This window comes from Castor canadensis, chromosome 8 (genome assembly GCF_047511655.1).
Source record: "Castor canadensis chromosome 8, mCasCan1.hap1v2, whole genome shotgun sequence".
Lineage (NCBI taxonomy): Eukaryota > Metazoa > Chordata > Mammalia > Rodentia > Castoridae > Castor > Castor canadensis.
Window position 1 is genome coordinate 51,474,786 of NC_133393.1, and position 144,179 is coordinate 51,618,964.

The 144,179-nt window shown below is 40.4% G+C and overlaps 1 protein-coding gene across 4 annotated transcripts; it reads left to right on the forward strand.

The window, feature by feature from the left end:
* The first annotated feature begins 5,357 nt into the window (after positions 1-5,357).
* On the forward strand, positions 5,358-97,615 carry Mylk4 (myosin light chain kinase family member 4). Of its 4 annotated transcripts, none has more exons than XM_020185296.2 (15): positions 5,358-5,617; positions 8,313-8,583; positions 68,270-68,348; positions 68,665-69,112; positions 70,343-70,644; positions 72,053-72,158; positions 75,247-75,340; positions 75,416-75,525; positions 77,390-77,531; positions 80,403-80,473; positions 81,283-81,411; positions 81,977-82,129; positions 85,003-85,081; positions 90,075-90,144; positions 93,537-97,615. In XM_020185296.2, exons 1-14 carry the CDS (start codon positions 5,598-5,600, stop codon positions 90,117-90,119), a joined length of 2,049 nt encoding a protein of 682 aa, XP_020040885.1. In that variant the 5' UTR covers positions 5,358-5,597; the 3' UTR covers positions 90,120-90,144; positions 93,537-97,615. The 4 variants fall into 4 exon arrangements, with proteins under 4 accessions (XP_020040885.1, XP_020040886.1, XP_020040887.1 ...); XM_020185297.2 differs by having other exon boundaries at positions 5,361-5,617; positions 68,665-69,073; XM_074082995.1 differs by lacking the exons at positions 5,358-5,617; positions 8,313-8,583 and adding an exon at positions 13,294-13,696.
* Positions 97,616-144,179: the final 46,564 nt, after the last annotated feature.

The following is a 144,179-nucleotide window of genomic DNA, read 5'->3' on the forward strand; positions in this document are numbered from 1 at the left end:
TGTATATTCATTTTTAAAAAATCTATGACTTTATACTGATACTAAAAAAGGAAGGCTCTGGATAAGGATGGAAAGTGCTGCTTTATTGAAGAATACAATTTAATAAGTAAAAAGAAATGGTAAAATCATAAAAATCACCATTTCATTATCACTGTGGTAATAATAAATTCAGGTAAGAATGAATACTGAAAATCTGGATTGATGGGGAAAAGGATACCCAACAAATCCTGATAAATTACTTATCAGTTACAAAGAGAAAAAGGTAATTTACATGGGAGAAATCTGGTAAACACCAGATCAACAAATCTAGCATCACTAATAATGACACAAGCTGACATCATATATTACCTATTGTGAAGTTCTGAGAAAGATACAATTTCCCTTTTGTGGTTTTCTTACCTCGGGTATACTTGGTTCTGCACATGAAGACAAAATCAGGTGATTCAAACTGAGATATTTTACGAAGCAATTTGAAATCAAATTGATAAAAAATATCAATGTTATAAGGAATAAAAGAAAAAAGATTGAGTACTGTTCCCTAAACAGACAAAATGAGATCAGAAGACACTGTATGATTTTTGACTGGATTCTGTTAGGTGAGTGTCTTCATTCTCAGGAAACATGCTTCATTTTCTCAGGAAAATGTCATGAAGTGCAGCTTTCAGAAAGAAGAGAGAGACAGCAATTGTGAGAAACACTAACATTGCTGCATGTAGGTAAAAAATATATGGATGCTCATTGTACTATTCTTGCAAATTCTCTGTGGGTTAGAAGTTTACAGTTTTTTAAATCTATTTTTTCTTTTGTTTGCAGTGCTAGGGATGGAACCCAGGGCCTCATGCATGCTAGGCAAGTGCTCTGCCATTCAGCCCTGAAGTTTGTTTTTTAAAAAAAAATTGGGAAGGAAAAGTGTTTAACAAAAATGACATATAAGTTAATAATCTTGAAAATCTATTTGTAAATTTACTTATGAATAACATTTGCATAATGTACTTTGTTCCCATTGAAATAGCATGTGTTGTTTTCCAAACAAGTGACATGTATTTACATTCTACAATAAAATGAATGGGACTATAATTAGAGGAACAACTAATGCAAGCAGTATAGATATAATGAACTAAAGCATTATTTTATGTTTTTGGAAGAGGTTATTTTTAAAATATTCACATCCATATTTTTATGTAGTCTTATAATCTTTTTTTTTTTTCATTTTTTTGCATGGTAAAAATAAAAAAAAATATTACATGTCTAAGGCATGGGAGGTTGTTTGCTTGTTTGTTTTTGTGTTGCTAAGATTGAACCCAGGGCCTTTCCCAGCACATGCTAGGCAAGCAATCTACCTCTGAGCTACACCGATAGCCTACATGGGAGTTTTATACTCGTTTTTTATTACAAAATATTTAGCTACTTACTCACCGTCACTTGGAAATTTTAAGGGTCTAGTATCAAATGTGCTTGTAAACAAGTCTGGACATTCTGTAATATCATTATCCTCTGTGTCCAAGTTATCCAATCTCAAATAGATAATAAGTGATAGAATTTGTTTTAAAACTATTATTAGTTTTTCTATTAATTACAAAACCTTATTATTACATGGTATTTGTGCTAGAAGAAAAATGTGAGAATCTAACTCCCTCCTCCTCACCATTTCCTCTTCCTTTTCTTTAGCCCCAGGTGACTGTGAGATGTAATTTATGTCTCCCTGAATCCCGGTCTTGGTCACAGAACACATGGCTGGCCACAAACTCCTCAATAGCACTTTTTGCCCTTCTTTTAACATGCTCACTTTTTATTATATTATTGAGTTTTCTTTTTGCTTAATGACATTATAAAAGTATAGTTTACAGATCATAAAACTCACCCATCTTAAGTTTATAATTCAGCATTGTTTTAACAATGTTAATGAGTTGTATTGTCATTACCGTACTACATCAATCAGTAAGATTCTGTTTATGGTTAATCCTTATTCCTACTCTGAGTCCCAGGCAACCCTGAATCTATTTTCTGTGTCTACAGACTTGCCTTTTCTGGCCACTTTATACATAGAGTATGTGGTCTTTGTTTGTTTGTTTTTTTTTACTTAGCACCATGTTTTTGTTCATTCATATTGTATGTAGCAAGCATCAGCATTTCATTTCTTCTTATTGCTGAGTAGTATACCATGTGTATGGGCATACCACATTATGGTTTCCACTCACCAAACTAACTGATGGACATTTAGATTGTTATTTTTGACTTCTGTGAATAATGCTACTATAAACATTCATGTGCAAAGGTTTTTGTGTTCCTGCATTTCCATTTCTCTTGGGTAATACCCAGGAGATAAATTAGTAGTCATATGGGAAATAACTTTTCAAGAAACTGCTAACCTGTTTTCCGAAAACACCTGTACCATTTTACATTCCTATTAACCAGTCTGATAAGGGCTCCAAATGCTCCACATTTCTACCCACATTTTCTTTTCTCTGTTTTTTATTTTATTATAGCTCTTCTAGAAGGTATGGAATGTTATTTCATTTTTATTTAATTATCATCACCCTGATAACTGATTTTGAGCATTTATTTTATGTGCTTATTAACCATTTGTACATCTTCTTTGGTGAGATATGTATTCAAATTTTTGTTGATTTTAATATTGAAATGTTTCTCATTGTATTATTGAGTCCTAAGAATTTGTTATATATTCTGTATACAAGTCTTTCATCAAATATGTGATTTCAAAATATTTTCTCCAAGTTTGTAGCTAGTCTTTTCATTTTTCTGATAGTGTCTTTTGAAAAGCAAACATTTTGAATTTTGATGAAGTACAGTTTATCAATTTTTGCTTTTATGAGTCATTCTTAGTGGTGCTTTATTAAAGAAGAAAATTCATTTGTAATGTGGATAGGAAGGTATCAGTACCTTTCATTTGCATTTCGATATTGTGACAATTACTCCACTTTGGTGTATAGAAGAGGTGCTGTTGCTCTGGAAACATTCAGAAAGTTGTGCATAAACAGAAATGATTAGCATTATCCAGCCTGATTTGAATGCCAAGCAGTAGAGAAGCTGTCAGTAAGGCCTGTTCATGAGGCTCCTCTGATAGACAGCTCAGTCTCTTAGTCAGCTACTGGACATGTCCCTTGAAAAGAATCCAGGGATTCTTTTCCATGGCTCAGTGGAAGGCAGTTTTCCTTATACTGGTTTTTTTTTTTTTAAAGATGTACAACTAATATGCAATGGAAATATTAGAAGAGTATTGCTGGTCTTGCCGATAGCCTTACTATAAAATTTTCTAGACATAAGAGCATCATTAAGGCATTCAGAATATTTAATGTATATGAACTTAGTATCCTGAGGCTAGGTGAATAGACCATACAAGTACACATGTAATTCTGGCTTTTTTTGTGGTCAAGTATTTCACAAGAAGGCTTGTCCTCCAAGCCATCAGAAGCTGGGAACAGTGTGACATACTAGAACTGCATCATTGTCACCAAAGTTTAGAAGATAGGTAACATGGATTCTTTCAATTAACTTTTCTTTTTTGGATAAGTAGACATAACCAAAGATCATTCTCTCTAATAATTAATTAGTCAATAAGTATTTATTGAATACATATTGTACATGGAAATAACTATATGGCAATGTCTTCCAAATTTATATCTCCAGCCTACACCCCACCCTCCTATGAACTCCAGATTTCTATTTTCACCATCTATTCAACATGAACTTTTAGTGGACTAAAAAACCTTCCCTGCCAGATTTGCTCCCCTTGTAGCCATCTCCAACTCAGTTATGCAAGAGTGCTAGAGATTGGTATAAGGATGGGGCAGTAGACAAGAATGATTTACAAAGTTCTTCTTGTCTACTGCCTTTCTTTCACAGCCCATATTCAGTTCATCAAAATTCTACTGGTTCAAAATATAATGTGGAAGCCTGCATGAGATTCTGGAATAGAAAAGATATGTTGGGGTCAGGGAGGAGACAAGACAACTAACTATTGAGTTTAGTTAATAATAATGAACCAACATTGGTTTATTAGTGGTCACAAGTATGTCATACCAACACAAGATGTTGAGAATAGGGGAAATGAGGTACAGGATATAGAGAAGCTATGAACTTCTCTGAATTCTGTGAACTGTATTTTCTATGGATCTAAAACTACTCTCAAATAAAAATTGCTAACAGGATGGGAAGTCTGATTTTGTTGTTTTGATGGCCTGGGTGAAGGATGTGACTACATGCATCTTTCTTCTGGGGAGATTTGTCACCTTAACAGTACTTTTATACAATTTAATAATACCTGTAAAATTGGTAACCTGAAATCTGAAATCAGTTCTGTCTTTTCACAGTAATTTTGTTGAATAATTTATCTTTTACAAACATATACTTCTGCTTAGTTATTCTTCCTAAAGAACAAAGTTTTTAATCTTAGAAAGGTATCAACAGTTCTGGTGTTTTTTGGTGGTACTGGATGAAGATTGAATTTAGGGCCTCTTGTGCTTGATAAGCACTTAAGCCAGCCCTAGTCCAACAGTTTTTTTTTGTTTTTGTTTTTTTAAGATTCTCTTATGATTCTTTAAATGGTATTAAAAATGGAAAGCATCTATTTTTATTTTGTGTGGACTATACTTATCTAAATTAAAAACATGATCTTTTTTAGAAAATGCAAGAGTGCTAGAGATTGGTATAAGGATGGGTCAGAGAGGCCTTAGCAAAGGTTATAAACAAGAGGTGATAATTTCCTAGATCCTGAACAATTGGAGGGTTGTCTATAATATCAATTCCAGTTTCTAGGCAATCGGGTTTTATGCCACTTGAATAAATCTAGGAACGCACCACTATTAGACTTGGGGAGGTAGTTGTTTCCACACTTGTTTTGGTCTGTTGCAGAAAACCAGGGGAGACTCATATTGTTGCTCATGAGGATAGTTTATGAAAAATTTACCCCTGTTCTTTATAACTGGCTGGATTTCTGTGTCTTTGACCTTTCTCTAGAGCTATAAACAGTTGGAGACACTGAAAATATTTAAGGATTGTGAGAATTAAAACAAATTTGCCAAGTGCTGTCAGAAGTCCTGATATTGCAGTTGGACATGGTCAGAGTTACCATAATGAGTGTGCATATTGCTGTGGGGCTCCCACACCTAGAATCCTCTATCTGAGAACAAGCACTTAAATGAGTCTGAAAGGAGTGTTTGATCACCAAAGACAAATCCAGCTTTGTAATTCCCAGGGTATTGCCACATTGGTGAGAGGGAAAGGTGAAGGTGATACTTCATCCAGTGTTCCCAGTTCATCCTCTCCTTACCTGACCTCTGAAATGGAGCCATTGGCCTTGAAAAGCCTGGTGTCTAAAATTAATATTCTTCCCCATCTGACTAAGAAGGCAACAGCTGAGCAACATGAGAACAAGGACCATATTAGTTTAAACAGGGGCTCAGTGGCATTTGAGATAGAAGATACTTCCTCTTGTAGTAGACACTTGTGTTTTTAGAAGCCTTCTACTGACTGAGAGTAAAGACTCTTACTTAGAGAGTTCTGTAGTCACATTGAATTCTGCAAGGATTCCCTTTATCTTCCAACTTACATTTTGCTCTTGGAGTGGTCCAAACACTATGATGTCTTCTTATAAATGGTAATTATTTTTGTTTATTGTTATAACTTCTCAACTCTTTTCTTTCTTTCTATGCTGCTTTAAATAACAAGTTGCACCAAACTTCAGGTAGAGTTTAACATTTAATATTTCTTTGCAAAATGATTATATCTTTGCCCTAAGCTTTTTTTCTAAGCTTTTAAAACTGTTAATGTTTTATGTGGCTTCCTAATCCAGATTTAGTATCATCTGCAAATAAACATTGTATTTTAGTCCTAGTTTGCCTTAGAACAGCCATACATCTGTTTTTATATTTTAATGACTTTTTTCAGGGAAGTTCACAAGAATGCTAATAATTGTCTATAATGTATTTGTAAAGTACTGGTTGGTGCTATTTGCATTTTGATTTGTTTGAATGTAACCTTTTAGGTAGTATGTAGAATTTTGTAGAGCAATGAATTTAAAATACTTTGAAACTCTGGTCCATTATTTTACTATATGAGTTGCAAAAATGAAAGGTGAAGTTTCATGGGGAGAATTTCAGATGATTTTTAAGTTTAGAAGAAGTTCAAAGAAGCAATTTTCAGACAATTTGTAGTAGGGATCCTCAGGAGTTAGTCATGGGAAACCACAAATTAAAATTTTTCTCTCCTTATATAATTAAGCAACATGTATATATATGTGATTATATGTCTAGAATCAAAGCATTACTGTGTAATATGTGCTTGACTTAATTTGTATGGAAAGTATTTTAAAGAAAGCACAAGAACTCTGACCTCCTCAGTACATAGCCATTAATAAAGATGCAGAGAAAGATGTTTAGGTATGTTCTCCACAAAAGAGAACTGTATGGAAATGAACTTATTTTTAAAAAATAAACACCAAGCATGTTAAGATGTAGGCAAATAGGCTGACGGTATGATTTTGTGGTAGAATGCTTGCCTACCATGTGTACCTTCCTGGGTTCAATTCCCAGCAATAAAAAAAAAAAGTTGTAGACAGAGAAGAAAAGGTGGAAAAGGACTCATTTGATGGCAACACCTTCCATGCAGGAGACAAAATTCCCAGGGGAAGCATGAGAAACTCCTTGCCATGGGAATATGAGGAGCAAAACCTGTAATCCCAGTCAAACCTCAGGTCTTTTAGATTCTGTCTTTAAACTGGCCACTTGATATTTCAGGGAAGTTTTAAATTTACCCTTTTCCCTGTGAAGCTTAGTTTTTTACTATAAAATAAACTGACAATAGACAGATAACAAGAAAATTTACTACTTACCTTATGGCATGAGAGTAAGACTCAAAGAGGAGCAACATAGCTGTCCCTTATAGAGAGCTTGAAAGAATAGGAGTTTGGGCTTCTGGGTTCAAGGGAGGTGGGTCTATCTCTTGAAGGTTGGGGGAGGAGGTGCATAGCTAGTCAGGGTGGCCTTGAGATGGAGATAGCATCTCGTAAGTAACAGCCACCTGTAGTCATCTCTGTCAGGGCATAAGGTCAGACCCTCCATCTCTTCTTCCTGTGGATAGATCTTTCCTAGACAGGAAAGGGGAGATAACAGATAGAAATACTTCTGTCTGTAACAGATGCTTAAAAGCTGCTTTTGCTGAGGAGCACTGACTCCTTATTTGGGCCCACAAATAAACTAAAGGTAGGAAAGAGTTAGATGATTGCAACACCTCTTCTCCATAGAAATGGAAGAAATAAACTGACAGTGGGAAAAATATAACTGGGACTACAAAGAGAAAAACTTTTGATGTAGCCAGTTTGCATGCTGAGCAATTAACTCTGATTGTTAATCAAACAGACATTTTTTCCCTTTTGTCTACATGCTGGAGAACCCAATGTTAATCCCTTTACTCTTCAACTAAACCAGGCAGTCTTCTACCCCTTATCTTTCTCTGACCACTAAAGAAGTAAACCCGCTGGCCAAGACATACAGCTTCAGAGAGGTGGTGCCAGGGTACCTGGAGAACCAAGGCCTCTACCCATTTTGCACCATACATTTGTCATGTACTCAAACTGAGCCCCTGAACTCCCCCTTAAAAAGCAGATATTTTCTCTCAGAAGTGTGACAGAGCTTTGAGAAGTTGACTCTCCCTGTTCTCCTATTCATCTGACATACAATAACCCTTATTTTCTTTTCCTCAAAAACCCTGCTCTCATTATGTGAGAATTGGCATTGAGGCCAGAGGACCAGCTTTCTGGTAATATGTCTGCATTTCCTATTTACTAACAGAGATAGATGTAAATTTCTTTGTACAAAAAGACAGCTTTTCACAGCTGTTCCTGTGTCTGCAGAGATGTACAGTTTCTCTGAATAATCAACTTGAAATATACCAAAGAAACACATTTGGGGTGTGGTATTTACTCTTCCACAATATACATGTTGTTTTATGCAATGACTACATATCTATATAGTCACCTGAGATTGTTTCTTACTGTTCACTTTTGTATGAAAAGGGGAAAACATGTTTTCTTTTGAAAGTTTCAGTGATGGGAATGCAACATGAATATTAGCATTTCTCTTTCTCATTTCCAGTTCTTTCTTTAGGTTTGTGTGTGTTTGTGTGTGTGTGTGTGTGTGTGTGTGTGTGTGTGTGGTACTGGGGATTGAACTCAGGGTTTCATGAGTTTTCTCTAGTTTAAACAGGAGATTTTTCCAAATTCTCACCAATCATTTCCTTAGGAAGTCAATATGTGAGTAAGTGATGAGAACTTTCCTGGTTTCCTTTCTTTACAGTCAAGAGAAGGGTACACTGAAAACTCATGATTGTGTCTTGATTTACGAGTCAGAGACAGAGGGAGAGGAAAACTACACTCCAGACAACAGCTTAATCAGACTCACCACCAAGATGTTAAAAGTGAAGAGGCTGGAAGAAATCAACTCATGTTATAGCAGCAACCAGCTGGAGAAAATGGCCTTTTTTCAGTGTATGGGAGAGGTTGAGAAGATGAAATGTTTTCTGGAAGAAAATTGTAGTGACCAGGATTCAAGATCTGGACAGAATGAGGTAATTGTGTGCGGATTTAATATCCTAAACAGTATCAATTCTACCTTGTTTTCTCATATGTATAGAGCCATTTATCTGACCCTTTTCAAGTTCAATTTTTTCACTTCTATGTAGAATTAAAGATTGCTTATGAATAGGCAAATTTTGATTCTGTTTCAGTGAGACCTGTGTGTAAACTATTGAATGGCCTTTGAATATTTCTACCTGCAGGTTACTACACATTGTGGTTAATGGCTTGAGTTATAAAGTGAGTTTGTGTAGTCAGTGGAAGAGGGTGTGTGCTTAGCATTCTAGGGACCCTGGGTTCCATCCATACCCCACCAAATATATTTATAGCTGGTATTACAGAAGTGTACCACCATGACCAGCTATCATAGTTTTCAATATGTTTATCATACACACACACACACATAGATAAAGAGAGCTGGGGAAGCAGATTTGGAAGAAGAGTCCTTTAAAATGATAGACTTGGGCTTGAAATTCAGAGAAGCCACTATGAGGTGCACAATTGTTCTGCAGAAATTTCTGATTTCCTGAAGACCTTCAACTACATGAAGGGTAGAACTATTGATAGTGAAGTCCAAAGAGGGAACAAGCAGGACTTGCTGATGGCATGACTGTGGAACCCTGTGTCCTCCACTGTGCTGAATAAGTGCCCTAAGCTCCACACCAGCTGCATGTTCTGTATGTTCTTTGGCAAGTTACTAAATTTGGCCTGGGGTTGCCTAATCTGAATAATGGAGTGATAGCTGTTAAGAAAATTAAGTGTGGTGACATGTCCAAAGCACTCAGCATAGTGTTTATTACCATAGTAAGCATTTTTTCTTTTATCTTTTTTCTTGAGGAGGGTTGATGGGTGTTGAATCCACTGAGTACATTAAGCACATACTTTCCCACTGGACTGTACCCCCAGCCCCATGATAAGAATGTAATGAATGTTAGCCATCAGCAGCAGTAGCATCAACTCCCTCCCCTGCCTTAGCTTAGTCAATTCCCACTCACTACCCATTGAAGTGCAGCTCGCAACCTAGCATGGACCTCACAGCATTTGTCCTTATCTTTATTCTAATAGATGAAATAGTTTTTGTTTTGTTTTGCTTTGCTTTGTTTGGGTTCATTCAGTTTGGTTTGGTTTGTGGTACCAGGGATTGAATCCAGAGCCTTGAGTTTGATAGGCAAGGTTCTACCACTTGAGCCACCTCTCCAGCCCTTTTGTTTTTATTTTGTCTTCTAGATACTGTCTTGCTAACTTTGCTCTGGTGGGCCTTGAACACACGATCCTACTGCCTCTAATGTAGCTGGGATTACAGGCAGGTACTGATATGCCTGGCTATAATAGTTCTGAATGCATTTATTGTTTTTCTGTAGATAGCTCCTGAAGGTGGAGACTACATATTACTCATCTGCATATCCTCAGTTGCTTACCTGGTTGCTGGCACATAATAGGCACCAAACATGTTTGTGGAATGAACAGATCTATTCATTTGAATTCTGCAGCCTGATTTGGGCTGTAAATCATTGTTGTCAGTAAGGGAATCTAACTAGGCAGGTTTGAAAAACTTCCTTCTTTGCCCAGCTACTATTTTGAGAATATTCAGATAGGAAGGGTATCTCTAACACAAAAAAACATGAAATAGAGATATTGTGTGTAAAAGGCCTAGCAGGTATTTTATTATAAGTAAGGAATAATAAAATGTACTGGAGAGAAGATAAGAGTTGAATAAAATGGTTTTTTTCTGGGTTAATATTGTTCTTTCTTTCTTTTGTTGAGATGAAGTTTCACTATGTCGTTCAGGCTGGTCTCAAATGATCCTCCTGTCTCAGTCTTCTCAGTGGTTGGGACTATAGGTGTGTACTACTTCATCCAACTGAGTTAATATCTTGTACAATATAAAACAAGAAAAAATTTCCACAGGCAACATTTAAGTGAGAAATGAAAGACTTTCATATTAGGGCCATTAATATTACAAACAAATTAACAGAAGGGTTTTTTTGTTCATGAATTTCTGTGGGAATAGAAGACAAAATATTCTTCTTGGATAACTGCATGACTCTGAAATTATCAACTAAAGCTATTAGTTTATATGAATCTGATTTTTTTAATGTAGTTTTTCTCCAAGATCTGTGATGTAATATTTATAAGTAGGTAACTATCTTTAAAGAGTAAGATAACAATAAGTTGGACCACAGACGTTTTTAGGAAGAATTACTTTCATGATTATCAACTGTTCTAGAATATCAGAAACCAACGATTTGTAAGTTACTTATTTTTAAGACATTTTCAAGGAAAAGATTGAGAATGTTGAATATGCAGAGACCCTAAAAAAAGTAAATCCACTCTCCCTTTTGTAACAGGTACCTCCTGGTTTCCATGCTGCAATTGATACTGTGTGGAAGGTGGGAAGGAGTAAGAAACACCATTAGTTCCATTCAGTTTCTTACTTGTAAGTGGAGAAGGGCCCAGAGGTGTCAGCAGTAAATTTTCCTGTCTCCTGGCCACGTGGAGAATTGATGAGTAGATGTGTCAGAGCCTCAGAGTTCTTTCTGTGTGGCCAAAGCCCAGTCAAAAGTTGCAGGGCTGATGGCAGGCCTGGCAGTGCGTAGGTGGAGAAGCCATTCTAGGAGCTCAGATGTCTTCAGGTATGTAGACAGAGTGATATTAACATGCCTCCGTCTTCTTCTGGGCTGCAGTAAATCTTTATAATATCAGTCTTTCTCTCCAGGGATTATTTTTTTAAAAAAACAAACCCTTGTCAGCTTTCTCTCATGCTCTCCTTTCTCTTTTATCCCTTCTTTCTCTGAGAAGATTAGCACTGCTAATCACAGTAGAAATATTCTCTGAATTTCGGACACTCTGGTGACATGCAAGCTTTGTTCTGGGAGCTTGAAGTGAGGTTTCTTTCCAAAAGTGACTACTCTCTGGTCCCAAGAATAGAAAAATTATGTATAAATGTAACAACTTATGTTTGTTAAAATAGTTTGGGAAAACTCAAATTCACTTTCTTTTTCTACACTTAACCAGCTTTTTATTTCATTTATTTTTCTTCCATTGACTTTATTTTTAACTTTCTCTTCCTCTACTTTTTTATTAAATACTACATATTTTACTTCTTTCTACCTAAGAAATGTATATGTAATTTTATTTTTTTCTCACTTTCCTTTTTATTCTATTTCTAATGACTTTTCTCATTCTGTTATAGTCCAAAATATGTTCAAATCACCTAACTTCTACATATATTATAGAATTTTTAAATTTTCACTACTTAAAAGGGGCTGTCTAGCTCCTGACATTATAAATTTTGCTTCCAGTGTTCTCCTTTTCCATGCATGCCATGACTCAAGATTAAAAGCCTTGGAGGATGGCATAGACCCCTCCCAAGGCAAGGACCCATGGATAGATAGGAAGGGACGGTCACCCTCCTTGGTCACGTGCCCCAAGAATGAAGCCTCAGTAGAGCTTCCTCTCTCACATGTTGGTCTTCTCCTCCTCTCCCTCTTTACCATAGGTATGAGCTCTGTCTTTCTTCAACCCAGACTCAGCTGACATGGTACCACTGCCCTCCCTGGCTCAGAACTTAGAGTCACTCAGCATTAAATCCTTACCATCACTAGCACCCATATCCATCATTTCTGTGCCTCCTCCACCCATTTGTGTGTCACCCCCAAGATCTACAGGTTCATGCCAGTTGCAGCCTCTCTGATGTCTTCAACATAAAGCCTAGACTTTACATTTGCTCCTAGGTCTGTGCATGCCCTGGCCCTAGCCCTCCTTTCCTTGAGGCTCTAGGTGAAAAAAATGAATGAATTTTAAAATGTTTTCAGCTGATGACCATAAATCATAGTAGACTAGTAGTATGTGTTGAAATCAAGTAAAACCAAAAAAGGAGTTACTCTTACATCTATAAGCGACAAGCTTATTAGCCTCTGTGTGGTATCATTGTTACAATAATAGCTCTCTGGTTTTCTCTACCTACCTGTACACCCTAGTTTCCTGTCCTCCATCTAAAAGGAGTTCCCAAGTACAAAAGCTGAGGGACACCAGAGTGTGGATTATCCTTCCACAAAAATATGTCTTCAAAGACCACTGCTCCATTGCTTATAGGACTTCATTGTTTCTGAATTTATCCTAACCCTCAATCTGTGTTTAAAAGTCTTCCTTACTAAGGAATAATTCTTTTTTCAAAACTATGTTTGAGTTCTGAAGGCAGGTAGAGTGCCTGCCTAGCAAATGCAAAGCCTTGAGTTTAAACCCAAGTTCTGCTAGGAGAGTGGGGGGAAGGAAACCCCACAGGTAAAAGATAAGAATGGCTCTAACACAGGTGGGATGTTTAAAAATGCCTGGTACAAATGCTCCAGAGAGCAAACACAACATAATATTTATCAACAGGATATGCAAAGGAGAGAGTGGGTTGGAATAAAGCTTGGATCTCCCTATTTTGATTGCAAAACACCAAGAGGCATTTCCTGACCAACTGCTATGAAATTGTACAATCAGCCATGTTCATAATGACTGTTCTTAGATCTCAAAATAGCATGGCTGAGGGTGGAGATTTTGTGATTTTTTAAGTTGCATTTTCCCACCCCTGTTCTTTGCTGCTCACCCCGGAAGGGTAGGACAAAGCTCCCTAGCTGGCAGTGGGCCAGCCTAGACAGCTGATACCAGTTACAGTCAGCTACTAGGGACAAACGCATGCGCAACAGTGTAAATTATGGCTAGCAGGTCTCCCTCAGCCCTTGCACCTGTTTGGCATCTGTCACACAGGGCTGTCATATTTTTCCTTTTAAAGAAGCAGAATATTTGTTGATCATGTAACTTGAGACATTCATTGCAGGACTCTGCAGGAATCCTCAGCAATTTATGATGCCCACTCCTCAGAACAGAGCAGGGAGCAACAGTGCTTAGAAAGTGGTGTGCTAGAACAGGGCATTGAAGGTGCCTATAAGCACAGGGCCTCTCAACTGCTCCCAGAGAATGGACTCAACACTTAGAAGAAAAGATGTCTGGATTGTAGGTAGCGTATGTCTTCTGTCATCTTCAGTCCTCTGGCACCTGCTGCGGTCAGTGATGACACGGGGAGGCCACCGGCAGGCACCTGCTCTTGAGGATGCACAGGTAGTAAAATCCCTTTTAACCAAGACAGATCCATTTTGCAGTTGTGTTTGAATATTTCCATCCCAGGCGTAGTGCTTGCCAAAAGCAATGGAATACATGTCCTGCTGAATCCTTACCCAGGACTACTGATTTAGGAGGGGTTGGGATAATAATAGAGGCGTGTGGCACCTTTCAACATTTCTAGCAATTGCACCAACTTTCGGGGAACCCTGAGGCAGCAGGGCTTGGTATATATTAAAGTTGGTGATCTGTTTTGGGGGGTGTGAGAGCTAAAATAATGTTGACATCGTTTCATTATCTCCCTTCTTGTGTGCCTTAGTTATGAAAAGAAAAAAAAACATAAGCAAAACTTCCTCTTCTTAGGAAATCCATTGCAAACAGCGTCAGAAGAGTGATGAGCCCTTCTGAGCCCCTGCTTTCTCCTTTGAGCCGCTGCTGATATTGTTTTCCTGTGATACTGCAGCTATTCCAAGAATGGAATTCAGTCAGCAAAACAGAAGAGAAAGAATTCTGATTCTAAAGATTTTGGTACTTTCTAAAAGAAGGTATTCATGTCTGAGAAAACATCTCTTTCCATATACTTATATTCTTTTATCAATTATCTTTTGTTAAATTATTTTTATTATTTTTTTTTGGCAGTACTGGGGGTTGAACTCAGGGCCTTACTCTTGTTAGGCAGGTACTCTGCCACTTGAGCCACTCTGCCAGTCCTAATGGATTATTTTTAAACAATTTAAGACAGTTTTAAAATACTATAGAAAATAGTCTGAATCATTGTTTCCCTCTGAAGGTAGGTTCATGGCAGTGTTTCTTGATATTTTGTCATTATCAAAATTCATCCTCCAGCAACTTTTGGGTCCCTCCCCTCCCTTTAATTTCAGGGCCTTACCTGTGCTTTACTGCTGAGTGACACCCCCAGCTGTTCCCATGAAAATTTAATACCACAGATATACTGTACACCTGTTATGCATTATATATATATCGTGTGATATGTGTGTGTGTGTGCTTTATACATAAAACAGTACGATTCTCATTTTTAAGTGTGACTGGGGTTTGAACTTAGGGCTTCTTGCTTGCAAAGCAGATGTTCTACTGCTTGAGCCACACCTCCAAAACCAATAAAATTTTCTAGTTCTCTCTTCCCAAAGAACCAATATCCATCTCGTTGGGGTGTTATTGCCCCCACTGACATACATGATTTATAGTTTAAAATTTTTTGGAGGGGATTGGGTGATGTATTCCTATACCTTATAGTTTTCCTTACGTCAGACCTAACTTAAGTCTATGTGTTCAGATGTGGTCACTGTTGCTCAACTGCTAACCATTTTTTGTTGTATACTGTATTTCCTGTGGGAAATATTAGGAGGGCTGTACATTTCTCCTGTGTGAAATACCATGAGGACTTTCATCTGCCTTGTTGAAAAGAATGCGTTATTAATTGATGCTATGAAAATGTGGACCACTGGTATTTCCCAATGAAAGGCTACTAAGTATTTAGTAGTGTTATGGTTATGTGTGTGTTTTTAAAGTTTTTGCAGCTTTTTAACTGTTAAGAAAGGATCTCTGAGATCAAAATTTAAAGCATATCCCTTTAGATTTTCCCATTACTAATAATTATTTAGAAATGTGGGCAAATTATCATCTTAGAGAATTTTCCAAAGACAGCAATTTTAGGAACCCTCTTTTGTAGAGGTGTCCGAGCATTCTATTTGTGATTGTTAATTTGCTCTGTCTCCATCTAGGCCATAAAGTGATGGAAAGATTTCTAATGCACAGTGTATGGATCCCTGACCATGTGAAGTTCTGGGTGTCTTTGACCAAATGTACAGATGAGTCATATTTATGTTTATGTTGTTTTAGCTTCTCAGAATAATTAAAATTATGATAGCTTCATGCCCATTTCTGTTATTTGTTCTAATACAAGAAAATATATTTTCTCTTTTTAAAAGTTAAGATACAATCAGATATATAAATGCAGCAAATCAAGTCTGTGTTCATAGGTAAGAGAATGGTTAATATGTTTGAGAATGAAATTCCTAAATATAGTTGACCAAATCATGTCCCTATCTACTTCCTAAACCATTGTGGTAGTACAATCAATGTATACTCATTTATTAGTTTTTCACACACTAACTTCATGATTTTTGCTATTCATTTGGCCAGTATTCATGGATTATACATCTGTGGATTCAACTAACCATGGATAGAAATCATGTCTCTACCTTGGCATTATTCCCTGAAGAGTATAAATAACAACTAATGGGACTCACACTGTGTTAAGACTCAAAGTATATGGGAGGAAGTGTCTAGGTTATAGGAAAATATTATGCCATTTTATAAAAAGGACTTGGGAGAGGTCTGGGAATCAATCTTGCAGGGATACCAAGGGATGACTATTTTCATGTTACCTTTATTCCTATTAATATTTTTCATATATCAAGTCATTTAAAACATTTTTAGCATAAGCAAGAATAGAACAAAATCACTGTTTTGGTTGTTAATTATACATTTTTCTAATACATAATAGCACATTCAGAACATTTAAAAATGGTTTATTAGTGTATGATCTCAAGTTACCTAAAATCCCTCAAAATTAGGTGCTTCCAAATCAGCCTCTAGACACCTAGACTCAGAAACTATTTGCAGGTCTTTGCCCTGCAAAGGACCTTTGGTCCTTTCTCCTCTATTTCTCATTTCCATCCACTATGTGGTAACAATAACAAATACCAAGGAAATGGTGATAAGCAACCAACAGTGAAGTCTTGAGAGAGAAGAAAATTGATAATAGGAAAAGTTTATTATAGAACGTCAATATTGGGAAGATTCACTTAGGGTTCTTATCCATGGCTCCATATCACTTCTGAATTCCCACTGGAAAGCAGAGCTTGAGACCAGGGCTTGCCTGTGGATCCTTATTTGGGGAACTGGCTCCCAGGACAAGACATGGGGCCCAGGGGCATATGAAATAGGGAAGGAGGGAAGCTCCAACAAGAGCCTTGCCAAGCTGACTACCATGGGCAGGATGACCTCTAGGCCTGAAGGAACTGCTGATCCATCAGGCACCATTCCCCATTGGTCAAGGGTAACTAACCTGCTGCATTTTCAGTTGCCTATGTATAAATGTCAGTTTCCATGGTGGTCCCTCAGCAATGCCACAAATCCTCTTGGCTGAAGGTTGAGGTGCAGTGGCTCTGTGGTGAAGCTCTTTCAGTGTATACCTGAAGTATACACAGGAATGGCTGGGGCTAAGATGGACAAGACTGTGTGTGCGGTACAGAGAGAGATACTTAAAGTTTCATTGTCGGTCTGTGAGGTGCTACCAATGGGCCTGAGGTTCTTTTGCTCAATTTGGGATAGAAATCATGAAAAAGCAAAATATAGCTTGTTTTGATGTTAGCAGCTCATTTTAGTGTTACTGGGTCAACTGAGGCTCATCTATCTCAATTTGAGATAGAGATCATGAAGAGACAAGCAATAACATCCATATAATGAATGCACAGGGAGACAGTGCATGCTTTAGGGTACCAGACTACTTCCTGAGGACTTGAGGAGCAAACCTTCTAGAGATGGAAAGGGCAGGCTTGCACACAGGTGCACATGATACCAGGATTTCTGACCACAACCTGTCAGTTCTTTGCTTTAGGCCCCTGGGGCTTGCACTTGACGTGGAGATGTACTCATGTGAGTTTGATCTGTCTGAGCTGGGCTTGCTAAAGATATGGTGGTATTGCTACCCCAGGAAGGTCATCTATTGGTCAAGTTCAGGTCTATTGCACATATGAATGAGTGTGGGATGGGGATGGTTGCTTTAGGGCAGAGTCAGCAACTCCTGAATCTGGTCATTTTTTTGAAAGCAGCTTGTCTTTAGTGGAGAAACCTTGGTAGGAGAATCAGGGCCTTCTCCTTTCTGTCTTGGAGATTTGTACTATTCTTTCTGCAGAAAGAATAATCTGCCCAAGGTCCACATTTAGTAAGAGGTGGAGCTGGGCTTTGAACTCAATGGTGAGTCCTGAGCGTGCTTCCTAAACCACTACCACTGAAGATTGCCGTGACCATCCCTGACTTCAAGCTTTACACTTGAATTCCTTTTGAAACAGAACACTGGGGTCCAGATGCAGTTTTCAATCCTCACTCTTCCCTGGGCAAGGGAGTTCTTTAAATTCTTTGCATAGCAGTGTGTGCCTGTCTGTTTTTGCAGCCCCATTTGTCACACGGAGTTGCTCTCAGGGCCAAATATGTGTGTATGAGTGTTTTGTAAAATGTAAAAGGCTATAAATGTTACTGTTATCAGTACATTGTTCTCTTATGTGGTTGTGTATTCTTAAGTTCTATGTCTTCTTACATATGGAGACAGCCTCTGTGTGTGTGGTGCCTCCTTGTGTTTTGTACTCACTTTAGAGACTCTTTTAATCTCACTTACGCTTTTTAATAGGGAAAAGTGTTTGATTTGTTAGTGCATTAACCTTGTTAGAATGGTTTATGCCCAATTGGATGCATGCATGAATCTGTAGTATAATCCATTGCCCTTGGCCTCTCCCACTTGAGATTCTAATGTGGGCAGGTTATTGTGACATTTCCATCATGAATGAGCTACTAAGGGCCTGTGCTGTGGCATATACATTGTGACTCATGTGCCTAACATGTGCAAGGTCCTGGATTCCATTCCCAGAAAAATCTCTCTCTCTCTCTCTTTCTCTCTCACAAACACACACACACACGCATGCACATGCGTGTGTGCGCAAACATGACAGGCCTTGGAGGCTAGCTCATCCAAATCCTTCTTTGATGTGGGAATTCAAAATCCAAGTGGTGATGTGGGCTTCTCCAAGATTCCAAGATTCATTACAGTAAGGGACTATCTTTTCTGAAAATCAGAATTTTCTTCCAAGCAAGTCTATGCTGCTTTTTATGTGTTTTGTTTGGCCAGAGCCAACCTTCTTCACACAGTGGGTGGTCAGTCCACCTCATGGTCTCTCTCTGCCAAAGTTCTCCCACTGGACATTTCCCATACTGGGGCAGAGCAGCTATTGGTTCAGGCTCTGGGTCATTTCACCCAGAGCTCAGCAGGTCTCTGAATACTAGTCCAATAAGCATCTCAGGATGGTAAATCATCAGCTAGACCCTGGGCCTCACACCAAGGCTTCATCTCTTTTCTAGCCTTTCATGTATCTCATTGCTGCTTGATTTCCATGGGCCCACGCTCTTTCTCTAAGGAATGCCTGCTGTTTTCTGAATGTCTCAATTTAGGATTTGAGAGTCTGCACAGCAGGGAATTCAGTTGGAAGATTGGTGCTGAGTTGGCAATCTTGTCAGTGGCCCAGGTGTCAGGAATTTTAAAAAAGTTAGCAACCAGGCTGGAAGCCAGGAATATATGAGCCCATACTCTGACTTGTCTGGTTAACCTTTAGTTTCTAGCATTTGCATTCTGAATGTGAGCAGTGAACAAGAATGAAAACTGGACTTGTTCATATACTTTTATACAATTTAAAGCTTATACTAATGACATTAGATAAGGGTAGATATAAAAATGAATTGTAAAGGTGATATTTTAATTCATAAAAGTGTATATATATATATATATATATATATATATGCACAGTACTGGGGTTTGAACTCAGGTCCTTGTACTTGCCATTCACTCTACCACTTAAGCCACATCTCTAGCCCTTTTTGCTTTGGGTATTTTTCCTAATAGGGTCTCGCTTTTATGCACGGGCTGGCCTGGACCATAATTCTTCTATTTATACTTCCCAAATTTCTGGGGTGACAAGTGTGCCATTGAGCCCAGCTTTCTTATTGCTTGAGATGGGGGCTCACAGACATTAAAAAAAAATTTCCTTTGTTCATATGTGCATACAATGATTGGGTCATTACTCCCTCCTCCCCCCCACTCCCTCCTTCCCCCCACTCCCTCCTTCCCCCCACTCCCTCCTTCTTCCCCCACCCCCCCGCCCCGCCACCCCCTTGCTTCCAGGTAGAAACTGTTTTGCCCTTATCTCTAATTTTGTTGAAGAGAGAGTATAAACATTAATATGTTTTTGCTAGATGAGGTAAGGATAGCTATATAGGGAGATTCCTAGTATCGCTTCCATGTACATATGTATTACTTTCTAAATTGATTCTTCTTGAACTAACCTTTTCTCTAGTTCCTAGTCCCCTTCTCCTATTAGCCTCTGTTGCTTTAAGGTTTCTGCATTAGTTCCTTTGCATTGAAGACATCAGATGCTATTTTTTTTGGCGGGGGTTACCTACCTATCCTCATACCTCCCTTGTGTGCACTCGCCTTATGATGTGATCAAAGTCCAATCCCCTTGTTGAGTTTGCCCTTGATCTAAAGTCTGCATATGAGGGAAAACATACAATTTTTGGTCTTCTGGACCTGGCTAACCTTGCTTAGGATGATGTTTTCCAGTTCCATCCATTTACTTGCAAATGATACGATTTCATTCTCTTCATGGAGGCATAAAATTCCATTGTGTGTAGATACTACATTTTCTTGATCCATTCGTCAGTGGTGGGGCATCTTGGCTGTTTCCATAACTTGGCTATTGTGAATAGTGTTGCAATAAACATGGATGTACATGTACCTCTGGAGTAACCTGTATCCCATTCCTTTGGGTATATCCCCAAGAGTGGTATTGCTGGATCAAATGGCAGGTCTGTTTAGATTTTTAAGAAGCCTCCAAATTTTTTCCCAGAGTGGTTGTACTAGTTTGCATTCCCACCAACAGTGTATAAAGGTTCCTTTTTCTCCACATCCTCGCCAACACCTGTTGTTGGTGGTGTTTCTAATGATGGCTATTCTAACAGGGGTGAGGTGGAATTTTAGTGTAGTTTTGATTTGCATTTCCTTTATGGCTAGAGATGGTGAGCATTTTTTCATGTTTTTGGCCATTTGAATTTCTTCTTTTGAGAAAGTTCTATTTAGTTCACTTTTTTTTTAAGTTCCCTATATATTCTGGTTATCAGTCCTTTGTCTGATGTGTAGCTGGTAAATATCTTCTCCCACTCAGTGGGTGTTCTCTTCAGTTTAGAGACCATTTCTTTTGTTGAGCAGAAGCTTTTTAGTCTTATAAGGTCCGATTTATCTATGCTTTCTCTTAGTTGCTGAGCTGCTGGGGTTCCATTGAGGAAGTCCTTGCCTATACCTATTACTTCCAAAGTATTTCCTACTCTTTCCTGTATCAACTTTAGAGTTTGGGGTCTGATATTAAGTCCTTGATCCATTTTGAGTTAATACTAGTACAGGGTGATAAACATAGATCTAATTTCAGTTTTTTGCAGACTGCTAACCAGTTTTCCCAACAGTTTTTGTTGAAGAGGCTGTCATTTCTCCATCATATATTTTTAGTGCCTTTGTCAAAAATAAATTGGGTATAGTTGTGTGGATTCATATCCAGGTCCTCTATTCTGTTCCAACAGACATTTTTTTCTTTCTTTTTTTTTTGCCCTGTCTGACAAAAATCCCCTTGACTTCACCTCCCAGTCAGCTAGGTTTGCAGGTTTGGGCCACTGTACATTCCTTAGTCATAAATGTATTTAATCAGCCTATATCAGAGTTAAGTATTCATTTAAATCTTTATATCTAGATTCTGTATTAATTTACTTAACAGTGTTAGGGTCCGAGAATCCTATTCCTCCGAGAGACAGAGAGTCACGCATGAATGCAATCAACAAAGCAGAGTTTATTGAGCTGGCAAGCCAGGGTCAAGCTCCCACACAGACACACAGGTCCGATTGGGCAGACAAGACCCCGAGCCTCTTTAGGGAAGATCTTATATAGGCCCCTACCGGCCGTTACAGCAAAAGCCCGCACAGTACATAGCCAATGAGTTTGTAACACCACATACATTTCCAGCCTATCCATTTAAGAGTATATTACTTCTTAGCCTATAGATTCAAGGGTCAGTATTCACGCACACGGTTACATTTAGCAAGCAGGCAGGGCACATCTTGCACGTACTTCTAGTCATCTTTTGCAATCTGCTCACATTCCTCACATTCCACCTGCCCCCATCCTGTTTATCTTATCCTGCATGGGGCATCCTGTGCTGGCTTTACTGGTTTCTGCTATGGGGATCTGCTGGGGCAAAGGGCACATCCTTTCAACAGTTAATTGAAAGATACTGTGTTGGTTGTGGAGATGCCAATAATAGTTACCAAATAATGACTCATGTTTGAAGGGCAAATAAGTGAAACCCACAGACACAAGAAATTTCACTCAGAAATTTCAAAAAGAGAATCTGATTTAAAAGATAACATAGGATTTGGATTCTGTTTGGGAAGTACTCTTTCCTTGTTTGGGGGTACTTTTAGGCCACTTGGCCGGCTCTAGTTATTTAGAAATTTAAAATTGATAATGATAAGTGTTAGTGTCATTTATTTCCAGCCTTCTAGAATGAGCATATTGAATTGATACAATAACATTCCTCCCTTAGGCTGGAGGTGCACTCCCCAGGCTGGAGATGCTTTGTAGATGGTAAGTGCGTGCTCTAGCATTGAGCTACACATCAGCCCCAGTTTTTGCATTCTAAGATGTGTTGGCTGGTTACCTATTTAGCATTTATGCTTTTAAACTGTATATGTGTATTTATTTACTTACTTATCTTATTGAAAATATGTAAACAGTCCTCACTATGCACCAGACCCTGTTCTAAGGAGGATGTAGTTCAGTGGTAGATAGCACCATGAGACCCTGGATTTAATCTGAGCACTGCAAACAACAAAAGCCTCATCATAGCCTCAGGCAGTAGGTTCTCTTCTGATTGGCTGAATGGATAATGACCTTCATTCACTTAATTTGTGTTTATTGTGTTCTGGGCACTGAGTGCTAAGTACTTTTCACATGGTTTGTGTTAATTTTCACAATGGCCCCATGAAGTTGTTAGAATTGTATCTGTTTTCTAGACAAGTAAGTTGAGGCTCAGTGAGGTTGGAATTTGCTTAAAGTTATGCAATTACACTATAACCCATGCTATTTTTTTCTGAATGGAATAACTTGCCTAACATATGACACAGGTACTTAGGTTTACTTGTAGAAATCTTAACTATAGTTTAAAAAAATATTTTATTTCTTAGCTCTGTTTCAGGTTTACAGCAAAACTGAGAAAAAGATACAGAGGTACCCCACATACATTCTGCCCCACTATCTTTCTCCCACCAGAGCGATACTTTTGTTCCAATTGACAAACCTACATTGATGTATCATAGTTTACATTAAGGTTCACTCTTGGTGTGCATTCAATAGCTTCGGACAAACATAAAATGATATTTATCCACCACTGTAGTAACTTAAAAAAATTTAATATGAAATAAAACATTAAGTATTTCCAAAAATACTTAAATACTAGCTTTTTAAAAGCTAGTTTTATTTTCACATGATATGGTTTCAATTTAATGATTTTTTGTTCCATTTCTTTATGCAAATACTGGCTGGATTAAAAAAGTACTAGTCTCCACCCCTCTGCCACCACAAACTGAGGTTCTTTTCTGGAATTGTGAGGTAACAGCGACCTCATGTGGGAAGATGTTGTAATAACTAGTGTATTAGTGTGGCCATAGTGATGTGTTTTAAGATTTGTTTCTTTTTTTTTCTGGCTGGCACTGGGGATAGGACCCAGGACCTCGTGCATGCTAGGCAGGTGCTCTATCACTGAGCTGTACCATGAGCCCAGATAATCTTTAGAGTAGGAACAAACATCAGACTTTCTCAGCTCTGGGTTCATGAATGCTGAGGCAGTCAGAAAAGAGTGTATTGGAACTGATTCCCTCAAGTATATATAATAAGGTTAGAAGATTATGAACTAAATGCTGTTGCTCAGTATGCTCTAAAATATTTTGTTTCATCATACAATCCATTAATAGATCCTACATGATCAATAATTTATTAATCTGATTTAAGTCTTGGCTATAAAATGGAATTAGTGTGTCAGCAAAACTAGATTAGGAAGATGGGTAATCCAAAAGCTATCCTGTTCATATTTTCATAGTGTTACTTGGTACTCACATGTTCTACTTAATAATGAGAAGTTACAATGTAGGCATTTTTACCATACAGTATAGATTCATATAAGACCATAAGCTTGAATTTTATTTTAGCCCCATGCTACCTCTCTGACATTGCCTCTCTGAGCCTATTTTCTCATTTGAAGTTAATAATACAATACAACCTCACAGAGTTGTTTGATAATGCTTGGTGTAGAATAAAAACTAAGGTAAACAAATAAAACAATATGCATTTGCTTTTCTTTGCAGTGTTAAGAGACCAAACCCAAGACCTCACACATGCTAAGAAATTAGCTACACCCCACCCACCACTTACTATTAAGGGCAACTAAACTTTTACTAAACTCTGAGCAACTTTTCTGTGTCCTGCTATCTTTCCTGCTTAGAGCTCCACCATTTATTTTTTTGAAGGATGCATCTCCTTTCATATCTTTTCATTCTTAATGCCTTTTTTATGGGTAGATGCTACCATGTTTCCCAGGCTCCTGGGCTCAGATTCTTAGACATACTGATTCTGTGCTTCCCTGTGCTATAGATTTTTCTTCCTTCCCTCTGTTACACTCTGTCAGACACCAAATTCTGCATGTGACTTCTTGAAATATGTCTTATAGCTCTTTTGTTCATTACCACTGGAAGGCTGGAAAATGTTAGCTTTCCTCACCATCATGGTCACAGATGAGTTATCAGAGACCATGTAGAGGAGAAAGAAACTATCAAGTACAGCATGAATGAGGTACCCTACTAGTGCCATCATAGATGTGAACATGCCTTGGAAAATCAAAAGCTTAGTGCAAATGCTTAATGTTAGAATCCTATTATCTGATGTGAATAAAACCCCAGCAATGTAGTCTTCATCGAACATGAGACAAAGCAGAGACTCGTTATTTTATTGGACACATGCTACTCAATATGCCTCAGGAGCCAGGTAATATGCAACTAGTTCAAATTTGATGAAAAGTTTATAAATATTTTATAAACTCTGAAATTATGATAGTTATTATCACCAATATAACAAAATGGGATGGGAGAGATTCTTTTGGTGTCCTGCTCAGAACCTTTGTCTCTTGATATTTCAAATAATATGGTCAGATCAGACTTCCCTAGCTGGTAGACACTAAAGAAGAACCTGCGTTCTTCACTTTCCACTCTGTCCTTATTCCCTGTGCACTGTTACTGGTCCCAAGCTTAGTATGCTACATAGAGTTAGTTACAAAGATATGGATTCTAATTAACCAGGGATAAAAGGAAGACTGGAGAGTCACCAGGCATAATATCCACCTCTTAAACTGGACTAGCTGAATATTACTTGACTCCTGTGGCATACTGAGTAGTGTATATTCAATAAAATAGGGAATTTCTGCCTTGCCTCATGTTCTGTGAAACCCGTGTTGCTAGGCTCTTCAGCACATCAAATAATGCAATCCTACCATACAGCATTTGTTTATTGCTTTTGACTTTCTAAGGCATGATCTTGGTACTAGTTGGGCATCTTACTCATGCTAATAGTTATAGTGGAGTCCATAAGATGACTTATAACAATTATTTCTAATTATACTTCTTTAATATTGTGTTTTTGCATGATCATTATTATTTTATGTTAGATTATTAGTATTATTTACATAATACATAGTATTAGAAATTTTCAATGCATATGGAAGACTCTGAAAGGTTTGTTTTAGAACAGCTACAATAACAACAAAACCCTTTTTAACCAGGCCCATGGGAAGTATCCAATAAATGTTAATACATCTCTTCAACATCATTACTGTTATTTATTCTAAGAATTTTCAAAAGTTATTTGACCATGGACTGATTATTGACTTTGGTATTATATAGATCTAAATTCATATCCCCCTGGACCACTTACTTGTTGTGTGACCTTAGCCATTTAACTTTTCTGAGATCTGTTCATTCTTGATCCATCAAATTGGATCAAATACTAATGCTAACTCTGCAGGATTATTGAGGGAATTAAATTACTTAATTTATCTATAAGTAAATGCCCTGACACAAAGATGTGAAGACCTCCATATTTAACTTATATTCCTACTTCTTTATTTTCCTCCAACCTGTGCTCATTCTCTCTTGAATTCCTTCAAGTTCAGAATCAAATCCCATCATAGTTAATTCTAATCCTACTTTCCCAATTTCCATGGATTACATCATTCTTCATAAACACTGTTTAATACCCTGTGGCATGTGTGTGACTAGTTTTGGTGTCCTGTATGACAATTATTATTTCATGGGTAAACTCCTTCATTCCTAAAAAGTTGGAGCTTTTTCTCCATGGGGAATTTTCACCTATATTTTTGGTATCCTTTACATGAGATATGTCTTTTCTCATTTGTGTACTAGTTATCAATACATTTCAGCTAAAATTTCATATTTCAAGTCTTAGAAGTGAAGATGATGAGTAATATACTTATTTCAAATATTTAGGCAAAATAATGCATCGGGTCAGACTCCACATAGTGGTATATTTGGGTTTGCATATTTTTTCCAAGAACTTCCAAGAAGATATATGTTCAGTGGAATTTTAGTCATTTATAGACTGGTTAGATTAATTTCAAGAGGCCAGTGTGGTCTGTCATGCCCCAGATTTCTTCATATGCCCTCAGATCACTATGTCAGCAACAAGAAAAATACCAGTAGTCATGGGTGCTTTCTATCCCTTTTGAAGAATGAGGCAGAATGATTCTCTTAAGTCAGCATTTGTCTTAACTCTGAAATGGCTCTAATATAGTGAACATTATTTAGGTAAAAAGGCATTACCCAGATTCTGAAGTCCCTTTTGGGATCATCCTAGAAAGAATAACTTAAATATAGTTTGTTTTATATATTCTAATCTTTGACAGTTGCCATTTTATGTATAATACGAAAGTGGTCATTTACCACAAACTACAATCTTATTACTCTATGCCGGTCAGAGCATGACCTGGGGGGCCTGTTACAAATGCAAGGTCTCAGACCCTGCCTTAGCCTGATGAATTGGAATCTGTATTTCAATTGGAACTTTGATGACCAAGGTGCACATTAAAGTTTGAGAAGCACCATAATATATATTCATTACCTCCTGCAGTTGAAAATGAGGGATTAAAGTTTACTCCAAAACAGCTGCTGATAGAAAAATAAAGGTAACATTCATTATTGCAGTTGTGAATATATTTTTATCTAAGTAATACACATATGAATATTTATATACACACACCCACATACATATGTATCAAGTATGTGGGTGTGTGTATGTGATTCAAGAGGTCTCTCAGGCTATTCCTTGAGAACCAGGCAATAACTTTCTTCAAATTTTGAAAGTGTATTTTCCTTGATAAAATAAATATGTCTAATAATAGCTGTTTCCATTAAATTTCCCAGACAGACAAAACAAAGAATTTGTCCCTCATCCAGTTAAATAAGCTGGGGAAGGGGACATGTGAATGACAGTACGCACTGCCTTCCCTGTGGGGGTTTCATTTGTTCCCAGGGAGGTGGTCTGGACACGGAGTTCCTCAACCCATTTGAAAGGAGGTGGCATTGTAATAAGACACCAACAGACCACATCATGGAAATTTCTTGGTCTGCCCTTGTCAGCAAGGCAGCAGGTGGTTTAATTGAAAGGCCATGTGTGTGCTGAGTAAAGGAACAGTTGGTGAGACTTTCTCTTGTAACTGAGTTACTCCTGCCATGTGCTTGCTGGCACAGGTTTTTAAAAACGAGTGTGTGTGGCAGGTTGCCACTAGATCCCACTGCTTTCCATCGATGCTTGTGTTAGGATGGGTTTTGGTTCCTAGGGTCAAGTGGAAAGTTGCTTGTGGCTGCTTCTGGGCTTTGCCACTTACACTAGATAACAACCTTGACTTTTAGCAAGTTATGGACACTGACATTTATTATTTATTTATCAGGGATGAGAACCACTAGAAATAAGTCACCATCTGGGATAATCATACAGATTCCCAGGTTCCCCAGGACCTCTAAGTAGGAACTGCATGAGTGGGACTTGGCAGTCTGTGTATTTAACAACCCTCCAGGGGTTGTCATGCTCCAGGGAAACCACTGAATTACTATCCAGCTCATGCCTCTTCTCTTAATGCTTTGCTCACTTGAATCGGGAGATGCTCATTGGCAACAAAGATATTGTGTCGCTGCTGGGTGCTGGTTAAACAAGAAAAACACACCAAACTTTAAAATATTTGACCTCTTTTTGTGCTGACTACTCATCATCCCTACCTCTTACAGTTAAGTTAATTTTGTGACCACTTGCTCGTCTTTGTAAATGAGGCTGATGACAATCTGTACCTCTTGGATGGTTCTTTGTTCTGAGTAGATACTATAGGCTTGTGAGCAAATATTACTGAGTTTCTTGTTGTTTCTATTGCCTGCTTGATTTCTGAGGTCTCTTGGGATTATGATTTCATGGAAATTATGGGGATTATAGTTTTTATGGATATATTTCTACTCCTACCATAACACTACTTTTTGTTTTGGTGCTGGTAATAGAGCTCACGGCCTTGCACGTACTAAGCACACACTGTATCACTGAGCCACACTCCAAATTCATAACTCTTACTTTTGCACGAATTGCATCAAGACTGGAATAAGAAATGTACTTTGGAGTTAATAATTTGATTTTCTCACGTGCCATTGAGTGAGAAACCTTTTCTTGATAAAGGACTAGCTTCTTTCAAGGCTAGGTATGAGACTAGTTAAGGTAGCAGAAGTGTATTTGTGCAGGATAAAATCAATAGATTAAAAGAAATTCAGGAGAAGAAGAAAGATGTAATAGGATGGTTTAAAGAAGATTTCAGTTCAGAATCACTTTGTTCTTTGTGAAAGCAGATAGAAGGCCTTTCTCTGAATAATTTTAATAAAGCAAGCCTTCCTAAATCTACTTGAGAAAATGAATCAAAACTAACTCCATGTTATTAGCCTCAAACACATCTCCAAATAGATGGAGAGAGCAGATGGGGACAGAGGTCAAGGAAGGCTGCATGTTTTGGAGGAACAGCCAAAATAAGGTGGAGGGAAGCCCAAACTTTATGCAACATGGGGTCATTCCCAGGAGAACGAAGGCACCAGCGCCTTTGACCTTTCCTGCAAAACCTTCTAGACTTTCAGCTTGATAGCTTTAGTGAAAGACTAGGCAGCTTCCCAGAATGTTGATCTAACACCCTCCTCTAGACCTATCAGTTTCACTGGGTCTCACTCAGCACGCCTGGCATGGGGTGGCATTCACAGGCCATTGCCTCTGAGGTAGAGTCTCAACAATGTCCTTTATGTTTGTCAGAAACTTCTCTCCCACTAGTCTTGGTGTGTAGATGCTAAACAATGCCTCTGAGGGTCAGTGCAGAGCTGGCCAATGAACTATGTTAAGACCAGGGTCCACTCAGGCAGACTGTGTCTGTATATGGGGCCCTGGTGGGAGCTTCTGTAAGTAGAAATTCAAGGATTATTGTTATTGCTACTGTAGAAGCTTGCTATTTTCTTAAGGTTGAAATGTGTGAGTCTGTGAATCAGAAAGAAAACAAGAAGGGGCAAATTCAAGCATGGGTCTTGGAGACTGTAACCCCCTCAGATATAGTCATTAGGTGTGTCCCATAATCCTCCAAGAGGATTTATACAGGGCAGGGAAGCCTCATTCAGTCTGACCTCTGGGACTCTTTAGGGTTTTTTTTTTTTTTTTTTTTGACTCCTGATTAAGTCTCTTCAGAAATTGAGTACCCTTCACAGGCCATCAGCCTGATAGCCTGTTGACCTTACCACTGTGTAGGGAACAATGTCGCTGGTCATCTGTTTTAATGATCACCCTCCTCTTGCTATCACTTTTTCTTTACCAATATCCTTAAAACTCAAACTTCAGAACCAAATATCCAGGTCTTTTTGGAATAAAATATAAACTAGGCCTTTGCTGTAGTTTGAAATGTTCCCCAGTGGTCCATGTGTTAAAGACTTGGTCCCCAGCTTGGCACTATTGGGAAGCAGCATAGGAGATGGGGCCCAGTGAGAGGTCTTCCGATCACTTGGGGTACTCCCTTGAAGGGAATGGTGTGACCCTAGTCCCTTCCTCTTTGTCTTTTATGCTTCTTCCTTCATGAGGTGAGTGGTTTTGCTCTGCTGTGCACTCCCACAGGCCTTCAAAACAACACTGCCAATCTATAATGTCCTGAACCTCCAACAATATGAGGCAAATAACACTTTTCTCTTTATAAGTTGATTGTCTCAGAAATTTATAATAATAATGGGGAGCTGGCTAATACAACATAAGAAACTGGAGCCACAGGGAATGGCATTCATTGAGCTCCTAGTTGTTGGATGGATGAGGGAGGAAGATTATATACAGTGGCAAATAAAAGAATCAGTCTCCTCCCCTGCTGCCATCTTACAGTAAAGTCAAGTGATTGAAAAGGGTGCAAAAGGTTAAGACAAGCAGGTCAAAGAATCCAGAGCAAGCAGATTTTACCTTATCAGCATCAGGATGGCTTCTTTGAGTGAGTGAAGTTTCAGTCTGTACAGAAGGGTAGCCAGGTCTAAACACAGGCTAGCATAGAGGAGATGCTCCATAAAGACTCAGTAGGGAGTGAAGGATTATGGTAACATAGAAGAGAATGGCAGTCAGGGGTTGTGGGCTAGTGGCTTGGGCCTTTCAGACCTACATAACGAGTCTAGAGAGAGTATAACCTCCAACCCGACCTGGGGCCGAGACACCAATGTGCAGCCTGTTTCCACCCCTCAAAGAGGTCCCATTTCCTGTATTATTCTCCCATTTTTTAGTCACCTTTAAAAGTTAATTCTGGCAATCCCAGTGCTCATTCCTGGGACTTTTTAGAAGTGAAATTATACTTGGTGCCATTTCCCTTCCTTCTGAAATTCCTGTTGCTATATTTTTAGTACATTTTAGGGGAGTGAAAAGCATTACTTACCTCTGGTTTTTCATATAACCTCTTCTGATGACTACCCCCTTTTAAAAAGCTTTTTTTTTTTTTAAAGGTTTTCCAGCCTGAATTAAGTTTTTTGTAAGAAAAGGTCTTTTGTGGTTTATAAATTTTAATGCAGGATACTAACTGCCAGGATATTCTTGGACCACAACCAGGGGTTTAAGCAGCCTTCTATAACAGCTGAAATGAGGCCAGCCTGACCTGCACCTGGACACAGGGTCCTTTCATCCTTCACGTTCAAAGTCATGGCACCTCCTGGTTTCAACCTTAGGACATCAAGAATTTTCTTTTCAAATCCATTTCCTGGAAATAGGTCTTTGCTGTGCTGATGGATAATTTTTCACTTTATATTTTCTTAAGGTGCATAAATTCTGGGTTTTTTTTCCCCTTTTTCAAATAAGGAGGAAAAGAAACTAGGGTGTGGGAGTCTTTGGTAAGGGTCTCCTCTGTATAAAACAGTACAGAGCATTACTGTCCTGGATTTAAAAATTCCTCATTAGCAGCAAGGGATTCCTACACTGCCCTATTCATTCCCTGTTCCTCCTCAGACACTGGACTATTTATTTTGATTAAAAATGCTGAGTAAGAGAATGTTGCTTGAAAATTAGCCTCTTAAGCAAATGCCTGAGCCTTAACCACAGAGGAACCTGCTCTGCTCCCATGACTGATCAATGTTCCTAATTCAGTGCCGAAGTGAAGGAAAATTGAGTTTCTGAGACTTAGCGCCTGACCTGTGTTTTCTACATCTTCTCCCCCTTTCCCCCTGCCCCATAGGGCATTTCTTCTGGAACAGAGTCACTCAAAGCCAGCAAAGTATATTTCTGCAAAATTAAAAAAAGATGCTCCCTCTAGGGTAGTAGATTGACAGGGACATCCTTCTATGTGTACTGTGGACTCATATCTTGGCCAGCTGACAATGCTTACAAAAGAAGAACAAAAACATTCCCTCCTTGGTCTTAGCCAAGGGAGCATAAGCTGGCTTGCAGCACATTTGCTATCCTGAAGGGCAGCTGTGTTCAGTGTTAACTGCATACAATAGGTAGCCATCTTACTGGAATACATCCCCAGCTCTTAGACAGCTGCTTGTTCATTCTGTTGAACTGCTGACACTTTATTGGGAAGACCTAGAGAGTGTAGTTGTGAAGGAACAGTAGTGGGTTTTCAGTAAGGCAGCACTTTAGGGAGAAAAGCTGTCATTTGAAGAATGACAACAACCATGTTTTTGTCTGGATGAAGGTATGAGGTTGTCTTGGACCCAGTGGTCCTGTTGGAAGGAATTGCTTGAGTGACCCTTCTTGGTTATGTAAATGAAAAAAAAATCACAGAAGCCATTGCCTACAAGGTAGGTTCTAAGTGTCCTTTGTGTTTGTCAGAAACTTCTTTCCCAGTGGTCTTGGTGTGTAAATGCTGAACAAGGCCTCTGAAGAGGAGCCTCCTAGAAAGAAATGAAATGAGACCTTCACCTCCTCCACAATGAAGTTGAAAGTTATTAAAACACATCTGATGAGCTGAGTTCTATGTGAGTGCAGATGGTGTATTGTAGCGCACAGGAGGAAGTGGGAATATTCTTGAGCTACCATGCTGTGCATATGAGTAGCAATCAACAAAGACTTCATTGTACTACTAGGTACTGCCATAGCAAATAAGGAGGAGCAAGGACTTCATTCTACACTAGGTACTGCTATAGAAAACAAGGAGGGAGCAACACAAGGCAGAAGTACCAACAACCCAGGACCTGCAGGACACAGTTCATGTTCCCCAGCTTCTTTTCCCTGGGGTTAGGTTTCTTAGGATTGGGCTTGTATGGGCAAGACTGAGATGCCAGGAAGTCTGCTGATTGGGAGGTAGGGTCTTGACAAGTGCTTGGAAGGTCAAGAAAAAGCACATGCAAATTTACCTGATTTCTACATTGGGGAGGAGAAGCCTGCCAGGTGCAGAGGAATTTTGGTCACTGTGGTAACCATAACAGAAAAGAAATGCATCCTGTGCACTCCCAAATTGCTCATAGCCTGAGCCTCTATTAGAGTGTACTTGATTAGGGAGCCACTGGGGTGAGGAGGATGATGGAATTCACAGTAAGGAGTGAATGCAGAGTCAGTATGCAGATGGCCTAAAACAGGACTTTGAGGATAATGAGGATGGGAAGGTAGATAGGCTCAAGACCATAGAAACCTGATTAAAGAGCTTACATCAACCCAAGGCTGGACATTACCCAACATTTTTTTTTTAAAGCTCTTACTTCAGGCACTAAATACACGATTAGTTAAACAAAAGATATAAAAGTGGCCCTTCCAGAAGACTAGGACCCAAATTTCTCCTAAGTCTGCAGAAACAGCAACATTTTACTGTACTGCCTGTGTCTGATATAGGAAAAATACTTTAAACAAATATGAAGAAACCAAGTGTAGTACAGTGGAATTTGCTACCTAATGTCTGATGCCATTCATTACACCTTTGTTTTTCAAATGGTGGTAACTGAATTGCTTTTATTCATTTTGTGGTGTTGGAGATGGAACCCAGGACCTTATGTATGCTAGGTAAGCCCTCTACCAACTGAGTCACACCCCCAGCCCATGGATCACTTTTAAAAATATCAGCTCTGCTACTTACTAGCCTCTGACCTTGAACTCATTACTTAACCTTTCAAGTGCTTCAGCTTACTTGTGCATAGAAAGGGAGGAAATGAAGCACATATAAGGTAGAGGAGAGCATTAAATAAAGGCTGTGCCAGGGCCATTGTAAGCCCCTTATAAATGATAGCTATTAATAGCAATGACAATGAGATATGTACCAACCATATATTTTTTAAAAATTTTTAAACCATCCCTGACCTATGAAATCAAAACTTCTGATCCTCATGCTTAAATGCAACCCTGAGTAATTCTTAGGCATTTCAAAGTTTGGAGGCGCTGATTTTTATTTTCTGGGAAAGAATGCTGTCCTTCCTGGGCTTCTTGCTTGCATATCTGGGGCTAAGGACTGGGGGCTGCACTTGAGTCCCTGGGGGAGAAGGTAGGTCCCGGTTCAAGGGTAGCCCTTTTCCTTGGCATTCCTCCTGCCCATCTCAACTTCTACTTAATGCGAAACCTTTTGGGAGCTTTCCAGAATCTTGCTCTTCCCTTGTGACCATAATCTTAAAGAAGTGGAAGATTTCTTATGTTTGAGGCTGAGTAGTGGCTCTATTTTGTTTTAAAAGGTAATGACCTTTGATTTTTTTTAACTAATTAATGGAGCCAAATCCTTAGGATCCATGAAGACTGGCACAGAGACTAGAAAGAGCAAATAACCCATGTCCTTTGTGTTCCACCCTTGCTCTCTATATCTCTACTCTCTGAAACCACACAGGGTACTTTATCAGGACTACCTTTTATTTAAAAGCATCTGACACGTCCACAATTTGAAAGCAGTAGGTTATCACAAAACTGGTCCTTCTTCTGTGAGGTAATAATATCGTGTTAAGATGTTTATATAGAAATTTTATAAGCCTGAGTTATCATATGGTTAATTTTGTAGCAGGCAAAGCTAAGGATTTGGGGGCTACTTTGGAATGGGGTTCATTTGAGTCATTCCTATTTTTCACTGTCCTTTCTCATCTTTGGTAATGACCTAACAACTCTGGGCGTGGCTTTTGTCTCTATGTTGGAGTAATTTTCTCAATGGCTGAAAGAAGAGCACATCAAGGACAGAATACACTCAAGCAAACACCTAACACTAAGAACTGGTTTCACATCAACTACTCATCCACAGTCTAAAATCTCTTAAATTATTTCCTGATGAAATGACTATGGCTTTTTGTGCCCAGAGTTTCTTCCCTTGTCTCACCTACTACATCTTCTCTGCCTTTTATTACATCTATCTGTAACCTGAAACGTTTTCCTTTTTTGCAATTCTGCCATTAGAGAGTCTCAGCACTATTTGGATTTTTATAAGCAGTATGTATTTCCTAAACACATTGGATATGTTGATTATTTCATTGCCTTGTAAAAATTATTTTAATGTGCCTTAACTCCATGGGATCTTTGGTAATATGTGCAACTGATAATGAGAAAAGTCAGGCAAGAGAAAAGGAGGGGGCCAGAGTCCTGTAATCCCCTTTGAGTACACACTTCCAGTCACCTAAAGACCTCCCTCTCCTGTAGGTTTCATTGTTTCCCAACAGTACCACAGTGAGGCCAAGCCTTTAACACGTGGACCTTAGGGAACACTTAAGATCAATACTATTGCACTTGGCATGTATGCAAACACACATACTCATACAAACCCCACTTTATTTCCCCCACAATTTCTCCAATGGCTTTTAATGACCCCTCACATTTTTTTTTTTCAGATTGAGATGACAAAAAGATCCCTAAATGCCTTTCTACATGAGTAGCTGGACCAAAGTCAGAGGTGCTTTTTCATAGCTCCTGTACATCTGAACCTTCTGGGGCTCCTTTTGCTCCTTATCATGTCTCTACCCAGAGCAAACCCCTGATGGAACTTTAGAGCAGCTACATCAAGGGACATGGGTTTTGGGTAATGATCACTGATCAGTTGCTGGAATGTCTTTATGTGGATAGTCCATCTGCAGCAGATGCTGGGTGAGGAGAAGAAATGTCATCATTGACCACAGGAAGACAGAAGGAGGACAAGGTCATCTTTAAAATGATCAGTCAGTAGAGCCAGTGTGAAGAGCAGCCAAAACTGGCAAAACGACCCCGTAGAAGACAACCAAGTAGTCTGAGATCCAAGAAATAGTGAGGCTTCTTTGGGTATTAATAAGCTAATGAAAGGCATCTGTCTAGGGAGAGATGACTAGAACCAGTTATCAAGAGCCCAGCCACTTCCACCTGAGTTCTTATTGAGGCTGCAAAAACCCCAAACCACAAGTTTCTGTGGTTTTCTGACTGGGCCATAAGTGAAGAGTAAATACAGAAATTTAATGCTATATGAAAGAACAAATGCAGATCCTGGGTGACAGTGAGGGTGGCAGAACTTCATGGTGACTCAGTACAAGAATGATCACTCTGTTATTTTGAGAGGCTGTTGCTTCTTTTGTATTTCCAGATATTTGAATGCTGAGTTGCTTGAGCAAATTTGTTTCTCCTTAGAGCTTTAAAATAAACTCTTTCCTACATTTCACAAGGATAGGCGACAGAAAGGTTATATTTCAAGCCTTACTTAATCAGCTGAATTATCAGCACTCACATAGCTTTTTTTAAACTAAAGTACAAATAAGAGAAGCTGCTATATCATTGAAAATTACTGAGCTGATACAATAGGGTCTCAAATTGTCATACAACACATTAATAATTAAAGCATTTATATGTAATTCGTACATAATAATTTTTATTTTTAAAATATTCATTATGTATTCATATGATTAAAGAGTCAAAGTTCTACAAGGCTTTTGGTGAGAACAGCATTCTCTATTCCTCCTGTCCCCATTTTCCCTTCACTAGAGGTAAACATTTTCATCTATTTTTATCTGAGTCCTTTGTTAGTTACCTCCATATGTCTAAATAGCACACATATGTTCATTTTTGCTTTTCATACTTAGGTTTTAAAAATTGATTTCTGTGAAGAGGAGGATAAGGGTTAGGTCTCTTTCCACCTCCAACACACATACATACACACCTTTTATGTCCTGCTTCCTGGCCCCATTCTCCCAACATGGTTATATTATAATTTTTGGTTAATCAAAATTTCAGTGTTTTAATTATTGTGATTTTGAAAGTGTTAGTCGTGGCCAAGAGCAATGTAGAACAGTATTACAACTCTCATTTCTTGCTCTGTTCTTTCCTTTTCCTGGAGTTACTGGTTTTCTTGATTTTTAAAAATAAAAAAATACATCAATAGGTTGGGCTCCAAGACCCCATCTCAAGCAATAAAAACTGGGTGCAGTGGTGAGCATCTGTCATCCTAGCTATGCAGCAAACCTAAATAGGGCCAGGCCAGCCCAGGCATAAACATGAGACCCTGTTTGAAAAATAACTAAAACAAAAGGGCTGGGGCATGGCTGTAGTAGTAGAGTGCCTGCTTGGCCCGAGTTCAAACTCCAGTACTGCCAAGCACACACACACACACACACACACACACACACACACACACACACCAATAAGCCAAAAGCAAACTATATATTAACTGTCTAAATCCTTTCTACGTACTTTCAAATATACAAATATATTTTAAACATTCTATCAATTTTATCTTCTTGAAAATTCTCCAAGACACATCTGCTCAATCTTGACTTTATTGCCCTCTAAGCCTAAAGCATTGCTGGTGTACTAGGGTTTCTACTTCCCTTCATTCTGGAGAGATCCTGATTTCTATGTTGGATAACCTCTGTTGGATTTCCTTTGCTTCTCTTTTTTATATTACTCCTTTTAAAATGGAATCATCTTCCAGTAGTTCCCTGAGAAATGATGGAGGAGTTGTGATATTTTTGAGACCTCATATTTCTGAAAGCATCTTATTTCTTACTTAAATGTGGGTAATAGTTTATCTAACTATACAATTGTAGGTTAGCATCCATTTCTTTTCAAATCATTTCATTGCACCATTTTCTTCTAGATTTCATATTGCTTTTTTTTTTTGTGGTAGGAACTCAGGGCTCCACACTACCAAAGCAGGTGCTCTACTGCTTGAGCCACACCTCCAGTCATCGTCTTACTTATTGGGAAGTCCAAATAAGTTCAGTATCCTGATCCTTTGTATGTGGCCTATATTTTTCTCTCTTGCAGCTTATGACACTTTGTCCCTGATATTCTGGAGTTTTAAAATGACAGGTCTTATGTGAATGTTTCTTCTGTTGTGCTGGAAATTAACTGATCTCTCACATTCTTCAGTTTGGGAAACTTTCTTAGACAATGTTAGGCTCTCTTTTTTGTTGTTGTGGAAGTCTTACTATTTGAATGTTGAATCTCCTAGTGTACTCTTTCAAATTTCCTATCTTTTTGTTTCTGTTTTTCTCCTCCATCTGGTTGTTTTGCAACATATTTATCATGGAAGCTTTCTTTGTTTTCTTATCTGCTGTTTAAAGAACTGAACTCTTTTTTTATTCTCTGAAGTGTTTCTTTCATGAGAATACTGTTCTCGTTACACAAATTTAATATATTTTCTTATTTCCCTGAGGATGCCAATGAATATGTTCTTTTCAAATTTCCTTTTCCTTGCTTTAATTTCAGTTTCCAACAACTTACTCTGTGTCATTAGTTTTAGTCTCTGTTTTTAATGTTAGAGCAGTAGTCCCCAAATTTGTCTGTGTATTAGAATCATGTGGGAAATCTTTTAAAATTCCAAAATCTGGGCCAATTAAATGATAATCTCTGGGACTAGGACATAGAGCTCAGTATTTCTTTGAAGTTTTCTAGGTGAGCTTCAAGTTGCTTCTCAACTTTTTCTCTGTTGTCTTTAAGATTTAGCTTTCTTGGCTATGCATAGTACATTACTACTCACTCATCTTTCTCTAGGTTCCAAAATTCTATTAGTGCATCTCCTTTCTTGTCTTTTGACTGTATGTGTGTATGCTTGCCATTTCACAAATCCCTTTCCTGTTATTTTAGTAGCGTTCAAAGAAGGAGCCGAGCATGGAGCAAGGCTCAGTGGGAAAGGTGAGGAGGTCAGTTTTGACTGGGAGGGCTCTATTGACATATATAAAACACACAGCAGTAATTTAGACTTTACAATTTGTTTAAAAGGGGCTAATAGCTTAAAAGTAACCCAGCTCTCAGGATGAGAGCACTGTCATCATAGTCGGTTGCACAGTAAAGCCTCATATACTCACTTTACTAATGTATATTTAGCAGTAGTGGACTTGGTTAAAATTTATCTTTATCCTATTTGACAGGGAGAGTGGTCATCTAGCATGTGCAAGGCCTGGATTTGATCCTCAGCACCACACACACACACACACACACACGCACACACACGCACACGCACGCACATGCACACACAAGTTAATGTAAAGAAGATTGCATACTGGTTACTAACCTAGGGTAAGAGAGAAAAATACTCATGGATATTACTAGAACTTATTGGTAGAAAAATAAACTAGTTCTTTGATTATAAATGCTGCTTGTTGATGTGAATCTGATATTATGCATACTTAGCCCACACTGCTTGCTGTTAATTTATATTGCTGAATTAATGGGCTTCTTTTAAAACAAATTTGATTTTTTTTATAGTTTTCTCATGTACCTGCACTTGAAATTGTTCAGGGCTTATTCTAATGAAAACAACAGAAAGACAAACTGTGAAATATAACCAGCCACTTATAATTAATACATCACACTAAACACAGGTAAGAAATGCAAAACTGTAAAATGCCATTCATTGTCGCAGCCAGTTAATGCTAAATTGTTTAGCAGTTAATTCTGTAGTTGGTTGGGTAGTTACTGTACATTTAATTGCTTTCAATATTGGCCCTCTGTTGATTCTTTCATGGACTATTACAAAATGTGGGGGCAAATTGTGCCTTAGCCTTTCACATAAAGAAGTGTTGTGGTTTGTTTATTTTTTCATACCACCTATTGGTCTTCCTTCCCTCCTTCCTCTTCCCTCTCCCCTTCCTCTTCTCTTTTCTCCCTTCCTCCTTTCTTCTCTCTCCCTGATAAACATTCAGTGTGCTGGTTTTTATGTGTGAAACTGGCTGGAGTATTTTTTCCCATGTGTGGGTGGATGTAACTGAAGACTGTAACTCAGGATTTAGCTGTACATCCTGCCTTCTGAAGAGTCTTCTTTGTGAAAAATACTGACTTTCCCTAAGAAGTCCAGGACTTTTGTTCAAAACCAGGCCCCCACTGTCACTCACTCCTTGCTAACATGGTAACTCGTCAATAGCAGTCCAGTAGTCAAAGGAACAGCAGAGGGATGGAGGAAAGAGCAACATATTGTAAGTTCAGAGAACTGACCTTAAAAAGTCACCTAAAGGATCAAGTGAACTAGTGACTTCTAGCCTTATCAATGGTTAAAAACAAAACAAAAATTTTTTAATGTAAAAAGAAGAAAAATTCACAGTCTCTTATAATGGCAGCTGTTCTGTTGAGAAAATACACGACAAATGACTGTTTTATTCAGTTATTCTTTCAAGTAAATTTGATTGTTACTAACCACACCAGTAGTGGACCAGTAGTCATACATTCAGAAGTGCTAATATTTAAGTCAGAGTTATCAGATAGGAATTGTATACAGCATCTAGAAACCAACCATGGTACACATGGTGGATTGAATACATAAAGATTTAGATCCTTGCAATAAAGAAACTTAGAGGTGCTATTTTATAGCCAAGGTCTCTGAAATTCTTTGGCTTTTTCCCCATGGTCCCAAGGTAGCAGCTGGGGTTCCTGCCATCATAGCTGGTTTTCCTGCAGCTTGAAGAAGGGTGATAAGGGAGTATAAAGTTTTCCTTGAAAGATTTATATTGCATTATGCTTATCTCATTGGCTGCCCTATCTGTAAAGGAGGCTGAAGGACATAGTTTTTCAGCAGAGAACATTTTCCAGTTGTATGGTAGAATGGAAATGGAAGAAAGATATTGGACAGGCTTCTAGCATCCTGTGTCTTGCTCAGTTGACAGTGCAGGGGTGTGTCTGGGATCATGCGCATGGCAGGGTTCTCAGTGTATGGATTGGAGACAACATAGCTGGGTATCCAGGACTTCTTACATCTCTAACATGCTATGAATCTACGAGATAGATATCTTGGGGTGCTTGGTTTAAGACATTTCTCAGAGGAGGCAACAGGTAGTAGTGAAGAGCTCTGAGTTGGAGTCAGGAGATATGGGTCCATGTCCCAAGTTATTGATCAGACACTCAGACAAACTACTTGATTTCTACAAAATAGATGTGCATTTTGGGTATTCCTTATCTGAAATGCTTGGGAATGGACATGTTTTATATTTTGGATTTTTTCAAATTGGAATATTTGCATATACATGGTGAGATATCTTGAGAATGGGAGTGAAATCTAAACATGAAATTCATTTATGTTTCATGTATACCTACATACATAGGCTGAAATTCATTTTGTGCAAATTTTCTTTTAGGTGCCCTTGTTTTAACTATGACCCTTCACATGAAGTTAGCTGTGGAATTTTCAGGTGTGGAGTTTTAAGGTGTGCTGTCATTTTTTTTTTTGTGGAGCTGGGTTTGAACTCAAGGCCTCATACTTGCTGAGCAGTATGAGCCACTCCACTGGCTATGTGCTGTCCTAATGGCACTAAAAAACTTTCAGATTTTAGAGCATTTTGGATTTTACAGTTGTGTATTAGGGATACACAACTCGTAATAATGTCTACCCACAGATTTCTTAGATGAGACCTGTGGTCTTAGAGTCTTAAACATGTATGTATTTACTCAATGTGACCTATAAGTTGGAGACAGCTGGAGAAATGTGACCAGCTGGACACTTACCGCTGACTTTAACTTAGTAGGTGCTGAGCGGGACACTCATAGGTCATCTCCCAGTGACAAACAACCACACTGTAAATTCCTGGGCTCTGTAGCAGTTGTCAGTTGAATTTCCAGAGGTGTGAGGTCTGCTGCATGCTGCATGACTTGTGCCCTAGAGGTCTGCTTGGAGATCTGCCTCATAGTTCAAGATTTTCATTTTTATACTAGCTCATTTACAGATGTTTGATCAGGTGTGAACTTCTACCAAGAAGACTATAAAAAGGAAATTTAACAAGAGAGCCTGAAATGCCATACATAGGGTTAGACTTTACAGGAATTACCTATTGGACTTTAAAAAAAAAAAGAACAAAGTTGCTCTTTCTTTTTCATTCCCTTGCAACACTCCTAGAAGAAAGGTTCAGGAGTTCATGATGCCTACACTGGCTGCTGACCAAGCAGTCACACAGCCTGCCTTTTGCTCATGTGTTCACTTCTCTACATCTGGCTGATCATCGAAGGCCTGGCCCAGGCTCCTCCACTTTTAAGCCTCAGGAATCTAGAACCCAGCGGGAAAAAGTCACTCCTCTCCTGGTGTAACACCTGTCTCAGATCTTTATTCTAAGAACATTAGATGTTTATGGAGAACTTACTGTTTTGAGTGCTGTTCTGAATTTAGTAGTCACAAAAACTCTATCAGGTAGGAATTAGTATTACCTTCACTTCACAATGAAAATTCAGGCATAGAAAGACTAAAGAGCTTGAAAAAGCCATGTCAGAATTTGGTGCAGGTTCTTAACCATTATAGTACAAACATGATAACCATTTTAATAATGTATGTATCAGGTTATGAGGAATTTTCCATTTGGGCTCTGTCATATTTCTTTGAGCTAACCCAGCATTTTATCTTTTTTTTTTTGGTGCTGGGGATGGAACCTAGGTCCTTGTGCATGCTATTCATGCACTCTACTGCTGAATTACACCCCCAATCCCTTAGTGTTTTATCTTGAATGAATGACTACACACACACACACACACATCCACATGTAGTTTATGGCAACAAATTTAAACTACAGAAAGGAAGTGATCTGTTTCACCAATTCAAGTTTCTGTTTTCCACTACACACTGGTAATACCTTCTTCTAATTTCTCCTAGAAGTTTTAATGCACATACCAGCATATATGAACAGGTTCTAAAGAAGTCACCCAAACAGGATCTGCTCTTGTTAGACATGTTCTGCTGTTAACTGGTACATAGGTCTAAAGAAGATCATTTTCAGCCATGCATGATGGCATACAGCTCAAATCCCAGCACTAGGGAAGCCAAGATAGGAAGATCATGAATTTGAGGCTGGCCTGGGCTGCAGAGTGAGTTTGAAGCTAGCTAGCCTGTATATAGTCAGGTAATATGGCTAGACCCTGTCTCGAACAAAACAAAACAAGGAAGATGGTTTACAGCTTAAAAAACGAAAACCCATAAAAGGGATAATTTGTAATATTTGAATTAACTTAATTGCATTGATTTTGTGTCCATAAAAATTCTAGTTTTAACGACATTCCTCAAAGCCATTGAAGAAGAGGAAAATGAAGAAAGAGATACAGTTGTCCCTCTTTATCTATGGCTTCTGCACTTTTTTTTTTTTTTTTTGCGGTACTGGAGTTTGAACTCAGGGCCTATCCCTTGAGCCACTCCACCAGCCCTTTTTTTGTGATGGGTTTTTTCAAGATAGTGTCTTGAGAACTACTTGCCTGAGCTGGCTTTGAAATGCGATCCTCTTGATCTCTGTCTCCTGAGTATTTAGGATTACAAGTGTGAGCCGCTGCTTTCTGCATCTTAATATTCAGCTAACCATGAATTAAAAGTATTTTTTAAAAATTGTGTCTTTACTGAACATGTTCGTGTTTTTTTCTTGTCACTATTCCCTAAACAATTCGTATAACAACTATTTACATAGCATTTACATTATATAGGTATTGCTGGTAATCTACAAATGTTTTAATGTATACTGGAGGATGTGTACATGTTATGTGCAAATACTGCACCATTTTATATAAGGGACTTGAGATGCTTAGATTTTGATATCCAAGGAGATCCTGGAACCAATATCCCACAGACATCAAGGGACAACTGTAATTATCCATCTTAACCAATGTGCTTGCCAGCAGTGCCCAGAATTACAAAGGATTCTACGTTTGGTTTCTGTTTTTCTGCATGTACAAAGAAGCATTTCCTGGAGGTTAAAAAAGCAGGGTGGATGGAGCATAGAGTTTTGACCAGAGCATAAAAGCTCTGCAATCCACAGAGCGGCAGTCGTGGTAGCTCAGGTGCCGTTTGCACATAATGAACTGTGGACTCCTGGGCTGACATAGAAAAACTCCCACAAATCTTGGATTTTCTGAGAGGCTTACCAGGTGTTCTGAGTTCTTTGACTGTTGTAAACATTCCGTCTCCTGCTCTGGCAGGGAAAGCACCTTCATTTTCCATATGGTGCAAATATGTATGTCTTCAGAAATGGGGAGAGAGCAAGAATTTCTGAGGATGTGAATCTGAGAACATATTTATTAGTGACTTTGGTTTCACCTACAAGCTAGACAGCTGAAGCAGGACTAGCTTATTTCTGGGAGTCAACTTTGATCCAGATGCCTTGTAGGGATAGGCCCCTTACCTGTGATGCATAAAATTGCCTGTGTTCAGGTCTTTCATGCAGCATGAAAACCTAAACACCACTCTTCTCTCTTCCTGAAAGTGTCTGGATCAGCCTCCTTTCTCCACAGAAAAGTCCTAAACAGCAACACAGGTAAAACTGGTTCTTACAACTTAAAAAATCATGGCAAAATGGCATAACATAAAATTTACATTTTAACCAGTTCAGTGGCATTTAAAAAAGTTTATTACATGGTTGTGCAACCATTACCACCATCCATCTCTAGAACTCTTTTCATCTACCCAAACTGAAACTCTGTAAACAACTCCCAATTGTCCCCTCTCTAGTTCTTAGTGACCCCCATTCTACTCCCTGTCTCTATGAATTTGTTTACCCTAAGTCCCTTAAGTAAATGCAATCATAAAGTATTTATGTTCTGTGACTATCATATTTTACTGAGCCTAATGTCCTCCAGGTGCATCCATGCAGTAGCATGTATTAGAATTTCTTTCCTTCTTAAGACTGAATAATATATATACATATCACATCTTGTTTGTTTACTCATCTATCAATGGACACATGTATTCTACCTTATGGCTATTGTGAATAATGCTGCTGTGGACATGGATGTGCAACTAACTCCTTGAGTCTCTGCTTTCCATTTTTGTGTTCATAGACTTGTAAGTGCAATTGATGGATCATATTGCAATTTTATGTTTAATCTTTTGAGGAACTTCCATGCTGTTTACCAAAAATAGCAACTTTTTACATTCCCATTAACATGGCACAAAGGTTCCAATTTTTCTTACCAATTTTTTTTGACAGTCGTCATCCTAATGGGAATAATGTTATATACCTCATTGTTGTTTTGGCTTATATTATTTTTCATCCAAGAAAAATCATTCTTCATCCTGGGTTCATGTGTGGGAGTGGCTATGATTTATTTGCATTTTGAAGGATAATTTTTTTAAAAAGTCACATTCTTTACTGAATAGTAGCTCAGGATATATTTGCCAGCCTATGCTTTGGCCTAAATGTGGAATATACCCTTTAACAGATACTGGCTGTACCACCTTGCCCTGTCATCATCAGCAACCTCCCCAGGAGATTCCTGGTTGTTAAATTCTATCTTGACTCCTTGGGTGGGGAATATGCTCTCTCTAGAATAACACTGGTGGCAGCTTTGTGCTAGCTGTTATGTAAAAAAGAGAATGTTCTTCCACGTGTCTGGGTCAAATATGGACACTGCTATTTCAGTACTGGTGACAAAATCTTGACACTGAGACACTCATAGGGAACCTTCCTTTTTATCAGTAGAGGGAGGATTCAGTGCACTGCTCTGTTTGTGCAGACCTTAAAAGTGTTTGCTCAAGGGAAAATTAAATCTGATTAGCATTTTTGATGCTTTTCTTTTCCCACACTTTCACATTTGTCACTATACTTTACCTCATGATAATCTTTGAGTTTAGTGGAAAGTTCACCAATTTGACAGAAAGAGACAAAGTCTTTGAGATATTAAATGCCTACCTTGAGGGCACATGGTTGGTTAGCAGAAATGGAAGTAAAACCCAGTATGTTAGTCTGCTTTCCATTACTATGACAAAATACCTTATAAGAAGGAAAGATTTATTTTGGCTCATGGGAATAGACGTTTCAGTCTGTGGTTGCTTGATTCCATTGTCTTTGGGCCTCCGGTGAGGCAGAATAACATTGCAGGGAGTGTATGGTGGGGTACACATGACGAAGGAAACCTTTTCACCTCACGGTGTCCAGAAAGTGAAGAGGTAGAGGAAAGAGGTGGGGATCCAAAATCTCCTTCAAGGGAACACTCCAATGGCATAACTTCCTCACAGTAGTTCCTGCTTCCCTAAAGGTTTCACCACCTTCTAATGGTGCCACTGGCTGGTGATCAACCCTTTAACATATGGGCCTTTGGGGAACATTTATCCAAATCATAGCACCCAGAATTCAGTCTCTAGGCCAATGATTGGTTTTGATAGAAATGATCCCATACAGGAGTGAACACTTATGAATTTGAATAGCCTCTTCAGGGTTTGAGATAAGTGGCAAGAGTAGACCATATGTGCATGAACTTTTTCCCATGTAATCAAGTCCAAAGCAGGAGTCCAGCTCCGTGAAGAGAAGCACATCCCAACAAGGTGTTCTTTTTTTTTTTTTTATAGTTGTGCTGGGTGGTAGTACATTGTGGCATTTACAAAACTTCTTACAATATCTCAAATATATCATACTTGAATTCACCCCCTATTAGGTGTTCTTAACCCCAGTGGGTATCACTGCATGCCCTCAAAATCATTAGACATTTGATTTGATTGATTCTGCTTAGATTAAATTTAGAAACCATGATAATTAAAATCAGGTTCTCAAAACATGAATGTCACAGACTAATGAATCTGCTAGGCTTTTGTTGTTATTGTTGCTCAGCTTAATGCAAGTCAAAGACATTTGAAATTTTATATCATTGGCAATGCCCTTGAGTAACTGCTGGCTTTCAACTTGGGTTTAAATGGTCTGAAGCTGGCACACAGGTCTGGGCAAGCCTACCCATATCTTCTGGAATTTGCTAACTAGGACCTGCATGTCAGAGAGAGCACATGGATGCCCAGGAACACAGCTGGTGAGTGTTGTTGATAGACAAAAGGGAACCAGTTTAGATTAGCAGCTTCTTTTACAGAGGTCATGTGTCGGCTCTGGTGGCCCCTGCTGAACATGAGCCCCAAAGCATGATGAAGCTGTTGTTATAGAGGGAGGAATGTCAATGCTTGAGGGTCTTAGATTACTGAGTACTAGTGGGAATATGGTGATGGTTTCTTTAAATAAACCAGTTAACAGCAGTCACTCTTCTGCTTTAAAAGCCAAAAATAAGAAAAATCTATCTCAAATGCCCAAACTAATATATATTCTGACATATTTACCTGCATAATGTATAACTTGTGCTTTCATGATTTAAATATTAATAAAAGCACCTATGGTCAAGGATGGCGTGATTGGAGGAAAGAGCTTTAGTTATCCTGACAGACATTCATCATTTTTGCCCTTTGGATGAAATTCTCACAGCCTACTTTGAAAATATGTACCTTAAAATTTGCCTTTTTTTTTTAAAGATACCCAATTTTAGCTTTGTTAAAAGTTGTTCTCAATTAAATGGGAAGTTACATATTAAGTGAGTGTCTTAGGTGCCCCTCCAAAGCATCTTTGTACCTCATAGCTTCTCTGATATTGCTGCCTGTTAGGCTCATTCATGCACAATTGTGTCCTTTCTACAGGAAAGCTCATGCAGGATACCAAGAAAACTATTCCCCTATGTTGTAGTAATGCAAAGTTTGAAAATTGAAAGACAGTCTTGCCCTCACTTCATTTCATCTTTACTGAACCATGAGCAAAAAATTTAACAAGAAAGCTTAAGAAGTAGCTAAGAATATGTAGGATATGTAACCACCTAGGCATGAAGCTAGGGGGATGCTAACACATCTAAACACTAACAAAAATTTATAACACGCATTCCTTAAGAAAATGTCATTTAATTTCCCTTTCTCCTAAGTCCTGATTGAAACTATTTCCTGCATTTAAGTTTCTTGCCACATCCTTGTGGAAAATTGAGAGCCATGTAAATGGGACAACAAGAGTTGGTGAAACTGTGATTAACTAAAGAACTATACACAATATGAGTGGATAGACCGTTAAGAACTTGGAGCTATAGTTTATAGTATGTTTTCTGTTGTGATGCACTTGAAGTGGGGACAAGACTCTCTTTCAATTTCCAAGAGCTCCTGGACTCTTACCAACTTTTTAAACACCAACTTTAAAGGATATTAAAAGAGAATGCTTCCAATCTCCTAGAACCACATGGTCTGGAGCTTCTGACGCCAATGCTGGAAGCAGACTGTGGGAATGAGGCCTCACCCCAAACTGGAAGTGGCTGTCAGTGCCAGAAAACTTGTACATGAGGGAAGCTTTAAATCAGTATTTAAAAGTTGTTGATTTTTAAGAATCTACTTTTGATACATCCACACAAAGAGATTTTTTTTTGTCAGTCAGTCTCTCACTCCTAATGAGACTTTCATACACAGACTTCTCATACACAGAAATCTTAACAGGGCAAGTTACTATTTAATTAAATATTTTACTAATTTAAAGACTTTTTTCTTTTTTCAGTGAAATATATGTATTCAAGTGTGGAAGATTTTATTTTATTTCAGCTTTGAAATGTTAGCTTCTGGAGGACAAGGGCAGTATTTTTTTTATCTCTCTGTGGTCAAATCCTCATCCTCTTAAATCTGGGTAAGTTAATCCCTCTCTAAGCAAACCGAAAGAGGAGTGTTGGCTAGAGCTACAGAGTTGACTTTCCACTTAAGATGAGCTTCACAGATTAGTGAGGAACTCTGGGGCAATTGTTCTCAACAGTTGACTGAACATTAGAATCATACAATTGTGGAGAAAAATGTATATCACACTAGTGAAAGTGGAATGTCAGAACAGCACTTCTCTGGATTCCCATTTGTTGTTGTCTGCTTATTGTTGGATTCCTGTTGCCATTCATGTGCCTAACAACTAGGGCTTTCCATGAGCTTGGCTTTTTAGATGGGGAAAACCCCTTCATGAACTATGCCCAGTGTGGGGGGCATGAGGCACAGATTTGGCTTTGTCTTGCTCTGAGTGGGACCCCACAGCCTACTTGTAGATTCATGAAACTATGAGCAGAAACTAGAACAACAGGAAGGCAAGTGTGTTACAGTCCTGTTACTGAAACAAAATACATGAGATAAATCAACTTAAAAAGGGGAAGGGTTGATTTTGGCTCATAGTTTTGGAGGCTTCAGTCCATGGTCAGGGAGACATATTGCTCTTGGGCCTATGGAGAGGTAATGCATCATGGCAGGAGAGAGAGGTAGAGTAAAGCTATTTATCTTGTGGCAGCTTGGAAACAAAAGAGGCATCCCACAGTCACTTTTTGGGGATATGGTTTCAGTGATCTAAGACCTCCCACTAGGCTCCACCTCTTGAAAGTTCCATCACTTCCCAGTAGCACCACTTTGAGGAGCAAGCCTCTTACACATGGGCCTTTAGGGAATAGTCCAGATTCAAACTACAGCAGCAAGACAATTTGGGGCATAAGAATATTTTTTTTCTCTTTAAATAATTACATAAACAGTTTGTTTATGTAGGGATTGAACCTAGGGTCTTCCATGTGCTAGGCAAGTGTTTTACTGTTTGAAATATGCCCCTAGCCCTTTTGCTTTTCTTTTTATTTTATTTTTAAAATTTTTTTGATATTTTCTTTTTGATATGTAGAGTTTGAAATCCTTACAGCATGACCAAATGTTAAGATCTAGTAAAATCATTATATTATAAGAATAAAGACAGAATTTTGGAATGATTGGTATAGTTGAGTTGAAAGGGCTAATGAGCTTTCTAAGAGGAATAAATTGGTTCAATGTTCACAGATGTCAAGTCTAGTAGAGGAGAGGACTGGCAGAGGGAGAAATGTCAAGTAGCTGTCAGTCTCTTATTAGGAACAAATGATGGTCCCACTGACAGGATACCGTGTGTGTAGTAGCCATGGTCCATTTGTTATTATCAAGAAGTTCAAGTGTCTTCTAAGGGAATGGGGACAGACTGAAATCTAATAGGTACATGGCTTGAGAAGGAAGTTAAACTTTTTAGATTTTAAAAAATGTGTCATCAACAAGGGGATTGAACTTTGATCACATGATAAAGCGAGAGCACACAAGGGAGGTGTGAGGATAGGTAAGACACCTAAAAAACTAGATAGCATTTGTTGCCCTCAATGCAGAGAAACTAATGCAGATACTTTAAAGCGACAGAGGCCAATAGGAGAAGGGGACCAGGAACTAGAGAAAAGGTCAGTTCGAGAAGAATTAACTTAGAAGGTAACACACATGCACAGGAAATCCATGCGAGTCAACTCCATGTATAGCTATCCTTATCTCAACTAGCAAAAACCCTTGTTCCTTCCTATTATTGCTTATACTCTCTCTTCAACAAAATTAGAGATAAGGGCAAAATAGTTTCTGCCAGATAGCAAGGGGGTGGGGGGGAGAGAGAGGGGGTGGGGAGGGTGGGGGAAGGGGGGGGAGAAATGACCCAAACATTGTATATACATATGAATAAAATAAAAATTAAAAAAAAATTAAAAATGTGTCATATCAGAGTTGTCACTTAGAAACAAACAGGTAGTATTTTTAAGGATATCAGCTCTGTAGGAAAATATACTCCAATGTATAAGCAGAAGATGAACCCAGGTCTTCTTATAAAGATTTCAGCATCAAGGTAACTATGTTCTCTCATGAGAACCAGGGGTTTTAGTCATGAGGTAGAGTACAACCTCATGTGGAGTACAAGCCAAAAGATTCAGTGGGCTGGAACATATAATCTTGGGCAAACCAAAACAGCAATCCTGTGAGCAAGTGAGAGCTGCCAGAATCCCTAACATAGTTGATTGACTTCAGGGCTGCCAGATACTAATGAGATGAATGGTTTAAATCAAAATAGATATTCTTTTTTGGTATTGGATAATTCCTTGAGTTTTGCTTGCAGAGAAAATGGAAAATGAACCATGAATTGTTTTCCCCTTCACACAGCCAAAATGACAAATAAGGCTACATTGTATGGCAAACCTATGATTAAACTTTGATGAGCAAAGTTTAACATTTTGGTATACTCTGAAAAATCATCCACAAAACCACTGAAGAAGAGTTACATTTTGTAACTCTCAAGGACATATAATGCTCAAGGACAAATTTTTTAAAATGGGGGTTTCATTAAGGAATATTACTCACAAACACACTTTAATTATTTCTAAGTATACGTATATAGATAAGACTGTCAGCTTTCCTAGTTTTTATTTTGGAGCTGGTGTTCTTTGATTATTTCTTGAATTTAGCAAGGAAACTTAATTTTCACATTACTAATTATTCAACTAAAACATGACTTAGCAAAAGTATATCTCAATATAGGGTTGAGATAATGCTACCAAAACTCCTATTTTAAAATTTTAATAAATAATATCATCCAGGAGGAAAAGGTTTCACACACTCTGAATATGAATTTGGTTTAATTAGTATTGATGGAAGCAAAATTTTAATGAAAACATGATGAATATGAATGGTATGTAATTTCATAAAACATATATCCATTCTATAAACTAAACTAGAATTAGTTATCTAATCATTTGGAAAATACAGATTTTAGGATTTCACATTGAGGAATTTTTTGCAGATGGAGTCTCCATTTTATAGAATGTGGATTTACATAGGCATAGACTCTTCATTTGGTTAATTTTCTTAATTCAAAAGAAAACCTAAATATGACTTCGGTATTTATTTTTCACAACTGTTAGAGAAAAATTTTGAGATGATACAAAGTAAAAGTAGAGTTCATAAAATGTGCTTACCATTTTTACAGCATATACCTGGAAAATGAGCTTACTGATTTTAAATAATACCACTACTCCACTAGAAAGGAGAAGTTTGTGCCAAAGTGATTAATTTTGTATAAAGGAATAAAAAGTGAACAACAGCAAAGTAATTGCATGTGAAGAACTTTCCATGTTCAGATTTGACTGATGTTTCCATAGTAAGTTATGTATTTGAACAAATATGCTCCACCAATAATTTGAGAAATACATTGCTATATAAACTGAATTAAATCAAAATGAAAAGTTTTACAGTGATTGTTAAATGCCAAATTGAACTGATCTCATTATATGTGAAATTCAAGTATATTTAGACTACCACCTAAAATTTAATACATGAAAATAATGAGATATGACCAGAATAACTGGAAAAGTTCCTTGTATTTCTTTTTAGCAGATTCTCACTTAACAGTTGGATTTATTTTCTGCATTTTGATGAAATATCTTAGGATGATGAATGTAGTTCTTCTCAGTCTGTGGAAGAAGAACAAACATATGTGGCCCCTTGTTGTCCTATGCAGATATTTTGCTCATGGTATTTGCTTCAGGTTGTTACCTTTGTGTACTTTTCTAAGGCAGGGTTCCCAAAGAAGAAAAAGTTCATTAAGCGCTTTGAGAAAGGCACAGCTGCATGTAGTAAACCCAGATGGAGCACAGTTTTATATGAGGCTCCTAACTGGAAACAGACTTTAATTCTGATCTTGGAATACCCACAATTGAACTTTCCATCTGTGATTGTGCATGTCTGTGGCAGAAGCCAGCTGTCACCTCATTGTAGGCATTTATTTATTTATTGCTGCTCTGGGTGTAGTTTGGCAAACAGTCTTTGTGAACGAAGAAGAGAAAGTCTATGTTGCTGTTTGCTTCCTATGAACCCTGTCTGATACTACTCTTTTTTTATCCCCCTCTCATGATGAATTCCAAGTGGAGTTTTCAACAAGCCAAGGAAGTAAGGCAGCCCTCCTAATTTTCATGCACTATCAAGGCCAAGGCCAAAGATTCTCCTTTAATACTTACTACAGGTATTGTGGCAGTTTAGATCTTAATTGTTCTCCAAAGGTCCTTGCGTTTATGGCTTGGTCTTCAGGGTGGTGCAATTAGGAGATGGTGGCATCTTTAGGAGGTGGAGCCTTGTGGAGGTCTTTAGGTCATAGCCTTTACATAGATTATGGGACACTGGCCCCTTCCTTTTCTTCTCTCTTTTGCATCTCAGCAATGAGATGAAAGGTTTTGCCACATGCTCCTTCAATGATGTGCTGACAGAGGCTCAAAGCAGTGGGGCCAATCGATCATGGACTGAAATCTCCAAAACTGTGGCCCAAATGTGCCTTTTCTTTTTGTAAGTTGATAAGTCAGGTATTTGTTATATAACATAGATGCTAGTACAGTTTCCTTAATTTTAATCTATATCTTTTTTAAAAAAGATTTTCTGAAATATAAATGACACACAAAATTGCACATATTTAATGTGTACATTTTGATGAGTTTGTACATGTGCATACACCCTTGATGTCATCGCCATGATCAAAGTTCTAAAAATATTCATCACTCTCAAAAATCCTTTGTGTACATTTGTTTGTTATTTTCCTTCAAAGAAAAACTGTCACTTAAGAGTTGGCTATTTCTCAATAGAGCATCCTATTCAAAACATAGATTAATGCTTGTAATAATACCTAACACAATCTATAATTGTCTACTTCTTCTAAACATCATAGAAAACTAGGATATAATAACAAATGTTGAGTCTGTGCACATTTGAAGAATACACTGTGATCACTGGGTGTTTAATAATACAAAATAGAAACAGAGAGCATGTACTTATTCTAGCCAGCTTTCTGTTACTATAGCAAATATCTGAGATAATCAACCTATAAAGAGAAAAGGTTTATTATGAATTATGCTTTTAGAGTCCATGACTGATTGGCACCATTGCTTTTGGGACTGTGATAAGGTGTAGGTCATGATGTCAGTGTGTGTACAAACCATTCATAGCCGGGACACAAAAGAGAGGAATTGCTTCCTTCTCCCCTTGGGGCTGGAGTCCTACTATCCCTTTCAAGGGCATGCCTTTGATGACTAAAAGATCTTCAACTAGGCCCCTCTTCTAAAAGGTTCTACCTCTCACCAGTAGCTTCATGGGCTGAGGACTAAGTTTAATACATGGGCCTCTGTGGGACACTTATCTAAACTAAAGCAGTGCTCCTACACTTTTAAGGGTGATAGTATGTGGAAAAAATGACCAGTATTATCTAGTATTATCAGCCATTATCTCTTTTGGGATGATGCTTTTTAAGCATCATTAAAATCTCTTATAATGTTCACCTGAGTAGAATCCCATTTTCTCATCTTCAGTTGATCTAATTAGACTACATAATATACTTTAAAAGTTTTTTTCCAAGTTCAAATGGATACGTGAGTTAAGAAGTTTTCCCTTTCTTCATCTTATTTTGAGCCTGTAAAATTTTTTGTTCTTTTGTGGTAAATTATATGGTTGGGAATACAAAAATTGTGTTTCTAACCAAGTGGATTGTGATCTAACTCCTTCCATTATCCTAATTTCTTTCTAATATGTAATGTAAGTCTGTCATGTTCAACTTAATATAAACTAGTTTTTAGTGAGGGAGTTTTTGGAGAGGGAAATGCCTTATGTAAAATAGCATCCAACTCAGAGAGGAAAGAAAAAGATACAAATTGGTTTTGCTTTTGTTTTTTGGTGGAATCGGGGTTTGAACTCAGGGCTTCATGCTTGCTAGTCAGGCTCTTACCACTTGAGCCACTCCACCAGCCCAAAAGACACAATTTGGGAAATTATATTGGGAAGAAATAAAGTTAGACATCACTTCATATCAATCACATTTCTTCTTATTCTGCCTTCAGTCACCATGGAAAATATATCGCTAATTTTCACAAGAACAAAAAGCTGTTTGTTGCTTGCTTTGTGTTTGGTTGTGTTCATGGAAATAGCTCATTGCCATGGTTGACTAAGACCATGAATTTCAAAAGCCCTTAGTGTATATGTCCCCATCCTGCATCACTCCATCACTACTTCTGAGCAATGCTCAAGAGAAATGTTGGAAGAACCTAAGACTACCCTTGTCACCCTCCTTTCCCCTTGAAGAATTGAGTCCCCAGTAGAGCTCTTCCCAGGCTCACCATTCCTAATGCAGTGAGAACCTGGTAACTAGGCCAAAACGAAGCCCTAACATGTTGAGAAATGGACAAGAACTACAATACTAAGAAAATAAACACACAGCTTCTTTCCATGATCTGCCATAAAGACACTCTTACTTAGAGCTCTAGTCACAAAACAAGACAGGTTCCAAGAGTGGAGATATTTGGAAAAAGCACATGAAAAGTTGTTTCTTGCATCCATTTGAAGCTTCAGAGTGTTCTCAATTGTACCAAGTTTTCTTCTAGCTTTCCTTCTTAGAACTTTAGAGCTAAGAATAGTGCATGTAATATATAATTAGACTAACAACTTAATTTCCATTAGAAATATTGTAGAGGACTTTTTTTTTTTTGAGACAGGGTCTTGCCATGTTGCCCAGGCTAGTTCTGAATGCCTGGGCTCAAGCGGTCCTCCTTCCTCAGCCTCCTGAATAGTTGGACAACAGGCATGTGTCATCAGATTTGATTGTGAAGAACTTTGGTAGTAAAATGAGAAGGCATTTATTTAATGCCTGATTTGGTGTAGGCTAGGTTATATACAAATACATTTTATCAGAAACTTTAAAGGAAATAGGTACTACTTGCTCTTCCTTTCTGGAAAACTTAGGTTCCATAATTATAAAGAAGTAAAATGTGTTGGCAACAATACCTAACCTCTTCTCATTTCCCATCATCAAAAGTATTCACGAAGTAGCTCTCTATGCTAATGTGTTAAAACATGTTGAAGATTTTAAATATGCACATTAAACAAATGAATGTTTTGTGGCACTTGTTCTGATTTTCATTAGGGTAAGGCATTTCCTGGGAAAGTAGTCAAATGTAAAATTACTTCAAAAATCACGGTGAGAGTGTTCGTGAGGACACAAGCATCTGAATTCTTACAAAGGTTCCAGAAGACTATAGTTTTTCCTATGGGTGCAGGACGTGAAAGTAGGAATTTGTATTACGATAGGAGTCTGGGAAGGTGGGAACTTGTAATACCATAGGAGTTTGGGAGGTGGACATCATGACCTGATGCTGAGGAGGCATAATAAGATACATGCTCTTAAGAAAAAAATTCATACAGGTGTTCAGGATGCTCAGTAAACACTGTCCAACACCAGTCTCCCTACACTTCTAATGAATTGATGAATTAATCAATCAGTTCATCAGTATTTGTTTGCCATATGCTAGACACTGAGTTAGACACTAGAGATCTAGAGATGCCTAAGCAAGGTCAGACATGCAAACAAATTATTTCAATACAGTATGTTACACACATGATAGCTGTATGGCCAACAAAGGAGGAGGAAATGTTAACTCCTTTTTCAGTATAAGGATGTGGGAGGGAAGTGTCTCAGGTAAGAATCCACAAAGAAAAAGTTTTCTGAGTTAGGGCTCAAGTAATGACTAGGAACTCCACGTTTTCTCAAAATGTGGTCCCTGGAACACTTGCCACAGAATCACTCCCAGAGCCTGTGAAAAGTATTCTTAGGCTTCAACCCAGACCTACTGATTAAGGATCTCAGAGTGAAGGAACTTCATAAATCTGTAAACTTTATCCCAGCGTCTAAGGTTGGCAAAGATGCTTGTGTCAACTCCCCTACTTCCTCCTCATTCACTGTCTATTGATCTCTCCTTGACTTTCAAAGCACACTTCCCAATTTCCTCTTAATGACTAGCTTACAGGGGTAGCATAAATATAGCAAAAAGCTTTTATTTAAATATTGAAAATTATCTGGACAACAGCCTGTTCAGCTGGGTGCCTTCATATTCTGTTTGTGTTTCCAGGTCAGTACTCTGTTTGCTAACTGGGAGTTCACAGTCTTTAACCTCAGGGCACACTTTATTGGAGCAGAGTCCTCGCATGGTACCTCATCTAGTTATTGGCCATATGGAGAGGTCTTGAGCCCAAGCAGGTCCTGCCCTGTCTTGTGGCAGGAGATAGGAGAGGGCTCTTAGAGGTTACAGGAATACTCTATTTACCAACCAGTAAGGAAGTATTTCTATGTTTTAAGAATAGGAAGTGTAACCAGAATACCAGCTGAGTATTTCCCTGATGTCCACAATAAAAAAAGACAATGAGAAAAATATAAGTGCTCAGTCGGGTGCTGGTGGCTCATGTCTATAATCCTAGCTACTCAGGAGGCAGAGATTAGGAGGATCGTGGTTCGAAGCCAGCCCAGGCAAATAGTTTGAGAGACCCTATCTCGAAAAAACTCTTCACAGAAATAGGCCTGGTGGAGTGACTCAAGGTGAAGGCCCTGAGTTCAAGCCCCATTTCTGCCAAAAAAATGTATGACTCAGTAATGTATTTATATTCTCTATAAACTAAGGATTTAAGTATATCATAACAGTAAAAGTACAGACAACTACAAGATGTTAGAGTATATATCCTCTGAGTACTTTAAAATTTTTATATATTTTTAATTGATAAATGATAATTGTGGATATTTATGGGATTCAAATTAATGTTTTGATCTATGCATATATTGTAGAAACAATCAAGCTAATTAACATACCTATCAGCATGTCACCAACTGATCATTTTGAAATATACAATACATTATTAACTGTGGTCATCACCCAGGGCAATAGTTCATTAAAACTTATTCCTTTACTGTAACTGAAACCATTCCTCAACATCTCCCAATGAGAACTGAGTTTGAAAGCCCAGCATGGGGACGCACAGCTGTAATCCCAGCACTTGAGAAGCTGAGGTAGGATGATCTCAAATTCAAGGCCAGCCTGGGTTATGCATGGAGACCCTGACTCAAAAGCAAAACCAAAAATAACACTCCCCAAGTTCTGATTTCTTTTTTTTTTTTTATTTTTTTTATTTTTTTTTCATTTTTCTTTTATTATTCATATGTGCATACAAGGCTTGGTTCATTTCTCCCCCCTGCCCCCACCCCCTCCCTTACCACCCACTCCACCCCCTCCCGCTCCCCCACTCAATACCCAGCAGAAACTATTTTGCCCTTATCTCTAATTTTGTTGTAGAGAGAGTATAAGCAATAATAGGAAGGAACAAGGGGTTTTGCTGGTTGAGATAAGGATAGCTATACAGGGCATTGACTCACATTGATTTCCTGTGCGTGGGTGTTACCTTCTAGGTTAATTCTTTTTAATCTAACCTTTTCTCTAGTTCCTGGTCCCCTTTTCCTATTGGCCTCAGTTGCTTTAAGGTATCTGCTTTAGTTTCTCTGCATTAAGGGCAACAAATGCTAGCTAGTTTTTTAGGTGTCTTACCTATCCTCACCCCTCCCTTGTGTGCTCTCGCTTTTATCATGTGCTCATAGTCCAATCCCCTTGTTGTGTTTGCCCTTGATCTAATGTCCACATATGAGGGAGAACATACGATTTTTGGTCTTTTGAGCCAGGCTAACCTCACTCAGAATGATGTTCTCCAATTCCATCCATTTACCAGCGAATGATAACATTTCGTTCTTCTTCATGGCTGCATAAAATTCCATTGTGTATAGATACCACATTTTCTTAATCCATTCGTCAGTGCTGGGGCATCTTGGCTGTTTCCATAACTTGGCTATTGTGAATAGTGCCGCAATAAACATGGATGTGCAGGTGCCTCTGGAGTAACAGTCTTTTGGGTATATCCCCAAGAGTGGTATTGCTGGATCAAATGGTAGATCGATGTCCAGCTTTTTAAGTAGCCTCCAAATTTTTTTCCAGAGTGGTTGTACTAGTCTACATTCCCACCAGCAGTGTAAGAGGGTTCCTTTTTCCCCGCATCCTCGCCAACACCTGTTGTTGGTGGTGTTGCTGATGATGGCTATTCTAACAGGGGTGAGGTGGAATCTTAGTGTGGTTTTAATTTGCATTTCCTTTATTGCTAGAGATGGTGAGCATTTTTTCATGTGTTTTCTGGCCATTTGAATTTCTTCTTTTGAGAAAGTTCTGTTTAGTTCACATGCCCATTTCTTTATTGGTTCATTAGTTTTGGGAGAATTTAGTTTTTTAAGTTCCCTGTATATTCTGGTTATCAGTCCTTTTTCTGATGTATAATTGGCAAATATTTTCTCCCACTCTGTGGGTGTTCTCTTCAGTTTAGAGACCATTTCTTTTGATGAACAGAAGCTTTTTAGTTTCCAAGTTCTGATTTCAATAAAATTACTTTTTATCCCTTTAAGTTGATAGCCACCTTTCTTTATATGTAATAACCAAGTTATAGCATTTGTATTTATCCTGACTGTAATCTTTGCATTTTGGAGCTAATCAGAATACTCAGTGCTCCATATCCAAGGACACCATATCTGTAGATTCAACCAACCATGAATCAACCAACAATCAAACAAGGAAAAATTGTCCTGAACATGTTATAGACTTTTTCCTTGTCATCATTCTCTAGACAATGCAGTATAACAACTACTCACACAGCATTTACACTATATTAGGTATCATAAGTAATCTAGAGATAACTTAAAGCATATAGGAGGATTTGTATAAATTGTATGCAAATACTATAACATTTTATACAAGGGACTTGAGCACTTGAGGATTTTGATATTCACAGAGATCCTGAAACCAGTCCCCTGCAGATACCAAAGGATTTCTGTATTCTTAATTCTGTAGTGCTCACTCTTGCATGGTTTGCATTGTCCTTTGTACCTTAATGTTGCTTGTCTCTGAGGCCCAAGTTTGGCCAATCTGTTGACTCCAGAGATTAGTACATAGTTGTAGGCACAAAATATCCAGTCATGTGTTGCATTCTCTGACTCACTGCTGGGAGTTCAGGGTCGGCCTCAGATTCTGGACCTTCTGAGATGCTCACTGATGTTCCACCAAGTGTTGGGATTCCACAGATGACTTTTCTCACATCCATCAGACATACAGACCAGCTGAGTATTGTCTGGGCTCCTTTCTCCTTTCTCGTTGTCTTTACTCTGAGTATATCCAAGAATGATATTAGCTCTTCTGATGCCTTTGTGGATGGAGGCAGGAATTAAATAGATGTATAAGGCCATTCCAAATATTTTGTGAAATATTTTTTCTCATCAGTTTATTATGGATATATTCTAAGTCCTTGCTTCTCAATTTTTTATGTGCATAGGAACCACCTGGTGATTGGTTAAAGTGCAGATTCTGATTTGTCAAGAGGTGGGGGAGGGGCTGAGATTCTGCCACTTACTAGAACCAAGGACTCATGAATACTAATCATGGACTCTACCATGAAGCCCAAGAGCCTGCATTTCAAACAAGCTCCCAGGTTAATGCCACTGCTGCTGGTCCACAGACTCACTTGAGTAGAAGGGACAAGACAACTAAACATTTGGGGTAGTAAGGACTGATGAGTTTTTATGAGGGGTTTGTATTACATATTCCAAATTCAGAGATATTTTTAGGAGCTTTGTAGCTTCTCATTGCTTTTTAGAGGTAGCTTTTTTAAAGCCACTCTACTTTGCAGTGTGTGGTATCATTTCCTCTACAGGGGAAGATGCAGAAAAGGTAACCATTAGGAGGTTAAATATTTGGCTCAGTGAACCTAAGTTCAGATCTCTGAAGGACCTTACAACCCACAGGACCACCCATATTTTCACCTAAGCAAACACCATGCTCCTTGCCAGCGTCCTTCAGCACATGACACTGTGAGAAGCCAGTGGGAGAGGCTGAACTGGGCTTACACTTGGAACAGGAGACAGGAGATGGGGTGATAAACATAAGCATAAAATAAAAATTACAAAGCATACCAAGGACACCATGTGAAATGAATGCTCTGTAGTGGGAAGAAATCAAAGGGTTTATTGAGTGATGAAAAAACACTGTAAACTTCATATGAAAACTTTCTAAGATTTGGTCTAGTGTAGTATAAAAGAGGAATTTTACTAAGACTCAGTTTAACCAAATGAACATAAAGGAGGTGAATTTGGTTGTTCTCTCTCTCTGTCATCTCTCTTATACATTCTCTCTCTCTCTCTCTCTCTCTCTCTCTCTCTCTCTCTCTCTCTCTCTCTCCCTCCCTCACAAGTTCTGCCTAACTTTGACATGCTCAGGTGTTATCCTGAGTTTTGACTTTGGGCTTGTCTTTCATGCATGAGGCCTGGGTTTGATCCCAGCACTGAAAAAGAAAGAAAAGAAAAGCTCCTTGTCAGTAAGGAATCACCTAAAAGAATAAATTTGACTAGCACTGTGTTTTCGTGCTGTTGGAGGCTGTGAAATGTAATAATTTGCTTTTTTAAATGCTACTTTTTCAAAAAAGGTACATGCTACAATAAAAGAAAAGTAAGTTACCCATGTACCTTCATTTGACAAATGGTCTAGTTAGGGAGCTCCTGGAGAGTTCCCTTTCTTTAGTTCTGAATGAAGCTCTGGTTAGATTTGTGGATGCATCCAAAGGCTTTCATTTTCCTGGCAGGATTATTTTCTCAGGTGACTTTGATTGTGCTTGATGTCATCAGCAGCACAGGGAAAAGCCATTCACTGAGTTCTGAGGTCAGGTGAGCACTTTCTTCCTGGATTCAGTCAGTCAGAACCTGTCCTAGCTTAACCCACACCAATCCCTACCAACCACAAAACACATCATGCTTTGTGAGAATTCCTTTTATTTGCCTATAACTTCGGGGTGTTTTCTCTGAGTTTAATGCATAGAGAATTTGTGCTGAGGTTGAAGAGAAATAAATTTATTTTACAAATGACCTCTAAAATCAATCTTTTATGTTCAGGTAAGGAAATTTGGTTTTACTATGTCTTCTGAAAATTCCTCTTTTTGTGTTCTTTTAGAATTCATTTATTTTCCTCTCCTGTTAGGAGACTAATCAAAGTTTAACAAGGTCATTATAAAATGGTTAAGGTTTTGTGGATGAGGAGTGAAGGCAATGGACTGCTAAATTATTATAATTTTATTTTTTTATTTCTGGACATTAGATTAAGATGACCAGGAAATGGTTTATTTTGGTACTGCCATAAGCAATGATAAAGCCATTACTTAGAGTACATAATCTAGTCATGCCCCATATGTGATATTATGAACACACTTTTTTCCGAGGCACCTATAATCCTGAAATACAGGGCTATGGCTATCACTTTAGGGTTCAGTGGCAGGGATATGATTAAGATGGTTCCCAGGCAGACTGTCTTTTCTATGATGCAGCCTGATGACAGAGTGTCTAAAAGAGAAAGTCTCACAATGAGAATGCCAATCCTACATGCTCTTCTTTCCTTCACTGCATGTTGCTTCATCCAGCATTTTAGTACCTGAATCCTCCTGTTTTATACTGGAGAACAAAGGTGAAGAGGAGGCTCCTTTTTTCAGTCATGTCACTCAATGGCACAGTAACACAGAAAGTGATCACAGTATTGAGAAGGCAACCCACTGTATCACCCTTGCTGTTCTTTTAAGGTTAAATCCATTTTAAGATTGATGTGTGTGTTTATGTTACTAGGGATTGAAAGAAGGGCATGACCTTTGCCAGACAAGTGCTCTTATACCACTTGAGCTACACTGCAGAGCTTTTATTTTTATTTTTATTTTATTTTATTTTTTGAGATAGGATCCCACTAATTTTGCCGTGGTTCTCCTTGAACTTGAGATTTTCCTTCCTCTGCCTCTTGAGTAGCTGGGATTATAGGCATGTGCCACCATGTCTAGAAGTGGTGATTTTTTTGGAATGGGAATGAAAGAGGGAGTAGGCAAAGTTGTCTAGATGAATTAACTTCCTTTTCAGTTATTTGTCCACTTCTAGAAGAAGGCGAGTTCAACTGTAGCACTGGGGTAAGTTTGTAATATGGGGCAAGATGGAACTCATGCCCAGGTATCTGGGTGCACACCTGTGTCAGGGCTGGATCCTATGGAAACCTAATTGCAAAGGTGACACGTATAAGGAGTATGCTTATCTACAATTGATTAAATAGTCAGAATAATCACTGGAGCAATGAATCCTGACCTCTTAAAAGCAATATTTTTGTAGAGGAGAAAAGGAGTTTGCAAGAATTGAGCTGATAGTTCTAATTATGTATTTGTCCTTAAACCATTTTAAAGAATGGTTTTCTCTAAAACATATATTTCAGAAAGTCAGAATGTGAAAAATAGTGTCAATTCAAGAAATGGTCTTCAAACTTTAGATTTTACACTGCTATCAGTGAAAGTTTTTAAAAAACACTTGTTTTTAAATTAACATACATTAATAATATGAGGGGATTTCATACATGTATATGGTATACTTTGAACAAGTTTATCCCTCTATATATTTCCATTCCTTCCCTTTCAGTGTTTTGTGGGTTTCATTGTGCTGTCTTCATATGTATATATGTAGCATATTTTGATCCTCTTCACCCCTCAGTACCTTTTTCTTCCCCCTCCCAGGAAAAGGTTTTTAAGCGCAGCTCCAAAATGTATTTTATTTATAAATTATATACATTTATAACCAGTAAATTTATATTTATTTTTTGAAATAACGTTTAATATATTATAGAAACTCATAGGCTATATGCATGTCCAAATTTACTAATATGTATTTTAAATATATATATAGAACATAAATTTTAAAAGTTTTAGTTCAGACTGCTGTAGCAAATTATTGTAGACTGCTGGCTTAAACAAAAACACTTATTTATCAGAGTTCTGGGGACTGAAAAGTCCAAGATCAGGGCGCCAGCAGATCTGCCATCTGGTAGGGGCCCATCTCCTGTTTGCATGTGACCTTCTACTTGTGTATTCAAATAGCAGAGAACAGGCAAGGTCTTGTGTCTGCCTAGAGGGCACTAATCCCATTATGAGGGCTTCCGTTTTATGTCCTAATCATCTCCCAAAGGCCCCACCTTCTAATACACCACATCAGGGGTTAGGATTGCAGAATATAGATTATTTTTTGTGGGACTGGGGTGCTGAAACATTCAGCAGATTAAGAAATGGAATAAGAAGAGATGAGTTATAACATTTCCTGCACACTCCCCAAAGCACTGCTGTGGAGAATCCCTGGGCACATATGCCCTGCTTAGGAGACCCATCTAGGAAACTGGACAAATAGAGAAAACTGAACTCTGCTTTGAATATTTGAGCATCTGGGCCATGTCCTTTTTGTCCCCTATGTCATCCACTGATAAATTATTATAAAAGGAGTTGGTAAGTAGTCACGAAGCCATCTATATGCAAATGTATAAATATTCCTTAAGTGAATGAATAAATGAGTTTGAATGAAACAAGGTCCTTTGGTCCATCTCAGTCATCAGTGTGAATTCAGCAGAGGAGAATAATTCCTGATGTGGTTTTCATCCCTACAGTGGGATAATGATAGGAATGGTTTCAGGAGCTTCATGTTTAACAGCACCAATCTTATCCTGTCAGTAAGAAACATGGTTCATTTTTGGACAACAAATAAGATATATCCACAGAATTGTCTTTCCTATTTAACAACTTCTACACAGAACTCGGAGGTGTAAAATAAAAAGGATTCATATTAAGTTCAGCAAGATTACTGTCCAGGGAACACAACTTATGTCTACTAGAATGTCTTCAGTTCATAGTTCCTCTAGATGTCAGTATCATATAGGAAATGAAAATACAATAGTCTAAATAAAGGTTTTACATTATTTACATGATAAAATATATATGCTGCATAATTACCAAAGGAAAAAATAGCCTCATTGGAAGCTGTTTCATCCCTCTCAGGATCAACAGCTTCTACTGTTGGTCAGGTCAGATGCTGGACCTGAAAAATGTGGACACAGCATTCCGACATTTATTACCAGACACTTGGCTGGCCTTTAGGAAAAACACTGATCAGTGCTCCACAGAGCTGTATAAATTCTCAGTTTTACATATTTTGATAGACCGAAATAAATCTATCCACAATCTCTGTGAGAAATGTTATTGGAATTTTGGTGGTGGTTCATTGAACATATAGATTACTTTTGGTAGTATAGCCATTTCCATGATATTAATTCTGCCAACACATGAGTATGGGAGACTTCTCCATCTTCCAATGTTTTTTCAGTTTCTTTCTTCAGTGATTTATAGTTTTCATTGTAGAGTTCTTTCACTTCCTTGTTAAATTTATTCCTAGCTATTTTTTGAGGCTATTGTAAATGTGATTATTTTCCTAAATTCTTTCTCAGTCTGTTCATTGTTGGTATATAGGAAAGTTACTAATTTTTGTACATTGATTTTTGTATACTGCTACTTTGCTGAATGTGTTTTTGATATCTAGGAGGTTTCTTTGGTGGAGTTTTTAGGGTCTTTTAGGTATAAGATCATATCACCTGAAAATAAGAATAATTTGACTCCTTCCTTCCCTATTTGAATTTCTTTTATTTCTTCTTCCTGTCGTATTGTTCTGGCTAGAAATTCTAAAACTATGTTAAATAAGAGTAGGGAGAGTGGACACCCTTGTCTCATTCCTGATTTTAGAGGAAATGGTTTCAGGTTTTTTCCATTTAGTATGATTTAGTATGATGTTGGCTATAAGTTTGACATGTATAGCCTTTGTTATGTTGAGGCACATTACTTTTTCAGAGCTTTTGGTTGGTCATATGCATCTAGAAATTCATCCATTTCTTCTAGATTTTCCATTTTATTTGAGTACAGGTTGTACAGGTTGTTGAAGTATTCTCTAATGATCCTCTGAATTTCATTGGTATTTGTTATGATATCCCCTTTTCGTCTCTAATTTGTATCTTTCCCCTCATCTTTTTAGTCAGATTGGTTAACAGTTTATCAATCTTATTTGTCTTTCTGAAGAACCACTTTTCGGTTCCATTAAATATATATATGCTCTATTTTGTTGATTTTGGCCATTATTTTTATTATCGCTTTCATTCTGTTGGTTTTGGGTTTAGTTTGTTCTTCGTTTCCTAGGAGTTTGAGATGAAGCATTAGGTCACTTATTTGAGAGCTCTGTGTTTTTAATGTAGGTACTCACAGGTATAAACTTTCCCTAGTGCTGCCTTTGTTGTATCCCATAGATTCTGAAAGGCATGTTTTATTTTCACTAGATTCCAGGAACTTTTAAATTTCCTCCATCATTTCTTTGATGACCCACTAATTGTGTTGTTCAGTCTCCCTGTGTTTGAATATTTTCTGCAGTTTCTTTTGTTATTGAGTTCTAGTTTTATTCCATGGTGGTCTCAGACAGGATATGGGAGTTATTTCAATTTTATATTTGTTAAGGCTTGCTTTGTATCCTAAAATGCAATCTATTTTGGAGAAAGTTTCATGGGCTGATGAGAAGAATGTGCATTGTGCTGCTGCTGGATGAAATACTCTGTAAATGTCTGTTTAGACCTTTTAGCCTTTGGTGTCATTTAATTCTGAAATTTCTTCATTGATTTTTTTTTGAGGGGGTCTGGATGACCTATCTATTGGTGACAGTGGAGTATTGAAGTCTCCTACCATCGTATTGGGGTCTAGTTATGCTTTTAAGTCCAGTAGTGTTCGTTTAATGAAGTTGGGCTCATATAAGCTAATAATTGTTATTTCCTTTTGATGTGTTGTTCTTTTTATAATATTAGAACTTTTTTTGTCTTTTATGACTAGTTTAGGTTTTAACTCTATAACATAAATATAATTATTACTGCCTATTTTGGGGGTTCATTTGCTTAGAAAATCTTTTTTCACCTTTTCATCCTAAGCCAATATTTGTTTTTATTGGTGAGATGCATGTCTTATAGAAAACAAATAATTGGGTCTTGGTTTTAATCCAGTTCACCAATCTATGTCTTTTGATTGGGGAATTGGAACCATTGACATTAATGTTAATATTGTAAGGTATGTGGTATTTTCTGCCATTTTGTTGCTTCTGTGTGTGTGTGTGTGTGTGTGTGTGTGTGTGTGTAATTGATTCCTTACTACTCTACTATTGCTTATCTGTTCATCTCATGAAATTTCATTATTCCATCCTTTCATTACTATGTTTATCTTCATCTTCTGTGTGTAACATTCCTTTGAGTATCTTTTGAAGTGTTGGCTTAGTGATCATAAATTGGTTTAGTTTCTATTTATTATGGAAGGTTTTTATTTCTCTTTCAGTTATAAATGATAGCTTTGCCCTGTAGACTAATATAGGCTTGAAATTATTTTCTTTCAATGCTTTAAATATCTCATTCTATGCCCTTCTTGGTTTTAAGGTTTCTGTTAAAAATCTGCTATTATTCTGATGGGCTTACCTTTATTGGTGATTTGATGTTTCTACCTTACTAATTTCAATATTCTTTCTTGTTCTCTGTACTTAATATTTTAAATATAATATGCTGTGGAGAGGTTCTATTTTGGTCATGTCTGTGGTGAACTAGAAGCCTCCTGTATGTGGATGGGCATCTGTTTCTTAAGATTTGGAAGTTTTCTGCTATTATTTTGTTGAGTGTTTCCTATGCCTTTGACTTGTACCTTTTCTTCTTCTCCAGTGCCAATGGTTCATAGTTTGCTTTCAATGGTGTTGTGAAGTTCTTGCTTATTTCTTTATTCTTTTTTCTATGTATTCATCTGTTTTTTCCTATTATATCTACTTTGTCTTCAAGCCCTGAAATTCTGTCTTCCACTTCTTCTGCTTGGCTGAAGTGATTTTCAACTCTATATTTTTTATTTGACTTAAGGAGCTTTTTTTATTTCCAGAGTTTCCATTTGGGTTTGTGTGTGTGTGTGTGTGTGTGTGTGTGTGTGTGTGTGTGTGTGTGTTCTATGTTTTTATTAAATTCCCCTTTTGTATCTAGGTTGTTGTTGTTTCTGTCTACTGACCTGAAGGGTTTGCAGGCTTGTCTCTCAGGTATCAGAGAGAACCCCACATCTATGGTTGGTGATTGTTCCCTTTCTCTGCAATCCACAAGTTCCCAGGCTTCTGTGATGCTCACAGCTCTGTGTGTCAGTTTTTAGCACTTCAAATGGTTCTTGTGAACTGGAGGCTACTCTGGTCCAGGTATCAGAAAGGAAGAGGAAAAAAGAAAACACACATCAGTCAAACTCCCGTGTTGGCAATGACACAGGATGAAGTGGGTTCCTGGTAGTGCCCACACTCCTGGGGTGAATTTATACTTTAAAAGGTTTATTTAGAAGTTGGTCATTATAGCTATGGTATGTCTATATATTGGCAACCTCTTATTTGATTAAAAAAACCCAGATCAACTACATTTGCAGCCACGAACTTAAGTTATCTTTCAGGTTGGTGGTGCTAAGTGAAGTGGAAGCTGCTAGAAATCCACCATCTTGACTCCTCCAATGTTTACCTTTTATATTATATCTTGAAAGGGGTTACTAAACAAATTCAGAAAATCCAAGATTGTGATAATGTTTATCCATTTGGGAGAAGGATCATCTGTTCTAACAATGCAAAAGCTCCACTTATATTTAAAAAAAAAAACCTTTCTTCTATCTCCTGCTTTCTGATTTACAAATCCCTTTCACGTATATCCTCTCATTTGTGTTTGATTTATATGTAAACTGTATCAAGATAGCTTAAACAGAGGTCAAGGGTGACATATACATTATCACTATCTTTTAATCTGTTCACTTTCTACAAATCTTGACAGAGTTCTACAGAATTTCTTTGAAACCAGTGAGTTCATTTGTTCTCAGATACTGTATTCTATGCAGGATTTCATTAATTCAGATTGTTCTGCATTCTACATGATTATTGATTTTGTGGGGTTTTACTATGCTTGAATTATATGATGCAGTTTTCAACATGGAGCAATTTTGCTCCCAGGGGACATTTAGCAATCTACAAAGTCATTTTGTTTTATTAACATTATTTTTAATTGACAAGGTTTCAAATAGATAGAAGAGTAAGTTTTGAGATCTATTGCACAGCAGAGTGCATAGAGTCAATAATAATGTACTATGTACTTTAAAATAATTAAGAGAATAAATTTCAAACACCTGGAGACATTTTTGATCATTATCACTGGGAGGCTGGGTAGTCTTACTATCTGGTGGATAGAGGCTAGAGATGTTACTAAACATCTTATACTGCTTATGATGGTCTTCAGAGCAAAGAATTATCCAGCCTTGAGTGTCAGTAATGCTGAGGCTGAGAAATGTGAATATAGTAGATAATCTCAGTTACTTAATTTTGTATCCACAGGCTGAGGAGAAGGTGTGGTCAAACCCTGGTCTGAAGGAAAGGACAACTGTCAATGGTGAAAAGACATTGAACCTAACAGGTAAAATCCTTAGAAGACTAGATCATTATTGATAAAGAGATTCCTGTTATGACAGTCCTATTGTTATTCTTATTCAGAGGAAATTGCACATTCCTAAACCTATGTAGAGAGAAGTGTTGTTTAATGAATGCCTTTATCTGATTGGCTTTTGTGTCTTACTAGTTACAAAATCTATTGAAACTCACTGTCAGATTTTTAAATTTGCTTTAAAATCCTATATCTGCAGATAGAAAGAAATCAGACTAAAGATATCCAAAATTATATTGATCACGTGCATTCTACATTAAATATTTTTGTGTCCTGTGGTGGCTTCTAGAGAGATCTACTGAGAAGAACCAATTCTCCTCTGAGAAAGAAAAGGTTAATAAACTCAACAAGAAAAATGACGAGAAGACCAATACCTCTGTAGCTCAGAGAGGTTTTGCCATATGTCATACAGAAAAACAAGACAAAGCAGAAGATTTTGCTCTAAGAAATTCCATAGATCCAAGAGAGAATGCAGTTGGAAAAGACAGTTCATGCACAGAAAGCTCGAAGAGACAAGAAAACAGTAGCATTGGAGATGATAAACAAGGCACTGTGGTTAAGAGTGATTGTCCACTAGTCAAAGGAGAGAAAAATGGGCTTCTTTTTAAGGAAGACACTGGTAGAAGAGAAGATGAAGAAGGTGGAGGAACCACAACTGCAAATGAAACAATGCTGGACCAATGTTCAAATGAAAAACAGTATGTTGATAAAACTAATAGTGATCAGTACCATGAAAGGTAGGGTTATAGCATTATACATCCACAACTGGTGTTTTTAAAAAAATTGTGTTCCATTACAATCTGAAGTCACACTGAAAAGATAAATGAAGAGTTTTTCAGGTAATGATTTAGATCCCCGTTTCTCAGCTTATCTGGATTTTTCATGGCCACATTTTCTTGCCTATGATATTTTTTTCTTCCTGTGATATTTTCAAGCATTACATTTTTTAAAATCTTCTCTTTTTTTTCTATTGGTGCTGGGGGGATGGAACCCAGGACCTTGCTCATGCTAAGCACATGCTCCACTATTGTCTAAGTCTTCTATAAGTAGTAGACAAAGGTGATGGTTGTTAATACTTCCACTGATCAATATTTTTTAAAGATCAAGTAAAAAGTTTTGTTTTGTTGTTTAACAATACAGAACAGATACTTCCTAAGGTCAGGAATTAAATAATGGTTGGATTTAATTGTAAAATAAAAACCTATATCTGGAAAAGCTTACCTAGTTCATTAAGCATAAAAAATTGGCTATTTTTCCCCAAATATTATAAGAAGTAGATTATTGACTGAATTTTTTTCTCAATTGAAAAGTTTCAGACAAAAATTCAAGAAATTTTGTAGCCAATTAAAATTTTTTTTAAAGTTATGAAAAACCATAGTATCTATTTGGAGCAAGGAATGTTCAAACACCTGTGTGGTCTTTTTTTAGGAATTTAAGAAATAATTCTTATTTAATTTAAAAATAATGTATTTGAAACCTTACCTTGGAGAAATCTAATTTTACATAAATTAAACATAAACACAAGATTATTGAAGTTTATCACTGTAAAGATATGCTTAGTAGGGTCAGGAGCTGCCAAAAATTGGAAATTAGATCAGTTCTGGCACCATGGCTGTTAATCTTCAGCAAGATTATCACTTCGTATGTTATGCTGTAATTTAGTCATTTCTCTTTTCTGGAAGTGAAAAAAAAATGAAGCTCAAATTGCCAGATTAGCTCCTGGAATAAATTGGGGTCACCATGAGGTCTTGGGGAGAGTCTGCATCCTGGTAATCTACTTAGATTTGATGAGGAGAAACACGCAGCTTTATTTTGTTCTTAACCACTGAAATGGCCATCTGTCCGTCACAGATCTCACATCCTCTTTGCCACAACACCAATGTAAGAAAGCTTTAGTTCTAAGAATTTTGACTCTGAACATTTTCTCCTTGAAACTTTGAGAGCCACAACTGGATTTTATTTTCCAGGTGTATCGACAGCATAAAGGCCATTTTGACACCAGGAATCCTGGGAAATTCAACAATAGGATCCACTTTCCAGAATGCTGAACAAACAGAGTTTGCTGGCAGCAGTAAGCGTAGAGTGACAGAGGAGAGCTTCCTCAAGGAAGACAACAAAAAGAGCAGAATAGATGTAGTGGGTACAAGTGAAGAACACACATTTAAAAGCACAGAGGAAACAAGACAAGCCCAGAGGAGTTTACAGAGTAAACCCCAAGAGTTTGCTGGAAGGAAGACCTCCACAGAGCAAGATCTGGCCATCCCACTGGGTAGGAAATGCTTTTGTTCAGGCCTTTTAAAGTTTCCTAACCCTTTCCAGCAAGCAATCCAACTAAATTTCTCTTATCCTAACAGCCTGAAGGAAACATACTGCCATAGTGATGCTATTAGTGTGTTTGACTCAAGTACTTTATATTTTTTGTGGTCCTGGAAATCCAACTCGGGGCCTTGTTTATACCAAGCAAGCAAAGCACTCCTCTTTTAAAGAAAAACAATCCAAAGCAATGAATACTACCAAGTGAATTCGTTCATGATTTAATTTTTTCCACATATTTATGGCAGGAGAGATGAATGCTCCCATCAAATTAAATTCCCAGAGACTTATGTTATCTGAATATTAAAATGCTGTTAATTAAACTAAATTAATATGAAGTCAAACTAATAATACTTGTAGAGTACCTAGAACAATATAAGTGCTCAAGAAATATGTGTTGGATAAATATTAAGGTTTGAAAGGAAAGCTATTATCTTCTCGCCTTTACGACTCTATGTATCCTAATACAGTAGCTGCAATAGCTGTTTAATAGGTGAACAAATGGAGAATGAACAGATTCCTGTCCAGAAAATTTTAACAGCAGTAGCTATGGAAAGTAAAAAGAACACTGAGAGAAATGTTACTGAGTAACTGTGAGTGTTAGGACTGATGTTGATGTGGACTAGAGTTTAAACCCATAAGATGGAAGGTGAAAAGTGGGAGAAATTTGATACCTTGAGAATACACACTTACCTACTTTTTTATTGGGTGTTTTATTTCCAGTCAGCCAGGAAAAATTCATCTCTGTGCCTTAAAATGTCTCTTACATAAAACCTAAAACATATTGGAAAGTATTAATATATGATATCAAATATTTCAATGATGTGATGAAATGTTTCATTTTTCTTTTTTGCTCTCTGCTTTAATTACAGATAACATCAGGGGCACTTTAAGAAAATGGATCAAATAATTTCTCATGTTTTAATTAAAGTGGTCTCAGGCTTGGAGTTTTTTTTATTTCTTTCTTCTTCCTTTTGTGGTGCTGGTGATCAAACCAAGAGTCTTATTCATGCTAAGCAAGCACCCTGTTATTGAACTACAGTTCCAATTCCCAGAACTATTTCCTGTGTGGACTGTATTGGGGTTGCAGATTTTTAACTATCTTGACCTTTCTAAAAGTGGTCCTGAAGAAGGTATAGGTGACTGGCCCCAGTGTTCTTTCTCAAAGATGTTAGATATCACCTTCATGAGTCACAGGTCATAATATGAGATGAAAATGTATATTCTTAGGTCATTAGGAATAAGACAGATCACCCATTGTATTTTACTATTAAATGAGCGAAGTTGTACTGTAAGGCCCAATAATTGATGCTGTAGAGGTTAGATGGCTTGACAGATGGCCTTTTTCTTCTCTCACCGTCCAGATGATGTCCCAGCTCCTGCTGCTCCATTTGATCATCGTATTGTAGCAGTCAAACAAGCAGCAGTTGACAGATTATATACAGTGAGCAAAACAGAAATTCTAGGAGGGTGAGTAACACTCCATTTGAACAATTTTTTGCCCAAAGTAGAGAAGCCTTCACAGAAATGTTTGCTGGTTGTGACCTGAGAACTAGAAACATTATCAACAAACATTTCAAAAGCTTTAGCTATTTCTGAAAATTGTCACTGATGCCAAAAAGGTTGATGCAGTGACTAAACTCCCCATTTATTATCAGCTTTACTTCCCATGTTATAATATCTGACCAAAGGAAAAACCCAGTGTAAGTCATCAGAAGGTTTAGAAGTTGTCCACAGCCATGGGTTAACCCCCCAAGAGAAAAAGGTAGAAATGAGTCCACACTGTGTATTTCCAATGGCAGGGGTTGTTTTTGTATCATTTTTGCTGGTTTTACATTTTTACTGTTACTGTATTAATTGCTATTATCCATTTCAGTTGATTACTTTCCTCATTGAAGAACTCCTTTAAGGGACATCTAAATGCACACTCTCTCCCTAAAGAAAATTAGGGTTCATCAGGGACCAAATTAATACTTTTTTCTTCTACTTCATTTACAATTTCCCTGATGAAATCTTCTAATTCAAAGCCTAAATTACCAGGTTTGCTACCATCAGTATATCTTTGTAAAATAGAAAAAGCAAGATAGAAAACCATACATAGATACAAAATTTGCTTACTTACTCACGGAATATATGCATGGCTGCTGTAGCACAGGTTTCTGCAATTGAATTTTCGGGTGCAATTAGTTGATTGTAAAATCCCCTCCTCTTCCCATTCCATGTTCCTTTTGCCCTTGGCCACATGGAACCACCTGAATTTTTTCTTCCTCAGCTGGCTAATCATAGAGACAACTTCTCACGGGACTGTGGGGATGGGCTGAGGGAAAAACACGAACTGGTGCTGTAGAAGTCTGGAGTATTTGGGTCTTCAGGGACTTCATTGGCAAACCAGCAACTATTTCTCTGAAGAAAAGTTGTTTGTAGAAGAAATAATTCCCAGGGTTTGTTCTACTTTTCTGGCCAAGGTTTGTCAACGGCTCCTCTTAAACTTCTTTTCTGCCTCTTTGGGCACTATTGGATCCCCTTGGCTGTACTGAGGTCTGGACTGGGGACTGGTTATTACTTGTTCTGGGCTCCACTCAACACTGGTGGCCCTAATGTGCTCAGTGGATAAGTCAAATGAGTATAACTGAGAGAGTGGTGTTGTTTCAAGAAGTGACAAGTGTGAAGGGATCACTAAATGCAGCTCTTCCTTTCAGTACTAGGCTGCTCACAATGTGGCAGGATCACTGGGTCCTCAGAAAAACTCCTGGGTTCATCTCTTACGCTATGGCCTCTAGAGTATTTATTTCCTTTCCATAATTTGGATTTTAAATGTCCCCCAAAGTTCAAAGGGTTAGTGGCTTTGTTGCCAACTAGTGGTCCTGTTAGGAGGTGGTAGAATCTTTAAAAAGTGAGGTCTAGTAGAAGAAGGTTGGGTCATTGGGGGTGTAGTGACTTTGAAAGGGATTATGGGACCCCAGCACCTCCTCTTCCTCTCTTTGCTTCCCAGTCACCATGAAGTGAGTAGTGACTGCCACATGTTCCTGCCATGATGTACTGTGTGGCCACAGGGCGCAATGACCATGGCTTCAAACCTCTGACATCATGAGCCTTTTGACTAAGGAAGAAAAAGCCCCATGGGAGGTCACTGGTCTGTGTTCATGAGCTCCCTTTAGACTACATCTGGAGTGGTAGTTGGAATTGAAGTCACCACTTAGCTATGTTCATAGTAATCCAGTGTCATTCTCCAAGAGCCCTGTGCTTCCATGCTGAGTGGGTAGCTGAGTCAAATGGGATGTGGTGGCTGTCACCACCCCTGCATGTGTCAGGTATGGTTATCACCCTCATCCCTAAAAGGCTCCATGAATGTGGCCTTCTTTGAAGTCACTGTGTTGCTTAGGGAGGTTCCCCTTTCAATCCCTGCTGTGACAGCCACCCTGGCACAAAGCAGGCATGTGTGTTTTATCTTACTTTACTAAATAAGGAATTGGAGTAAGCATATCAAGTTTAAAACTTGTGTTCATAAGTGTGCATTTCTGGATGTGATTACTAGGTAAGAAGCCATATTATTCTGTTTTATTGTAATGAAATACCTGAGGCTGGGTACTTTATTAAGAAAAGAGGCTTATTTAACTCACAGTTCTGGAGATTCAAGAACATGGTGCCAGTACTGGCTCTGCTCAGGTGAGAGCCCCTCTGCCTGCATCACATCATGGTAAAGGGCATTATGGGGAGACTGCATGTGAGTGGGAGAAATCACATGGTAAGACAGGAAGCCAGGGAGAGATGTGGAAGGGCCAGACGTGCATTCTGATAACAACCTTTTATCAAGAACTAACAAGTTTCCACAAGAAGTACAATTCCTTCCGAGGGCAGGGCCTGTAACAACTTAATTATTTCCCACTGGTCCTCACCTCTTAAAGGTTCCACACCATGCTAACACTGCCATATTTCAGACCAAGCTCCCAGCATTGGAACCTTTGGGGGACACACTTTAACCATGTCCATAGCAGAAGCTGTTTTGCAAAGTACATGTAAGTTGATATCCAAGCTAGCCTGTGAAAAACCTTATCAGTAGCAACATGTACTTTTGATTGTATGTATCTATATGTAATGTCGTTGTCAATTCTTTTTTTATTTATATGCAACTTCTAAAGTGATTTTGATATCCCTGAGTAATAAGCTGTATTGTTCACATACTTACAAAGTCTCGTGTATCACTTTCATATGTATTCAGAAAGATTCTGTTGCCTATGACAGTGGTTTTCAAATTTTAGTGTACATTTGAATAAGATGAACAGACTGAAAATGCAGACTCTGGGGCCTTACCCTGGATTCCTGTCTCTGCAGAAACCTGCATCCTTAACACTCATCCTTCCAGGGGGATATAAATGACCCATAGACCATAGCTTGACCAGTGCTGATCTAGAAGTTTGCTAGATATAGTAGATATACTTACAGCTTTGCATATTCAAACTCAAAAAGAGAAATTCCCAGGGAATTGACTGGCTGGGGTTGAATAGTCTTTGTAGATGATGGTAACTCATGCTGTGCTGGCCTCTCTCTTCTTTGGTAGGGGGCGTTTCGGCCAGGTTCACAGGTGTAAAGAGAAAGCAACAGGTCTGAAGCTGGCTGCCAAAATCATTAAGGCCAGAAGCACAAAGGACAAGGTAAAGGCCACGAGAAGTAGATCTCTGCCCCCTGACCAGTTTCTACCTACTCACATGGTGTTCCCTTCTGCTCAGGAGGAAGTGAAGAATGAGATCAACATCATGAACCAGCTGGACCACGTGAACCTCATTCAGCTCTATGATGCCTTCGAGTCCAGGAATGACATTGTCCTGATCATGGAGTAGTATGTGTTCCCTCCCCCTCACGCCCTTCTTCACAAGCCTTTTCTCTGTACCTTGTTACAATGAGATTGCAGCTCTGTTTTGCCTCAGCAGGGTGGAAGCAAGCGCAGTGCATGATTGCGGCTGATTTGCATGAATCACATAATCTAATCACTTTCAGAAAGGAAACTGGTTATGAATACACATCTTCCAATGTGATTCATTGATAAGAAGTAGCAGGACAAAGTAGATAAGGCTTTGTGTCTAAGTTCTATTGTCAACAAGCAGGTTTAAATTCTACCTTGGGAAAGAATTCCTCTATTCTAGAGGAAAGTGATTTTTGAGCTGCATCTCATTTTCAACATATACCTGTCCCTCTTAACCTCAGGGAACATGTTCCAAGACCCGCAGTGGATGCCTAAAACTGAGGCTAGTACTGAGCCGTATAGATACTACTTTTTTTCTATATGTATACACCTATGATAAAGTTTAATTTAAATTAATAACTAATAATAAAATAAAACAATTATAACAATAAACTGTAAAAAATTATGTAAATATGGTTCATCTTTCTCTCCAAATAACCTTATTGCACTGTTCTGACCACAGTTGACTGCAAGTAACTAAAATCCCAGAGAATAAAACTGGGAAGAAATGGGGATTGCTGTATCAATGAAGAAAAAGCTCATGTCAAACCCTCCATAACAAGGAGGGTTCAATTTAAAAGCTTCAATTTAAAACCAACTTGCAAAGCCTTAACTTAATGTCTGATTAGTTAAAAAATGAGTAGTTCTAAGTTGGTGGTAGAAGAACACTTGCCTAGCATGTATGAAGCCTTGAGTTCCATCTCCTGCACAGAGGGAGAGGGAGAGAGAGAGAGAGAGAGAGAGAGAGAGAGAGAGAGAGAGAGAGAGAGAAAGAGAGAAAAGCTGGATGTGGTGGCTCATGAATGTAATCCTAGCTACTAAGAATGTGGAAACAGGAGGATTGTAGTTTGAGACTGACCCAGGAAAAAGCAAGATCCTTATCTAAAAAATAGCCTAAACAGGAAGTGACTTATGCCTATAATTCCAGTTACTTGGGAGGTAGAAATAGAAGGATTGCTGTTCAAAGCTAGCCTGGGTAAAGAGTTAGCAAGACCCTATCTCAAAGAACAAGCTGGGCAATGGTGGCATGCATCTTAATCCCAGCTATGTAGGAGACATTGGTAGATCACAGTCCAAGGCTGGTCTGGGCAAAAATGTGAGACCCTATCTGAAGAATAACTTAACCAAAAAGGACTGTGGATGTGGCTCTAGTGGTAGAGCATATGTCTAGCAAGTGTGAGACCCTGAGTTCAAAATTCCAATGCTATGAAAAAATTTTAAAAAACAACATGAGTAGTTTTAACTAACACTGAACCAATATTGTGACTTAGTTCAATTTTTTTTGTTTTGGATTTTGCTTTTCATTGCACAGTCAGGCATCTCGTACAATAAAGTATCTTGCATCTACTACATGGAAGCATTTTAACACTTCACCTAGTCTGAAGTCTTAAAGGGCTAGGACCCTGATTCACCTTCTGTTGGTGTTTGGGATCCCTCCTCTGGTGTCCTTAGGGTCTTCTTTATCTCCAGAATGTGTTAGAGAATGGTACAGGTGGACTCACCTAGAGCTATAGCCACTAATTGAAAGGTACTTTAAGTCTTTGCGCTCTCAGAGATAGACAATGTATACAAGAAGGGCTTCCAACATAAGAATCATCTGAGATAGCAATGAAGGCAGAGAAATAACTTTGTACACACATCTGTTGGAAGATTTAGAGGAACTTGTACCAAGCTGCCATAGAGAAAGCCTGTGGAGCTTACAGAACCACAACTAATAACTTCACCCCTCTTCCCTCTATAGTGTGGAGGGTGGAGAGCTGTTTGACCGCATCATTGATGAGAACTACAACTTGACAGAGCTTGATACCATCCTGTTCATCAAGCAGATCTGTGAGGGGATAAGGCACATGCATCAGATGTACATCCTCCACTTGGACCTAAAGGTAGAGTGGCTTTCTATCCTAACAAACACAGAGTCTTCCCAACTCTTCCCCAAATGTTTGTTGGGGGCCCTGTCAGCTATTTACCAACTCAGGAAATTTCTGCTGTTACTACTTATGTTTTTAGGTACTAACAAAAATCTGGATTTTTTTTTTCTGAGGTGGGATCTTGCTGTATTTCCCAGACTGGCCATGAACTCCTGGGTTCAAGCTATCCTCCTGTCTTAGCCTCCCAAGTAGCTGATACTACAGGCTCAGGCCACCACACCCAGCAAAAACTAGTTTCTTTCATTTTCAACTTCTGCCACCATCTTTAGGGCTACTATTTGCATTTCCATTTATAGAGTCTATTGCTCAGATTCTTGTAAATTGCCTCTTCTAAAGAAATCAACATGGGATGTGATTTCCCTAAAAGTTTGCAATTTAAAACACCACCATCATCACAGTGTTGTTGTCATATCCTTCTCATTATGAAGGTGCACAGGTGGGAAGATTTTTAGCTAATACAGAATTCACTAGTCTTAGCCAAACTTTCCAGAGCTCCAAGAATCCCCATCCCTCTCCCAAAGGCTTTCGTTGAAGCTCTGGACTTTGGGATTTATTTTTCCATGGCTTACTGGAACACTGAATGGCAAGCAGGGAAGCCAGAAGAGGGTAGGGTTGAAATATCAAGATGCTGAGAGGGTTGAGAGGGCACTGCACTGGAAATGGCAGAGAACACATGAAAAAAGCCAAACCCCTTCCTTTCCCCTCTTGTTTGTTGCCCCTTCTCTCTTTATCCCACTCTCACTATGAAGTCCCCAGAATTGAACTATACATAGTGCAAAGGACCAAGCCCCAATAATCCTGTCAAGTCTTATGTTGGAGCTGAGTATCATCAAGTGCAACTTCTTGTGTGGCTCAATCATTTTCTCCTTTCTGTGTTTGCACAGCATGACAGTGAGCTAAAGTATGTATTCTATATAACATACCATCTATTCCAAGTCACCAGGGACTGTGTGGCTGAATAAATCTTGCCTCCTTATATAGGTTTCCATGGGCCTTCTTCATACAACTTGGTTTCCCTCACTGTCTTGATTTATATGCCTTGCCTTTCCCATTCACTGTTGTGCAGCAGGAGGGCAGGGGAAATGGTATATAAAATGACACAGTCAGAAGTTAAAAATCATTAGCAAAACCCTTGGCCATGAACCGAGTATGATAATGCATATTTTCATGGAGCATATCTTCATGGTGTGCATATTCCACGGATATCCCTAAAGGGATTTGATTGGCACCTGGAGCCAGGAGCTGACCTATCATAAGTCAAATGAGTCCATCTGTGGTTCCATAACATTGATTGAGCACTTTGATGGGCAGTTTTAGTTATGGCTTGTATGTAAGGATGATAATAAAGGTGACAGCTGGATGAGTCATCCAGGACTATCTTTTCAAGGACTCCTTGAAAGGAAAAGGGCCAAAAATATTAAGAGTGCATCTCACTATGTAGGGAATTGAGAGATGACTTAAATATGGTCCCGGCTATGTTTTTATGGTCTGCAAATCTTATTCAATAAAAATTCTTTAATTTCATAATCATAAAAATTAACTTTTTGAAGTGCCTTCACAGCTGATGGTTTACGTCCTGCACACCAGTTTTTGGATGTCATACTGTTCTTTGAGAATTGGATAGCTTTATACATGATCAGTCAGTTATTTAAGCATGAAACTAATTGCTCTTACATAGCACCACTTCTATATAAAATGTTTTTTACTCACAGACATCTGTTTTAGAGCTATTTTAGAAAAGGGCTTTCAAAGATATTACACCCAGCCAAATGGACAATTGGATATTAGTAAGGAGATATGTTACATCATTTCATAAAGTGTGTCTGAGTTTCTGTCTCATTTGAACCTCTTTTCCACCAAACAGAGGAAGGGGGGCCATGATCCCCACTTAAAGGGTGGGGCATGGAATCCTGGGCATCTGGTGACTTTGCCAATGCCCCAACTCCTATGGAATCATTGAAACTAGGGTTTGAGAGCTCTTAGCTTTCCTTTGAAAACATTATTTCTCTTTTATGGATGACTTTGACTTTAAATCAGTTCCCTTTTTTTCTCCCAGACCTCAATTTTTCTACCCTAATAAATGTGGGTACACTTATAAGACATTCTAGGGATCCCAAGTAATAGTAGGCTACTGCGTACTCTTCTCCACCTTTACCCCAAGACTGTCAGATTAGCAGGGCAAAGTCTTCACAGTGTCTAACTCCAAGGAACACTTAGTCAAGGGCTTTAGGAATTGAGAACAAGCTCAGCATAACCTTGGAACTTCCGAGGGTGAAGAATGAATGGGAGAGAAAGGCTTCCTTTAGCATGTGACTTTCCCATAGACAAAGTACAAAGTGAAAATCTAGGGTCTGGAATGTTCACGTTTATATTGCATATTCCACGTGCTTGTTTAGGTGAATCAGGCCATTTCTTGGAACTCATAAATCTTTGGGGAAAATATTCCTGCAAAGAAGAGGAGACATACTTAATATCTTTAGGGGCAGATGTCCCGTCTGAACTGGCCTCCACCAGCCCATTTGGGAAGCCCTGAAACAGCCTCCTTTTCTTTTATCCCTCAAGGAGGCCTCTGCCTGAACTCATGCATTATGGTAAACTGCAAAACTATGGAGAGGGACAGGGAGGGTAATGCAAGGTTGGCAGGGTACCCACAACCTCATCCACCACATAATTAAAGGAGAAAATACCCACACAGACAAGCCAGCCTCTGAGTGAAAGGCCTGATATGTTTTTCCTTAGCATTGTTGTATTTTTAGTTGTGGTTCAGGGACAATTTGAGTGAAGGATGGTTGTTTTCATTGCTAATGTGTCTCTTTCTCCTGGCAGCCTGAGAATATCCTGTGTGTGAATCGGGATGCTAAACAAATAAAAATTATTGATTTTGGATTGGCCAGAAGGTATGTCTTTTTGGGCATAAGGTGCAGGAATGGAGTCAGGGGGCATGATGGATGCACATTCTTTGCAAAGATAAATCTGATATGCCCCTTGGTTTCATGCCCTCGTTGAGAATTAATTTAACTTAAATTATGTTCAGACTTACCTTGTTGAATTTGGTATTTTAGCGTTTAAAAGTTTCTCTAATGTATGTGATAATAAAGTGAGAAATGAAAAATCCTTTATGAACTTTATTAAGTTAGAAGCCATTAATTTCGCATTTGTAAGGATTCATCTTAGTCTTATTGTTCCATCTGTAAAGAGAAGATTTGCTTTAACAATGTTAACAGTTTAAACAAGATTACAGAGGGTTCTGGTACAGCTAAGCTTCTTAAGGGAAAAAAAGTTTACATAGACACATTAACAATTCAGCACATTAATGATGCATGTAGAATGGCATTGTAAATTATTGCAGCATTTTCCTGTTCATTAGCAAAGGTGTATTCAAGCCATCTTCATGACAAGGACAGTATTGGTTTTCTTTTTGCTGTATTCTATAATTCAGATGTTCTAATTATTCAGAGTGGCTCTCTCTACAACTATTTCAGGTTATTAAGATTTTATAGATGAATTTTTACTCTTAAAACCCCTGGGCCTTTTTTACATGTTTCTGTCACTAGCACAAATATGCAATTTTTTTTATAGTTTCTTTTTTAAGTTTGCTTGTAACTGAAGTTACTCTGTCTCACAGACCATGTCTTTTTTCAGTGTACACAGTGTTTGGTTTTTGACTGACAGTCTACATCCATCCACTTTGTTTCCCCAATTTCAGATACAAACCCAGAGAGAAGCTGAAGGTGAACTTTGGAACCCCAGAATTCCTTGCTCCTGAAGTTGTGAACTATGATTTTGTCTCCTTTCCCACTGACATGTGGAGTGTGGGGGTCATTGCCTATATGCTGTAAGAAGCTTCACAGTATCTCTCACATACTTGCTCTCAACCTGTGTATATTATATAAGATTTTACTATTTTGAACAAAAGCCCTAATTTAGGTCTTTTAACAATAAATAACGCCTTACACATTTAGTTGCTTTCTAAGTTCTGTTGAATCTTGGGGGGTGAAAGGAGTGAATTCCTTTCCCCACATCATCTGAAAAAAGTAAATGTATGTCCTCTTCAGAGGTCACTTTGAGTCCTAGGACATTGCCTAAAGCCCTAAAAGTTATTAAAAACAAACAAAAGCCCTCACATACTCATCTCCTTACTCCCCAAAGGTGACATTTCAGGCATTTTGCTTTCTGAGAATGTGACAGCTTTTTTAAAAAAAATTTGTACTATTTGAGAATAATTTAAGAGTTAGGGTGGGGGAGGTCAGCATTTTCTTGGTTGCAATGATAGATTATAAAATTATGCTTCATTGTTAGGTTTTATTTCCTCCTCTTTTAAATGACAGAACCAAAAAGCAACCTTTCTATAATGGGTTTGAGGCTGTTTAAAAATACTGACTTGGGATCCTATGTCCTAGACTCAGCGGTTTGTCCCCTTTCCTGGGTGATAATGATGCAGAGACACTGAGCAATGTCCTGGCATGCAGGTGGGACTTGGAGGACGAAGAATTTCAGGACATCTCGGAGGAGGCTAAGGAGTTCATCGCCAAGCTCCTGATTAAGGAGAAGAGGTAGCTCCAGTCCACCCTGCACACTAGGAAACTTGGGGATAGTCAGGAAGCAGTGTGCCCCACCAGCATTGTTAGAATCCATTTTCCCCCATGCCATCCGTGGTGCTTATGCTAATTGCAAACAGAGTGAGATTTGACCCACTTGACCTGACCTAGTGATGTCAGGGACTGCTTTGGCCATGAGACCGCAGTATGGCTGTGAAAACTTCTCTTTCTGCCTTTTGCAGCAAAGCTCCAACAATCATGGTCTCCTGCTGGGTGTCAGGTGACTCACCCTTTATCACTTTCACCTCTGTAAAGCAGTTGTGGCTCTGTATAGCTGAATACTTCTGTACCATTTCATTTGAGAATCTACTATAGGCCAGAGTGCCAACTATTTTTTTTATACATTATTTCTTTTAACCACTGCCCCTTCCCCTAACTCTAAAAAATAGAAAGTACATTCTTACTGGGTTTTTTTTTTTTTTGGGTGCTACTGGAGGTTGAACTCAGGGCCACACATTTGTTAGACAGGCACTCTACCACTTGAGCCACACCTCAGCCCTATTACTGTTTTATGGCTGAGATTCTATGTAGTTGGCCCATGACACAGTGCTAGTAAGTGGCAGAAATGATATTCAAACCCAAGTTGACCTTCCAAGGCCACACACTAACCCATTGTATGTTACATGACCTTCTGTTTTTTCTCCGTCATACTAAAACCATATTAATTCAAAATTCAGTGGGTGAAAAAGGATATTGAAATATAGGGATTTACACTTTAGAGTCATAGAGGGGGAAGGACATTGTAATTAACTGTTTCAGATGGCTTTATATCTAAGCCATATCATGATAGATGGTATTTAAAATTTTCAGAGTCAATAATACTTGCTTTATTCTTTTATTATCTTTATGGCTTTTAGCTCCATAGTAAACATGCCTACGAGTCAATAGCTAGGAGGGTGCCATGGGAAGCAGCGGAAACAACACGGGCAATGGACCTGGTACAGTGCCTGATGGGAGATTCTTGCATTCCAGCATTTAGCTGATCATTAATTAGTCCAGGAAATGTGTCATGATATTGAGAATAGATGTATGAAGTCCAGTCCCTGCTTTAGTAAATGCATGATCTAATAGAAGAGATACATATTTTTATATAGGTTTCTTTAAAGTGAAAGAATACAATGTGGTTCACACAAAGATGGGACCAGACCTGAGTCTCTACAGAGTGACGTAGACTTAGCCAGGCTAACAATATCAGTCAGAGGGGAAGGGCAATTTAGATAGTGATGTTCTTTGTCCTTATGGAAAGGTAAATAACAGTCAAAGTTATCATTATTATTATCTGCACAGTACTGTACGCTAGGCAATGAGCAGATGGAAAATAGCAACCTTACCAAACTTTAGAGAATGAGAAATCCACACTTACTGTGAACATATTATATATATGTAACATATAATGTAATATACAATATGTTATATTGAATATAATACATGTAGATATACATTATATGTAAATATATAGAATGTATCTACATATATACATATGCTGTTGTGTTATTTTATTTAACCTCTGAATAATCCTGTGGTATGTGCAGATAATGACCATTATTTTACAGATGAGGAAACTGAGACAGAGAGCAGTGAAGTCATGTGGCTAGCAAACAACAGATCCTAAGGCAGTGCTGTGACCTACTGCTCCTGCAGTCTGAGGGCTTCATTAATACCTAAGAAGCATCAGATTACATTTGGGCAACTGACAATACTTGGATGAAACTAAGGCCAAAGCTGAATATCACTATCATACAATACATTTCTGCCATATAAAAATGAACCTGAAATATTAAAAGTCTAATTATTATTACAATGCTATTGTTTACTTTTAATAGTGAGATTTTAAAAGTGTGATATTAGAGTGCAGCAGTAATCATTTTGACACTCTCAGCTGTTGGAATGCCCTGGGGATCCAAGACTGAAAATTTATGCTACTAAGCAGAATTGTGTTTCCATCTGAGATTGGTAGAAGTAAAGAGTTTTTATTAATGATCTCAGCCTGTTTAGGGTTCTATAATGATGATGTTTGCAATAAATTCATCTCAAGTAAAGACATCTCTTCTCTCTAAGCCTTATACTTAAATATTTGGTATCTGATGAAGCAGTTACACTGAAGCAGTTCTGTAAACTGAAGCTTCATGATGGCTTGAAACTACTTGATATTTTTCAGAAGCAGATTTCAGATTGTTGCACTCAATTTTGTTTTGAAGGGTTATTTTAATGTGATAGATATTAGAATACCAAACAAGTTTACAAAGCTTAGAATTAGACTGTAAAATAATCTTTACTGTTCTCCCTTATATTATTTTCTCAAATTGTGTACATTTTCTTAGATCTATCCAAAAGGATATAGTCTGTTCATAAAGTAATTTAATGTGCTCTTTCAACAATTATATTAGCTCTTTTCCCTATTATAAAAAATTCAAAGTTCTTAATTCAAAAGTTAGTGAAAATTTTTAACATATAAATTGTTTCTATAATCACCAAGAGTCATTTTGTTCTTACAACAATAAATGTGCATTTATTTTTCAACTGTTTGTTAGGAGTTAAATTTATGAAGCCCAGATGTTTATGACTTATATTTAGAAGTAGATACTCAATTATGAAGTATTTTTGATCACTTGTGTTACTTATCTTACCACTGTTGTTACCTGAGTTGGTTCTAATGGTCATCTATGACATCATCCATAGCACACAATTCCTGAGAAGACAGATTTGACTGTGAATTTGGCATTTGGCCATCTAGTTTACCAAAGGTGGTGGACAGAGCCAAAGATGAATGGCTGACACAGGCATCATTTGGTGTGCTCCTACTAATAAGTTCCTGAATTTCCCTTTAGTTGGAGAATAAGTGCCAGTGAAGCTCTCAAGCACCCCTGGTTGTCAGACCACAAGCTCCACTCCAGACTCAATGCACAGGTGACTATGCTTCTTGTTTCCCCTTTTCCTGTCTTTTGATTATTAGGTGTACATTCCCCTCAACCTTTTGTCTCAGCTTCACATCTTATGCTAGTGTTAAACTCCTTAGAATGCTTTTTTCAACAGTTTTTGTTTTAAAAGTAATGCTAATTATGATTTTAATTATATACACTTAATAGATTATTGTGTTCAGCATAACTACTATGTTTATTAAGAAATCATTGTATTCATTATAAAATGAATTATATCAGAGTACTATACATACACACTTACACACACACACATTAGTATCTATGGTCTGGATATATAAAAGTATAAAGTTCTGTGGAGAACATCATCCTGAGCGAGGTTAGCCAGGCCCAGAAGACCAAAAATCGTATGTTCTTTCTCATATGTGGACTTTAGATCAAGGGCAAACACAACAAGGAGATTGGACGTTGATCACATGATGAGGCGAGAGCACACAAGGGAGGTATGAGGATAGGCAAGAAATGCAAAAAAAAAAAAACAAGATAGCATTTGATATCCTCAGTGCAAAGGAACTAATTAAGAAACTTTAAAGCAACAGAGGCCAATAGGAGAAGGGGACCAGGAACTAGAGAAAAGGTTAGATCAAAAAGAATTAACCTAGAAGGTAACACACATGCACAGGAAATTAATGTGAGTCAACTCCCTGAATAGCTATCCTTATCTCACTAGCAAAAACCCTTGGTCCTTCCTATTGTTGCTTATACTCTCTCTTCAACAAAATTAGAGATAAGGGCAAAATAGTTTCTGTCTGGTAGCGAGGGGGTAGGGGGGAGAGAGAGGGGGGCGGGGGAAAAGGAGGGGACAGGGGGTAGGGGGGAGAAATGATCCAAACATTATATGCTCATATGAATAAAATAAATTTTAAAAAAGTGTAAAGTTCTGGAGAAGACATGCTCATGTACGTAAATGTCTTCTTAAAACAGAATTCAGATTTCTAAATTCTCTGCTGACCTGGTTTAGTCTGTTCTGGCACCAAATCTTAATACTCAGCTTGATGCAGATGTTCATGCAAATATATGTGAAGCCTACTTTTACCAGAGACTAAAGACTAAAGCATTTGGTGAGAATAATTGAGTCCACACTGTGTACCAACCTCTTACAGTGACATCTCTCTCTGCTCCTATTATCTTATGTTTGTATTCTGACTTCCTCATGTGTCTCTTTGGCAAGATTTCTCTCCTTGGTTTCAGATCACATATCCACCTGTGTACTAAATGTTTCCACGTGGATCTTCTCAATCCTAAGCCAAACTCATCTCTCCCCACCTCACCCCATCCTCAACCATCCTCCCAGCAAAGGATACCCATTGTGTGGCTCAAACAGACCCCAGGCATCTTCCTTGTTTCCTCCCTCTTCCTCAATTCCTCCATCTCATGCTTATTTTACCTCCAAATTCTGTGTATTATATCCCCTGATTGCCTCTGGAATATGTCCAATCTTCTCAATCCCATGGTTGTCCTTGCCTGGAACTTGTCCACTGAGTTACTACCATAGCCTTCTAACTAACTGGCTTCAGTACCCTCCTCATGCTGTTTCCATTCAAATGAACAGGGAATATAGAACTAACACAGGAACAGACATACATTTCGGATGGTTAACTGGACAAGATGGACACAGAAGCAATTAACACCCTATGCCCCCAGGGGTGGTGAAAGACCGGGCTGACATGAGCATTGGTTGAGGTGGCTGTTGCCATGCTCCTAGCATGGTACGTGCGCCATTCAGTTTCATTTCCTCCACCTCTTCTCCTTATCCTCCCCACTCCCTGGGGTTCTGGAAAGGAACTTTTCCCTGACCAACAAACCTTGGAATGACTATGCTTCAGGTACTCACTTTTTCCATAGCCAGTTTTTATTGAAATTAACTCTACTTCTAAATTCAGCATCAGTACCAAGTTTTATTTGTGTCTGAATATACCTTTCCTTGATAATTGGTACTGATGCCAAGTAAAAATAGACTTATTACCTAGCCAGGCCTTCACTCAGACTACATAAACTGCTTATTAGGGTGACCAACCTATTTTGAGCCCATTTTCCACGACTGTATTTTTATCCAAGCTTATTGGTGTCCAAATTCACTTTGACATGGCAGGACAATATAGAAACCACAGCACAGAATTAATGACATTATACAGTCTAAAGGTTTTTTTAAAGAATATTCTTAAACAACAGCAAAAAATCATCTTTTTGTTATTCTATCCATCTTCCAGTACCTGAGGTGAAAAGATATTTTAAGAATGGCGACAATTTTTAAAAAATCTCCTAAGTCTAGTTATCATGAAAGTTATATGGCCCTGTGTCAGGCACTGCTCTAACTGCATGTAATTCTTACAGCGCCAATATTGGTGGCATTATTACTATTCCCATTTTATAAATGAGGATGGGAGGGTAAGTTCTGGAGTCTGGGCAGAGCTTTACTGCTCTACTGTTGTGCTGGGTAAAGGAGGCCTAGACCATGTTTTCAGAAACATTCTTGTACGTATTTCATGTGATTGAAAGCCAATATTCAAACAATATATTTTATTTTTCAATAAAATAGAGGTTGAGTATCCCTTATCTGAAACGTTTGGGACTAGAAGTGTTTCAGATTTTGAATTTTTTTTTTCAGATTTTGGAATATTTGCATGCATCTTGCATCTTTAGGGACCCAAGCCTAAACACAAAATTCAAATGTTTCACATATACATAGTCTGAAGGCAATTTTATGCAGTATTTTTAGTGCACCTGTGATTTGACTGTAATCCAGCAGGGGATCAGGAATGGAGTTTTCCACTTGTGGTGTCATGTTCTTGGCCCTCAAAATATTTCAGATTTTGAAGCATTTCAGATTTCAGGTTTTCAGTCTCAACCTCTGTTGAGACTAAATTTTTCTGGAAGATTTAGTTTTGGAACGATCTTGGTTCTGACATGTTCCCTAAATAAGAACTTAGCTTTATGTTGGAAATTTAATTTTGATCCTAAGTTACTTACCATTTTGACCTAAATTCTATTTTAAAATATTTTATACATTCTTATTTATCTCTTTTAATTGTTTCAGATTCAGGAGTACTTAACTAATTCTTGATCACTTAAGCATGCCTATCATCTGTCACATAAGAAACATTTTTTCTTTCTTAGAAATTAAAATTTTCTGCCTTCTGTTTTATGGCCTTCCTTATGCCCACAACCATCTGTATGTACAAAACCGATCTCCCATCATAAATAGCCCTCACCTGGGGCAGGGCAAAGCACTCCCAAACTATGAATCTATTAGAGCTCAGCAAATACCTACCTCAGAATTCCTTAATGCTTTGGGGTCAGAAGAAGGAAATCTGAACAAATATGAGATGGTTTCTTTTCTCCCAGAACCAAGATGTGTTTTACCCTTCCTTCTCATTCTTAGTGCTACTACCATAGTTCAGACCCTTCTCTCAGTGGATTAATAAAACACTCATGAGCTGATATCCAACTGTTTTCCACTCTTTTCTCCAGTCCATCAAATCATCCTTTCCTTAATCACAACTCTGATCACACTACTCCTGTTTTGGTCAGCTTTCCATTATTATTACAAATACCTGAGTAATCAACTAGTCAAGAGAAAAAGGTGAATTTAGTTTATAGTTTGGAAGGTTTTGGGTCATCATCAATTTGGGCCTGTGATGAGGCAGAACATCATGGTGGGAGCACATGACAGCAAAACTGTTCTGCATGGCCAGGAAGAGAGAGAAAGAAGGAAGGGTGTGTGTGGGGGTGTTCCCCTAATTCCCTTTGAGGGCATGCCCCATGACCTGACTTCCTCCTATTAGGCCCCATTTCCTAAAGGTTTCACCACCTTCCAACAGCACTGTAGGCTGGGAACCAAATCTTGAACATGTGGGCCTTTGGGGGACAGTTAAGATCCAAACTATATTGTGGCAATCCCTGATCAAAAGTGTTCACATGTCCCCTAATGTCCACACCAAACCAAATGCACCAGCAGTCACAGCTGCTCTAGTACTCCCCAAACTCATTTCCAGTCTTGTCTCTACCACTCCTTGGAAAGCAGCCCAAATCCTACTGATTGAGGCCGATGTTAAATGCCACCTCTTTTATAAGGGCTTTTCTCAATCCCCAAACTGGAGTTCTTTGTCTTCTTGAATCTCTCCATGGCATTTACATCACCCTCATCTGCTAGATTTGAGTGCTCATGGAAGGAACCATACCTGTGTCTGACTCATCTTCTAGTCATTGCAGCCCCAGTGTCACAAGTCCTAACTCTTGTACTTTGTGTGTAAAAATTAAGTGTGGCTAGGGACTAAGTGGGTGGACTCAGGATTTCAGTAAGAAGGAAGTGAAGTGATGGCAGGGGCATTACAGGAGAGTGGGAGGTGTGCTTGAGCTAAAACTGTGAAGGTGGTGTCTGCTGGAGGGTCATTGGCAATTTAACCTTTAAAAATGTCTGTGGAGGGCAGGTGTGGTGGCTTGTGCCTGTAATCTTAGCTACTCAGGAGGCAGAGATTGGGAGGATCATAGTTGGAGGCCAGCCATCTCAACCCCATCTCAACCAATAATGGGCATGGTGGTATATGCCTGTTGTCCCAGCTATGTGAGATGCTTAAATGGGAGGACTGCAGTTCAGGCCAGCCCAGGCATAAATGAGAGACCGTATTCAAAAAATAACGAAAACAAAAGAGAGGTGAAAGGATGGCTCAAGTGAGAGAACACCTGGGATAAAAGAATGAAAAAGAAAAAAAAGTGTCTGCTAAAAGCCAGGTTTGGTGACCCACACCTATAATTTCATCACTTGGAAGGTTAAAGCAGGAGCATTGTTGTGAGTTTGATGACAGCTTGGGCTACATAGTGAGACCTTGTCTCACAAACAAAGAAAAAAGAATGCTTCTTGTAGAATGGCATCTACTGAATAGCAAATTATGGACTCTTATTACAAGCCAGGAACTGATGAAAACAGTTCTAATCCTTCCCCAAATGTTCCCTGGTTTTCCTAGAAAAAGAACTGCAGCTCTGATGTGCAGAACCTCGTGACCAAATAGTCTACCGAAGGCACCCATTTGAAAGGTTGGTCTCAGGTCTTTTGTTCCCCCCCCACCCTGGGAATAAAGGAAATTACATTCATTTAGGAATTGACTAGGATTGAAATCTGAGATTTCTATTGCAATCAGATTCAAACAGCTCCTCTGGTTGGGGAACTGTTGCTGAAGAGGTGTTTGTGCAAGTCCTAAGCAAGAAGAGTAAGAAAGAAATTGCCTATTCCTTGCACAGATGTTATGGGAAGCAGGGCAGTGTTTTTGCCTGGAGATGGGAGAGGGCCCCAAATTCAGAGTGCTGTGTTTGAACCCTTGTTCTGCTGTTTTCTAGTGGAGGATTGTGGATAGTCTCATTACCTAAGATCACTGGGTGGCTTTAGTGAGATAGGCCAGACCAAGGCCTGGGTGCCTAGGAGGAACCCTCAATAATGAGCTCAGTAGGCTCCAGTCTCTGAACAGAAACGGTTCCAGGCAATCCTTACAAAAGTTGTGTAAGGCTTGTGGAGATGACACCTTCTTTTGTATAGATGGGAGAATTGCATCTCAGAGCCTCAGAAATGAAGTAACTCACACAAGGCCTGCAGCCAGGAAATGGAGAGCATGATTCTGAAGCCTGGGTCTCCTCCCCTGAGCTGCTGTCACCTTGGTCTTGCTCTCTGACCCTGAGTAACACCTCTGCACACAACTCAGATGTGTTTTCCTCTACCCCAATTAGAGTTTTGTTGAAATTATTAAGGAATAGTTGTATGCATGAATACCTCCTTTTATCTCAATAACTAGGTCAAGGTATGCCCTAAGGAAAACTAAAGGAGCAACAGGGCACTGACTGAGAAGCACTTTTAGAAAATCCAACATTTATGTCCTTGGAGGAGACAGACAGTCCACGGCCAGCTTAGCTGCTAAAGTGACCCCAGAGCCTTGTGCATGCTGGGCACCTCTTTACCACTGAATTATACTGGCCTTAATCCTTTATTCCAATCAGAATTTTTCTGTGTAAGATTTTTTTTTCTGGCTGCATATTACACTGCCTCAAATCTTTTGTAGAATACAATGAGATAGGAGTAAATCAGTATATAATAATCAAGGTCACAAACCAGTATTTGGAAAGCACTTGGCCTTCCACATCAGGGAAACTTACTTATGAGTCTGTTACTTATTTAGGAAGTTATGAACGATCAGGCAGAAGGTTTGGTCTTTCAATTTACAAGGATCATTCTTGTTTGTCAAAAATAGTATTAAAGGGCATTAAAGTGTTGGGAAGCTAGGAGGCAGTTTTGTTTCAAGGACCCTTGTTGGTCCAGGTCTGGTTCACAGCACTGAGAGGCATTCACAGTAAGCTCTGAGTATGCAGGGTCCAAAGCAGCCAGGCCTGTTTCTGTTCATCCTTTCTCCTCCCTCATCCTCTCCCCCAGAAGCAGTTTTGTCCCCAGCTACCACAAACCCCAAGGGTTTGCCACAAACCACCTTCCCACCAGAAGTACTGAAGGCACTTTTGAGGCCTGGTAAAAATGAACGCACTGGGTGATAGGGGTGGCATTGCAAGGCAGCCTGTCACCGAGGTCTAGGGGAAGGAATGAGAGGAAATGGCTGGGGAGGGAGTATAGTCCTTCCGTACCAAGGCTGTCACTTTGAACCCAATGTATTGGACAGTAGTGGCAGTCATTTGGTGACAGTTATGCAGCTGGTCACACCAATGTAGCTTGCCACAACCTTTGCTGGAATTGCATGATGAGACCTCTCTCTGGACTCAGTCAAGTTTGCCTCCTAATGGCCAGGTGGGCTAGCTGCCTCCTTTCCCTGAGTTACGCCAGCCCTCTTAGGCCACAGAAATTCACCTGGGTCTCAGGCCAAGGAAAAATCTATTTAGATCCACATAATCTGGATGCTTCCTAATTTGCTTTCTTACTCATTTTTTTTCTTCACTGCTAGGGATGAAACCTGGGGTTTCATGCATGAAGAACACGTGCTCTGCCATTGACCCCTAGTCCCAGCCCCTACTTTTTTCTTTAATTAAAAATTAAATGTAAAGCTTGGTGTGGTGGCTCACACCTGTAATCCTAGCTATTTGGGAGGTAGCGAACAGAGGATCACAGTTCAAGGCCGGTCTGGGCAAAAAGTTCTTCAGGCCAGCCCTGGCATAAAATGAGACCCTGTCACAAAAATGACTAACACAAAAAGGACTGGCACCAGTCATTCATGTGGTAGAGCTCCTGCCCTAGCAAGTGCAAGGCCCTGAGTTCAACCCCCGGTACTACCAAAATAAATAGATAGATAGATAAATTTCAGATATTAAATCTGGGAGAAAACTCATTTGAGAAGTTTAAAAAAATCATTCTTCACATTATACTCTCTGCCAGGCTGAGATGAGGTTTTTGGCAAAATGTATTATGAGTGAAACCAAATTTGAGATAATATTGATTTTAAAAATATGGTGGTTAAAGATTATTCCTGTGGAAAAAGAAAGCGTTCCAGGCCATGTGAATGAGGCATATTCCACAGTGTAAATTTAGGCATATAAATCTCCTTCAATTTGTTCGAGGTTTTCTTGATACTTCAAGGAAATACTTCAAAAAATCAACCTGATGGCACTCTGTTAATTATACCCAACTTTGCATCGTTTACCAGACTATGAGAGATAAATTTAGGACACCTCCTTAGATCCATAGAAATGACTTAGGGCAGTGAACAGAGTGCAGCTCCTAGGTCAGAGGTGATCCTGAACAAATGAAAATACAGTCAGCCCTCCATATCCATGGCTTATAGCTTCAGATTTAACCAACTGTTGATGGAAAAATTTAGATTTAAAAATTGCATCTATGCTGAACATGTACAGACTCTTTTTCTTGTCCTCATTCCTCAGACAATGCAGCATGACAGCTAGGTACACAGCATTTATATTGGGTTAGGTATTACAGTATAAGTGACCTAGAGATGATTTAAAGTCTATGAGAGGAAGTGTGTAGGTTCTTTGCAAACACTACATCATTTTATATAAGGACTTGAGCATCTGTGGATTCTGGTATCTACGGTGCTGGCATCAACACCCCATGGATACTAAGAGATGACTGTGTTCCCTGCATGACTTCCATATCTCGCTCTGATACTGGGATCAAGCTGACTGTAGACCAGTGCAACAGTTTAGGAGTGGCTGTGCTACAGATGGAACAAAAAGGCCTTGTCCCTCAGTATTGCAAATAGTGGTAAAATGTCTCTCATAAACTAAAAAAAAAAAAAAAAACAAAAAAAAAAAACTTAACTCTGGTAAGCAGTAGGATCCATCAAGAGGTTTCTTTTTTTCTCTCTCACATACACACATATGTCATAAAAAAATCATCTGAGGTTTTCCTAAGGGGCACAACCAACTAATTACAATTTTAAAAGTCCTGCTGAATTAACAAGATTCATATTTTGTTTGCTTTGCAGGAAAACTGCTGTGGTTGCTGCTGCTTTGAGAAGACTTTTGAACACTCAGCAGTTCTGATGTCTTGACCCCTTTAATGACTGGCAGAGGTAGTAGGGGGAGTCCTTGAACTTGAACTTGGAGCAACTCTACTGTGTTCAGTGGGTCATCCACTGCCTGTCCCCTGGGGGCTCAGGCAGATCCCCACCTCCCATCTAGTGCAGATCGGGAAGCTGTTTCCCTGCCCTCTTGAGGTTTTTTTTTTTTTTTTTAATTTTAATTTTTAAAATTTTTGAATCTTAGTCACCCAGATAGGGGTACATTATGTCTGGTATTTCTCAGACTACTAGAACAATCATACTTGAGATTTATTTGAAATTTTAAAACCTGGAGGATCTATTTAGAAGGAGAAAAATGCTTCCAGTTATTGCACTGTTCCTCTCAATGGGGTGATTATATCTCCAGAAAAAAAATCTAAGTTTGGCATACCCTGGAATACTTCATTTCTCATTTTGACTTGGTCTGAAATCAGCTGAATTCAATGGATACGTAATTTACTCGCTGAAATGTAAGCCTTCTTTGAATTCTGAGTCAAGCGGCATCAGACTTCGGTTCGGACCTTACATTTACTCTGAACTCTACTCCAAGTGCATCAGTTCTTCCAAGTAACTGATTTTATCTTCAAGTTACTGTTCTTCCTTTTCACAGTGCACTCCCTGATCTCCTCTATGGGCAGCTCATCTGTATAAAACACACTGGTTTTGGAGGCAATGCAAAAGGAATCTGTTTATGGTTAGTCTTTTAAATTACAGCCTTCAGAAGAATGCCGGCAGTCACAGGAGCTTTCCTCAAACCCCAGGTGTCAACAACAAGTGACAAGCAATGGACCTGTACCTCCTAGGGAAGGACACTGCATGGCTCCCAGTGTTGAAGTGACTAGAAGAAGTGCTCTGGTTTCTGGGTAAACTGAAACATTTAGAAGACCAAGAGAACCACCTACAGAGTCTCATCTCACTTGGTGGCTGTAAAGAAATAGCAGTTAGGCACCACAAGGCAAGAGGCCCTCTCTTCTAGCTCTTTCTTTGGGCATGGCAGAGTTCTGGTTCCTTAGCCTATCAGTTATTTAATACGAGACATGAGCACTACTGTAGGTGGCATTTGGGGGCACAGAAAGCATTGGGATGTAGAGAGTGAAACTTGCATCATTCCATATGAAGCAGAGATGATGCAAAGCACCCACAAATCCCACTGCAAATCCCACTGCACACCCACCATCCCCTCGCCACTCCACCTCGAGGCCTTTCCTCGTGTTTTCCATTTCCATACTACTGCCTGTTAGGATCAGCTCCAACAATGCCCTCATCTTTAGCCGTAAATGGTTCTAGGCTGCTGTTGTCATGATAGGAATGAGTATGATTAACTTTGTGACCCTCTCAGTGAGGGCAGGTTTAATGCACATAGTCACAGCAGGCCCACAAAGAACTAGTGCACAGCATCATTATCCTCGTGTCAAAGCAAAGGGCAAGCAGACAGAGGAAAATGTGCAATTTATTGAAGGCCACATGCCAATTTCATGGGCATGCTAGCTATAAAACCTATTCCTTTCCAGCCGTTGCTCCCATACTATGATATTTTTCTTCTTTCCTTTGGTCTATGTATTTATCTAAGGCTGTTTTCCCATATCCCTGTTATGTGACTATGGTTGAAATGTTTCATTTTCTCAAGAAAAAAAAAGAGAAAATGAAAAGACACACACACACACACACACACACACACACACACACACAGTCCTGTGACTGAAGTGTTATATTACTGTGCTATGTTTAGCTGATGCTATTCATTGAGTCTGGAAAAATACAAGCCAGTTTATGCATTAGTGCTCCTAGACCACAGAAAGCTGGCATTCACTCAAATGCTAAATAGGACACAAGGGTCTGATTGGAAACCCCGAGTGGAAGGGCATTTTTGGTCCTGTGGCATGGATTCTCTACCACAATGAGCAGGACTTTTGCAGGATGCACAGCCTGCATCCAGCTTCCATCTAACTCACACTGGCAGGTAAATTCTCCCCAGGCCCTGCCACACATGGAAGGACAGCTTAGGTCAGATATGGGCATGATTTCTTTACCAATAATCCACTTGATGACCCTATAGTTAGTGGGTGGATCTTGTTTGAATTTATAGTTAAATTTCCACATTTGGATGGGAAGGCATCCTCATGCCAGCAGGGCGCCTTTAATAGGAGAGCTGAGGATAGTTCACATTGCAGAGTTGATGATTACAGTCTAGAGTTACGGTGGAACGGGAGATTAAAAGTCTGGTGTTCGTCCTGTCCCCTTGCTCCACGCCCATGTGTGGCTGCTCCAGCAGAGAGCCTGTAACTCAATGAATTGCTGCTCTGGTGGGGAAAGGGGCTTTGCAAAGTTGGGAAATCAAACCAGATGCAAGTGTGAACTCTGAGAAGCTGAGTCTGGTTACACTGGGGCTATTGTCATCAAATTTTCCGAGAAGTCATCAGGACTTGAGAGGCTGTATTTCTCCTCCACCCTCTAATGGATGATATGGCCTTGCTCACACTCACTCTGGCCGTTCTCCTTTCTTTAGCAAATGGAGGAGATTTGCGAGGCATGGCACGTCCCACTGTCTGCAGAGAAATAAACCGACAGATTATTATGAAGAAAGCGTACCGATGTTTGTGATTTGGAGGACACCAACACTTACCCAAAATCTGTTCATATTTACAACCAGGGTGAAAAGGGCTCATGCTCTCATTTGTTACATAAAAAACTTGAGAAGGGATTCTCATCTCAACTAATTGGGGCAAAGATTCCCAGGGTGAATTGGGTAACACTTATACAGTTGCATACCGTAGGCTTCTTTTCATGGCTTTTTGTCTGATGTTAATTTGTCTTCTTTCCTTAAAAATGTAAATAGGCATGCTAGTTTCATTGTGGCATACTTGATATATGTTCTGAAAGATGTGTGCATACTTATATTTTCACCCATTTAATGAAAATTAGCAGAGAAATTTTTCTTCTCATTTTAGAATCAAACTAGGATTTTATACTAAGGAAACGAGAATCCTGCTCATTATTTCATTCCTCCTTGCCTCCCATGCTTGGTGCTCTCTCTGCCCTACTCCAGCCATTCAACATGGGGTGCCAGTAGGCCTATGTTCCTGTTTAGATTGGGCTGTGGGCCAGCTCATTTGGAAAGTTCATTTGTAAAATGAAAGCAAGAGGAAGAGGTAGGGCCCTGGCAGGCTGTGGTGGTTAGCCTTAGAGCAGCCCTGCACTCCTGCCAGTCCTGCCATTTGGTTGGCTACACCATGGCTGAGGCTTGGTGCCTGGCATCTCCAGTGCTCCTATCTGTGTGTGCTCTTTAAGTTTCTCTACTTCCTTCTCTTTCTCTTATGTCAGAATCAAAGTCTACCCCCGCCATCACAGCCTTCCTCTATGGGCTTTTCTTTCTCTCTTTTCTTCCCTTTCTTTCACGCTGGGGATGGAATCCAGGGCCTCACATGTGCTAAGCACATGTTCTACCACTTAGTTCCTTTTCCAGCACTGCCAAGGCCTTTTTGAGATGAAAATTTCATTTCCAAATGACAAATTGCTTTCCAGTCAATGCTGGACTTAGTTGATGCTGAGCCCGAGATTCAGATCACTTACTGGTATAGCTTGAAGTCTGTGGCTTCTCAAATTACAAGTGTTGCATGTGTCTCCTTGTTTTCACAAATGTTCTTTCACCTTCCATGAAGGCTTTTGACTCAACTACGGCCACCCATTCAAAAGAGCAGAGAACATTGGCCCTTGAGTGTTCAGACCTTGGATGTGTGTGTTTTGCTGACAGATATGAGTGAGTCCTTCTGATGAGGCTTACCATGTAGATAAGAACTGGAAGTGGAGTCATAATATGGTATTGCATATATCATCTGTATTTTTTATTTCCGAATGTTAGGTATACTCAACTATATGTCTTTGCCTTATGAGGGTGTTCTATAATAGTCATGTATATGTATTATATCAAAGAACAAACATGGATCTTATTCTTTGTTAATGAGCTAAATTATTCAATAAAGTAAACTTAGCAAATGTAATATAAACGTTCTCCTTTATGGCAGGGTCTGATGATATGACCACTTCCATGACCTTAAAAAGGCCTTGAACTTATAGGGGCTCCAGAGCCATCCACAGGACTACCAGCCAGCCCCATGGGAGAGAAGCAACTGTCCATTTAAAACATGGTGGTTCCCATGTACCAACACAGGATTCAGGGTTTTTCCTATTAACACAGAAGTATAGACTGGATATTTGTAAAGTTTCTCCTACCAGGACAGTGGGTAAAATTTATTAAGGCAGATTTGCGATTATTCATTGCTTTAATGTGGAGTCATGACTGTTCTGAGACTTAGCAGAGTGTCAGCCTTGGAAAGCCTACCACTTCAGGACCTCAGAATGGAGTAGCCCCCCTGCTACAAGCTGCAGCAGCACTTTCTGAGCTCAGCATCTACTTTGGAGATGCAACTGCTCCGCTTCTGAGTCAGATGCCCGTCTGTGACAACATCTGGATCCTTCGTAGCCCAGCAGCAACAATCCCGCACTCAACCTGGCTGAGACAAGCCCTGAGTTTTCCATTGCCAATATTGCAAGTGTGGGTGTTGGGAAAGGGGTCTGTGTTTTCATCAAAGCAACCCTGCACCTCTCTCTTGAGCCTGGTTTCTCTCAACTCCAATCTCCAACCTCTAGGCAAGGCATTGTGTGTGTGTGTGTGTGTGTGTGTGTGTGTGTGTGTGTTACCGGGCTTTGAACTCAGGGCTTACTAAGCAGGGCACACACCTTAGTGTACCCCTGTTAGTTGTACAGGGGGTTTCATTGTGACATTTATATATGTGCTTACAATGTTTCTTAATTTGGTTCACTCCCTTCATCATTCTCCCTCATCCTCCCTCACCCCTTTCTTAGAACAATTTCAGTAGGTTTCATTGTTCAACTTTCATACATGAATACAAAGTATTGACCATATTCCTCCTTTGCCTCTCCATTTACCCTTCCCCCTCCCACTGGTACCCTGCCCCTAACAGGACCTATTTTACCCTCCTGTCCTTCATTTTTTTAAGTTTATAGTGATTGTTCAAGGAGGTTTAGCCATGGTATTGCACACATGTATATATTATACTTTAATCAGATTAAGCCCCTCTGTTACTTACTCTTTCCCTATCTCCCTGTTCTCCTATTATTCAACAGCTTAAAATGCATTTTGTTATACTATCTTCACAGACAGATGCAATGTATTTCACTATTGTACACTCTTTAATCATTCTTTTTCCTGTCCTGCCTCCCATTGTCCCAAAAGAGAGACTATTACAATCATGTTCTCTCTCTCTCTCTATATATATATATGCATATATGATGTATATGTATACATGATCATATATGTATTTATGTACACATTTATCTTATAGGTCTAGCTTCCACATACGAGGGAAAACGTGACCTTTGTCCTTCTGAGCCTGGCTTATTTAGCTTAGTATGGTGATCTCAAGTTCCATCCATTTACCTGCAAACAACATTACTTTCATTCTTCATTATGGCTGAATAATAGTCCATTGTGTATATATACACCACGTCTTCTTTCTTTTTTTTTTTCTAATACTGGAGTTTGAACTCAGGGCCTCCACTTGCTAGGGAGCCACTGTACCACTTGAGCACTCCTCCAGCTACACATTTTCTTAATCCATTCATCAGTTGTAGGGCATCTGAGCTGTTTCTAAAACTTGGCTATTGTGAATAGTGCTGCAATAAATATGGGTGAGGCGCTCTACCTCTTGAGCCATACCCCCAGCACTTTTTGCTTTATTTACTGTTTGAATAAGGTCTTGCATTTTTGCCTGGGCCTGCCCTGGACCTCAATTCTTCTATCTTCACCTTACTTGTTGCTGGGCTGACAAGTTCGTACCATCACACCCCACATACCTGTTGAGATGAGGTCTCACTAACTTTTTGTCTAGGCTGGTCTTGAGCCACAATCCTCCTGATCTCTGCCTCGTAAGTAGCTGGGATTACAGGCATGTACCACTACCCCAGCTTAGACAAGGCATTCTGACTTCTTCCCCAAAGGGAAGGAAATCGGCCCTCCATATTGTTGCAAAACATCCCAGTGGGTGGTTCCATCCTTGCGCAGGAATAGGTTCTCAATGTAAGGGCTTTGGAACCTGCCGCTCAGAGATGAGAATTAGGGCCCTCCTTCCTGGCCCTGCTTTTGCCATCTTCAGGGATGAAGTAGAGCAGGCAGTCACACTCGCCAGGCCACAAAAGGAGGTTACCAAGCCCTTCACACTTCCCCTCCACTACTTACTCAGAAAGGGATACCAACCTGCCTCATGATCCTTATGTGCAGTGGTTCCTGGGGCTCCTTGTACCCCCAGAAACATTTCCACTGCTCTTAATGTAGAGCTTCCTTAAGAGCTTATAATCAATTTTCTCCAGACATCACTAGGTACAAAAAAGCTCTCGTGAAAGATACTAGTCTATAGTCAGCTGGATCAGGGCCTCAAGTGCAGGGTTCAGGGCCTCTGAACCCCCAAATCTCACCCAGTGATTTCTAGAGATTTCAAAAATACTCTTAAATGGTTTAGGGGCCAATGTGTCAGAGAGAGTGACCTCATCTGGCAGGACACATTAGAGGGCGTCTCCCTGCTGCTGCTCTATTCCCCATAACACCAACCACCCCATCAATGGTACAGCCACCAAGCCCTTTCCAAGAGGCCAGCCCTGAAGGTAGCAGTGAATCAGTCTTTCCTTGAGTCCCTATCACACTAATGTGTACCATCATGCAGAAGAACAGAGAATAGTCACTTCCTAGTGTTATCCCCAGCCCTTGTCTCAGACAAACCTAAGCAGATGGAACTATCCCAACTAATACTATTATCTCAGGAGCTATTTAAAACTTTTAGAGATAAGGGAAGGCAGTATATTTGCCCCCAAACCCTATAACCTGTCTGCTGGGTGGTATTTGGTACAACAAGAACAAGGTTCAGGCTGAATTCTGCCTTACACATAAGCAGTAAGTAGCAGGTACAGCCACAGATAGACAAACTTCTGTGTTAGCTTGGTGCAGTCTTAGCGTTCTGGTCTTGTAGGGCCTCTGAAAGTATCTAAAATGGAAGGTTCATACAGTTCTGATTTCAAAATCTAGCTAACTATCTAGTTAGATCAGGTGATAGCATCCTCTATAAAAAAGCTGAACACAGAATCAATGAAACTCTAAGAGACTGAGAGCTACTCCCAAGAGCACAGTGTTCTGCACTTACAAGATTTTTAGATTATTACATAAGAATTATGTTATTATGGGAGCCCAGTGTAGTGTCATGACTGTGGTCCCAGTTGCTAAAGAGGCTAAGGCAGGAGGATCATTTGAGCCCAGGAGCTGGAAAGCCTGGCAACATAGCAAGACCCTGCCACTTTACATTCTCAGAGGGCAGCAAGGGCTCACACCTGTAATCTGAGCTACTCAGGAGGGAGAGATCATGAGGATGCATGGCCAGGCAAATAGTTCATGAGACCCTATCCTGAAAAAAACCCATCAAAAAATGGACTGGCGGAGTGGCTCACAGTGTAGGCCCTGAGTTCAAACCCCAGTACCACAAAATTCTTATTTCATACTCTTATTCTTCACTTAAGATGCAAGTGTCTGTATAACATTTCTAGCCAATCCACACAATTTAGACACTACTAAGTTCAATTTAAAAAATCATTTTAGTATTATGTTAATTTAAAACTTTTCTGATGTTTCATGGTCATAGGGAAAGAAGAGAGGATAGTAAAACCCACCCTTCTTACTCTAATTTTAAATGCCACCTCCCAGTGTATATCCTTGAATGGGTCAACAGTCTTCAAATGTTAGCTAATGCACCAAAGCATACCATGGTGAAGCATAGACAAAATCATTCTGCTTGGCCACAGCATCTGACATAAACCTTCCTGAAAAAATTCTTTTAGCTTCTGTCCTTGGCCTTCAATGATCTGATTGAAGAACACACAAGTCCCCAGGAACGGACCACAGATTCTCTTCCTCTCCCTCCATTTCATGGAAGGCTTGTTCTGCCCCCAAACATAAAGCTCAGCAGGCCTGTCTGTGTCCCTGAATCCTTGCCTGCTATCTCTGCGCCTCTCTGCCTCACAGAGTCAGCCTCCACGGGACTATTAACAGGAGCAGGTTCTGTCCTCTTGGCAGTCCAAGGAAGAATGCCCTAAAGTAGACATGAGGCAGCAAAGAAGAATTTCACTGCTCCCCAGGACTCTGGGGCCATCTTCATCTTTCCTAGGGGCATGGCCTTTCTGAGTCCTGCTTCTGCTGAAAACTGAATCTTGCAGTGAAGGAGAACTAGTGATGAAAATACCTCCCAAGGTTGCCATCTTCTTCCCCTCCCTCCAGTGCTCCTCCCCAATTTTATTGTTGGGAGCACCACATGGGAGCCCTTTAGAGAGTTCAGATTTTATCACTGGGCTGCTCTTTTTCTCCCCCAGTCCTCCACACTGGGGACCATTTTTTAAATTTAATTTTTTGTAGTGCTGGGTCTCTAACCCAAAGCCTCACACATGCTAAGCACATACTCTACCACTGACCTACAGTCTCAGTTCTGATTTTTATTTTTTTAATTAATTAATTAATTTGGGGCTTTACTGGGATTTGAACTCAGATGCTCTGCTGCTTAAGCCATACCTCCAGACCTTTTTGCTCTGTTATTTTTGAGGTAGGGTCTTGTTTTTTGCCCAGGCTTACCTGAACCACAATCTTATTATTTTATGTTTCCCACCATAGCTGGTGCCTCGCCAAGCTATTGGTTGAGATGAAGTCACACAAACACCACTCCCACCCACATACCCCTACTTCTTGCAGGTCTTGAACTATAGTCCTTCTAATTGCCTCCTGAGTAGCTAGGACTACAGGTGTAAGCTGCAGGTATCTGGCTGTTTTTTTTAATTTTTAAAACATTAAAACAAAAATCTAATCAGATCACTTTAAAGTTCAGAAACTACTCAAGAGGCAGAGATCAGGAGGACTGTGGTTTGAAGCCAGCCAGTCTGAGCAAATAGTTTGTGAGACCCTATCTTGAAAATATCCAACACAAAAAAAGGCTTAGAAGAGTGGTTCAAGTGCACCTGCCTGGCAAGTGTGAGGTCCTGAGTTCAAACCCCAGTACCACCACAAAAACAAAAAACTTAAGCTCAAAAAAACTTAAAAATTCATTAGTATCTTGCTCAAGATCCTCAGGTATTCAGTGGTTGCTTTTCAATATCATTTGCTTCATTCCCCCACCCTGTCCACTCTAAAGCTACAGCAACTATTTTCTAGGCCTCCAATGGAGCCACAGTCTGGCCTCCCTGCCTAAAGTTGGCCTGCAGATGTGGTTCTTTTGGGACACAATGGCTTGCTGAAAGGCATTCCATAGAGTGCCTCCAGAACATTTAAATACAATAAACGGTTCTGCACTCTTGGGGATATACCCAAAAGACTGTTACTCCAGAGGCACAGAGGCACCTGCACATCCATGTTTATTGCAGCACTATTCACAATAGCCAAGTTATGGAAACAGCCAAGATGCCCCAGCACTGACGAATGGATTAAGAAAATGTGGTATCTATACACAATGGAATTTTATGCAGCCATGAAGAAGAATGAAATGTTATCATTTGCTGGTGAGTGGATGGAATTGGAGAACATCATTGTGAGTGAGGTTAGCCTGGCTCAAAAAACCAAAAATCGTATGTTCTCCCTCATAAGTGGACATTAGATCAAGGGCAAACACAACAAGGGGATTAGACTATGAGCACGTGATAAAAGCGAGAGCACACAAGGGAGGGGTGAGGATAGGTAAGACACCTAAAAAACTAGCTAGCATTTGTTGCCCTTAACGCAGAGAAACTAAAGCAGATACCTTAAAAGCAACTGAGGCCAATAGGAAAAGGGGAACAGGTACTAGAGAAAAGGTTAGATCAAAAAGAATTAACCTAGAAGGTAACACCCACGCACAGGAAATCAATGTGAGTCAATGCCCTGTATAGCTATCCTTATCTCAACCAGTAAAAACCCTTGTTCCTTCCTATTATTGCTTATACTCTCTACAACAAAATTAGAAATAAGGGCAAAATAGTTTCTGCTGGGTATTGGGGGAGGGGAGAGGGAGGGGGTGGAGTGGGTGGTAAGGGAGGGGGTGGGGGCAGGGGGGAGAAATGAACCAAGCCTTGTATGCACATATGAATAATAAAAGAAAAATGAAAAAAAAAATAAACGGTTCTGACCAATAGTAGTGTTATTTCTTTTTATCACAACTAATGCTAGAGAAGACTATGACTGGGGCTAGAAGATTGATCCATTTCCCAGATGGCTCACTTACAGGGCTGGCCAGTTGGTGCTGACTGTTGGTAAAAGCCTCAGTTCCTTGTCAGGTAAACGTCTACATGGGGCTGGTCATGCGACAGTTGGCTTGTCAGAGTGAGTAATCAGACAGAAAGAAGAAAGTCTCAATAACAACACTCCCTAACTTCTAAAATGGCCTATTCAACGTGGAAAGGGGCCACACAATAGGAAGTGAGAATCACTGAGGACTATTTTGGAGGCTGGTGACCATTGTCCATCTCAATGACTCATGTCTCTCCCATGCAAAACACACCCACTCTCAATGCCCCTGAAAGTCTCAGCTGATGACAGCATCAGCTCAGTTAGGAATCTCATCTTTTAAATCAAGTCTTCTTGAGTGACTCCCCTCAAGTTTAGTTCCCAGAGTACAGTTCCTCTTGATCCAGAGACTGTAAACTAAAAAGAAAAGTTATTCCTCCCCTACCAATACGCCAAACAGATAATTGTGGACAGGCATAAGACAGCCAATGTTAGGACCCGGAATCCTATTCCCCCGAGAGACAGAGAGCCAGGCGTGAATGCAATCAACAAAGCAGAGTTTATTGGGCTGGCTAGCCAGGGTCGAGCTCCCACACAGACACGCAGGACCGGTTAGGAAAACACGACCCTGAGCCTCTTTAGGGGAAATCTTATATAGACTGCGGTGGCGTGCATATTTTCGTTATCAACATTGGGCAAGCAGGCAGAGCACATCTTGCGCGTACCTCACATCTTGCACGTACTTCACATCTTGCATGTACCCCCCGCTCACATTCCCCACATTCTATATGCCCTAACTGAGCCCTGCCGCATTGCTTATCTTATCTACATGGGATGTTTGGTACTGGTTTCTCCAACAAGGGGGTTGGGGCCCGCTGAGACCTCCTATTCCTTTCATTCCCCCCTTTTCTTACGGCCTAAATTGAGGAATCATTCTCAAGGGGATGAAGAGCCTGATATTGTTGGCGGAGGACCAGAAGTTGGATAGTATTAATTCGACTTTTGACAAAAGTCATAAGTCGGTTTAGAATCCAGGGTCCTATGGTAACAAGTAATAGGATGATTATTATTGGCCCTGCCAATGCAGATAAAAGGGTAGCCAACCATGGGGACTGGTTAAACCAAGACTTGAACCAGCTTTCCCCGGCCTCTCTTTCTCGTTTTCTTTGTTCCAGGCTCTTTCGAAGTTTAGACATGGAGTCACGAACAACTCCGGTATGGTCAGCGTAAAAACAACATTCTTCCCCTAGAGCAACACATAGTCCCCCCTTTTGGAGGAACAACAAGTCCAGACCTCGTCGGTTTTGAAGTACTACCTCAGACAGGGAAGTGAGGGATTTTTCTAGGTGGCTAATGGAGGTTTCTATTCTCTCTATATCTTCGTCTATGGCTGCACGCAGCGAAGACATCCCTTTCTGCTGGGTGGCCAAAGAAGCTATGCCGGTTCCTGCTCCCGCTAACCCTAGGCTGAGTAGGGTAGCAATAGTTACTGTGGAAATAGGTTCTCTCTTTTTCCTTTTTTCAACCATTTTTGTATTCCAGTATGAATATAGACTCTCTTCCGAATGATAGAGGATGCGGGGCAGCACAGTCACTATAACACAGAATTCTTTAGAGCTGTTAAACACCTTAGTTGATAGGCACGGGGTGAGTCCAGACCGCGAGCATAGCCACCACCCATTGTCCTTTGGAATTACCCATTTAATAGCATTTTCCCAGGTAGAACTGGCGTTAATAACAGTACATAAGTCCCGTCTGTTCTTTGGCACTTTTCCTAAGCAGGTTCCTTGGCCGCTTACCTGCTGTATGGTCAGACCTCTCTTACGGTCTCCCCAGGAACATTGAGTAGGGTTTTCCTCAGATGAGGTATCGTGAGTGGTGTTTAGCCCTATTGCCTCATAGAATGGGGGCCTCACATCATAACATAACCAACAGGAGTTAGTCATGTTAGGGTTGGTGTGGTTTAACGTCAGGAAGGCAGCACCCACTAGCTCCCAGAGGGGGTCTTTAGATGCGGTCATGAGACTGGGCCTCACCAGGGGAGGGCTGGTTTCTGATGGTCTTGGAGTTGTAACATTAGCCCGGGCTATGGTTGAGGGAAGGTGATGAGCTGTGGGAGGTCGGGGAGGTGGCTTTACATAGGGTGGCCTAAGTACCTTATTAGGGCCTATTGTTAGAGTAGAGACTGGTTGTTGCACACGCCGCAAAGTAAAAAGGGCTCCTGGATGATTTGTTTTGTAGAGTCTGACTCCCCAGGATTTACCCAATTCCCAATTCGTTGCCTTTTTTCCTAAATCAGTGAAATTTATCATAATGGGATTACAATTGGGGGGAGTTGGGCATCCCTTATTTATAGGTCTAGGTTGGTGGTATGTAATGCCAGATTGAGAGACTCTACTTAATTGAATAAGGTCCCCCTGTTCGGGGGGTGGCCACCATATATCCCCTGAGCTCTCACAACCCCATGACTTACAATAATAGTCTGCGATTCCTCCACATTTTTTTCTGTGGTTGGGTTGGGGAGCGGGGCAGACATAGAAGTAACTTTGGCGCAAATCCCATTGTCCCCTGCCAGTGAATAAGGCCCTTAAGTCAAAGTATAATTCTGGGAACCAGGTGCTGGGAGGGGTCACCTTGGAGGTCTGGTTAAGAATGTCTCCTGTGGACACATCTACAATCATCCAGGTCAGGTTAAAAGGTTGATGTGGATTTGTATGCCCCCAGCAAGTGGTGGACAGGGTTAGAAAAAGGAATAAAGTTACCGAGGTCCAGTATGAAGTTTGAGTTTGAAAAAATTTTCCTTGTGGTGGGACACCCTTCTTGTTGGCAGGAAGCCTTTCTTCATAGCTACCGGATCTGCCGGTCTGATGTGGGTGTAGTGGACCCAGGTGATAATCCCATTCTAGGAGGGCTGCGGAGCATCTGGAGTGTTCTCGTTTTTTGGAGCATCCCGTATCAGCCGGAGCTTGAGTGGATTTGTTGGATGCTTCCATGCGGACCAATTTTCCTGTTTTTTCTCCGGAGGGTGAGCCCGTCTTACATGGGAATGGTGTACCCATGCTGCAATCCCGTCGACCTTGAGGGCGGTAGGGGTAGTAAACAGTACAACATAAGGTCCTTTCCATCTAGGCTCTAGGGTTTTGGACTGATGCCTTTTAACCCATACCATGTCACCCGGGACTATGCCATGTTCCGGAGCCGGGTCCCTCTTAACAGCGCGGTATGCTTGAATTAAGGGCCAAATCGGTTGTTGCACTTTAGCTAAAGCCTGCAACATGGTCAGGTAATTTGGGGCCAGATCACCTAGTTCTGGGCTTAAGGTCCTCTGAATGATGGGGGGTGGAGCCCCATACAGGATCTCAAAGGGAGTTAGCCCATGGACATAGGGGGAGTTCCGGACTCGGAAGATGGCCAAGGGAAGGAGCGTCACCCAATCACCGCCAGTCTCCAGGGCCAATTTGGCTAAAGTCTCCTTTAGTGTCCTATTCATCCTTTCTACTTGCCCTGAGCTCTGGGGGTTATATTCACAATGTAGCTTCCAATTGGCCCCCATAGTCTGGGCTAGTCCCTGCAGGACTTTACTAACAAAAGCCGGACCGTTATCTGACCCAATTGCCTCGGGCACCCCATATCTGGGTATGATTTCCTCTAGCAAAGCCTTTGCCACTACCTGACTCGTCTCCTTCTTTGTAGGAAAAGCCTCCACCCAGCCTGAAAAGGTATCTATGAATACCAGCAAATATTTGTACCCAAACTTTCCCGGTTTTACCTCAGTAAAATCCACTTCCCAACTTCTTCCCGGAGCCCTCCCCCGTTCCCGAGTACCTGTATGGTGCCCCTCCCTTCGTCCTGGTTTCATGATTGTGCAGCTGGCACAATCTTCCACAATTTGGCGGACTGCTATGGTCTGGTTCGGAAATCGGAGCTGCGCAGATGTCAACAAGTCTAGTAATTTTCTCCGCCCCAAATGGGTGGACTTATGTAAGTTAGCCAACAGGAATCGTCCGAGTTTTTCAGGCAGAATTAACTTGCCTTCCAAGTCGCTTTTCCATCCGTCTTCCCCTTCTCTAAAGGGGGAGTGGGCTCTCATCCAAGTGAAATCCTCTGTGGAGTATTCTGGTTGGGGGGGTAGCGGAGGGAGCTCTGGGACCGGCACGTCTATCGCCGCAACCGTGGAAGGTTGCCCTGTCTCCATGGGAGGACTCACCATTGCTACTCTCTTTGCTTCTTGATCTGCTCTGTTGTTACCGACAGCTTCCGGCGTCTTGGCAGACTGGTGGCCTGGGACATACATCACTGCCACTGCCTTCGGTTTTTCCACTGCCATTAATAGACGCTGGACTTCGGCTAGGTTCTTTAGATGTTTTCCTTCTGCTGTGCGGAATCCTCTTTCGCGATAGATGGCCCCGTGGACATGGATGGTACCGAAAGCATAGTGGCTATCGGTGTAGATATTGACTCGCTTTCCTTTTGCCCTCTCCAGGGCCTCTGCCAAGGCAATTAATTCCGCTTTTTGGGCTGATGTTCCGGGTGGGAGGGCGCTGCTCCATACCGTATTTCCTTCTTGGTCGACTACAGCTGCCCCTGCCCTTCGGGCTCCATCTTGGAAAAAACTGCTTCCATCCGTGTACCAGTTTAATTTGCAGCCGGACAGGGGGGTATCCTTTAGGTCAGCCCGTACCTGTGTAACTTCGGAGAGGAATTCTTTGCAGTTATGGACAGGTGTCTGCAGTTCCGGGTTAGGCAACAAGGTGGCAGGGTTCAGGATTACGGGGTCTGTGAATGTGATCCGAGGGGAATCCAACAAGAGCCCCTGGTAGTGGGTGAGCCTGGCATTCGTCATCCATTTCCCAGGGGGTTGTTTAAGGATTCCCTCCACCGGGTGAGGGGCCGTTACCCAGAGGGCCTGTCCAAAGGTTAGTTTATCGGCTTCTCTCACCAGCACGGCAATAGCCGCTATGATGCGGAGGCAGGGGGGCCATCCTGCCGCTACTGCGTCTAATTTCTTGGAAAAGTATGCCACTGGTCTCTTCCAGGGACCTAGCTGTTGGGTCAAGACTCCTTTGGCTACCCCCTTTTTCTCATCTACAAACAGAGTGAATGGTCTTGTAGGATCTGGCAAGGCTAAGGCAGGGGCCTGCAAAAGAGCGTCTTTTAGCTGATCAAAGGCCTGTTGTTCTCTCTCTCCCCAACTCCAATCTGGAGCTTCTTTGGTGGCCTCATATAGGGGTCTGGCTATTTCCGCAAATCCTGGAATCCAGAGTCTACAGAACCCCGCGGAGCCCAGGAATTCTCTCACCCCCCTAGTGGATGTCGGGGATGGGATAGCCAGAATAGTCTGTTTCATGGCATCAGTCAGCCATCTTGCCCCATCTGCAATCCGATAACCCAAATATGTCACTGACCTTTTACAGATGTGAGTTTTCTTGGCACTTGCCCGATACCCCAGCTCACCTAATTCCGTTAGCAGGTGTTCAGTAGCCTTGATGCACTCCTCTTGGGTTTCTGCCGCTAACAGTAAGTCATCAACATACTGTAATAGAGTGACTCGTGGGTGGCTCCGACGAAAAGGTTCCAGGTCCTGGCTCAGGGCCTCATTAAACAGGGTGGGAGAGTTTTTAAATCCTTGCGGCAGTCTGGTCCAAGTGAGCTGTCCGGATTGGCCCCCATCATCTTGCCATTCGAAAGCAAATAGCGGCTGACTAATTTCTGACAATGGAATGCTGAAGAAAGCATCTTTCAAATCAAGGGTTGTATACCATACTTGCGAGGGGGGGTAGGTGGCTGAGCAAGGTATAGGGATTCGGAACGGTGGGATGAATGTCCTCCGTCCGCTCGTTTACCTTTCGTAGGTCTTGCACAGGCCTATAGTCCCCGCTTCCCGGCTTTCGGACGGGGAGCAGAGGAGTATTCCAGGCAGACTGACAAGGTCGCAGTACTCCTTCCTTTATTAGCCTGTGGATATGAGGGGCTATGCCTCTTCGGGCCTCCTCAGGCATAGGATACTGTTTCACCCGAATGGGGAGAGCAGAAGCCTTCAATTGTATAACTACGGGCGGGAGGTGTTTGGCGAGGCCGGTTCCCGCAGTCTCCGCCCAGGCCATGGGAAATCTTTTTACCCAATGAGTCATGTCCCCTCCTGGTTCCTGTTGACTCTCAAACAGACGATGCTCGTCAGCCAATGATAGGGACAAGACATGAATCGGGCTCCCTTCTCGATCAGTCACAATTATTCCATCTGGTTCAAAATGGATATGGGCCCCTATTTTGGTGAGTAGGTCCCGTCCGAGCAGGGGAGCGGGGCTCTCAGGGACGACCAAGAAGGAATGTGTGACCTGGTGTTTTCCTAAGTTCACCTTTCTTTTGGTAGTCCATGTACATAACTGCGTACCGGTGGCCCCCTGAACAACACTTGTTCGTGCCTTGTTCAAAGGTCCATGTGCCTTATTTAAAACCGAATATTGGGCGCCGGTATCCACCATGAACCCCATCGGCTTCCCCTCCACATGCATTGTTACCCAGGACTCGGGGAGGGGGTCTGAGCCCCGTCTCCTTCAGTCCTCTTCTCCGGCTAGGAGGACTCTGGCCTGCTCTACTGCTCGTTCCCTTTCCCTGTTTTCCCCCGGTCTCTTTCCAAACCCTCTTCTTCCCTTTAACTTAGGACATTCTCTCTTCCAATGCCCCGTTTCCTTACAGTAAAAACAGTGTTCCTTATCCGGGGTCCTGGCGTGGCCCCCTCCCCTGGGTTGGTCCCGGACACCCGCTAGGAAAATACGAGCCATTTCTCTCTGTTGCTTTCGGTTTTCCTTAGCCTGGAACTCCCGGTCCTCCTTTCTCAATTTCTCCTGGGCCTCCCTGTCTTCCTTTCTCTGTCTTTCCTCCCTTTCTTCTGGAGTTTCCCTAGCGGTAAAGACCTTTTCCGCTACCTGCAGCATTTCCCTTATAGTCATCTCCCCTAAGTTTTCCTGTTTATTGAGTTTTCTCCTAATGTCTGGAGCTGCCTGATTAATGAATGAGAGTACCACAGCAGACCGGTGGAGGTCCGCCTCAGGGTCAATAGGGGTGTACTGACGGTATGCCTCATAGAGGCGCTCTAAGAAACCGGCTGGGCTTTCGTTTTCCCTTTGAACGACTGCTTTCACTTTTGCAAAATTGGTGGGCCTTCTGGCGGCCGCTCAGAGACCGGCCATAAGAGTCTGGCGGTAGATCCGAAGACGCTCCCTACCTTCTGCGGTCCCGAAATCCCAATTAGGGCGGCGTAGGGGAAAAGCCTCGTCTATGGCCGGTTGGAGAGTTGTGGGTCTCCCATTATCCCCCAAGACGTTCTTCCTCGCTTTGTTGAGGATGCGCTCTCGTTCCTCCGTCGTAAAAAGAGTATTGAGCAGCTGATGACAGTCATCCCAAGTGGGACGGTGTGTATGCATGATGGACTCCAGGAGATCTATGAGACACTTGGGGTCTTCAGAAAAGGGCGGGTTCTGCGTCCTCCAGTTATATAGATCACTGGAGGAGAAGGGCCAGTACTGAAACTGTTGCCCTCCTCCCGGTCCCCCTTGGCCCACCATCCAGACTGGAAGTGTAGGGACAGTTTCCTCCCCCTGTGTTGATGAGGGGGGCCCGTCTTCCCCCTCCCTTTCCCGGATCCCTCGGGGGTGAAGTCTTTGACCCATTCCTCCTCCTGCTGCCAGTCCTGTTGAGGAGGATGAGGAAATTTCCTCCTCCGGGGCACTGGCTTGGCCAGGGGGAGTCACGTATGGAGGCGGCCGATCTTCCTCTGCCCCTGCGAGGGATGGGTAAAGGGGGGAACTCTGGTAAGACCGGAGATGGTGAAGGAGATGCCCTAATTTGAGGACCGGTCAAGGTGGGAAGAGGAAGTTTTTCCTCCTCCTTTATGACCAAGGCGGGCGTGACTGGGGTTTTAGCCCCGGGGGCCGAACTGGAGGGGTGGGTCAGAAAAACTGTTAACCAAGGGGGAGGGTTCCTCACCAGATCCTCCCAAACCAAAATGTAAGGAACTTGGTCTGGATGGCCTCGATTGTCTGGCTGAAAAATGACTGCTTTAACCTTAGTGATCAGGTCTAGGGAGAGGGAACCTTGAATGGGCCACCCGACTCCAAAGGTGGGCCACTCTGCAGAACAAAAGGTGTCGAACTTACCTTTCTTGATGACCAGACCCGCATTTAAGGCCCTTTCTTTAACTTCTGGAAAGTGAGAAAGGATCAGAGACTTTGGGGTTGTTTGTCCCTGTCCCATTGTGGAAGGAGACTCAAACACCAAGAGAGATAGAACAAAAAGGGTAAAGGCAACAATAATTCCACACACACACAACACTCTCCAGCACTCGCTCGGACCGGTCCTTCTCTCACACTGGTGCGCACCCCATTCAACCTCCTCACCGTCCAACTGGGATATCAGGCCGAAAGGCGTCCACTTGACGGGTGGTCGGTCGACTAGCTCAATTAGTTCTTCACCTGGCGCCAGGGTTCCTAAAATGCTCGAGCCCAAATGAGAGGAAAGCCTCTCCCAATAGGACCCTGTGGTCCTCCTTGCGAGATTCCCAGAATGAATCTCCCTGGGGATTGGCCGAATCCCCGCCGCGGCCCAAATGGAACACTCAAGTTCCTCCAAATGAGGGTCTGGGATCCCCTCCCAACGCCTAGGACTTGGGATCGCCCCTGCTTTCTCGCAGGCAGGTTCTGTCTCTCGAGAAAATGAAATCTCGCTGGGGCCTCCAAATGTTAGGACCCGGAATCCTATTCCCCCGAGAGACAGAGAGCCAGGCGTGAATGCAATCAACAAAGCAGAGTTTATTGGGCTGGCTAGCCAGGGTCGAGCTCCCACACGGACACGCAGGACCAGTTAGGAAAACACGACCCTGAGCCTCTTTAGGGGAAATCTTATATAGACCGCGGTGACATGCATATTTTCGTTATCAACATTGGGCAAGCAGGCAGAGCACATCTTGCGCGTACCTCACATCTTGCACGTACTTCACATCTTGCATGTACCCCCCGCTCACATTCCCCACATTCTATATGCCCTAACTGAGCCCTGCCGCATTGCTTATCTTATCTACATGGGATGTTTGGTACTGGTTTCTCTAACAAGGGGGTTGGGGCCCGCTGAGACCTCCTATTCCTTTCACCACTAAAATATTCCTATTCAAAAAGAGGGGGAAATGGAAATTTGACAGGTTTCATGTTGTCCATAGCATTCTGAAGCTCAGCAAGACTCTTCCCCAGGCACACATGATCTCCATGGTTCTCACCACCACCCTCTGGGCTCTTGATTCACCCTCTGAGTCATTCAAATCCTCTTCCATAGAAGCTATGCTGTGTGTGCAGCAGTGTAGACCTCTCATTCCACTTCCAGTCAGTGTAAGTTTGAGAGCACAAAGGCCCCTTTCTTCTTGTGCTCTCTGGCTGTCTCAGTCCAATATAGTCTTTCTGACAATATGAATCTTTTAAAAGCTTTATAGACTTCCTGTGGATGTCATTGAGATTCGCTCCATTACACCAAGACCCCACCCATGTATCTCTTTCAGAAAAGTTCCTCTCTATCTGGATTTCTGCTGGGTTTCTTGAAGGACAGCAATTTGAACATCTTAGAAGCTCTATGTAACAGAAGCCCTGGTTGACAGAATAATCCTCTGACATGCTGTCTTGAATACTTCTGAGGTCTTAGCAAAGGATTCTAAACTTTTGGCTTCATGTTTAGATCACAGTTTCTTCAGAGTGCCCTGGATTTGATTTCTACTTGGAGGCTCTATTTCTTAATTGTGACATCATTTGATGTCTGTAGAGGTTGGAATTTTAGAATTCTTTTTTTGTTTCTTTCTCTTTTCACATTTTATTATAAGCAGCAGAAACTATGAAGTACTTTCTGCACTCTCTTGAAATCCTAGCTCGATCACCAGGTTCATTAGGTAGGTTTTCTACTTTCCTCATTATTGCAGGAGACAACATTGCTGTTGAGCTTTCTGCAGCTGGATAATAGAGATTTTTTTCCACCACTTCAAAGAAAAATTTCTTTACTTTCCTTCATATGCTCACTCACACTCCCTCAGAGATTGTTAAGAAAGATTGCTCATGAAACACTCCTCAAGACTCTTTGAGCTTTCTTTAACTCTCCTCAAAGTCTTCCCAGTTTCTTCCCACAGCCTGACTCTAAAGCCTCTCTTGCCCTACAGGTTTTTCTTATGACAGTACTCTCCTGAGACCAGTGACTGAGCACAGTACTCCACTGAGCACAGTGACCGAGCATGCTAGCACAGCAGGCTTGCTTAATTCTGAAGCTTTGTGCATCTTCTTCTCTGTGTTTTCCACTAATCTTATTCACCTGATAAATATTTAAACCCCACTCTCCTTTCCAATGGCCAGCAAAGTCCTAGTGTCCTTGCCTTTAAAGTAGTTTCCTATTATTTTCTAACTTATTTGCTCTTTTTTCTAGCTTTCTTCCATAGCGTACATTGCTTGAGTAGAGGAATTAGGGTCTTATTTTTGGCATACTTATCCTTTTCCCCCAGGTCTCAACAGAGACACTCTGAGTTCACATATCCATATTTTGCTGGATTTGGAATAAGAACATTTCAACATCAAAATTTATTGGCTCAAGTTCCAAATATATTTAAAATCATTTTTTTATTTTGATGTAGAGACTTTTTTGTTTCCTTTCCCTGTCTCATCAAGTGACTGATGGCAAAAGTACAAAAATTAGGAATTTTATTTTCCTTGAATAAGAATTAGGGTCTTATTCCATGTGTATTCATAATTTCAAATATTTTCTTTATACATGTGCTTCAAATACGTCAACTTGCGAGGAAACAATCCAATGAGGATATGCATAATTCTTGTTAATTAATGTCTGAACTTTTCCCCTCAATTATTTCACACACCTGTTCACTGTAAATTTCCCCAATCACTTTTATATTATATTAATTCTTCTCAGAGCTTGGATGCACACCTGAAGTTTTTCTGAATTTTAATTATTTTCTAATTAATTTTAATATTTTAGATAATTTCATACCCATACACTTAATAAAATTGAAATTTATATTTCAAAAATGAAGTATTCTTAAGGTTCCAAAAGCTAATGTAATATATGGCCTGTTTTAATGAGTGCTTTTAAAATAACTGTTAAAAAATTCTCCACTGAAAACTTTCTTACTTATCCTGAATCTTATCATCCCATGATTCACGCAGGAGCTGTCTCATGAAGTAGCTCACAGATTTCCAAGGCAAAACATAACATAAATGGACTTGGCTGCTATGCCAAGTCTACCTTCTGCCAATTTCCCTTCAGTCAGAGTTCATGATTTGGGTCACTCTTTTCTTGCATCAAGTTTCATTTCCTTCTTCCTTGCCGTTGGGTCCTGTCGCTCTAGAATGTGCTATATTACAAACTTGACATCCAAATGTTTCTTAAAATATCAACTGTTGTTTGGTTAACGTGCTCCACAATCGTAACACATTACTAATGTCGTAAGGAGGAACAATAAGATAATGGTGTTCCTATTGTAAATCTATCAGGACTTGTAATTTTCAAAATAATTCTCTTTACAGTATAGGATAAGAGGAGGTCATGTTGATATTGGCAAAATGAAGTTTCCATTTGCTCACAGTAAATCATAAGCAGTGTTTACTATTTAGGCTTTATATAGTAGTTTATATTACATAGTAACTTAACCATTTTTGTTAGTTATTGGTAATTATTACAGTATAGAGTCTGCTAAGGGAACAAAACATTAGGCTTAGATGGCATATGGACTTTCTGACTTTCACCCATGTTTTACCTATGCACATGCACATATCCCAAGACTGAAGAACAGATGGTCTACTATAAAAACAATAGAGAAAAATCAAATTAATATAAAATAGAAACTCATTTAAGAATATGAACTTGACCTAGAGGACCAACCTCCTAGACCAATTCTTGCCTAGTCATCATTTGCAATTTCCCTTAATTATGTAATAGAGGCAGATATAATCATACTCACTGGAAACAAAGGGACACATAAACTAGTGAGTTGTTGAGGATACTTACTTTGAAATATGCCTAAAACTTATACATTTGAATGTCAGACTCAAAACAGTTATCTTCTATTGCTAGGCACATATTCCAGTCATGATTTCTTTACTTCAAGAAGGAAATGCCATGGCCTGCTTTGCAAAGCCTCCATGAAATCAGTGTGACTCCTTTAACTACTATCTAATGTTAAGACCAACAAAGGGGTCATTTAGCCTAACTGGTTATCATATTCACTAATGTGGCTTTAGAGAACTTCTGCTTTTTTAAAAAAATCACATCTAACCTCCAAATCTCAAGAACTGCTATCATTCAAAATCTTCTAAAAACTGTAATGACTACCTTGCAGATTATTCCAGAAAACTTCCAAAATGACTTTGAGACATGGCTGAACAATTAAATAGATGTAACACTTAAGTTACATCCATGATGGTAACCACTCCAATTCCTAACATAGATTTTTATAAATATCAATTTTCCTGAAAGCACTGATTTAGCTCCATCCCATAAATTTTGGAATGTTGTATTTTCATTTTAAACCATTTTCTAATTTTCCTATATTTCTTTTTTGATTTGCTGGTTATTTATGAGTGTGTTCCTCAATTTCCACATATTTATGAGTTTTTCAAATTTCCTACTGTTATCAATTTCTACTTTAATGCCTTTGTGATCATATTTGTATGATTTCAATCCTTTTAAGTTCATCAAGATTCATTTTATGTACTTATATATGATCTCTCCTTGAGAATGCTCTATGTGTGCTTGAGAACAATGTTTATTCTGTTGTTATTGGATGGGGTATACTATAGATATTTGTTAAGGGTGGTTCATTTCTAATGTTTAATTCTTCTGTTTCCATATTAATCTTGTGCCCATTTGTTCTATTCATTATTAAAAATGGTGTATGAACTGTCCCACTGTGACTGTGAATGGTAGTTTCTCCCTTAAATTCTGAAAGTTTTTGCTTCATGTATTTTGGAGTTTTGCTGTTATGCACATATATGTTCACAATTTTTGTCTTCCTTATGGAATGACACTTTTATCATTAAAAAAAGCCTTTTTTTGTTCCTAGTAAAATTTTTGTCTGAAAATTTACTTTGCCTGATAATAGTACAACCACTCTTGTTCTTTGTGCATTACTGTTTGCATGGTATATATTTTCTCATGCAAACTAACTTTGAATGTAAAGTTTGTCATTTGCGTGCAACACATAGTTGGATCATTTAAATAATTTATAATGCCAATATTCACCTTTTAATTAGAGTATTAATACATTTGCACATAATGTACATTTTTGATAAAGTAGGATTTATACCTTTCACTGGGCATTTGTTTTGCACATCATATCATTTAAATTCTTTTGTTACTTCATTTTCTATTAAAGAATATTTTCTAATGTACCATTTGAATTCTCTTCTTTTTTCTTTTATTATATTTTTGAATTTTTTTTATTAGAGGATTCCTAGTGATTACAATGAAAAGTTTGACTTAAAACAATCTATTTTAGATTGATTATAATTTAATTTCAATAATATATAAAACTTTGCTACAAAATTCAACTACTTCAACTACCTCCTTTATACTCTTATTGCCCGGACAGATTATATCTTTATATGCTATTAGCCCATCAACATAGTTTTATAATTACTGCCTTGTATAGCTGTCATTTAATGAATTTAATTAGTGCCTGGTATCCTTTCACTTCAGCCTGAAGGATTCTTTTCATTATTTCTTGTAAGGAAAGTTGCCTAGAAATGCATTCTGTCAATTTTCTTGTAGTTTTAAGGTTTCCTTCTTTTTTGAAGTATAAATGACCAGCTACAGAATTTTTGACTCACAGCCTTTTTCCTTCAGCACCTTTAACATGCCATTTCCACTACTGTCTAGACTTTATGATTTCTGAAAAGAAGTCAGCTGTTAACCTTAACCAGTTCAGTGGTATGTGATGAGCTGCTTTGTTCTTCCACAGTCCAGATTCTTGATCTTTGTTTTTTGGCAGTTTGCTTATAATGTTTCAGGCAATAGTAACATTAAACAAAATTTCTTTGAGTTTTTTTTTTCTACTTGGAGTCTTTTGAGCATCTTGGTGTTTTTCATCAAATTTAGAAGGTTTTCAGTCAATCTTTCTTCAAATATTATTTCTACTCTCTTCTCCAGCTGGGTATTCCATTGAACATATATTGATAGAGTCCCACAGATAACTGAGGCTCTGTTCTATTTCCTTATCCATTTATCTTTCTGTCCCTCAGACTGAATAATCTCAGTTGACCTATTTTCAAGTTTGTTTATAATTTATTCTTCCAATCTAAATCTATTGTTGAGCCTCTGTAGTGAAAATTTTCACTTTAGTTATTTTAACTTTTCAATTCCAGAATTACTAATTTTTAAAAAAAACAATTTTTATCTCCCTATTAGTATCTTTCTGTTTGGGGAGACATTACTCTTGTACTTTTCTTTAATGCTATAGATATGGTTTCTTTCAGGCCTTTGAAAATATTTGTGATAGTTACTTAGAGATCTCTCATAAGTCTCAAAATCTGACTTCCTATTGAACAGTGTCTGTTGATTACTTTTGCTATTTCCTATGAGCCACACTTGCCTTTTTCTTTCAGTGTCTTATTGCTTTTTGCTGAAAACCAGACATTTTGAATAATATAATGTGGTTACTCTGAAAATCAGTTTCCTTCCTTTCCAGTTTGTTGTTTTTGTTTATGGTAATGTCCATTTACTGTCTATCTTGGACAATTCTGCAAAGTCTCTATTCCCTGTCACACGTGGGCACTCAAGTCTCTGCTTGGTTAGCTTAATTATGGCCAATAAATGATTGGACTAAGATTTTAAAAAGTAGTGATTAGACAGAGTTTTTCAAAAGGACAGTCTTCCATGCTTGCTAAAGGGTTTTCTCTGTGTGCTAGGGCACACTGTTATTGCACAGCAGTTTAGAACTCTGCCTTAGTCTTCTTTTCCTGTTTTTAAAGGGCCTTAAGGTCAGCCAGAGGTGAGAGGTTTGGTCTTTCCAAGGAACTTCCTAGGCATATCTACAGTCTGCACTTGTGCACGGCTTTCTAGAGACCCTGGAATAAGTCAGAGTTTTTCAAAGTACCCTGTAAACATCTCATTTTCCAGACTTTTTGGATAGCCTCTTATTTGCTCCAACTGATAACACCACCTCAGGCAGTTGAGACATTAATCAATTGCCATTGGTTGATTGGATATTTGTCTGGAGGGTAGGGCTTTTCCCACTGTAGTAGCAATCAGCTCAAATAGCAACAAATCCTGCCAATGAGGATTTCCCAGGCAGTGCCAGAAAGCACTAATGGTGATAATGCTCTCAGGGTAGAACTTGTGGAGAAATTCAAATCCATCATTCTGTCTGGTTCTTAAGACTGCCATGTATCTGAAGAAGGGGAAGTACAAGTAGGGCAAGTTAAAATGGCCTAAAACTAGCCATTCCTGTGGATTCAGCTTTATTCTTCAATGAACAATCCTTAGATTGTTGTGAGCTTTTAATTATCTTCCAGAGGTCTTAAAAGGTTAATCTTGACATTTTCTTTTTCTTTTTTTTGCCAGTGTTATTTAGGATTGAACTCAAGGCCTCATAAATACTAGGTACGTGCTCTTCCCTGTCATCATTACTTTTTCAATAACTTAATAGCTTGAATTTCATTAATTTTATCTATCCATTTTCTGCTTTTTATTTCATTAATTTATGTTATTATCTTTATTATTTCCTTTACTTTAAGTTCAGTTTGCTCCTTTTTTTATTTTTATAATTTCTTAAGGAGGAAGCTTAGGCCACTTATTTGAAATACTTCTTTTTTTTTCTCATATAGTGATTTTGTGCTAAAAATTCCCCTAAGTACTTCTTTAGCAGTGGCCCCAAGGTACTTTGTGATACACATGGGAAGCAACTCAGTTTGCATTGTAAAATAAAACACTTGCAGTCTCCTGAGGTCATTGCACATGGAATCCACTCCATGGGATGTCCTTGCAGGTAACACTACCTTAATTCAAATATACTCAACATATTCAAACATACCCAAAGGACTATACTCTTTTGGATGTAATCTATGGTAAATTAGTGTTGGTGGGCTTTATGCTCTAGGGTACCATATTAAAATGAATTTCCAATGTGCTGCCCAAATAAGCAGGCTGGCCTGAAGACAATCAAATTATGGAAGTATTTATGCATGACAAGTCTTCTGGTATACCACGTTGATAGTTCTCATCATTAATTGAGCAGACACTTAAATACATTGTGCCTAACACTGCACCAAAAGCCTCAATGAACCATTTCACCGCATGGCCTCCAAAGCCTGTTCACAGACTGACCTTTAGCATATGGGTGCTGACTTGGCAAGAGTGGCATTGTGCTAGAGGAGAGAGAGTGTCAAAGAGTCCATTTAAGAAAGTTTGAACATCTTGTGAAAATTGCATCTTCTCTTAAGAGGTTACTGAGAAGATGCTCCTCCAACACCCAACAGCTGTGCTCAGAAAGGTAGCCAGCACCTGTGGCACCTATGGCATTGTTGGAAATTCATATCTGTGAACTCACACATGGGCAAAGTGTAAGTGATCATGAATTCCTATGCAATGGCTTAAGCCGTGTCTCTCTCTCTCAATGAGGGTTTTCTGCACATTGTCTTCCACCTGTTGTAAAAGGCCACAATTCTAAGAGGAAGAGAAATTTGGGATAATAGAATATCTTAGCCTTTTCCCCAAGCGAGGTCAATGTTTACCCATTGTAAATATGTCTATGAGCTTGTAGCAAATGTTTTTATCAATTGTCTGATTTTAAATCAACTTGTTCATTTGAAATGAAACAGTTCTATTACTTCTTTACTTTTCCTTCTCATCTAAAGCTTTGTTCATATTTATCAGCATTCTGGAACTGTTTAAATTAGTGCAGGTTTTTTTTTATTGTGTGTCAAGTATACTCTGGGGATAGGCTGGTCCTGCAGTTACTCAAGGTGTTCAGCCAGGTCTTAGAAATTTGCAAGACAGGAAAACACCATGTTAATAAAAAGCTTCCTTATTAAGAGCTTCTCTGAGATTCCTCCCTGTTCCTCTCTGATTTCCCTTCCATGAGCTGCCAGGGGATTTGAGTCTCCTCTGTTGGAAGGCGTTGACAAGAGTTTTCTTCCGGGATGTGAGTTTCTCAAAGAATTAGAGACATTTACTCAAAGTTTCGGGTGGAATGATCTTCACACAGCAGGGAGAGCATATTCAGCTGATATTTCAAAAAATGGCAGAAATGTGCTAATCATTCCCTGGCTCCAAAGAAAAATTCAAAAAGCACATACTCTCTCTCTCAGGTCGTTTAGTAAGTGTCTGGTCACCCTTGAAGCTCTTGTTACGTGTGTAGATTATGAACGCAGGCCCCAAGAATAAGTCTGGAGTATCAGATTGTCCGAAATGCACATCTTTCATTTAAATTTGGGGCTACACTGCAGGTGTGAGACAGGAAGTGTGTCCTGGTCCACCTCACCTCAGAGGAACTGGATACCATTAAAGTCAAGCCATTGAACTTTCTCTGCATGTTTGTGTGTGCAGTGGCTTGGTCTAAGTCTTAGGATGAGAGGCACATGGTAACAATCTTGTACTTCTTTTTCTCCTGAGTTGGAGACACCCACACCATGGAACAGAATCACAACCCCAGAGGGTCAATGGCAACTTGGGAAGAGCTCTAATTCACCTCCCTGCATCTGAGCATCACCAACAGGACTCCCACAGCAGCTCAGAGAGTGAATTGTCTGATTGCCCTGAAGCTTCTCTAGGGGTGATGAGTTTCTGTATCTTTGGTCAGAAAGCTTGTCACTGTCAGCCACCCTCCTTTGGACCCTGAGGCTGCAGTGGCACCACATCCTTCAACTCACCTGACTTTAGTGCGGCTGCAGAACAGTTCTGAGCACTCACAGATGTGTGCGCTATCTGTTTTCCTGCAGCTCCAGGACTTTTTCTAAGCCCTAAAAAGTAGCTTTGTCCAGGTGCACATAAGCCTGGAGTGGGGTCCCTCCACTCATGGGAGTTGGGAGTCAATGGGAAATGTCCAGCTTCCCTTTTCCTTTGGAAAGAGGATTGCTATAGTTTGGATCTGGAATAGCTTCCAAAGGCCCGTGTATTAAAGGCCTGGCATGCATCTGGCTTGGTACTTTTGGGAGGTGGTGGAACTTGAAGAATGTGAGGTCTTCTGATCATTGCAAACTTTTCCTTGAAGGGAATACTAGATCTCTATTCCCTTCCTCTGCCCAGCCTCTTTTTTTCCACCTCCCAGTCATGAGGTGAGAATCTGCTTTGCAGGATGTGCTGCCTCACCACAGACCCAAAATCAACAGGAACAATCGATCAGGCACTGAAATCCCCAAAACTGTGATCCCAAATAAACCTTTCCTCTTTACAAGAAAACTTATCGAAGTTTTCTACTGCGAATGGAGCTGACTCATCCAAGGAGTCTGCGGCATGTGCTCATCCTCAGAAGATGCCCTGTGGGTTGGGCCCAGTTGCCCAATGTGGAGCCAGCCTGGCCACAGTCTCTGTTGACTTTTTCCCCTTTCAGTCTTCCATTCTCTGGTCCTCACTTTGCTTCCTAGAATTACATCTATGTAATCTATCTGCATCCAAGTGCACATGCGGGCTCTGCTTTCAAAATAACTCAAACTCAGACACCATCCCAATGCCCTTGAGGTTGGGTCTAAGTGTGCACAAATGACCAGTTGGCTGAGTCACTTCAGCTAACCCCACAGCACCTGATGCACTGGAAGAGAAGGTTGGTGAATGGTTATTTGAATACAAAGCTGACCCAGTTATTTGAGCATATTGGTGGTCTTGTATCCATTTTTAATGCAATAGAAGGATGCATGTTTTTCCTTATGTGTTTTCTCTGCTGCATGTGTCCCCACTGGATGTTCCCTTTCACCCCCGAATCTCTCTTACTCAGGACTTTCCCTTGTACTCAAACCCTACTCTCTTTCTGCAAGGCATCACCCATCCCAGTCGGCAACCAGGGCTCCCTAAGAACAGGGAGAGGTGTCTACAAACCTCTTTGCCAATGGCCTCTGTTCCCTAAGCTCTGCCCCAAAGAGTGATTTCTCTCCTGTATCTGTTTGGTTCTCCTGATGAAAACAGAAGACTCTCACCTTTCTGCTTCTCCTCAGGCCAGAAAGAAAGAGCCACCTCCTCAAAAAGCACAGATCTCCTAAACTTACCCAAGAGCCCCAGAAGTAGGCGACAGTGGGCATGAGTATCAGCAAACGTTACCTTCCGCAAGGATAATGCCAACATTATAGTGTTAAAATGATTTTGCAAAAGGATAAATGTTTTAAATTTTTTTCTAGCTTAACTGCAGTGTTATTTACATGCAATAAAATTCAGACACTTGAAGGGCACACACTGTCCATTTAACACACCATAGTGTATAGTGTGACCCGTGTTGGAAATTTTATAGGCAGCCATCATCACAATCAAGATATGGAACATTTATGTCACCCTAAAATTTTCCTTGAGTCCTTTCGAGATTGAGCCTCTATCCTGATCGCCAGCCCCTGGCAACTGATTACCTTTAGCCACTACAGTTTTGCCTTTTCTAGATTTTCATATAAGGGAATGAGGCAATGTATATTTTTGTGCTTCACTTCCTTCATGTAGCAAGAATGGTTATGAGCCCCATTCATGTTGTTGCTTGTGCTAATGTTTCATTCCTCTCTATTGCTCAACAGTCTTTTGTTGTTTTTGTTGTTTTGTTTGTTTATGTTTTTGGTAGTACTGGTATTTGAACTCAGGGCCTCTTCAGTTTTCATTGCATGGATATCTTAAACTTTGTGTATTCATTTAGCAGCTTGGTTATCTAAATAATTGGGGCCGTGGATGTTGTTTTTTGAGTCTTTGCAGGGACATATGTGTGTGGATTGTTGATTCCCAAGTAAGTGTGTTTACCATACTACCAACTGTGAGGACTCCCCAAGTGTTTGCACCAGATTGCTTTCCCATTAGTAGTATATAAGAGTTCCTGCTCTCCCCGTCTTCACTAACACATGTCATGATGATCCCGTTCTGGTGGGGGTGCCATCTCCACATGGTTTACATTTGCATTTCTTTGATGAATACAAGTAGAGCATGTGCTTACTGACCAACTAAAGTGCCATACAATGTCCTAAAATATCCTTAAAAAATGCATCAACCGTAAGGCAGATGTTATCAGCCCTAATTTGCAGATAAAGATCTGAGGTCTTTAGAAATGGCTAAAAGACTGACCTGCATACCCTCTGGTAGAACTGGGCCTGAGGTTTCCAAGAATAGTGTGTTCTCCACTGCTTAAATGTTCCATGTCCCCAGTGGCTTGGAACAACTGTTCTTAAAGGACTTTGCAGATAACACTATTAGTAACCTTAAATTGAGACAGACTGGTGACACACTTTAACATTGATATTTTGTCATAGTTTGAAATTAATCAACTATTTGACATTGTCAAATGTTTTGTTCTTTTAAGCCATCAAGCCCCTGTTTCTATCAGATTAACAAAATGGTATTGTCTCATGGTTAGTTAGTAAGTGCTGACAGTTACCTTGCTGTGAAGTATCCATGTCCACCAATGCAGCCCACTTGAGGTGTATTCTCCCTTTTCCTAGGGCCACATGGAAAAGACCCCATGTCACTCAGTTCTCCCTCCTCAATTCTCTTATGCTCAAATCCTTTCTGCCCTAGAAGAGTTAGTCTCTTAACTAAAGGCTTAGAATGTAGGAGTAAATGTCCAACATAGATCTGCAAGCAGAGATGATAAACAGGGACTTTTGTGACATAAGAATACTGCCAGATGTAGGGACAAGGCAGGGATGAATATTGGTAGAGAATGAGGCAAGGCAGGGTGTGAATTCCACGTGCAGGAATGAAATCAAAGATCCGACGCTGTCATCTGTGGGGCTTCCCAGAGATACAGACAGGAGCCAGAGGCAGACAGATATTCCAAATCCCCTAGAAAAGGCCAATGGTAGTGTTGGAAGTATTACGAAGAGAACTTCCTATCCTTTTTGCCTCTCAGTTATCTCCCATGCCTGTCATTTTCCTTGTCTAGTTGAAAAAGAAATACTCTGAAACAAAAGTAACTTGTAGACTTATTTTTAAGAGAAGTGTAGGAGAGGGGCTTTCACTGGGAAATGACTAATCTTAGGGAAGGAGAAGATTTCTAAAGGTAAAAAGAAGCCTAACCTTTTAGGACTTTAAGGAAGATGAAGAGTCACACAATAGCATGCTTATGGAAAGCGGTTGCTGCCTTAGTAGTGTGTGTGTGTGTGGTGTGTGTGTCTGTGTGCATGCATGAGCACGTCTGTGTGTGCATGTGGGGCCAATCATGAATGTGTGCCCATATGCCTGAGTGCATTATGTATGTACCATGTGTGTATTGGGAGTGTGTGTGTTATGTGTGTACAACCATGTGTGTATATGTATGTGTGTTGTGTATGTACCCTGTGTGTTATTTCATGCACGTGTGTCTGTGGTATATATGTGCATGTGTGATGGCATGTGGTGTGTGTGGCTTGTGTGTGAGTGAATGAATTAAGTTCACACAGTGGAAGCAGTTCTTAATGAGGATGGAGGAGGGGAGTTCTGAGGTGCTGTGTCCTGAGGAGGAAGTGGATGGGTGGGAAGGGGCCACACAAAACTCTCCTCTCTTTTGATTTTCATGCCTGTGTTGATGTATTTTGTGTTTTGCTTTACTTTAGAACTGCCAAAAAAACTTTCTGGCTCTCTCAGAGACACACCCACTGCCCAAAGTCAAAGGCCTTGACCCCAACACCTCCTTTTCATTGTCCTGTTACTATAAGAAATACCAAGTGTCTGAGGTGCTGGGATTGTCAACCATCTGACCTTGAATACATGTATCCAAACACCACCCTATGGTACAGGGTGTACATATGGGTACAATCATGTGTGTCTTTAAAATAAAATATAAAAATAAAATAAAATAACATAAAGCATTGTTTTTGCTATTTGTATGCATGATCAGATTAGCACTGGAGTGCCTTGAACCCTGTGCCTGTAACATGGCTATTTCTAATCTGAGTCCAACCTGAGGCTCAGCCAGGGACCCAGCAACTCAGATCCAATCTGTATAGCTGCAACATGGACAGGGGTTTTTGAAAATCTGCCTGGGTGATTTTCACAGGTAACCAAGATGGAGGACCACTCCTTAGGAGAAGGAATGAAGGTTCATAGAACCTGGGGAAATCCTGATAATGATAGTGTATAGTTACTTTTGCAGAGCTGTGACCAAAATGCCTGACAGAAACAACTTAATGGAGGAAGGATTTATTTTGCCTCCTGGTCAGAGGGTTCAGTCCAAGGTTGCTTAGCCCCATGCACTTGGGCAGAACACCATAGTGGCAGGAGAACATGGAGGAGGAGGCTGTTCACCTCATGGCAGACAGGAAGCAGAGAAAAATGGACTTAAGAAAGGGGACAGGGCAATATACAGTCCCCAAGGACACACACCCCAAATACATACTTCTTCCAACTAAGCCTCACCTCCTAACTTTCACCACCTCCTAATTACGCCATTATATTATGAATCCTTCCAGGCATTGATTCATTGATTAGGTCAGAGCCCTCATAAGCTAGCCACCTCTAGAAATGTCCTCCTAAAAGACATACCAGGACCATGCTTTGCTAATCTCCCAGGTGTCTCTCAATGCAGTCAGGTTGACAATTAAGATTAACCATCACAAATGGGAAAGGATTAGAAAGACAGAACACAGAAGTGTGGATTTCCTGAGATCCTCTCTCAATTTGTCCCTCAGATGTTTGGAATGTCCCTAAGAAGACAGTCCCATGATTGTGGGATCTTTGATCTCCCAGCTTTTGAGCTGGGTACACACTGGCTTTGATATTTGGGTAAGTGAAGAGTTAACATAGACTTTTCAATAGGAAACTGAGAAGAAGTTGAATATTGGGATGCGAAAAAGAAGTGATTGCTTTAGTTTCCTTTTTATCTTGTTTTAAATATTCAAACAGGCAGATAAGTTAAGCTTTCCTGGGAAAGTGTGCATTTCTTCCAACCACAGCAATAGTCTGGGGTTTTCATTCTCTACTACCTACAATAAAAATATGTCAAATGCAACTAAAATTCGGTGATAAAAATGGCCAGTACAGTCATTTAGTGGTGCTATAGTCACCGGCTCTCATGCAGACAGTGCCTGAGAAAGCACAGTCATTGGCTATAAACAGGCTATGTTTAGATGATTCCCCATCTCGCCTTATTCCCAGACTGGGTCAGGCTTCTTGAGTGCCTTCCCACTTGGTCATTTTTGTCTATCAGGGTCCTGTTCCCTTATAAACCGGGGCCTCTCACTTTTCCCAGGCCCCATGGAAACCACTGTGTGGTTGGACATCGGCACAGTGCCCCACCCAATCGGGACAGCCACCAGACCCTGGGCAGTGTCTATTGACCGCAAGGCTGGTGACTTTGCGATGTCGGATCTGTGTGGTCCAGTCTGGCTGGCTCATCCTCCCAATGCCACCCAAGCACTGGGTCACAATGGCTTCATGGTTCCCCAAAGTCTGAGCGTCCTCCCTCTACCAGCTCCCAGACTACTTTTAGGTGGTGAAGACTAGGGAGGTGGGCGGGTGGTGTGGAACAGGAGAAAAAAGCAGTGGAAATAGGGACTCCCAAGGGAGGCTGGGTCTCACTGGGAGTCAACTTCGAAAAGATGGTGACTAACTACGCCTACCACTACAGTACTTTCTTTTCTGAGAAGTCACCTGTGTAATGCTCTCAGACAGAGTATGATTGCCATACTAATCAGAAGAGCTGCTTTGCTGCCTCACACCCATCAGGATGGCAGCTATCAAAAAACCAGAAATAGCAAGTGTGGGCCAGGCTGAGGAGAAAGTGGAGCCCTGTGCACCACTGCTGGAGATGTAAAGTGGTATGGCAGCCATGGGAAATAGAGTGGCAGTTTCTCAAAAAATTAAACATGGAATCCCCACGCAATTCAGTTTTTAAAAAGAAGGAAATTCTGACCTATGCTACAATGTTAATGGACCTTGAGGACATTACACTAAGTGAAATAAGCCAGTCACCAAAGGACAGATACTATATGATTCCACTTAAGTGAGGCTCCTGGAGTGGACAAAATCAAGACAGAAAGTAGAATGGTGACTGCCAAGGGCTAAAGGAGGAAATGGGGACTTAGTGTTTAACGGGTACAGTTTCAGTTTGGGAAGATGAGAAGTGTTCTGGAGGTGGATGGTGTCCATGATTAAGATGGACCATTTTATTTAGGTATGTTTTACCATACTGAAAGAAAAAAAGGCAGTTTTAAAACCAGTGAAAGCCAGTTCCATGGTGGAGGAAACCATTTCCCCCTTCACTTGGGGAATCCCTGCTCTTTGGTCAGTGTCCACCAGGATCCACAGGGGAAGAAGCCTGGTTTGTGTGTGGCGTGGACCTCTGCACACACATCCCTTACTATGGTTGTTTGGATTTTCCTTTTCCAAATAACTTTTTCAGAAAATATCATTCGTCTTTTCAACTGATGCTTCTACTGATCAACTCCACAAATTAAACCACACAATAATCCATGTATATACTTTTTTGAAATTCTGTCAGTTCATTTGGAGGGTAGTTTTGATCTATCAGATTCAGAATACTTCCTACTCTGGAGTATCACATCACAAAGAAAGAAGCTCAAAGCACTTTGTAACATCCCATCTTTCATCTGGTGTGGTAGAAGAGGAAACAGGATTTCTCAGTTTATGAAGAAACAGAGAGCGGTGAGTCTCCAAGATTATGTAGTCAGGAGTGGAAATAGAAAAGGAACACGCCATTCTGGCCTCCACCCTCATTCCCACCCCAGCATGGAGGTTGTTACAGTGCGTGGGATGCCCTGGGAAGGACAGACTTAATGGAACTTGGATCATGTTCAACTCCCAGTGCTGTTCTCACTGGGTCTGGAAATGAGTACCGAATCCAGGTTTCTGGCTCACAGAGAACCTAAATTCTGAGTTTATGTATAAAGTACACAGTCTGAATAATTAAACATAAAAATATATTTTTGCTTAATGCAAAATAACCCACAAATCTGTTCTTTGGTGACATTTCACAAGCATTTTTGATCACCAATTGCCCTCAGTAGCATAGAGAGCAAATAAAAAACAACATCATGAAGTGCTCTAAAAGAATTAGGCTGCTTTTGTGAGCTTTGAACTTTTAGGAAGCTCAGTTCACTGTCTAGAAACCAAAAAACAAACAAACAAACATTATACTCTAAAGTGGAATTTTATTTGAATATTTTACTATGCTTCTTCTAGCCTTAGCAATTCCTGAGGACTTCTTTTCATTGCTCAATTATGATTTCTATGGCATTAGTGGGAAAGTGCATTGTACAAAACCCATCATGCAGACCCCTAGCGCACACCCGCGCTCTCTGGGCTCTTCCTCGCGTTAGCCACCAGAGGGCAGTGTTGTCATTCACTAGCGCGGCCGTCTGAGCGCAGTGGGGCTCCCAAAGCCGTTCCCAGTCCTGTGCTTACAGGACATTACATTATTATTTTTTGATTTATAAAGCGCCATTCCTTAGTAGATCTTCCTCCCCTCCCCCAGCCCAGCTGCTTCAGAGAAAGCTCGCAGCAGTGATCTCGAGCGAGGAGAGCCAGGAGCGCACAGGTGGATGCGTGGAAAGAGACCTGCAGGCAGCAGCCTGGGGGCGCAGGCAGCGCGGGGTGCGGGGCAGGGGCGCAGCCGGGATACGGGTGCCCGCCGCAGGCCGGGGAAACGACTCTGTCCCGTGGGGGCTTGTATGAATGCGCTCTCAAAAGAGAGAGGGAAGACGGACTTTGGATTTCAACAATCAAAACATTCCGTCCAGCCAAGACCTTCTGGGCCAGAACCAGTGGTTGTTCTCAGTCCAGCCCTGCGGCCGGCTCGGTCTGCGGGGAGCAAAACGTGCTCGCCATTGTTTAGGGAGCCGATGCAAATGAACCCTCGGAGCCTGGACTAGGGAGGCTGGGAACCTCGGCGTCCCCTGGGCGCTCGGCAGGGCGGAGGTTACAAATGGAACCTTTTTAAGGACAGCTGAAAGAGATTATCAATACAGTCTGCTGGGAGATTGAAAGGGGCAAGTCATTAATAGGGGTGAATCAGAGGGGAGGAGGGCGATGGAATACTAACAAAAATAAAGAAGCTTGATCAAAATGACACAGCTTTTGGAGTCAAAGGCAAAAGAGGAGACAGTGCAAGTGACAGGAAAACCAAGGCCGCGGGACCCCGTTGGCAATCTCCCCGCACTGAAGGTTCCAGGCTCTCCTAGTTCCAAGACCGTGCAGCACAGCACCTACTTCATTCTCAGTTGTTCACACAAGCATCCAGCAAAGCAAAACTTAGCTTCCCTGTCTTCCAGAAGAAAGAATTGAAGGTCAGATTTTCAAGGTTACAAGGCCAAATGAGATAAATGCTGGTGCTGGAATGCAGACGCCCCCCATCCCCGGCCCACCCCGCCCACTCCGCCACCCCCACCCCTTCCAGGCTTCAAGACACTAGGTTACTTTACTGCCCTTTGTTGGCTTCCCCAGGGAGAAGATGGATGGGCACCTAGGGGTGGGACCCTCCGAGGACGTTCACCTTATCCCATCAGGGCTCCTGCCAGCTGAGAGGAGAGGTATCCAGAACCTGGCCTGTCTGTGCTCTCCTTGCTGACCCAGAGTAGCCTGGGGTTGACATTGGGTCTTTGCTTTTGCTGTTCCTCCTCTGTCTTCAGGAGCAAGGGGGAAGGTGGGAGAAGACATAGCTCAGACTCTGGCTGTGTGTGTTTAAGGGGAGGAAAACGGGCTCCCCGTTGTTTAGGGAGGAAACATTGGGCACATATCCCAGGGCCAGTCAGAACAAGCCATCATCACCGTCACCCAGGGCCAGAGCAGACAGTGTGCACACTGGTTTAGAGAATGGGGCATAAGTGGCTATGAAAAATGCTTCCCTGTATGAAAGATCTTGTTGTGAGCTGAATATCCCTGAAATGGCTTATTCCTCTTTTTTATTTATTCTTTATTTAAATAAGAATATTTATTGTTTTAGCTAGAAAATATCTGTCTGCTACAAAATTGCAAGACCTGGGGAATGGCTTGGGAATGGTTGAAGCCACAATAAAACACTGCCTTGTCCACATGATGGTCAAACAGTGGGTAGGAGAGGCAACAAGGAGGGCGAGGGAGACAGGGGTCTAGGCATACCTGGGAAGGTCACAGGGGTTTGCCCAGAAGGATAAGGATGACCCAGCAGAGGCTCACGAGCCCTCTCAGGAAATTTAATCTAAAGATGGAAGAGACAGAAGATCTGGCTGAGGGGACTTGTCTGCAGCTAACCTGTCCACTTTGGGAACAAATGGATCCCAAAGGATGGAAGGAGGGGCAGAAGTGGAGAGAAGAAAAAACAAAGGGTGCGCCATGCTGTGGGTAGAGATGGAGCCGGTCCTTGTGTGTGGCTGAGCTGGCGTCCGTGGTGGGCCCAGTTTCGGTTGTGTAACAACCCGCCCTAATGTCATCCCTCAACAATGAGGCCCTGGCCAGGGCTCTCCAGCCTATTTTTGTCTCACGCTCTTGTGGATTCTATTCAAAAGCTCTGTGGTGCCAAGTTAAAATGGAGACAGGTTTGAGTCCAAGCCACCTGGCTGGGGCCTCAGTGGGTGGGGCGGGCAGGGTTGGGCAGGGCTGGAGTGGCACAGGTGGGGGTCTGCACCGCTGCTGTGGATTCTCATGGCTTCCCCGGGGGCTGGCTCTTGGATTGACTGTGATGCCAAAACTTGTATGGGTGGGAACTGATATTCTCCTCTAAAGCCAAGAACCCCGCCCACCCCTCCCACCACCCTTGTCTTGGAGGCATTAGGTGAGATCCAAGTTCCCACCTCCCATGCATTGGGGTACACTGCGATGAGGGGATGGTTGATGACATCGGCAGCTTCTGGGAAAAGTGACTCTCCCAGAGAAGTTGTTTTGGAGGGTTTGAAGTTTTTGTTTAGGCTAGAGTGGTGGCAAGCCTATAATCCTAGCCACTTGGAAGGCAAAGATTGGGAGGATTGTGGTTCAAGTCCAGCCAGGAGAAAAGATTTGTGAGGCTTCATCTTAACCAATGGCTGGACATGTGACATGCATCTGTCATCCCAGCTACACCAGGAAGCACAAACAGGAGGATCAAAGTCCAGGATGCAATAGCTGAAGTGAGACCCTATCTCAAAAATGACTGGTGTTGTGATTCAAGTGGTAGAACACCTGTCTAGCAAGCGTGATGCCCTGAGTTCAGCTCCCAGTACCATCACAAGAAAACTATGTAAAATCTTCGCCACTTTCTGATCCCTGTTCTAGATGTTTGGCATATTACAAATTATCTATTCTAAGCTTCAGATAACCCAAGGAAATAAATAGCATCGTTTCCATCCTGCAGCTGTGGAACTGAGGCTGCTGGGGGTCATGAACATGGCGGTAGACTTGGAATCGGAGGTCAGCTGTCTGACTCGGAGCCCTGGGCATTTCTGTGTTTTCTTCTTATTAGAAGTAACTTCATTACTTTTGTAAAAGTAAAGTGCAGGAAACAACTCCTCATACCATCATCCAGGGATAACCAAGGACATTTTAATAAATCTCCTTCAAGACACCTCTCTCCTACATTAACTAGAATGAGCTTATGGATAATTATGGTATTCCTCCTAAAAATGGGTCATAACACATTTAATCCAGAGGAAGCGGGTAGCTTTTTGGTCTTCAGATTTGTGAAGGAAGGCCCTCTGGGCTGCAGAGCTCTGCCCTCCCACTTTCTGTCTGCCCATCCACCGCATCAATTCAGGCCTTGATCCCCAGCAGCACCTTCAGGAAGGGCCTCATAGCTCTTCCATCAAGGTCTTCAGAGGGCCCTTGATGGGCTGCCAAGACAGGGAAGGTTTCACTTTCTGCCTCTAGGGGGCGGGATTCCACCGGCAACAGGCACCATCATGTTCATCTTCCTCTCACTTGATCTGTGGAGCAAAAGACATTTGCACAACTGTGGAACTACTGTAATAGCTGCCACTCAGCCTAAGTCCAAGATTAGCCAGTCTGTCTGTGCAGGTGGTCTTACCGGCCCATTTTCTACACAAGGAAATGGATTTAAATTACTCAAACACACACAGGTGGAAGCTGTAGAATTTCAAACCAGGGCTCTTAGACTTCGAAACCTCTATATTTCCCTGCTTCCCTGTGACACATCCCCATCACATGGGAGATGTTTTGTGTAAGAAGAGTCTATCGAAAATAACAAATTTGGGCCAGTGAGAACTAAGACTAAAAGAACTAAGACTAAAAACATGGTATATGCCTGTAATCCCAGCACTCGGGAGGCAGAGGCAAGAAGATTAAGAATTGATGGCCAGCTGGGCTACATAGCAAGACCCTATTTCCAAAGGAAAGAAAAAATCATTAAGACTTAGCAAAGCTGCGTCACTTCATCATTCATAACAAACAAGCACATTTACCCCTATACCTTGCTGACATGGCTCTTCCCTTCTTTCTGATGTGTGTGTCAGTAAACAAACCTGTGCCAATCTGAACTCAAAGCTGAGTGGCGTAACCACATTTGGCATCCAGGGCAACCCGTGAAAGCTGCTTTGTTTTCATTATTGAGCAAAAAGTGTTCTAATTACACTATCCTTTTCTGAGTCAGAGGAGAACGGCAAACCAATATTTGGCTATGAAATGATATTTGTGAAATCCCAGTGGAAGAGACAACCAGTTGATTTTAATTCATGTTGACTAATGGCTGAATACTCCTACAGAGAACTGACTGAATCCTAAAAATGGATGGGGAAATTTGACAGCAGGGTTGTAAATGTTGATGGCCAAAGCTGAGAGAGCCACTTGTCAGAGTGTACTAGTTAGGACAAAGAAGTTATGCTGCAGAAACAAACACACCCAGATCTCGGTGATGCAAGAGAGTGCTTCCTGCACTCCCAGGTCAGGCTGTGCTCCAGGGCAGCTGAGTCCCAGGGGAACAGGGACAGACCATTCCTGCCTTGAGCCGGGCCATCTGGAGCACATGGTTTCCAAGGTTGTCAAGGTGAGGAAGAGAGGGTCAGAGGACAGGTGGAAGCTTTTACAACTATATTCTAATGCCAAAATTAGAGTCTTGAACCACCCCAGCAGGATGAGAGCTGGTCAGGGCCAATGTGCAAATCAGACCTCACCATCTTCATTCTCTTTGAATGTATCTGCGTACTTTGGGGTAACAGCTCGGGAATTTTGGAATCAGAATTGAATTCTGTGTTGGGAAGGACTTGTCACTGGACTTAGGGCCCACCCCTAAGTCCTTGCGGGTCCTTGACCTGATTACATCTGCAAAGACAATTTCTAAACAAAGCCACATTCACAAGTTAGGGTGGATGTAGGTTTTTGATGGAAGGAGACGCTATTCAACCCAACCACCATCTAGAAAGGGCAAATGGTAACATCTTATCACAAATGCCCCTGATATTTTTCATGACAAAACTGAACATTAATAATAAAATTGGAGTCTTCCTTGGGCCCTTCTTGATCCCATTTTCCTGTGTTTTCTCATTCTGTCTCCTCAGAGGCCATGACCCTGATAATTTGATGTGTATCCTTTCGGTCCATGGGGTTTGAACTAGCGCCTTGTACTTGCTAGGCAAGTACTCTGCCATTTGAGCTACATCTCCAGTCTTCTTTGCTTTTTCAGGCTATTTTAAAAATAATCTCTTAGGTTTTTGCCTAACTCCGGGCTCAGACCAAATTCCCCTACCTGCAGACTCCCGTGTACCTGGGATCACAGGTGCGTACCACCACACCCAACTTATTTGTTTTATGGATTTTTTTTTCAGTACTGAGGCTTGAACTCAGGGCCTACGTCTTGAGTCACTCTACCAGCCCTTTTTCGTGAAGGATTTTTCAAGATAGGGTCTCATGAACTATTTGCCCAGGGTGGCTTTGAGCCACAAGCCTCCCGATCTCTGCCTCCTGAGTAGCTAGGATTATAGGTGTGAGCCACTGGCGCCCAACTCACACCCAGCTTATTAATTGAGATGTGGGCTTGCTAATTTTTGCCTGGACTGGCCTTGAACTGCTATCTTCTCAATCTCTGCCTCCTGAGTAGCTGGGATTACAGGTGTGAACAACTGTGCCCAGCCCATGTTTTTATATTTTTATCATACTTGGCATCTTGTTGAACATATTGCTTCAGACTATTTTGCATATTCAACATTTTGTTGGAAGAACCATTTAAGTGAAAAGATATAAAATTAATTTATTCCTGTGTTTGGATTTTTTGCATTCCATCATATGAATGAGCTGCATGGTTTTTAATGTCAGGAATTTAAATCATTAACTTTTTCTACTTTTGTCTATATTAACATTCTTTAGAGAAGCAGAACCAATAGGAGATAGAGACAGTTGTACCCTATATAGGAGTATCCTAACTTTATCTATATACTATGGAGGAAAAAAGAGAGAAGAGAGGAGGGGACGAGATTGACTTTGAGGAAATGGATCACAAGGAAATGGGGAGCGGGACAAGTCTGATTCTACATGGTGGCCCAACAGTGGGAGACACTAGAAGAGTGTCTGAAGGTCATCTGCTGGCAGAATTCCTTCTTCTTGGGGGACTTCAGTTTTTTAAGGTCTTCAACTGCATGAGGCCCACCCATATCACAGAGACTAATCTACTTTGCTCAAAGTCTACTGGTCTACTTGTGAATCCATGCTAAAAAAATACCTCACAGAAACATCTAGAATTGTTTGACCAAATATCCAGGTTCTGTGGCCTACCTAAGTAGACACAAATTGATCGTGACACAAACCAACCTTTAACTGTCCTTCTTATACAAGTTTCCATCTGCCGGGGAATGTTTTTTAGAGCAGGAGGCATGTGCTCTCTGATCCCTCTCTGTATCATCCACTTCTCCCAGCAGTCTGCATTAGTTAATCCAGGGCTTCTCAGCCTCAGTGTTCTTGACATTTTGGGGTGATCATCCTTTGCCATGGAAGCCATCCCCCATTGCAGGCTATTTAGCAGAGCATCCCTGGCCTGTCCCCACCGGATGCCAGGATCACCCCCTCTTCTTTTGTGACAATCACAAATATTTCCAGACATTGCCAGATGTTCCCTAAGTGGCCAATTTACCTACAGTTAAGAACTAATGACTTAATTAAAGCATGAAAACAAAGTGCTAGTGGCAGATTCTCAGAGAAAACTCATCCATCAGCACAGACTGAAGCAGAATGGGGAGACGGTATTGGAAAGTCCTACCTCCTCATCTGATGAAGTCCCTTCCAGAGCTGGCTGCTTTCTAGTTGCTCTGTACGCTCAGGTTCTGACCAAAGTTTATTTCTCTGCTCATGTACACACTGAGGAGGAATAATTTCATGTTAAATGTTGTGATCAAGACAATGAAAGCGAATACAGAATGAATTTGTCTTTTATTTTGGTGGCCGGAAATGATAGTTACCTAAAAGGGAGTTTTGCTTAAAATTTCTGTCTCCTTCACTGAATTTGCTAACTTTGTTCTCACAGTGGGGACTGTGCTGGCAGATGTTATCACTGCATTTTGCCTTTTGATGTGAAGGAAAGTTTAAGGTAACCAAGATGCACAAGGATAAGAGTCATCCATGGTTATAGGTCAGGAATATGACAGTTGGTATAAAGAAGCAAGGATGTTTTCCAAAGCACCAAACACACATCCCGGGGTGCATTCGTGGGCTATTCCTGGATGTGCTCCCAGGGACCTTTCCCAGCACTGGGTCTTTAGCACAATTCCAACAAGCTCAGGTACTGGCTTTTTCTGTGTTGGTTAAGAAAGAATGGCCATCATAGGCGAGTATATCAGAAGTGAGAATGGTGCTTACAAGAGCAAAAACAAAAAAAATCAGTATCTCAAGACCTCAAAAACCTCAACAGACTGAGGTTACTTAATATGTGAGATAAACAGCCATAAACACTCCAGTCTTCCCTGTGAGTAACATTACTACACAACGCAGTACTGGATATTTATAATGATGGCACTAAGTTATCAGGCAAGATTAATTTATATTAAAAATGATGGATCTAGGGGTGACAGTGATGGTTGCACAGCAACATAACTGTATTTTATGCCACTGACATGCACATCTAAAAGGGAAAAATATAATCAAAATGGTTAATATAAAAAATAAATGTGCTGGGCTGGCTATAGGTCCATGGTAGAATGCATGAGGCCCTGGGTTCCATCCTCAGCACCAGCCAAAATAAATGAGTGAATAAATAACTAAAAATAAGTATGCTGCTGAAAGGGTTAAGTAAATGCTATTTTGATGATACACTCGTGAACAGAACAGTTTGATAAATAAGATACCACTAGAATTTGTACAAAAATAGCAAACAATCATATTCTAATCAAAGGAATTGGATGTCGTGATTTGGGGGCCTGGATTTTATTTTTCACCATGACAATGAAATATGACTCCAAATCTGGTGGTTTGCTAATGGAATTTTCCTGCATTCTAAGGCTGGGCTCATTCTGTGGGTCCAAGCACAGCCTGGCAATTCCAGTGAGCGTTGGCTTAGGGTTTCCACATGGACAGCCAGGGTTGATGGATGAATACATTTACTGTCTGGATTGATAACAGTGAACAGATTCCTGGTGGCAAGCAAAGAACATGTGCAGCCCTCCCAGGCCCCTGGCGTCACTGCTTGCATTCAGAGACATGACCATTTAGAGTTAATAGTAGTCATAATGACCTGGCTGGAAGGGCTTACTCACACAAACCCACACTATTGTCATGTTCCCAAGACCACACAGGTACACGCTGAGCCTTTCTCTCATGTCAGATGAGAAACTTGCACATTGCCTGCTTCCTGCTGCTAGGCCCTCAGCAACACAGCTTCTCTAGGTTCTGCTTCCCCACACTGCAGTGGGAGGAAAACTGTAAGAAGGGGCATCTGGTATTGACCAAGCCATGTGAGGTGCTTGGAAAGTTTGTTGATTTGGACAGATGACCAGTATTCCTGGTAACTGCTTTTCAAAGCAGGAAGCTTTAAATAGTTCAAGGGAAGTTTATCTTTGAATTTTGACTGTTTTGTTTGTTTTTAGGGTTTTGCTTTGTTTTATTTTTGTATATGAGAATCTTTATGTTCCATAAATGAGTCTTAAACACATTTTTATTGGATATGGGCAGTAGATTCATACAAAACCCTTCATTTCCATCATGTGTAGATCTAAAGCCCATTTCTCAGTCAGGAAAAGGGAAGCTTCAGGAATAAACAAATAATCTCCGTTCAATCAATAAATAGAATTTGGACACAGTTTGATACTATCAGCCATCGGTCAGTTCATTTGGGAGCCTTCGGCAAAGGGGAAAGAAAGGATTTTTTTAAAAAAATCATTTCCTCTGGAGGGAAATAACCACACCAATTTTGGTCTCAAATGTTACATTATTTCTCAAAGTGTTTGGAGGCTTTTCAAACCAGTTCTAAAAATTTTTATAAAGTTAAAATGACTCTGAAATCTCCCATCCAAGGGCAGAGACATATGTTGAATGGATAGGGTGTGAGGTGGTTTTCTGAGAGCTTGTTTGGATTTCAGGAAGTGAATAAGATAAGCTGACTGGCCTTTTCCTGCTCTGACTCTTAAAAAAAAAGAAAAAAAAAAAAAAGTCCCGCTCAAAGATGCTTGAAAGAAACCACTGACATTTCCTAACTTCAAAAGAACAGAAAATCTAACAAGAAAAAGGAAAATCATAACTAGAAGCCCAGGATGCAGCAAAGACATATCAAAATGGCCATGCAAATTGTGACAAAACTGGGTAAACACACAACTCTAGAGGCTGCATTTTATTTGCTGTTTGTTTTTGTGTGGAAACAGAACACACCTGCGGCCTGGAGCAGCTCCCTTTCCTTCCTGCTACCTTCCTCACACAACAGCCTTGAACCTGGAGAGAATTCCCTGGGTTGCTTTCACTTTGTCAGTGGAGGGGAGGCGTTAGGGATGAGAGGGTATGTGGGGGGTCCTGTTATGATCCTTTTTGGACCCCAAACCCCACTCTAAGCCATTCTGCAAGATCAGGGGAGCTGCCCTCAACTGTTCTTTCAGGAGTCAGGCCTTTCAGAAACTCAGGAGATCTGGGGTCCCCAACAACCACCGCCTCCTAATAAACACAGCAATCTCTTCTCGTACCATCTCCTGGATGGAATCTTGTAACCAGAAAATTTGAGCTCAATTCCCTCTACTAACCATCTCCTAAACCTCACTTACAAATGCATCAAAGTGAATAAGGTACCAGTCTCTTGCCTCCCAGCTATGAGCACCTGCAGGATTGGGTCACAAGGAGCCATTGGTGTGGGGACTGCATGGTCCACCATCGTCTCTAAGGCCCTTGCTCCCTCTGAAGGAAGGGCCAGTTGGATTTAGTTCCTGAGAATCCCAAAATGGCCACTGCTGGGAAAAATAACCCAAATTCTAGCTTTCCCTTTTAATTGTATCTCACATAGGCCTGCAAAGGCATAGCATAAGATATTCCAGTTCTCAAAAGGAAGTCTTGAACACTGGGACAAATGCATTGTTTGACTTGATTTCATTCACAAAGTACTTATGTCTCTTGGGTGTCCCAACCCACACACTACCCTCTGTTCTGGAAAATCCAACTCTCCAAGGGCAGCCACAGCAGGGAGCCGGCCAGGGCCAGCACTCTCATGGAGCAGCTCTGTCCAGCTCTGGTTCCCCCGGTTGACAAGCCTAAGCACTGATATTTGGCCCCAACCAAATACTCCAAATACAAATTTGGATCTCACCCTCAGACTCACAGAAACAGAAGAGATGCGTGGTTTCCAGCCATTGCTTTGACAAGATCTTATAAATTAGCCTGTGCTCTAAAACCTGAGTGCAGCTTCCAGGAGATCAACAATGCAAAGTTTCTGTATCTCCCTTCAAATTGTCACATTCATAATAGACATGGGAGAATCAACACAGATCTACCCCTCAATCTATTCCAGAACATTCCCTTCTCTCCCTCAGGGTAGGTGGAGCATGCTTTCTTGAGGGCCAAGGGGCTTGAAATGGCATCCAGCCTCTCTGCTAGCAGACAGGCTTCTCCTAAAGCACCTGTGACCTCCAGCGCCTTCAAGTAATTTTCAGGTTCTCCGTTCTTTCTGTGGTTCCGCCTTCTTAGAGCCCCTCCATCTTCCCACTGCACCTGTCAGACCTGGAGCATTTCTCCTTCATCCATGGATCCCACACCCTCCAATGACAACAGTGCCCAGGTCACTTTCTGATGTCTGAGAACCCTAGAGAGCATCTTCCACCAGAGATAGATTAGAAAGGCCACTTTGTGTGTGTGTGTGTGTGTGTGTGTGTGTGTGTGTGTGATACTTGAGTTTGAATTTGGGGCTTCCCACTTGCTAGGGAGGTGCTCTACAGCTTGAGCTATACCTCCATCCTTTTTGCTCTGGTTATTTTGCAGATAAGGTCTTGCTTTTTGTCCAGGCTGGTCTGGACTGTGATTCTCCTATTTTATGTTTTCTGCTGTAGCTGGGATGACAGGTGCATGCCACCACACCCACTTTTTTTTCCGTTGAGATTGGGGGGAGGGTCTTAGAAACTTTTTTTCCTGGACTGTCCTGGAACTGTGATCCTTCCGATCTCACTCTCTTGTGTAGCTTGGGATGATAGGCATGTGCCCCTGTGCTCAGCTGTTGGTTGAGAGACCAGGGCTGGTCTCGAGCCATGATCCTCCCTATCTCAGCCTCCAAAGAAGCTAGAATAGTAGGCATGAGCCACTGCACTCAGCTAGAAAGGATGCTTTCTGACATCCCTCCCTGCATCAGGCTTAAAAGGAATTCCATTCTTTCTTCCCATTCACTGCAACCAACTTCCAGCCTCATTTGAGATACAAGGCCTTAGGAGCCGGCTCCATGGTGGCCTCAACCAAGGGTGTCCCTCATCTGGTCCCCTCCTTATTACAGGAGGGGTAAACACCTGCCAGTGCCTGCAGCCACTTGATCCCAACTCCACAACACCCTTTGGGTGGGGAGAGGGCAAGAATGAGGAGCCAACTGGTGAAGGAGCCAACTGGTGAAGGAGCCAGTTTTGCCTTTTCCCTAATCATTAAGTAATTCTCTCACCCCTAACGGCACTTTACTGCTGAGATTCAGAACGAAGGTATTTTGAAGTGATGCCAGTAAAAGCTCTGGAATCAGGGATGGGAGCTTGTGCTGGAAGCGAGGACAGAGCTCCATGCTGATTCTTCATTCCTCATATTTATTTGCATGATCTGAACTAATTTTTCAGCTGTAATCTACACCACCCACCACCTAGGAACTTCCCAGAAATGTTCAGCAGGGGAGGGGTGGGAATGAGAAAGAATGTTCCCTACTCTCAGGCAACATCCATGTAGCCTCCAGACTATTTCCAGACTGTCATGGCCGACACTCAACCCATGTGAAATAAGTAAAACATGTTGGCAGCAAATGGTCAAAGGAAATGTCCCAATTTTATTAGAGAACAGATTGTATTACTTTATCAGATAGCAAAGTGAGTTAAAGTGTAAAGTCAGGGTGGCCACTCAGATGGGATCCAGTATTTAAATTTTGATACTTTATCTTGGGTTTTTATTTTGCATTCATTTTGATCTTTAAAAATATTGAGGTTTGGGGTGTAGCTCACTGGTAAGATGCTTGCCAGGCATATGCAATGTCCTGTGTTCCACACCTAGCACCACACACACCCACACCCACCCACACACACACCCACACACACACACTTTGCATTAGGAACCTTAAATGCATGTTGCTGAGTGAAAGAAGCCAGTCTGAAAAGGCTACTTACTATAACCCCCAACTAAATGTAATCCTGTAAAAGTCAAAATAAGGAGATAGTGAAAAGATCAATAAAATGTAAAAAGAGGGGAGTAAGGATAAATAAGATTTTTAGGGCATGAAATTACTCTGTATGATACTGGAACGTATTTGTCCCAAACTCACCAAGAGTGAGCCTAGTGTAAGCCATCAATTGTAACATATGGCGGGTGCTGATAACAGAGAATGTGCACGTGGCAGGGGCAGGAGGGCAGGAGGGCGTAGGGGACCTGCACAACCTCTGCTCAATATTGCTGGGGACCTAAACTATTCAAAAATAAAGTCTAACAAAATATTTCATTCAAACATTATCTGGGGAGTTAGTGTTTTGTGGACACTGAGTTGCAGTTTTGCAAGATGAGAACTGACCTGGGAATGGAGACACTGGGAATGTGCTTAGTGCCACTGAACTGCACTCTTATAAATGGTGGAGGTGGTCAATTTTTTATGTTGTGTTTGTTTCACTATAATTAAATAATATTGTTTTTCTTGATGACTTAGTTTTGGGTGCCCCCTTAAACTCTGTGCCCAAGGAGGGTAACTTGCCTGCCTCCTCCTCATCTTGGCCTTGCTTTTCTGACTCAGAAGCTGACGCTGTTGGGTGTTGTGAAGAGGCAGCCACATCACAGGGATCCCTGACCACATTTTATGCAGTCAACAAGCTGTTTTGTTATGTTTTTTATAAGCCAGAAAGTCCCAAGGACCAAAATCTTGTTTTAAAAATATTACTTCCACCTTAAAGCATGTAAAACACCCTCCTCTTTTAGACTACACAAATAAAATTATTGTCATATGTCTGGCTTACTTTTAATATTATGTCCGTCAGAATTAGTGTGAGAAAGATGAATAAATTAGTCCCCAGTATCCACTGGGGATTGGTTCTAGAACATTCCCACCCCCACAAGGATACCAAAATCCATAGATGCTCAGGTCCCTCATGTCACAAAATGACATAGTATTTTCATAGGATGTGTACATGTCCTCCCATAGCCTTTAAATCATGTCTGGATGACTTACAATACCTAATACAATGAAAATGCTATGTCAATAGTTGTTATACTATATTATTGAGGGAATAATGAAAAGAAAAAAGTCTTTACATGTTCAGTACAGACTAAATATTTTTCAAATATTTTGTATCTGCAGTTGAATCAGGGGATTCAGAACCCAAAGGTTCGGCAGGCTGGCTATATGGGAAGAAGATGTCCAAGTGGCCAGCTAACATTTTCTACTGTGAAAAAGACCAATGACCAGGCCTTAGTGCCCTGAAGCACACAAACTATGACTAGCAATTTCTGCAGATCAGGGAGAAGGCTGACATCAAGGTTCTGGGGAAGTCTGCCTCCGAGCTCATTTTCTCTACAGGCATGTTCAGTGTATGCCCTGGTAGGACTGAAGCCCTGTTTCCCCCCTTATCATAGCCATGTTCCTCCCATGTGATCACTCCACCTGTAAGTTATCAAGGGTGTGTGCATTCAGTCCTCCCACATCTCCCTCCATCTCATATCTCTATACACAGCTTCAAAGGGCACCTGTGATTAGGTCAGGCCCACCAGGCAATCTCCCAACTTAAAGTTGACTGATTCAGACATTAGTTACCTCTGTAAAACCCCTTCACACCAGTACTTAGATCGGTGTTGAATTAAACAACTGGGGGCTCTGTGTGCAGCATGGCACAGAAATCTTGGGGCCAACTAAGAATTCTGCTTTCCATAGTAGCCTTTGAAATGTATCAGGAGATTGGGTGAGGAGCTCTGGGGTCTTCAAGTCCCATGCTTGCTCTGCCCACATGGATGGCAGACTGCCTTCCACACTTGGCTGCTACAGAGAGCCTGGGAGACATAGTAGCCATGACTCCAAGAACAAGACACAGAGCAGTGGGTTCTTTTGCTGTTCCCGGTCAGGGTGAACCCGGGCCAGGACCACCAGCATAGGTGATAATTGTGACAATTTTCTTTGAGATCAGATTACTGGCTGACCCTATTCCCTCCTGTCATACTTGGCCCCCCAACCTTCCTCAGATGGAAATGATTTTCAGAACTTGAGTAAATGTGCTCTAGAGGCAAAACCTTTACTGAATGGTTTCAGATACCATTTGGCATCAATTCCCTTCCCTTCCCAAAGCATGTAGTATATCTTCATGACACTGGTGACGATTGCTCTGGGATACAGGTCACAGGTGCTAATGGACACAGTACAAAGAGACAGGGAAGTGTGTAGATTACCAAACTGGCTATTTAGGTTGAGAGTATTAAAGTTTGCTTTCATTCTCTCCAAGGAAAAAGCTATGTAAATTGTGCAAAATATGAAAGAATATCCTACCTAAAATGCTCTAAAGAATCAAAAATCATTTCTAGGTAATTCACATACAAATATAAACCTTTTACTTATTGAATAA

What these genes read in the sequence shown, in the direction of transcription:
- Mylk4 (XM_020185296.2), top strand. Translation starts at nt 5,598, where the DNA reads ATGATGTCTTCTTATAAATG. An exon ending in AGTGATCAGTACCATGAAAG is followed by an intron (nt 69,113 to 70,342) that starts GTAGGGTTATAG and finishes TTTATTTTCCAG; the next exon opens with GTGTATCGACAGCATAAAGG. An exon ending in AGATCTGGCCATCCCACTGG is followed by an intron (nt 70,645 to 72,052) that starts GTAGGAAATGCT and finishes CTCACCGTCCAG; the next exon opens with ATGATGTCCCAGCTCCTGCT.